This window comes from Neolamprologus multifasciatus, chromosome 4 (genome assembly GCF_963576455.1).
Source record: "Neolamprologus multifasciatus chromosome 4, fNeoMul1.2, whole genome shotgun sequence".
Classification (NCBI taxonomy): domain Eukaryota; kingdom Metazoa; phylum Chordata; class Actinopteri; order Cichliformes; family Cichlidae; genus Neolamprologus; species Neolamprologus multifasciatus.
The window spans coordinates 9,788,325-9,908,050 of NC_140442.1; the positions used below are offsets into that span (position 1 = coordinate 9,788,325).

The 119,726-nt window shown below is 38.2% G+C and overlaps 5 protein-coding genes and 1 non-coding gene across 16 annotated transcripts; 3 read left to right on the forward strand and 3 right to left on the reverse strand.

The window, feature by feature from the left end:
- Nucleotides 1-15,987: 15,987 nt before the first annotated feature.
- uncx (UNC homeobox) lies at nt 15,988-20,698 on the reverse strand. Its single transcript, XM_085155785.1, has 3 exons — nt 19,724-20,698; nt 19,034-19,209; nt 15,988-18,221 (listed from the first exon to the last, which is right to left on the reverse strand). Exons 1-3 carry the CDS (start codon nt 19,980-19,982, stop codon nt 17,181-17,183), a joined length of 1,476 nt encoding a protein of 491 aa, XP_085011911.1. The 5' UTR covers nt 19,983-20,698; the 3' UTR covers nt 15,988-17,180.
- A 10,937-nt stretch (nt 20,699-31,635) lies between these two features.
- zfand2a (zinc finger, AN1-type domain 2A) lies at nt 31,636-43,224 on the forward strand. Of its 3 annotated transcripts, none has more exons than XM_085156435.1 (10): nt 31,636-31,822; nt 32,359-32,456; nt 32,547-32,641; nt 33,697-33,828; nt 33,911-34,062; nt 34,208-34,336; nt 34,458-34,533; nt 34,644-34,720; nt 36,975-37,105; nt 37,253-43,224. In XM_085156435.1, the coding sequence occupies exons 2-9, from the start codon at nt 32,402-32,404 to the stop codon at nt 37,084-37,086; spliced, it is 828 nt and encodes a 275-aa protein (XP_085012561.1). In that variant the 5' UTR covers nt 31,636-31,822; nt 32,359-32,401; the 3' UTR covers nt 37,087-37,105; nt 37,253-43,224. The 3 variants fall into 3 exon arrangements, with proteins under 3 accessions (XP_085012561.1, XP_085012560.1, XP_085012562.1); XM_085156434.1 differs by having other exon boundaries at nt 36,975-37,059; XM_085156436.1 differs by lacking the exons at nt 34,208-34,336; nt 34,458-34,533; nt 34,644-34,720; nt 36,975-37,105; nt 37,253-43,224 and having other exon boundaries at nt 31,637-31,822; nt 33,911-34,066.
- Nucleotides 43,225-53,830: 10,606 nt separating this feature from the next.
- On the forward strand, nt 53,831-64,994 carry galr2b (galanin receptor 2b). The gene is made up of 3 exons (XM_085156431.1): nt 53,831-54,051; nt 57,281-57,663; nt 62,412-64,994. The coding sequence occupies exons 2-3, from the start codon at nt 57,290-57,292 to the stop codon at nt 63,175-63,177; spliced, it is 1,140 nt and encodes a 379-aa protein (XP_085012557.1). The 5' UTR covers nt 53,831-54,051; nt 57,281-57,289; the 3' UTR covers nt 63,178-64,994.
- A 7,262-nt stretch (nt 64,995-72,256) lies between these two features.
- Nucleotides 72,257-105,225, reverse strand: axin1 (axin 1). 9 transcript variants are annotated; one of them, XM_085156430.1, is made up of 12 exons: nt 105,056-105,225; nt 101,402-101,587; nt 95,021-95,992; nt 89,024-89,164; nt 88,315-88,411; nt 85,658-85,795; nt 82,000-82,523; nt 81,747-81,911; nt 81,297-81,536; nt 80,819-80,902; nt 77,311-77,460; nt 72,257-77,216 (listed from the first exon to the last, which is right to left on the reverse strand). In XM_085156430.1, the coding sequence occupies exons 3-12, from the start codon at nt 95,914-95,916 to the stop codon at nt 77,090-77,092; spliced, it is 2,562 nt and encodes an 853-aa protein (XP_085012556.1). In that variant the 5' UTR covers nt 95,917-95,992; nt 101,402-101,587; nt 105,056-105,225; the 3' UTR covers nt 72,257-77,089. The 9 variants fall into 9 exon arrangements, with proteins under 9 accessions (XP_085012556.1, XP_085012552.1, XP_085012550.1 ...); XM_085156426.1 differs by lacking the exon at nt 80,819-80,902 and having other exon boundaries at nt 101,402-101,584; nt 105,056-105,222; XM_085156424.1 differs by lacking the exon at nt 80,819-80,902 and having other exon boundaries at nt 105,056-105,222.
- Nucleotides 105,226-109,329: 4,104 nt separating this feature from the next.
- Nucleotides 109,330-109,401, forward strand: trnat-cgu (transfer RNA threonine (anticodon CGU)). The gene has a single exon. It is a non-coding gene; the product is annotated as a tRNA-Thr (tRNA).
- Nucleotides 109,402-114,565: 5,164 nt separating this feature from the next.
- On the reverse strand, nt 114,566-117,581 carry pla2g10 (phospholipase A2 group X). The gene is made up of 4 exons (XM_085156438.1): nt 117,429-117,581; nt 116,739-116,907; nt 115,953-116,059; nt 114,566-114,739 (listed from the first exon to the last, which is right to left on the reverse strand). The coding sequence occupies exons 1-4, from the start codon at nt 117,463-117,465 to the stop codon at nt 114,591-114,593; spliced, it is 462 nt and encodes a 153-aa protein (XP_085012564.1). The 5' UTR covers nt 117,466-117,581; the 3' UTR covers nt 114,566-114,590.
- Nucleotides 117,582-119,726: the final 2,145 nt, after the last annotated feature.

Here is a 119,726-nt window from a genome sequence, read left to right on the forward strand (position 1 = left end):
TATAAAAGCTTTTTGCCCAAAAGAGCCAAATTTTCTGCTCAACCATTTGTACCACCTGATGACGCTCAGCTGGCGAAGCTAATCTATTAATAATTATGGAGTAGTTTCTTATAAGGTATTCGACTGACTACACGTTTTAAAAAAATACATGTTCACAACTTCCTCTATCACTTGATTGAAGCTCCTTCAATCACTCAGTGGGGAGGCACTGCTCTAGGCAGCTATTTTAACTGGTGTTGAAATCTCTTAATTTGGGCCACTGGTAGAGGGTCTCATGAAAATGCACTGAGTAATCCTAATAGGACCCTGAGGTGGAGGGTATGTTGAGGTGATACTCTACTGTTATACGATAACAGGTAGGGGGTGTCCAGTGTGACATCTTGTCAGAGGAGACAGAATTTCTAGTAGCACCCCTGCTTGTAAAACCTTGTAAGCTTCTTTGCCATCGCCCATATTTAAAGAAAGAAAAAAAATCATTACCAGCCACAGCATGTTTGAGAAAAACAAATTCATCGCAAATCCACACAGTTTGCACCATGGGGAGCAGACTGAAAGACCTTTGCTCTTGTTCAGCCTCTTAACTCTGATGAATGAAGCCAGAGAGCTTTGAACTGCAATTAATAAAGTTTCAACTACAATCAAAATATTGAATATTTAAATCAAAAAATTTGGACTGATCTTTTATTTTCAGCTTTGTGTGGCTTCTTTTGCAAGTAACAAATCTCTTCTTTTGCTTCCATGCAAACCATTATTGCTGCTAAAGCATCAAAAGCTTTATTTTCTGTGCGCTAAAGTGGTTTTCTTTTCTTTATTGTAAAAACAAAACAAAACAAAGACTAGTAAAATTATACATTTTTAAAACATTAAAACTCTGCACTCAGTAAAAGTAAAACTAAAAATCAGATCTCCTTGTTTTATGGGGCATTTTTGGGCAGGGCTTTGTGTTAATTGGTCCTCCAATATTGCAAGTGCACAACAGAAGCCTACTACTTCCTGTTACCAGTTGGCTACCTGCTGATAGTACTTGTTTATATATTCTTATATATTTGGGAAATGAATTATCAGAATCCCTTTGCCATGGACACATATCAGTGCCTTTCTTTTATTATTATCATCATTGTTTCTAAGATTCAGCTATAAACCATTTCTATAGATATAAGGTCTTTGTCGAGAACAACAATAAAAAAAAACATTAAAAAGTCAAGTTAGAAAGGTGCTAATGTGTGTGATCACATTAATCGTCTGGCAGGATCTCACTTTCAGCGGTTAGTCCATTATGATTCACACTGATGTGAGGTCTAGGTGTCAGGTGTCATAATTTAATTGTGTTGTTTTCTATTTCTCGTGGATACTTGAGGGACTGGAAACCAGAGTAATTCAGCAGACTCCACCTCTGGTCTCTCTCACCCCTTCTCGTTGTCTTTCTCTCTCTCTCTTCTTAATTGGAGACACTGGGGGTTCACATCATTTTTCACTTTAATCTTGACCTTAGAAGATAAACCACTGATAAAGATGAAAATCATTATCTGCCCAGAGAATTCAAGGAGTAATTTCCTTGGCTCATGTTCTATTCATTAATGGGAAAGCACTTTTAAAGGGGAGGATATCTCAAATTTGCAGACATGTTATAAGATCTGTGACAGAACAGGCTGTTAGAAAAAGCTGTAGTGTTGGGTCAATTATTTTTTAAAAAGCTGCTTTTAACAAAACTTAGAAATTACATTTACTGACTTGATTCAACTTCTAAACAGTTTTTTGGAAGAGACTCAGCAGGTATCTTTGTTACATGACTGAAAATCAGAAAACAGTTTGAAACAAGAGCACACAAAGGTCCTTTGATATCTCAAGCGGATGCATTTGTCATAATAGATCTTATCTAAAAAAATATTCTCATCCAATATCCAGAAGATTGAAAATAATACTTCTCAGTGAGTTTAAAGACTTACAAAAAAGAAAAAGAACTGACTTTGCCCTACATTTCATTAATTATGATGCTACTTAAGCCTCCTCTGAGGAGGAACAAGAGATCAACCTTTACTGTTAATTGACCATTCCTTTAGTTACTGTTGTTAAATCTGTTTAATTTTATTTTCTCACAGGAGGACAAAATGCTGTTTAGAATGATAATAAGAGCACATGCAGTAATTTTCAAACAAACAGGTCACTGGTTTTATATAGCGCACCACCTTATAAGGTTTAAATTGTGCCTGAGTGGGTTTAAGATAATGAGCTTTAAAGTATTACATGCCATTAACACATTAAGTGGGCAAACAACCTAAATGTACAACATCAAATACTGCTAAAATACAGTATATATGTACGCATGTGTTGGGAAGAGCCAGCTTTTGCCTCCTTTTTGGCTTGCCCCATATGCTTACATAAACCAGTAGATTATAACACATATTTGGAATCAAATCCACATTCTAGCTGCAAGGTAAGTAAAACCTTTTTTTCCTTAAGTTATATTTAGGATCGTGTCTCTTGTGCTTATTAGCTTAAACCACATACTATTAGCTTACACTACTGACAGAGAAGCTTAGAGTAGCTTAGCAGCTAACTTTAGCTTAGTAGCTAATGTTAATTAAAGTATTTTAAAAAACTAAGTTTGTATAAAAGTAAGGTTGTCTTGAATTAAGCTGACAATTATTGTAAATATGTTCAATTTCAGTAAACACTGATATAATGTGGCTAATGATATTTAGAGTATTCACCCAAAAATTAAGCAATTCAGTTTCAACACTTTAGGTGAGGGGGTTGTAGGCGTGGTGTACTTTGAATATAGCGATCCACCTCCAGTGAATTTGTATATACAAATTATAATAGTGCATTTTTGTTTTTTAATAAGGCTATCCATATCTGTGAAATTGTTTAAGTAACTGCCAATTACATCATGCTTACATTAACATTAGTCTTCTTTCAAAACTTTAACATTTTCAGTATGCAAGTGAGCGGTTATGTGCTTCTTACTGCAGGAGAGACTAAACTTCGGATGGTTAAAGTGAAGAAGTCAGCACAGCCCTCCCACACCCCTGAATTGGATAAGCAGGATAATATGGAAGACATCTTATTTTTGTGTACTGGACATTTTAAATATGTATTCCATGAACACTTTTTCTGACCTGAAATATTATTATGTTATGTTATGTTTATTTATGTTTGTTTGTGTTTATTATGTTACGTATTGCCATCCATATATAAAATATGCCATGAAAGAGGGTCCTGTTCTTTAAGTTTGTTTTAAGTTTGTTTTAAAAGGTTATTAATATGGTTAATATGTTACTAAATAGAAACGGAAACAGTTTTACATTTTGAAGCTCTGCTTATTACACAGAAACTACCACAGCTATTTCCATGTAATAATCAAACACTCATTAAGTTAGCTTTAATAGGTTATTATTGTGATATTAAATAGAAACTGGTTGTTTTGTATTTTGCAGCTCTGCTTCCTGCTTATTCCATAGAAATTACCACAGATGTTTCCATTTGATAATCCAGAGCATTAAATATAATATTTAAATTTTTTCTTTGAAGCAAGGCAGAAAGCTGGGAACCTAAGGTAGGATTCATTTGTGCATTATAATATAGTAATACTATCCAAAAATCCTAAAACATCACCCAATATTACCTTATTTTTATGAGGATATTACAATTTAAACACGGAGACATTACCTTTTCATTTCTAGCAGGTTATCATATTGTTACCAAGATATTATGCTCTATGTTATGATGGAGGTCTTTATTTCCACATTCTGTTAAATAAATTTCAGTGTAATATTACTCAGCTGTAACCACTGTTGCTACCATGATATTAATAGGATATTAACTGGTTATTACTTTGGTAATTGAGTTGTAATAACTTTAATCACCACATTATTACATTCTTATTTTTGCCTTGTTACCCTACTACTATTACTTTATTACTGAGCTGTAACATAAAATGCTACCATTGTTTCAAGTCTACTTCAAAGAGTTATCTTTTTATTGATATTGTCTTTCAGTATTCTAAAGCGTGTGTCTTTTTCAGGTATTAGTCCAGAAAGTAAGTGTTGCATGTTATTCAAGGTAGTATTGGGTTTTGTTTAATATAACATAACATAACTTACAAGTTGTGCACTAACAAGAATTTACTTTATTGTGTGGAAATTTTGTCTTGGATAAACACTGCTAAGCATAGCATCATCACTATTAGCATGATTAAACTTTCCTGGCATTTACATATTCTTTCACAAGGACATCAATAAAATCCTCAGATCTCTTTTAGATATTGTGTTTAACGTGCAGCCATGTACTTGACAAGTCAGGAATGCATCATCAAAATAGATACCTCACATAATTTTACAATGATATTCTGAAGGTTCCTATTTATATCAGATATTATTATCTTATGTGGCCTGCAGCCATATAGCAAATGGCTATATGGCTGACTTTAATGTCAGAGTTCTGACTTTTTTCTCAGAATTCTGGAAAAGAAGAAGAAAAAGACGTGCCCACTTTTTTTCCAGTATAACAAGTTATAAAAGTGTTTTGTTTTTTTTGTTTTGTTTTTTTTTTTTGACTGAAAAACAGGTGTCACTAACAGATTTTGTATTCTGCAACTAACTTTAAATTAAATTGAGGTTTTCTGAGTATCATCTGGGTTAGATTTTTTAATGGACGAAACTAACTCATTTAAAAGCAAGAAAATGTACTAAATATCCACTTTACGTGTATTCTAGAACAGTAATATGAGAAACTGAAGTGATGTTTTATCACTTGAATCATAGAGACTAAGGGGAAATTTAGGCACATCACTCCTGTATTGAGATGGGCTGCTTGTTAATCTAGTATTACCTATGGCTAGAAATTCTTAGCCATTATTTTAACATAGTTTTGCATTTTAGCATAGCTACCATTTCAGGATAAGGCCTTACTAATTTATTTGGTCAGTTAATGTTAGAGAACCACACCATTTTCCAAAATTTGGTTGTAGCAAGGAATAGTTTTCCAGCTCAAATATATCATACAAAATAACTTTATAGAAACAATCTAGAAGTACATTATATTAAGTGCATGATATTACCAAAATGTTGAGCATGTTTCTAATTTTAGATTCAGATTATTATACTGTATGTATATGAACTTAGCATCACATCTGCCTTAGTGAAGGGGGAAAATGTGTTGCACTGCAGAGGCCACTGACTGCCTTCCATCAAGGACACAGTCACCTTTCTCTGGAGGAGAATCGAGTCCTCTGAGAGACAGCATGGCTTGTGAGTCTACAGCTAGAACTAGGTCAGCTCACCTCTTTGCTGGAAGTTATACCATTATTCCGTTAATGTTGTCTACATCCCAGTATGTGACTTTCCTTTTGATTCACTTGTTTAATGTTGTCTCTAAACACAAGTGGAAATAAAACCATAAAGAAACCTTTTTAGCACAACATGTTGATTTCACAGCTACAGGTTCTGTGGTAACAGAGTTCATTCTACACATTTGCTTTTGCATGCACCATTTTTGTATTTGCATCAAACGTATAATTAAAAACGTAACTCATTTTGTGAAGATTAAACACTGTACAATACTGTAGTGTGCTGTCCCTGCCTATACTCAGCTGAAGATGCTGCTTTAATTATGCCTTCATTCTCTTAATCCCTTATTTTGAAAGCCTTGTCTGCTCATCGACCGCAAAGAAATTAATGTTATGTCCTAAAATGTTCCTTCCTCAGGTCCTACTCAGTTTGTCAATAATGAGTTGAGAAGGAGGCATCCTCAACCGTCCTCAGAGCTACTGATTTATATGTTCACACCTCCACGAGGTAAACGGGATTGATTGTGTCCCACTATCACCTCTAACTTGCTTCTAGCCTGTGCACAATAAGCTCCTTCATGACTAATCACACCTATTTACAGGACTGATACAAGACATTTTTTCTTTTTTCAGAAAGAGTGCCTGAAGCTCCTGAGCACACTGTGTCAGTATTGAAATGTTTCTGGGCTGTCACATCTCACCACTTCCTCAGCCCTAACATGATCGACTGGACTGACCACAGAACCATATCGTGCTCCTCTACAGAGCTCTTTTATAGTAAAATTTCAGGCCCAGTTGAACCCCATTTCCCCCGGGCCATTAAATGAAAACCTGGACCTCAAGTGGATCTCAGAGTCTGGTCCATCCCTGGGCTTACAGGCACGTTAATGACAGAAATTGTACATGTCAGTACTACCAGAGAGCCCTAGGATTAAATAATGCGCGTGTAATAGTGAGATCTGAGGTCTTGGCCTTGATGTGCTAAGAACATTTGCAATACCACTTTAATGACGAAAGGAAAGAGCCAGGTCTGAGACTCTTGCCTTAGCAGACATGTCAGACCTTTCATGGGAACCATTTTTAATTGCAGCCAAAAAATGTCTATTAGTGAAGTCTCCCTTAGGCACATATTATATCCATTATAGAGGTCATACAGTTAAACTGGAATATGCCATTGAAATGATTATTTCTGTTATTATTATTATTATTATTGTAATTAGTAGTAGTAGCAGTATTCGTAGTATATCTGTTATTCTTATAGTCACATCTTGCAAAGTTAGATGCCTTGTTTTTTTAAAGGAATGTCTGTTATACGGTTTTGTTTTTTGTTGTTTTATTTTATTTGTTTTTAAATTGCACACAATTCCATTTTTATGCTCAAATCAAAATTTTATATTCATATATTTTACATATAAGGATTTCTTTCACTGGTTTGTCACCTTTGCATGGGAAATATCTCAACATATTTGTTATTATAAACACTGAACAGGAAAACAAATGCTGAGAAATTCCATGACTTCTGTTCAAATTCTCACTTAGATCTTGTTATTACACCCATTATTGTGGACCAACTGGGATACACGAGATAGCATTAGCTCCAGTAGTGGTAGCAGATGGCCCATGGGGCATGTTTGCCAGATTTAAGACTTATAAAGAACTGACACACACAAATAAATTTGGACAGTGTTGCTTTAACATCTGAGAACACTATTTAACTCATCCCATCTCAGGAAGTTTTCACACTTCACACTTCATTAACCTCTAGGGCACAGATTCCCTGGGAAGTCGAGGCAGGAAAATGCTTGTCTTTTTCATATAAATCACCACCAAGTGGTAAGCTCCCAATGACAATATTTACATGCACACAATATACCAGATAATAACTGATATTCTGGTGCAATTCAGCATGCTCTTTCTATGCACTCGATCACAAATTTCCATGAACATACGTGCATGAATACAATATTCTGCTATTGAGAAAAGCATGCTTGCACTAATTCCAAAAAACAACAGGAATTAAAGCAAACCTTACTTGTTTGAAACATGCATATGCCAGCAACCACTAACCCAACATGCTTCTCTATCTATCTATCTATCTATCTATCTATCTATCTATCTATCTATCTATCTATCTATCTATCTATCTATCTATCCATCCATCCATCCATCCATCCATCCATCCATCCATCCATCCATCCATCCATCCATCCATCCATCCATCCATCCATCCATCCATTTTCTATGCAAAATTCAACATTGACTTAAATGCTGTGACTTAATGTAAATCTTAAGTTGACGTGTGTTAACCCACAATAAAAACCCCATGAATCTTTGCCTCAAACCACATCATTAATTTACAAGAGGAAAATATATATATATCTCTCCTATGTCTCCTGTTTTTACCATTAACCCTTTGTACACATAAAAATATTACTTAAAATTGACGTTATGTTTACATTGAGAACATCTATTTTTCTTTCCTTTATCTTTTCTCTTTCACCGCACCCATCCAGCCAATCACAGCAGATGGTAGTCCTTCCCTGAACCCAGTTCTGCTGGAGGTTTCTTCCAGTTAAAAGGGAGTTTTTCCTTCCCATTGTTGCAAAGTGCTTACTCAAAGGGGGTTGTTTGGTTGTTGGGGTTTTCTCTGTATTATTGTAGAGTCTCTACCTTAGAATATAAAGCCCCTTAAAGTAACTGCTTTTGTGATTTAGCGGTATCTGAATAAAATGTTATTGAAAAAAATTCAGAATCACAGATCTCTTATAGAGGGTCGTTCTTAAATGTTTTCCAGCCATAATTCTCCTAGAGCCAGAATGTTTTATCCTTTAAGGCTATATGGTAAACAACACAATAATATTGATTGTTGATTGTTTTGAGTGCCCACATATTTGCAAAGGCACGTTTAATGCTTAATGACAGATGCAGGTATTCCACAATCCAAAGAAAGTCTTTTACAGGGAAGGTCTAACTTCTTTCAGCAAGACAATGAATAACCTCATTCTGAGTGTATCATAGCAGCATGGCTCTGTCGTGGTGCTAAACTGGCCTGCCTACAGTTCATCCACTGAAAACATTTGATGCACTGAAATCCAACTGCAGATTCCTTAACCCATCCACTAAAAAATTAAAAAATTACATTTTCAAAATTATGACAATTGACAAATACTAAACTTCCTTGAGTGGAGAGGAAGTAAACATACAAATTTTATTTTATTTTTTTGCAAGGGGGACCATTTAGCTGTGACAATGTATAACTGTTTCTTTATGCAAACTGTTATTTCTTCTTTCTTGGTTCACATCAATGTTTTGTATACTGCTTCTGTAAGCATATGGGAAGTGTTTATTGAACAAAAGATGGTTTCAACTCCAAACAGCTGAGGATGTTCCTCCTCCTTGCTAGCTCTTCCACGCTGAAGTCACACTGGTGATGATTCACACTGATCCAATGAGAAATTCCGAGAAAGTATGTGATTATTGAGCCATGAAACCCTATGCCAGGACCTCTAGAACCAAGGTTACCTAGCTGTAGTAATTTGCCAACTACTATACGTTGCAACGAGTTCCTGCTTGGACAGATAAATGACTTAAGCAGATAACCACTTTCCTCCCATCATCAGTGGGAACCAGGAACCATTGCTTGTGTATAGTAGATTTTCAGGTTTACGCAGGAGAGGTAGACTGCGAAATCAGAAAACAAGATAAGCCAAGTCAGAACATCTTCTATGAATAAATGTAAGCAGTCTCAGAAAAAGCAGCTGCTATGTCAAAATGCTATATTTTGGTAAGCTGGAACCTCCACTTACAGGCAACAGTTTAAGGAATTAAACAAGTCTTGATAGGTATCCTAGTAATGCTCACATCCCAAATATTCAAGAAAACAAAAAAAGTCTTCAAAAAAGAGGTAACGTATAGGTCCTAATTTAAACCAGAATATTATTTAATTTGGTCTGTAATTTATAAATCCAGAAAGTTTCCTTTTGTTTCAGTTTCTCGTGTCTTTCACCATGTGGAAAATGGGATGTGGTCAGTGCCAAAGGCTTGTAATATGAATATGTAGTGTCCAACAGTAGAGTAATTAACTTTGTCTGTGGGGCATTCCAGCCTATATAGATGACAAATGAGGTTTTACAATTAATTAATTAAGTAAACTCATTTTAAAAATAAAAATCAATAAATGCCTGGATCCGCATTACACTTATGCAGAGCTTTTAGACCCAATCGTGCTGTTGCTGTTTAGGTGTTTGGCTGAAGATAACTGTGCACCAGTTTATGTTTTTGAGCAGTGGATCTCCAAAAAGGGTGTTATGTTTTGATGTATTTGTATGTTGAAGCCTTTTTTATACTTTGTTTTGTTAGCTCATATATACCCTTTCCAAAAAGCATTTCAAATAAAAACAGCACTCTTGCTCAAATATATAATAACATAACTACTTTATTTACAACTCAATCCAGAGTGCTGACGCGATCAGCCTCTTTTCCCCACCAGAGCACTTGAACAAATGTACACTTGCCTACCTACATCTTTACTATGATAACTGCTACCACACAGCCAAATCTTTCCTGAACATCAGTTGTGTGCACATGTCACAGTGACAAGATGACTGGCTCATATGTTTCCAGGTTGGCTTATTGATTGGCTCTTGGGGCATGGGCAGCTGCTAGCATTACAGAATTCTTCAGGATTATTTGAGTGCCACTTTCTCTTTGAAGTGTCAGGCTTTATGGTTTACCGTATTTTTACTCCTATTGGTGGTCCCGTAAAATCAACTCCAACTTTATGCACTGAAAAAAATCACTCTAAAGGGTCTGTTCTGTGATACAAGCTTTTTTTTTCTTTCTGGCAGTTCAAGCTCTTCTATGTCTGCATTACTGTACATGTTATAAATGTAGCCACTGATCTTTTTGGAGACATAAAGGATCCTATTTGTTACCCTGATTGCTCTTGCGTAAATCTCGCAGTGCTCTTCAGTCTGTTTCTGCTAAGGACCACTTGTGAAATTCTGCACTATTAATGTTATAAAGGTCCCTTTTCATCATGAAATGATGAAATGAAAGGTTTTCTGATGTGCTCTGCACTTTGTCTTCTGCCTCCTTGAACTGCTGTTTCAAGAGCCTCTGCTCCTGCCTCAGCTGGCTAATCATCGCTACTGGTCATCACATACTATACCAAACCTTTTAAGAAGCAAGGCTGATTGCTGTTATAGCCTGGAGTTTTTGTTATTTTTTTTCAGTGTCACCCTTCCCTCTTGGATCAAGGATTGCTTTCACATCTTGTTAAACTAGAGCCAGGGCGAAGTGACAGTCTAACCCCGCCTACGTCTTGTACATTGCTTTGGCGTAGCCACTAGCACATGGTGGATCCAGTGATTATGCACTGCCCCTTGATCTGGCAGGTCCTGTATCTAGCCATGAGAATTTTTTTTAAAGTAACCCAGCTCTATCAACTATTTCATGAACTTACTGTTGGCAGTGTGAATTAGTTCTTTTTTTTTCTTTTTTATATTCGGCAACCCTGATTCCTACAGATTTCATTTATTTGCATCTATTACAAGACAGAATTTAGAATAGACTGACTTTAGGCAAGCATTTCTGTCCTAATCACAGCCTTAAGCTAACCTTAAATAAGTTATTGGAGATTGACTGCAGTTAAATCAGGAATAACTACCAAACTTTAAAGTTCAGTCTTTGTGGATTAGTTGTCATACATGCTAAAATTGTACTGAACAATCGCCTGTCACACATTATACAGCACGGCTATGGTAATATTCAGTTGATCACCATCCAGATTAACTAATAGTAAACTTTAGTGTAAACTATAGTACACATTTGCTAACTGGTTGGCTTAAGTAGCAGACTGTAAGACTGTATAATTATGCTTTTATTAATTAATAATAGTTAGTTTATGAATATATGATAGCCAAGAAGGTCAACGTTTTTGTCACGTCAGCATTTCTTTGCCAGTGCTATTTTCTTGCAAGTTTATGTGGTGAACTTGTTAAACAGTTACTTATACATCTGTTAAAAAACCAACATTATCACTCAGTTGAGCTTATTGCAATGCATTTGGACTAGAGTATCATATTCTATATGGGTTTTTTTAAATAACAGTTTTAGTAAAGGAGCTAGCTGAAGTATATTAGAATGTTCCAAGTACATCACATACTCGTGAGCAATAGTCTGCCAATTATCCTACATTCTGTAAATATGGAATTGGAGCCAAACAGAGGACAAGGAATTCATTATTTTTTTTGGCTATATTATTTTCATGAATCAGACCAGCAAAGAAGGTGATAATTGGTATGTATATACACATACATATGTAGATATATCACTGTACTGGTTCACCTGTTTTTCTTTTCTTCTTTGGAAACGTATCAACATTGATATATTATTCACGTAACTCATATGTTGGCAGGATGTTTGAAATAACACAAACCGTCAATACAATTTTGTAGACATATTTTTAATCAAAATAGAAAATGTTACTTGCCATTATTTTCTCCTCTTAGAAACACCCTTTGCAACCTTCATTAACTATATATGTGCAACATTGGACTGGGCTGTCAGGTCATGTAGTTCACTCAAATGTAACTACTTTATTTAAAGTGCTTTCCTTTTATGTAATTAATGTCCATGGTTCTTTACTCTGTTACAAAAAATAACACCCTAATTAGTTTGTAAAAATTGCAATGCCTTAAATATGAGTTTAACATATTTGTTGCTTAACGTTGTGTAGTTTCTGTGTTTTTTGTGTAGGCTTTACATGCTATTTTCAGTTCTTACTTCTTTAAGTATTAAATTTGCAGGTGATTACTTTCACTGCCTAGAATAAAAACAATAAATAAATACATTTGTACTGTGACCCACTCTTTAAGTGTATACAAACTTTACCGTACCGAGTCTACCCTGAAAAGGGGTTTGAACCTATAAATATGATTCATATCAATATATGTCTTCTTGTTTTGACCCACATACTCACCTAGTAGCTAAGTCAGTACACATGCCAGATTCAGAGAACCTGAGTTTTTTTTGTTTTGTTTTGTTTTTTTAAACTATTCCTCAGTATTAAGACTGAGAAATTCTGTAGGAGAAATATCAAAGTAGCATACTGTCAAAGATGTTCGGTTATCTTTTATCCAAAATTTCGATACATGATAAATTCAGGGTGGCCTTTTGAAAGGAAGACACTGTCAAAAAGCCATGTTAGAAGCATGTCTGCTGTGGTAGTCACATAAATCCCTCTTAAACTACCATTATCTATTTTTTTCTAATATTTTCTTTGTCATATGAATTGTTAGGTTGTGTAATCCAAAAGCACAATTCAGCCCCCTTCAGATAATGAGGCCAGACAGATAGCAACAGGTGTTACTACTCTGAAAAGGCTCCTGTCACCTCTCACATACCAGGATTCAAGTGCTCTCATTGTGAAGAGGAGTCTAATATCTAATCCTTCCCTGCAGCCATTTCAAGACAATATACTCTCATAATGTAGAAATATGCAACATTTAATGAGAAAGACATAAAAAAAAAAAGAGAGAAGATGGAAATTTTGTGTTATTGGACTTAAGAAAACTGTCGCTCCCATCCCATTCTTCACTTTTGTCTAAAAAAAGATCAGTTTAACTGTTTCATTTGTCACAGCGAAGAGAGTCCTTTGTGTTATTTTTGTGTGTTGTAGCAGAACTTGTCAGTGATGTACATTAATGGTCGTGTTTCGTGTTTTGCAAATATTCGCATACTCCCACGTTTGCAATGCAAGGGAAACAAAACACTCTGTTAAAAAAAAAAGTTGTGTAAATACAACTAATGATGAGTTTACTCATCAGGAGGAGGAGATGTGTTGAGGAAATGAAATGCTTGTTTGCAGAGGGATTTTCTTTTTTATATGTACCATGTTAGAGTTTTTGAGGAAGATCATATTGATTATATACTTAATCAGAAAGCTTTATATATTAATTAGCTCCTCGCTAGTCTTTTGCAAACAATTTAAAAAAAATCCATCTATACCCGCTCATAGATCAACACAGACATTTCTATATATATGTATGTATATATGATTCACTTGGGTTTTTTTTATCTGGCTATTAAGATCAACTATTCAGAGTGTGTAATAACTGTGGCATAGTGAAATATATCTTCTAATACTTTATCACTTTATTGTGTGAAAATCATCAAGCCCAACAAAAATACTTGAATGTGTGCAAAAACAATAAATAAAAATAAAAATTATTTATTTTTAAAAACCTGAGTGCACATGGTTAAATGGGCAAAATGAGCAGATGATCTTAGCAAAACCGTGAAGCTCTTTAAAAAAAAAAAAAAAATCCTAAAATTGAGTTTTCACCTGTACACCGCACCGAAATCTGAGTCGAAGCGTTATTAACTAAATTTTGATTAGAGGGATTTTTCGCGCAATACTCAGCCATAATTAAAATTATTTTAAGGGTTGTCCAGAAATCAATGCAGATGGTAATTTCAGGCTTATCCCAGGTATGCACAGGAAAGATAAGAATGATTAAATCCGCCGGCGCATTAATGAGTATGAGATGTAAAATAATCCTTAAAGGCATGGCAGAGTTGCTGCAGGAGAAGCCAAATGTCAAGTGCCATTTTATTTTATGGAGGATCCTTTTTAAAGGGACACGGTTTTTTCTTATCCAAACTGAGCCTTCAGAGCCTCTAAGATCTCATGCAGGAACACAAAGCGCACAAGAGTAGCCTGTACTGACAGATGGATTTGTGGGGAGAACACCATTGTCCATTTGAGTTGATTTGAGCATGAAAATTGTAAATCCTTTCCCGTCACTCTCATTTGAAAATATGTTTGAGTAATATTGGCAAATCATATATATATATATATATATATATATATATATATATATATATATATATATATATAATCAAACTCAGACAAAACCCCACAAATCTATATTTAAATCTGTGCATTAATAGATCGTCACTTGTGTAAATTTGTCTCCAATCTGACTTAGTTTGCTTGTAAATATTACAGAAAATCAACCGATAAACCGTGTGTGATGGAAGCTCGTATAAAAACATTTGGATAGTCATTTAGCTTGGAAATGAGAGGCTTATTTCTGAAGACGCTGATTTAGTCTGCAGCTCGAATGCTGCAAATGAGACTCTTAATATCTCGGCCATAATTAATTGCGCAAATTTGTTTCTATTAAATAAAACTAACACATACTGAGAAAACTCTATTAGCCTTAATTAAGCTTGATATCCTAATTTAGGGAATGTGTGGCTGAAAACAAGCCGTTTTGGTAGATTTTTTTTCTCTGTCTTTCTCCGATATGAAAAGCCTACCAGCTTTCTGCCTTTGGGCTGCTTTTCCTCCTTTGAGAGTTGGAAATGAGAAATGGAAATGGAAATACCAGGAGGTGCTAAATTAGCTGCCTGATCTGCACTTATTGCCGCATACAGGCCCCTATTACTTTGCCAATCTGTGCCTCTCTTTTAGCATTCCGGGCATGGAGAAGCTTCGAGATAGCAGATTTATCAAATGGGAAAATGAATGCATGATGATCAGTTAAATTGAAAATCAGCGTCTGCATGACAGCCCGACCTGACACCTCCGTAATTAGAAAGAAAAATGATGGCGTCCGATGCATAATAGAGCAAAAACAATTTACACTCTCCCATAATGATCCGGCGTTCAAATTGAAAATTTCTCCGGGTATAAATTGAATTCATAAAGTATGATTCATGGACGACACATCTCCTGGAGGCTGCCTGGGCATATCGATTGATAGTTTGTCTTGAATCATGCAGCGTGCAGCTCTCAGGCAAGAAAAGCTTAACTACTTAAGCAAATCGCTAATTTCACCTTAAGGCCACCAATGTGCAGCCAGCGATACTCCTATTCAGTGCGCTAATGAATTATGGATGAACTGGGCATACGTCCCAAATAGCCTCAGAGTAGCATGGAAAAACACACACCGAAGAATCTTAGGGGTTATTTCAAATTGGCTTCGGTTATCCCACAATTTAGTAAATACACCTTTTTTTTTAACCAAATCGCAGTGGTTGCAGTTTGGTCTTTTCTGTCTGCATTTGTGTCAGAGTTTATAACGGAAACGCGCAAAATGTAATCCATTATGCATCATACAAAAACACTGCAAAACTCCCCTCAAAACTGGGATTAATAGCGGAATGTAAAATACATTAATAATAAAAGAAGAAGCACAAAATCGATGTGGAATCTATCATCTCAGCACTATAAAGACCATGCAGAGATACACCTCTAACCCAGAGCCGTGCAGGCCTAATCTTGTGAGTGTTCACTGCGTGTGCCATGTTGGCTGCGCCTGCCCCTGCCCCCCACCAACCTAATAAGACATTGCTTCCTAGAGCAAACAGCTGCATGGGTTGAAATTTATGTAAATATTTTGAAAGGGACACTGGCTCAGAAATTCATTTGCGCCGGCTCAGATGTAAAGCTCACCCCTCTTATTTTCAATTTATTTGCAAATCAAGACCCAAAGAGAACACTAAAGGGCTTGTGGCTCTTAATAGTGAACCAGCAACTCTACATATAGCTGGACGGGATTTATTTTGTTGTTGTTGTAGTTTGGTCTAAAGATTTGTCTACATATATATATATATATATATATATATATATATATATATATATATATATATATATATATATATATATATATATATATATATATATAATGTTGCTACACAATCGCCTCGACATTTCTTCCTTTGGTCGTCTTGATATTGTGGTCAACACTGCTAATATTGCAAAAGGGAGCAGATGTCCCAGATCCTGCACGGCATCCCTGGGGAACACCAACCCTATTAGAACAAATGTGTTCTGCTATTGTAAATAGGCACGTTTGCCTCAGCCCGTCCTATTACAGCCGACGCATGATCAATAGGCTGATAACACAGAAACATCAATGTAAAGCGACAGAACAATGAGGGATATCATCGAACATCTATCTTAATATAGCCCTGCTACAAGGGGCCCTGACAAAGTGGGGAGAGAGATAGAAGAAGAAGAAGGGGAGAGGAGGAAGAAAAAAAAAAAGCTCATGAAAATGCCTCCCCACGAATCCCCATCTTCTATCCAATATGCACAAACACACACACTCCCAGCTGCCGGGGCTATTATTTTCCTATTTCAATTTGACACCCAGGCCTTTTCATGCTAATTCTATTATTCTTGGAAGTTTATGTGATTTCATATCACTAGAAATCGGTAATGTATTATAACCCCCTTTGAGCTAAAATAAACTGAATCCCCCTGCAGTAGCCACCGGGAAAATAATTACTTTCATATCAAAACTCTGCAGGAGTCGAGCGGGTCCTTTTCGCCTCAGGCTCGTAACCTCATTTCAGTGGGGGCTTATAGATGAATAAATTTGTTAAGGCAATATACAAAGTACAACATGAGATTTCTTAAGAAAGCCCTTCCTACTGTAGTCCTGCACTGGATGTGCTGCTATTTAAGGTCTCACACGGTTTGAGGTGCTTGTATACAATAGATTTATTTAAGAAAAACCTTACATATATAAATAGTATAATACCTTTCTTACAGCTCTTGAGGGTTTTTGTTGGTGTCGTGGTCTCGTGTTTTGTTTTTCTTGACAAGTTATCACACATTAAAGGATATCTAGAGACTCCCGACTCGCACACACATACACACTCGCAGAGATTGGGAGAGAGAGAAGGAGCGAGAAGGAGTAGAGAGAGAGAGAGCACATTGTCAAAATATCAGCTGGGGAGGGGGGGGGGCTAGAAATTAGATGCAAAGATGTAGATTCTGGTTAACCTTTGGCCTAATGAAATGTGTAGTTTAGGGGCTATATCGGTATGATTCTGCTGTTTTTCTTTCTTTTTTTCTTTAACCCCCCCTGCTCATTTATTCCATGTCGACATGTTCTTTAGAGTCTGTCTTTGTATCTGCAGGACAGTCACTGAGGACAGACTCGGAGCTGCTGGGGTGATCCTTGTTTTCTAAATGCTCTTTTTTGCCTGCATCCACAGACTCAACGAGCTGTGAACCGTGTTCGTGAGCGAAAGTCGAATCGCTGCAAATAACCGAGGTCTGAGTACTTTTGCCAGTGGAAAAGGCGGCCCTGGGCGGGCTCGTGTGCGGTGAATTTGTCTTTGCCTCTGATCCCACCTGTGCCCTTTGCGTGGTTTCTGCAGAGTCCGGCGAGCTGCTCGTACATCCCGCAGAGCTCGCAGAGACGCTGCAGCGGACGTGAGCCTGGGTTCTTTCCGCCGGCGTGTCACAGTCAGAGTTTACTGCTGTTGTCGTCTTCAGGGCAGTTTGAGGAACAATGAATCCAAGCGGCTGTGTGATGGGATAGAGCAGGAAGTGTCCCTTCCCTATCAAAGGCCGTGAGGAGGGTAAGGCCGCGGGGTTGCGTCTCGGTCTGTGGTCCGAAAGGAGGCTTTCGACGCTAAAAGGGTTGAGTTTCTGCATGCTGGAGGCTCTGCTGTTGTTGGAACACAGGCTTGGCCCGTGACTGGGGTCGGGTGAGTCCAGCTCGGAGTCGCCAGCGTCCCTGTCCAAGTGTCTTTGGTTGTGGTTTTGGCTCTGGAGAGAGTGAGGTGTTTGGTCGCAGCTCGATTGCGTTTGATTTCCCCCCACAGAGTCAAAGGGTGGGCCTGTGTTGTGGTCACTGTCGGTCACATGCGACACCCCGCTGTCGCTGTCTGATCCCGGGGTGTGAAATAAATCCCCAGAAACAAGCTTGTTCTGGGACTTTAGCAGCCGGCGCTCCTGCTTTCGTTTCTTCTTCTCCAGCCTGCTCAGCTCTCTCCGGGCGATCTCCTCCGGGTCCATGGGCTCCCCGCTGCAGGTGGTGGGGTGGGCGTTGTGAGCAGGTCGACCTGGACCTTTCTTTGTGTTCTCCTTTTTCCTCCATTTGGCTCTGCGATTTTGAAACCATACCTGCGGAGAAAAGAAAGGTGAACATGTGTGTAATGAGCACATCTGTCATTGCAAAGGGGAAGTTAATTAGGCCCAAAATCGCCGGTGTGTTAACAATATGGTAATTAAACAAATACTCAGGTTATGTCTCGCTCATGCTGATTTCTGTGCAGCTCTTTAATTAGGCCTTTGATTACATCCAAATAGCCTTAAATAAAAAGCTCTGGTTTTACATGATAACTGAAGTGTGGGTCATTAGAAGACTTTTCAAATAATATTTTTCCAAGGTAAACTCTCGAATACGATCAAACTTTGCAAACTTCCACTTGGCTGTTTTCAAAAATTTAACCAATAAAATAATAAAATAAAATAAAATAAAACCAAAACAAACAAAACAGGTATGTTAGGGACATATATCTTATGTCTTATTATATCTTATTATTTTTGGTTATATTTTAACATATATGACGAATATAAGCCAACCTTGCCCCCCAAATAATTACCTAAAACTTCATCACTTGTTTGTTATTTTAAACAAACCTGTTATTATTATATTTATGCACTAACATAATTTATGAAATGCCAGAAAAAACACAATCATATTGTGAAATATTTTATTTATTACAAAAACATATTCTACATATAATATAGCTTATATTATTTCCCAAATTGCCCCATACTGCTGAAAGACTGAGTTACATTTTCTGTCTCTGTATAGCTTAAAATTGAAAACCTAATATTTATCATGGATAAATAAAACGTAAACAAAGAGATAACAGAGAGACAGAGCTCACAGTCACGACTCGGATTCATAAAAATAAATACGTATTTACCTGAACCCTTGATTCTATCAAGTCCAACCGGAGAGCCAGTGCCTCCCTCATGAACACGTCCGGATAGTGACTCTCATTAAAAGCCTTTTCTAATTCCTCCAGCTGCCAACCTGTGAAATTTGTGCGAGTTCTTCGCCTCTTGCAGCCAGGGCTATCTTTGTCTGGGTCTCCCGAGTCTGACAGCAGAATGAGAATAAATGTAAACAGAGGATAAGTATTTTTTTCTTTTAATTGTCACATTTTAGTATATTTTAACAGCGTCGGTGTCATGCACGGGTAAAGGGTTTTGCAAAGTTTAGACCCGAAAATTACGGTCACATTTGAAAATTTGCAGCATTTCACACGTGTGTGTTGCAGCTTCGATGCAATTCTTTCTTTTAAATAAATAAATAAATAAATAAGCAAAGCTTAAAACACTAACACGGGCATTCCCCTGCTCCAGTGATTACTGACTGACAGAAACATTGTTTTCCTTGGATGCATCTTCAGCTTTCGATGAATGAAATGAAGTCGGGGGGCGAAGAAGATAAATCTGTGCCTGTGTGCGAGGTTCTGCTCGCCTTTTAAACACGCGATGAAGAAGACAACTTGTATCGCAACATCCTGTCTTTGTTTCTTTCTGGTTTTTTGTCTCTGTGCAACAAGCCAGCATTGATGGGAGGTTATTGTGTGCTGTGTAATGTGGCTTACCTGTCAGTTTGTACTGCTGATTATCTCCATTCATCCCGCAACCCGAAGACAAGAGGGGGTTGGAATTACCCACTGAAGCCGCGCACGAACCATTAAGTAATCCGTCTATTGAGAAAGGAACCGCGGACGCAGATTGAAGTTGATGCCCGGCTAATTCGTAAACGTGATGGTGGCTCAGATGATACGGGAAGCCCACCATCCCGCCGAGAGAGCCTCCGAACTGGGCGTGAGGTGGATCCAGTATCCTGCTGTCCATCATCCCGCAGGCAAAAGGAAACGACGTCTGGAGGCCGGTGATGGGAATTTAAAAAGCATGCAGTGAGTGTGGCCAACGAGTAGGGGACATGATGTGAAGGGAGCGATGAGCTGTACTTTATCCACATGAACCTCCCAATAATTAGCCCAGGCTCTGGGAATATGAGACCCAATGAAAAGCGGTAATGGACTCTGACGTCAGAGACGCGCTCTGCAAACGCTCCCCGTATCGATTGCTAATTAAAGCTGACATCCACCTCAATAAACAATATCAGAGCTGTCACAACAAGACAGGAGGGCTTTGATAAGAACTACATCGCAACTACACGGGGGACCCACCGGGAGGAAGGGCTCACTGAATGCCGGGAAGAAAAGGCTACAGGCGGATAGATTAGGCCACAGGCTCGATCCCAGACTTTTTGTTCACTAGAGGACCTGCAGATAGATAAATATTAGACCTGATTAAATAATAATGACAGTAATGATATATATGTATTTTTTATCACGTAGACCCATTGGCTTTAAATATGTTTGCTGATATTATTTTTTTTGACCCATTGTTTCTTTCTCTTTTTTGACTTGCATGTATGAAGTGCAAAGGATGGGGATAAAGTAAAATATATATATTAGTAAAAATTTAAAAAGACCTCCGATCCTGGGGATGGCTGATCCTTTTTCTGCGGACAGTGGGGGTCAAGCATTGTCCCTAAACCCTACTTTGGGAACCACTGAGTTAAGAGGAACCCCCCACGTTAGGTATGGATCATCATTTAAATGCACTAAACCTTTTATACTCAGACAGGTCACCTGCAGGGCGTAAAACAAATAGGGTGATTGTTGAAAATATGGGTGTATTTAAAGGGTAGCTGAAGGCGCAAAGTGAAAGTCAACCGATAATACTTTTACTGTTACAAGGCGAAAGCTTCGATTACGACCAGGGTTTTATGAACAAAATACATAACTATATGAATAAAAGCGTCAGCTGCTAGAGATTACTGCTAAACAACAAAGACAATACAAGCGAGCAGAATTAACAACAACAACAAAAAAAAAAAAAAGCCAGTCCCATATGTGCACTATACAAACATACACAACATTTCATGTCAGGAAACAAAAGTGGAAAGCTCCCCTGCTTGTGCAACCTGGCACTCAATATGTGACTAGCCTAAATCCTATCTGCTCATTAGGTTTTCAAATAATTAATTCGACTTTATTTATCCCAAGTCTGGCGCTGTCATAATGTTAATCAGAGTTGAAATTTCGCACCCCACTCATTCCCTGACCCTTGGCACCCGGATTGGCATGTTGTAATAACCTGAATCTCTCAACAGAAGCTGCGATAATTGTTACCCTATTAGCATGCAAATTGTTTAATTAATATTATTATGAGGAAGTATATAATCCGCTCGTCACTTGACCCCCAAGCCCAAATAACAACCCTCTGTATTTCAGCGTGTAGCTCTACATTTTAATGAACTCCTCAGAAATGATCTCGCCCATTTATCCATCTTCCTTTTTAGCAGCGGTGGGCTTGTCTTTGAAGCGCTCTCTCTTTGTATTTTAACTTTAATTTTAACGCACATGGACAAGATCTTATGAATAATTCCTCCCCGCTCATTCCCCCCTTTTTTTGAACATCTAAAATTCAATAATTGCTTTTAGTCAATCCCAAGCATATATATGGGTTGCACCCCCCCCCCCCCCACCCCCATCCCCCACTCCCCCCACTCGGGCGCACACAGGAGCTCAGTGAAAAGCAGCCCTTGACACAGTCTCCTGAGACATTGCATTCAAATCCGTTTTTCTACAACGGGTGACATTGTCAGATTCTAGCTTTAATTAACCCGATAATAAGGCGAACAAGGCCAGCATTCAGCCGCGACGCTGCCCTGCCTTGTTACCTTTTTTACAACTGGACCTTTTGGCAGTTGTTCAGAGGGAAAAAAAGAAAAAGAAAATATTAATGTTTTTTGTCTTCCTGATTTATATGTCCGAGCCGTTTGTTACAACAGGACGCAACATCTTTATTGCATTTATGTATTGTTGATCTGAATCAATAAGTGCACAGGGCCTATAAACTAATTGATTAACTTTCTATCCAGGAAGATAAATTCCACGACAAGTAAATAGGGGAGGCTGACAGATACACACTAATGCAATTTCAACAGTTTCCTTTAAAAAATAATTGTAAATTACAGCACTTGACAAGCCTAAGGTGTGCACTTACACAAAATAACGTAGAAAACAGCTTGCTCTGTCTAAAGCAACTCAACATTATCGTGACATTTTCCTGCTACTTGATATTTCCCTATGGATGGCTCATTTCTCACTTTGAGGCTTAGTCTCTTTCCTTATGCACGGATTCTATGACAAAAGGCCTCCCCAACCCTTAGTAATATATTTAAATTCATTCTTAAGACTAATAGCAGAATAGTCACGCAGACTGAAGCCCTGAGAGTGTGTTTTTCCTCTTATATGAGCGCCATATACTCGTTGCTACGCACACCTTATAGTGTTATTCTACCACTGCATCAATCCTCGCATATTTAAATCATTTATAGGAGCGTTAAATGTTGCTTTATTCTCTTAGGGGTGCTCTTAAGGTGGCTGCTATAGGCTGTAAATCAACTACTCGCCACAGTGATGAATTAGGTGAAGAAAAACAGCAGTGGCAGTGCTAAACTCCCCTTAGCACACAAACTCCCCATGCCCACTCATTCATTTACTAGTCATACTCTAATCAAGGGATCAAAGGACCAAGCGAGCAGACTATAGGAACTCAGACGCATATTTGCCTAGAGTTTTACACCCATTAAAGTTATTATTTTTAACTAAATAACCTGAAGTTAACTTTGTGTACTTGCACTTTATCTTCCCCTCCCTAAATAAGGCTCTTTAATGCCAACTTTGTGTGTTGTTTGTCTGTTTGGCTGAGCATCCAATAAGAGGATTTTGCAGCAGCACACTCACCTGACTCCAGATAACCAGATAACTGAAATTCATAGGCTTGCCAACTTAATATAGGTGTTCAAATGATACACCCCAATCCCCTCCCAACCACCCCCCTCCACCCCAAAAAAGACAGAGGCCTTATCAACATGCCCATCCAACACTGATGCCTACTTTAGTAGCAGAGAATCAAATTCATTTTTAATTAGGCAGGCAAATTAATAGGCAGCAGTTTAGGAGTTTAATTACTCAATTAACTTCACGCACGTTAATTTTTAACTATCTAAATTAGGTTGCACATTATTCGATTTGATGATAATTATAGAATTAAATCTAAATTAATTGTTTTGGATGATTTGGATGAACTAGATGCAATTCCAATTAAACAGCAGGAGGAAAAAAAAAGCTGGTTGCCATTTTAAGCTCGCAAATCCTTTGATTCGATTTTAAGCAAGAAACTCTGCCTAGAAATTTTCCTCTGATCCTACAAATTCTCTTTCCCTCTAATCCCACAATTAAAAGTTTCCTCCCATCTAATTATCTGTAATTGTGCCGCTGTCAAAGTAGAATGGAGAAGTGAAAGCGATTGATTTGGACTTTTAATTCAGTTCATTTCTGATAGAAGAGAAAGTAATTCCCTTCAAATTACCTCATTCAATCCTGACACCCTAATGCCCTTCAAAATCTTTTTTTACTCCCCAGCATTTATATATTAAAAATGAAGCTAGAATGACTAGTGCCTCCTAATAATAATAACCAAACTTCCATTAGAATAATAATTTCATTTCAATTAAAACTGACTTATCACCTTTGCTAAAACGTGCTTAATATGCCGAAAATTATCAATGCTTGAAGGAGCCCAAACTGGGGAGTCTAATTGTAATCAGCAAATCAGAGGTGCTTGTCGCTGCCGTGCCTTTGCAGAGAGGCAGTCTCGGAAATAGAACTAATTTACTCAACTCCCTCGGGAAATCCGCTCAACAGATTAACATTTTCAAAATATAGTAATGATATAATTTGAGAAATGGTGACGCCAATTTGTGAGGAGCCTTTGTGCAGAATAATTTGCATTTTTTTTCTCCTTCGCCATCGCCTGCATTTTGCCCCCGTTAATTACAGCTCCGCAGATGAAGGGTGTGCTGTTTGACTCAGTGCTTATTATTCAACTTCAATCTAATAATTCAACTCTACAGTTATATGACAAAGTGTAGCCTATCCACATTTTAAGCCACCCTGCGTATAATCCCAAATGGGTGTGGATGGGTGAAAATGTGAATAGGTGCATATATGCATGCAGTCTGCCTGTCACCGTGTGCGTTATTGCAGTCAGTGGAGCCTCTGTGCTTGGCTGTGCTTAAGACTTGTACTTACAAGTGATGGGTTTGTCTGATTTCAAGCAGCATCCTCCAAAACTTCAGATATATGCATGCAATAAATAAACCCTCCTGCCCTTCAGCTCACCTTCTGCCTACACGCTGTGCAGGTAAACTGCTCAAGAGCCGCATCCCCAAACTTTGACAACTAAGTATTAAATAAAAAAAACTGCGGATAAAGTTGAGTGGAGGCCACAGACATGTAGCTATTTTTTAACCGTCCAATATTAACTAGTTGCTAGGCTTGTTCACTTTACAAGCCAACTTGGAAGTGATGGCAGGATTGCCATCAATCCCTCGCTGTTTCCTCGCTGCAGAGCTGGTAGAGAGAGCGGTGACTGTACTCTGCAGCCCGGCCATCTGCTTCTGTACAAAAAAATACAAAAAAAAACCAACCCCAGAGATATTCACTAGAACTACACTGGGGATAAACAAGGCGGAAAAAAAATACATTTTGAAGCTCAACATGAGCTTTTCAAATGTTTGCTCGACAAACTTTAGCTGCATGTTTTAAGACTGCTCGTGCTCTACAAAAGATTTTTGAAAAATTTGCTTGCTGTTATTATTGTGTTTCTCATCAAGTTGGTATTTTCTCCATGAATACAATCATGCTCACACATTCTATGTGGTTTACTTAGTTACAAGCCTTCCTCTCGCACAGTTTATACACTTACACACTAACATGGATCCATAAGTTTCTAAACCTACAGGCAACCTTGACCCCACATCAGAGCTCCACCAAAACCCCGTCTCAAGGGACGCGTCAGTGGTGGATAATAAGACCTGCTGTGCCCTCTAGTGGCTGGTCACTTTCAGTTGTTTAGCAAAAGGTAGGTAGTGGACAGACACCCAAAAATAATAAAGACGTCTTTGAAGAGGTTCACTATATCTAGATAAATCCCACAAAATAAAACAAATACCACAGATGGGTGCAATTTAATCTGAAACACATTCCTCACCATGTCACTGACCTATGATCTCTTAATAAGCCCACAGCTCGAAATGTCAAAAGCACACAAGTTTGACAACGCTGACATATTTTTTATATAGATTTTTAGTAAATATTGATGGCCTGAATTTAGGTGAAGACGTTTCATCAGATTTTGAGTGAAGAATGGAGATTTAAGACTTTTTCTTTTCTTTAGATGTACTTTTGTATTACTCAAATCCTCTATTGAGTTGTTGCTGTAATCCTCTAATACAACTGATAATCTAACTGCATCCTTAACAATAGCAGAAGAAGAGGAGGTTTGAGTCCACAGTGTGTGAGGAAGGGATGTGTGCAGAGCACCAGGTGTTTTCAGAGTAGTGCCATCTGGCCTCAGCTTTGGCAGCTTATGAGGCAGGTGCTGTAGAACAGCAGAGATATTTAAGCTGTGTAACTGCTTCTGTCAGTACCCTGTGATCCGCTCGCCTACTACACGAACATCTCAGTGGGGAAATATTTCTACTGATGTCACTTAGATCGCTTCCTTTATTGATTCTTTTATAAATAATTATGCTGTAATTATGAAGGATCTCAAATACACATAACATTTTTTAAATATTCGTGTAACTCATTAAAGTACCGGAGATATTTGGTCAGTCATTTGAACTACGGAAGCTTTAAATGCAGTAAAACATAGGCTGCTGTTATCATGCGAATGTCTTTTTTAGTGTAACTTCTTTGTCTTTGTGTTGGAAATTTGAATCGTTAAAGAAATGACTGGATTTCTTAGTCATTATGACCATATAAACACAAAAACACATTGCACTTGCAAAGTGTAACTGTTGTGTCAGGAATTGTGGATCTCCCTTAACCCAGAGAGTGCCAGCTTGTGGAAGAATCCTGCTGCCATCATCTGGTGAAACCTGCAAAGACACCACTTAGTGGGGAATTAAACCAACAGGGTTTCTGCTCTGATAAATTAACATTTTAAGCCATCATTTTGTGCAAGATTTAAACTGTGTGCCATCTAAAACAATGCTAAAGTCTATTTCACTACATTATGCTCACTCATTATAGGGAACAGTCCAAACTAAAATTTAAGAATCCATTCTTGGCAAATTATCAGAAGATTGGATGATTGGTCCTGGGTTTAAATATTTAATGTTGATTGGAATTATTATTATATGGCTCTATAAAACTTTTTAATAAAACTGAATTACACACATTTTCATGAACTGCATTACTTTCAAGGAGTCTTTTGGGGTTGAATATTTCAAAAGATAGAGAGCACTTAAATATTTTTCTGGCTGACAAATCATATCTGTGATGATCAATTTGCCAGGGAGACACTTAACTGTAATTCCAGGACCACAAAATGGCATGTATTATGAATCCTATTCAGTCTAAATCAAGTTAGCTAAAACCAAACAATAGTAAAATTGAGAATTTTAGCCAAACCTTGAATACAGCACATAATTAACACCAAAGTATGGATGATTATTATTCCCTGTTAGAGTTTTTTTTTTCTTCCTATCTCGATAGGCTTATTATAAAAAAGCTGTGAAACATCATGTGAAACACAAAATCCTTTTTAATAGTCTTCTTCCTTTTCTTCTTCTGCTTCTTCTTCTTCTTTTGGCTGCTTTCATTAAGGAGACACAGCAAATCATCTTTCTGCATTGCATGCTAACCCTAGCATCTTCCTCTGTCACACCAACCCTCTGCATGTCCTTCACTACATCCATGTATCTTCTGTGTGGTCTCCCTCTGTTTCCTCTGCCTGGCAGCTCTGTCTTAACATCCTTTGTCCTATGTATCCACTATCCCTCTATTCCATGTCCAAACCATCACAGCCTTGCCTCTTTGTCTCCAAACCTCTTACAGGTCCTGTGATATACTCATTTCTAATGTCCTTTTCGGTCACTCCCAATGAGAATCTGAGCATTTCAACTCTGCTACTTCCAACTCCGCCTCCTGTCTTTATGTTAGTGCTACCATCTCCAAACCATACATTATACAGGGTTTCAATTTACTTTACCAGTCACAGTCCCGACATTTAAAGTACTCTCACCTCCACACTCTTGCTTTTCCTTTTCTCCCCCTGATGCCAAACACACCTTCTCCCTTTTCTAACATTAGCACAGTTTCCACTGACGTCCTGTTGGTCAATCGGCCTCACTATGTCTCATTACCATCTCACAAACCTTTCCTTCCATTCTTACTACTTATACCCAGGCATTCATCTACATCCACTCCACCCTGCCTGCTCTCTTTTCTTCACATCTCTGGTGCACTGTCTTTTGGTTTGGTATGATATAAGTTATTTAAAATCATCCACCTTCTCTGTTTCTAGTCCTTGCATCTTTACTGTACTCTGTTCTACTGAGGTTCATTCCTCTTCTCTCCAAAGCATACCTCCACTCTCAAGGCTCTCTTTCACCTGTTTCTTACTGTATGAGCAGCTGTCAGCACACATCGTAGTCCATGGAAAGTTCTACCTGATCTCATCTGTCAACCTATCCATCACCACTGCAAACAAGAAAGGGCTCAGAGCTGAACCCTGATGTAATTGCACCTGCACGTTTAGCACATCTGTCACTCCTACCACATACATTACCACTATCTTGTTATCCTCATACATGCCCTGGATAACTCTCACTCTTGATTTCCCCACTCAGTACCAGTTCTTGTCTCAGTACTCTATCCTATGCTTTCTCTAGATCCACAAAGACACAGTGCAACTCCTTCTGACCATTTCTATATTTCTCCAGTATCTGTTATGCATGGGCCTCAGGGGTCAAGCCCCACCCAATAAAGTCCCCGTGTCTTCTCAGCTGAATTCTACTCATACACTAATAAGTTGCACTAATTTGTACAATTTGGCAATGAAAAACTTAAACGTGACAAAAAAGTTATTGCACTGGAACCTCAGTTTAATTATTTGGTTCAAAGTAGTCGGTGCTTCGGCAGCAATCTTGTTAGTCAGCATGACTGAAGAAGGCGCTGAGCAGATGGACTTTGGGAAGTACCCCTCGTGTCTCTTTGAAACTAAAAAGAGGTCATTTATCAGCTTGTGCAGCTAGTTTTAAAGCATGGCTCTACTTGTAAATTGCAAAACAAATGAAATGGAAATGTGCTGATGTTGTGCCCTTACAGCCCACTGTGTGGTGATTTCACTGATCCACTTCTGAAGCTAGAGAAAATGTCTAGTTTTGCACTAAATGTGGCTACATTATGAGAGTACTATACATTTGTAGTTATAAATGGGGTGGGGGGGCAAAGTGACTAATCCTCTGAACTTCCTGATTTACTATCTTTCCATCATCTGTCCTCCTCTGTCTCATTGTTCATTCTTCAACTCCTCATGCACTCCTTCTGCTTTCATTTGTTAGCACATTTCCATCTTTATCTTTAAGCACCCTAACCTGCTGCACATCTTTTCCAGTCAATACAAGTCCTGTTCTCGTTCCTTATTGTCCAGCCTTACATAAAACTCAGTGCAAGCCTTTTTTTCTTTGCCTTTGTCACAGCTCTCTTAACATATGCCTGGACTCCAAGTACTCCTGTCTACTTTATTCAACACCCTAACTGTCCCACCTTTTCTTTGTCAATCTGTATTGCCAATTATCCATCCATTCATCCATTAATAAACCAACGAAAACACATGACATACACTGCATTCAGCATCAACAAAGTCAAACAAGGGGATCAAAAATTAAACAAAAGTGTCACATTTCTTTTTAAAAACTCTGTACCTTCAAAAGGTTTGGATCCAAGACCTCAAATACGACTTAATGACAGGAACTGGATAATATGCTGATAATCCTTAACATCTAGCATCAAACATTATTCTCCTATTTCAAGTTTCTTAACATAACCCACTCCACTGGTAAAATCCACTCTTTATGGATAAAATTTACAGCGCTTTAATGAATATGTTTTGGACTTGTGAAGATGTAAGGATGTGTCCCTTTTCTAGAAAACAAGTTTGGTCTTTAACAACAAAGATTTGCAGAATGCTGCTGCAGTACAAAATGTAAAACTTGATTATTTACTGATGACTTGGAACAATCTCAGAAGTCTGTTTCCTTCCTCCCTCACAGCCTGCAGGAAGAAGATATCCTGAGACACATACAGAAGAGTAACAAATTACTCTTTTCAGCCTAGATTTAACCTGCAGATAAGGAAGAGAAATAATGAGAGACATTCTGCTTTTTCACACTAAATGAACTCCTACTAAACATACAACCAATATAAATTTGACTTCATGTCATTAAACAGTTTTGTCTGAAATATCTGGAAAGGTATTAAACTCAGGAGAAATGGTCTTTTAAATAATATAGTCTTATAAAGATCCTACCTCGTTACACCCTTTCTTACTTCTGACTTCTTTTGACCTTGTCTGTGAATAAAACCAATGAAACTCAACAAACACCTATATACAGCTGAATGGCTCTGGAAAAGCCCAGAAGGTGAAACTCAATTTTAGACTATTACGTCGAATTTATGATAATGATTCACTCTTACATGTCACTTCAACTGATGAATAGGAGCCAGACAAAGGGAACTGTAGTGAGAAATTAATTAAGATACAACCCTTTTTTCAAGGACAATTAGCTGGCAGGGATTGTGAAGTACATACAAGGCTGGGGAAAGAAATAGCCCCTGACAAGTAAAGTGTTCTTGACTGCATCGCTTGCCTGAAAAAAAATAATGTGCTTCAGAAAATGAAAATGCTGAAGAGATGTTAAGTGTCATTAGGTTTCTCTGCACTCAAGAGAGGAACACATGGGAGTCTTTTGTTCAATGCTAGCTTCAGTCAGAGCTACAGGCAACCTGAGAAGCGGGTGTTCTTACAGACAGATGTGAAGAATGCTTGATAGATTATTATTTAGGTCCTTTTTTTTCAACTGCATTACATTTTGCTGGGGTTCATAATATCAATAAGGTGGTTATTATTCAAGCAAACTTTAAGCCACCACCATTATTACTAAGCTGGCTTAGAGTGTCCTTATTCTCTGTGGAGCAGTTACACATTGTGACCACTATGGGTCGGTGTGAACAAGACAACATCCAGCAATGTATGAGAACTCTAACTACACTACACACAGCACTAATGTGATTGTTAAAGGTTTTCATTGTTTTTCTTCGCTCAGTGTCTATTTAGGTTATAGCTCTATGAGCTGAATAAACAAAGTATGACAAGATATACTTTGTTCATCACAGTTTGGGAAATATTTTAAAACCACAAACTCAATTTTCACTCCTCTTAAATAATGTTTTAGATGTAGAGTTTGCACTGGTCTTCACATCATAAAATCATAATTCAAACAGGTTACACATGTTTTCATGACTTGTAGGCAACAGCTTTTCAGGTTAAATATTTCAAAATAAAAGTAACCCGGTTCTCCGGCTGATATAAATGTGGTGATCAGTTTGCCAGAGATCCTAGTGATTCCAGGAACACATTACAAGTATTTTCAACTCTTTTTAACTTTTTAACTCTTTCTTCTTTTTTAAGAAATTAATGGGGGAAACAGACAATCTGATACAGGACACAATCAAATTCAAAGTATCCCATTTGTTACATTAAGTAGAGCTTTTGAAGGTTGTTTCATATTGTTAAAAAGCTGTGAAAATGTCTCAGGGCAGAGATTGGTAGGCACAGTCAAGATCCAAGTTGGGCTTTTCTTAAGACCAAAAACAAAACAAAATAAAAGAAGAAATAGGATTGTTACTGGTACAGTTCATAGAAATAAGCTATGCAGAATACTGTAATGAATGACTTTGTATGCTTATAGCAGTTTATTTTATAATTATATGACACTAGTGTTACCATTCAGTTAGTGTATATGTTGGTGCAAAGCCATTAGAATTTCATGATAAATCACAGTATTATTACATTTCTTTCTTTTGAAGATTGTTCATTTATACGAGAGTAAATGCAAATATATAAAACGCTCATGTTGCCATGTCTGCCTAGTTACTTTATTTAAAAAGGAACCGGTAGATACTGTAGCATGCTATGACACAATCTGATACTGCGCTTAGTCTTTGTTTGACTCACAGCCTGTGGTTTCACCTACTTAAAAAATATTTTTAAGAATGTCACACCACTTCCTGTGAAATTAAAAAAAAAACTGTCAGAATAGAGCAGTGTTTGTATACCCCTGTTTAAAATAATAAAAACAATAATAATCTCCTTTAACTTTCTTTAAAAAAATAATAAAATCTACCAATTTCTTTGTAGCAGCTACATGGCGTCCAGATAAATGACAGTCATCATGAGTAGTGAGTAAAATTGTGGATCCTTCCAGACCTTTCATCTGTGATTCAGCTCTAAGAAACTACACCCAGGATGACGTGTTTCTCTGACGTAGAGTACGTCCTGACGTGGGAGGAGCGTGCGTGACACATCAAAATTCGATGAAAACAGCCAGCTGAGCATAACAGCACGCAGATGTCGGTGCTTAGGGATCACCCGTGAAACTATTACCAAGAAGAACCGACAAAGTCAGAATTAAGGTGGATGAGTTAAGATAACGTTATTGCCTCCTACAGTAACACAGCAGAGCGACAGGAAAACGAAATCTGGTGAGTGAAATTTAAACCAACGCTAAGGTTAACTGTCAGATTCACCTTGCTAGCTTTGTTAGCTAAGCAAACAGCTAAGCAAACGTTAACATGAACAAAACAGCTGTCTTTTAAACATGTTTACTACGCCTTTTTTGGAGGTCTAGTCTAAAACAAATGCAACTTATTTGTTTGGTTTCACCTGTTCGACGTTTACAGACAGTTTCATACTGGCTTATTAGTTAGCTCTATTTAAGTGCTAAGTAGTTATGTTATTATATCAAGCAAGCGTTAATAGCGTCAGCTGAAAATATTTAATAATTCTGATTCAATATCGGACATTTTTTTTCCTTTGCTGTCACAAGATCACAACCAGCTTGAGAGAAACTTGGTTATGTAACTAAACTAATCGTTTAAGTTAGCTTAGCTTATGGCTAGCAATTTAGCAATCTCATCGTAGATCAGGGATTCATAACCATATGTTATCACAATTAAAACATTAGCTGGCGTACAGAAAGACCAGTCTTACCGTGAGATTTTCCCCTCTGTTCCTTTAGGTTTGAAATTCACAGGATATTGCTTCAAAAGTAGCTTTAAGAGATGGAGTTCCCAGATTTAGGAGAACACTGCTCTGAGAAGACCTGCAAACGTTTAGGTGAGTTTAAAGCGCACAGTCATGTTCCTTCCATTGTTTACGTTTCGTGGCTTGGTTGGAACTTTAATAATAACTTTGTCGACAATACAGATTTTCTGCCTATGAGATGTGATGCTTGTCAAGAGATATTCTGCAAGGATCACATAACCTATGCAAATCACAAATGCACATCATCCTACAAAAAGGTAAGTGATATCTAAAGTACAGATTTACTGCTTTGTTGAAAAGGTTTCATTATTATTTATTTACAATATCCTTATAAATTTCATTAAAGTCAACATTGTAGTAACTGCTGTGTAAAGTATGTAATTACTGGGCAAGGATACACGAGATTACAGAAATGATCATTTAAAAATCCTTTTGTTTTAAATGTCCCTGATTTTCAGCTATTTTCACCTAATATTGGAGTCTAAGAAAAATGTATATTTTAGCATTTATTTGCATCACGATAAATGCTGTTCATGCTTTTCACATTTTTGTTCTTATTGTGGCTGCAATTGATGTTATGTTTACAGTTAGTGAGAGAGGTTGTGGTAACTGTTGTGGCCTTAGCAGGGCCTGCTGTAGTTTTCCTGTGTGTGTTTTACCCTCATTCGCCTGCATTAGGTGCTGCTCTTTGCAGCCGACTCCACACAGTAATCAGGCTAGGGAGTACTTTAGATGAGGGAGGGAGTAGCTCAGTGTTTGTCTGTTTACTCCTCCTCTGTGGAGGGGAGAGTGCTTTGACGTTTTAGTCTTTGCGTCCAGAGTTTTGTTATTTCGTTTTCTTTCAGCTTGTCTCACTCTGAGTTTAATTGGTAATAAAGTCTTAAAATTGATAGCAAATTCTGCCTCCTCGTCTCCTTTTCTACTATGTGTTTTTGTTGTTTCTGCCAGGTGACTGTAACAAATTCCTGAATGAAAAGGAGGCAGGATCCAGGCAAAATAAAGGCTAAAAGACATGGAAAAGCTGATTTCACCATCAACAACAAACAAATAAATAAATAAATACAAATAATAGAAATGCCAAATTTAAAAAAAACAAAAAAACAACTCTCCACATAGCAACAATAAGCACGTACCATGCTGTCAGGACACTGGCTCTGACTCCAGGGCTCTCCTCCCCCTCAGTTTAAGCAGTTACTGAAGTAAAGTGAAATGCAAAAGTAGACACAGTAATCTACTGGACTGTTTTGATGTTCTGTAATCATGTTTCCTTTTTAAATAACATTTTCTTTTTTTCTTATAATTGTCCCTGTAGGATATCCAGGTACCAGTATGCCCTTTGTGTAACACCCCCATTCCCGTCAAGAGAGGAGAGATGCCTGACATTAAAGTTGGTGAACACATTGATCGGGACTGTAAATCCGACCCCGCACAAAGAAAGAGAAAGGTTAGTATAACACTGATTTGTGTTTTACCCAGCAGCCAGTTAGAATCAACACAGTAATAACTGCCGATGTTTCCTTTTTCAGATTTTCACAAATAAATGCTCGAAAGGAGGCTGTAAGCAGAAGGAGATGATAAGAGTTACCTGTGACCAGTGTCATTTAAATTACTGTCTTAAACACCGTCACCCACTAGACCACGATTGTAAGACTGACGGGAAACCTCTGTCCAAATCTGGGTGAGTACCGTTGAACTGTTCATCGATAATGCTGTTCTTTCATCTGAAATCTGACAGAGTGGACCTTTGAACTGATCTTTTTCCCTTGTTGTTGTTGTTGTGGGGTTTTTTTGGGTTTTTTTTGTTTTAATTGCTGATGTCTCAGACATGCTGCTTTAATGAGGACCCAAGGTACTTCCTCCACCTCTGCCTCTACTTCCAATTCTTCCAGTTCAGGAAACACAAGACCTGTTTCTAATGGTCTGAATGCAAATAGCAGAAGTCACAGCACTGGGTGAGTATTTCTAGCTGGTATTAAATTTAAACGTGTCAGAGAAATGGGGAATGTTTGTAATGTAAGTTTTGGTTTTTTGTTTGTTTTTTGTTTTTATTCATGCGCAATTTTGTTTTTTTAGCTCTGCCCAGCGAATTTCTACTTCAGTTTCAGCTCAGAATGTTATACCACCATCAGCATCATTTCAGGCCGGCCTGGTATGTATATTGTTTACACAGCATGATGCCATTAATTTAAAAAAAAAAAGAGAGAGAGAGAGAGTTTGGTCAATGTAAACATAGGTGTGGTGCTGTGCTCGTCATTGCAGACAGAAGAACAGGCTTTACAAAGAGCTTTGGAGATGTCTTTGGCTGATTCAAGGCCGACAGTTGCGCCAGCACTTAGGTGAGTATGTTTTTCTCCGAATGCCAAAATTGTTCACCCCCCTTGAAGCCACTCATGCCTGTTCTGGTGTGAATGGAGGAGTGTTTTTCTCACTGACCTTCAGCTTAAAAGTGCTGCTTCTTAGAAAGTCATTGAAAGCAACAATGAAAGGGAAGGCAAACGGAGGAAATTAAGTGTTAAACAATGTTAATGAATCTGACTGAATCTGAAAACACAAGTGTCCCTTTGATACCTTGGCTATCAGGAGGCTGTATTGTTTTTTGCATTTGATGAGAAGGAAATGAACCTCATGTGACGTTCCTCAAGGAGTGGTCAAATTAAATCTAAAGTTTTCTAGCAGTTGAATTTGTATTTGAATAAAACAATCATCAAAAGACTTACTAGCCTATATGGTTTGGACAGAAAGACAAGAGGCAGAGCTGAAGATACTAAGATTTTCTTTGGGAGTAGTGAGACTGGGCATGATTAGAAATTATTGCATCAGAGGGGCAGCTGAGGATGGGCAGTTTGAAGACTGGGTTAGTGAGGCAATCCTGAGATGGTCTGGATAAAGTACAGAGTGTGGATATATTGGACACAGGTTGTTAAATGTGGAGCTGCCAGACAGGAGGAAAAGAGGAACACCAAAGAGGATGTAGTGGAGTTGGACATGCGGAGGGTTGGTATGACAGAGGATGCTAGGGATGGGGTGAGATGGAGGCAGATGATCTGCTGTGGCAGCTCCTAAAGGGAGCAGCCAAAAGTAGTAGTTGTCTGTTTTCACACATAAATTCAAAAGTCCTTTCTTACATGTACGTCAGAGCGGCAGAGAGTCGGCTTCACCTGTGTTTAATTACTTGAAATACCTTGGTTTAGGTAAAGGTACTGCCTGACTCGAGCAGGCAGACAGGAAACATGATGACCACTCACTGACTGTGAACCAACCAGATAATTGACAGATTTATTCAGTCGAACATAACATTGACTTGGTATACGCAAGCTGCCAAATTGAAAACTGCTTAATGCCTGATCTAAATGTGTCGGACATGCAGTGTCTAGGAAAGTTCAGGTAAATGTGTAAAAGCAGCTTTTGAGTGTCAGATATGTTGAGAGGGGACTATTATTTTATCCTCTAATATCGCTGTTGCATTATCCTCTATGGGGTTTAAATATTTTATAACACTCATATCTATGTGCATTATGGAAATATTATTCCACTTGGAAACATTTTTCCAGTAGCAGATAGCCTGTGAGACACACTCAGTGTGGCTGAGATGTGCTTCTCATACATCTCTTGACTTTCAGTCCTCCAATCAACTCGGTAATAGAAAGCAATAATATCTAATGTCATATCTTAACCATAGAGATGGTTTATTAGATTTAATAAAGGAGGAAACGTGCTCTGCAGTTTTCCCTTTTATCTTACATGGTGTGAACATATTTAAAAATTTTGTTTTGACAGTTTTCCTGGAATTGCTAAAGGAAACTGAATCCTCAGCTTTGCTTGCTGCAAGTTTATTCCCCTAAACAAGCGGTCTTAATTGACAGAGACAGTTTCACCACACGGCCAATCATTAGCTTCTTCGCGCTTATGATAGGAAACTCCAAAACAGCTATTTAGCAGACCTGATGTTTATAAAATGTAATGTATGAGGGGGCACTAAGACTGGTAACGCTTATAATAGAGGTGTAAATTATATACACAAGTGATGCTTCACTAATGCATGACTCACAACAACATGATGCAGGATGTTTCATAAACTCATGTAAAATTCATGGTGCTATGACACGTTATGGAGTTGCTGACCTTTTTTATGGGCTTGGTTCAGATCAGCAGAGCAGCAGTGAATTTAAATCCATAACAAAAACTCCATAATGTGTTTATGCAAACGTTGACTTTTTTTTTTCTTTTTCTTTGGGGGAGGTCAATTTTGGTGCCCAGCAAAAATGTTTTCTTTCCGTCAAGGAAAAATCACGTGGACTTTGATTTAGTTTTAAAAATTGATAGAAATAAAAAGATAAAATCTTTAACCGCATCTCTGCGTGTGGACTGAATGTCCATGTTGAGCCAGGAAAATCATCTGCATATAATAATTATATTCTTCATTTATCTGTTGTGTAAATGACAAGTGGTTTCACACACAAACTAAACTGCACTAAAAACGATTAAAGTCTTCAGATTTTTTTTTCTTTTCCTTCTTTTGAACAAATTTCTCTCAGTCCTTCCAATGTTTGTTTTTTTTTCCCCACTAACATTTTCTTGTTTGTGTCTCAGCCCTCAGGAGCAGGAGGATCTGGCTCTCGCTCAGGCTCTCGCTGCCAGTGAAGAAGAATACAGACGCCAGCAGCAGAGACAACAGGTACCAGGAAAGCTTATCCGTCAGTAGCATGCTAACAAGAACGCATGTAGGTACACTGTTGTCACAGCAACCCTTCCTTTTTAAACAGTCTTTTTGGTAGAAGATGAGACCAAATTGCTTTTTAATACATTTTTAGTCATGTGACGTGTACTAGTGCGGTGAATCTTTCTAACTTTTTTTTCTCTTTGCTTAGGGAAGAGACTCCAAACAGTCCACCTGCAGCCTTTGTTAATCTCAGATCACCATTTTAGACTTCAAGCTGTGCTAATTATTTCCTAGAAACTGCACATGTGAGGTGTCACGTCCCGGGATCAGTGATTCTTCAGTGACACATACTCGCTCTTGGAAGTTGCTGACACATTACCGCCTTCTACAATATAAGCACATATACTTTCCAGCAGAATCTGTCATTTTTACAAATGATTTGCTCTGTAAATATTTTATATGCCTATCATGATGAATCCATTATATTAAAATGTATGATTATTGAATAAATTATGTCAAAGACGCACCCTGAACCCTTGAGTTTGTCAGTTAATTCAGATTTACACTTGCACTTGGAAAAGATGGGCTCTTATTTGGGCTAATCTGCAAGTCCATTTGAATCCATTAGTGATTTGGAATTGTCAAGTAATCTATAAAGCCTTTTAGCTGTTGAGGGTAGAGTTTGTTAAATTCGGGTCAGGTTTACTAATTATGAAGTACTATGCAGAAGTCTTGAGGGATTCCTTTTTTTCTTTACATAGTGAAAATGGGGAAGTGGTGGCAGCAATTTATTGAAGCGTCTGCAAATGTGCATGTAAATACAATTTTAAAAGGTGAAAACTGAGTTTGTTAAGATTGAAAACGAGTATTTGATTTTACCGCCTTTATTCTTCAACACAGCCTGAGCTCTCAGGCAAACTTTCTTGTCATTTGTAAATAATGTTATAATGGGAAGACAACGCCATTTCTATTAATGTGCCATTGTGTGTTGTTTTCTAGGTGTGCTTTTACTGCATTGTCATACTGAAAAATGAAGACTCTGCCAAACACTTTCCAAATGGTCGATGAAAATCTGCCTGTATTTTTCTATTTTCATGAACAGCTACTGGCTGAAGTGCAGCCCCAACCCTCCACTGTGTTTTACAAATGGTTGTAGATACTCACTGTTCTACCGCTCTCCTGACCACCTCTGTACATATTAATGGTGATTTGAATCAAAAATTGGATTGTTGGCCCTACGACAGACTGGCGACCCGTCTGGGGTGTACCCTGCCTCTCGCGCTGTGGTAGCTGGGATAGGCTTCAGCTCCAATCTTAGCCTTTTCAACCTGTTTCACTTCATTAAGAAGATAAAAAGAAAGTTAAAATTTAAAATTTCTGCCTTGCTCAGTCGCGTAGATAAAATACTAGTTTGCCTTCCCCTTTTTAATAGATCAGTAAGTAGTTTAACAAACAAGTCTCCTGAAAATTCTCAGATACAATGTATGGACTGAGAAAGCATTGACTGTCCACAGAAGAACTTTTAGACATCTTCCTCAAGACCATTTCAAAGTTCTTCTGTGTTAAAGTCTGGCTCCTTGGAAGCAAAATATTAAGAATTAGGGGTGACACAAGACTTGCACAGTACTGTACAGAGGATTTTATTACCACAAGCAATTAAGAACTTTATTTTCAGCAGCCATAATAAAGGTCTAATGTAAACCATGGTGAAAATGCGTGCAAATAATTAACAGCATGCTGATCTTGACTGCTCTGTATTTTACATAAGAAGTTAAAGCAAGCATTAATTTAATCATTAAGTTTAAAAGTGTTCTTTGTAAACAATGACTAGATAAGGTTGGATGAATAAAAATATGTGGATAGCAGTGTAATTAGCAGCGTATAATAAATGCACTTTCACTGCTGCTCCACTATCAGGGTAGCCTGCTGTACCTGAGATGATCCCTCTTTGAGCAACGTAAGTTGGGATGTGGGAAATTTTGTTGACAAATCTTTAAAATACAGATATATAAGAATGGAACTGGTTACACTGGTTATTATACTCTTTTACTTGTAGCAATTATTCAGGTGTTGTACAGCAGAGGGCAGTAAGGCATCATAAATGGTGCTCATTTTCTTTCCATAGGAAGCTGATTATTATTCCACAACTGTTAGTCAGAAACAAACTCTTTATCTTTGAGAAAACTTTTTTTAAACTATTTTAATGTTTTTTTGTTGTTTGTTTGTTTTTTTCCTTTGCTGCCATTTACATGATAAACAGTCAGGATAAAAAAAAAGTTCACTAAGCTTTTCAGTTTATGTGGCAGCGGATGAAGTGTTGGAGAGTGTTGTGATATTAGCTGCCCAAAGCAATTTACATAATAATATTTAATAAGCATGGCTGAAGGGCAAACAGCTGCTGGACATGACCTCTTTAACCTACTGCGTTTACCATGTGTCACAAAACTCTAATTATCATTATTACAGTGAAATTGCTACTCAGTCATTTCACACTTTGCACGATGCACTAGATATCTATGCATGCATCACTTACATCGTGCAGTGATTTAATCCCTTATAGATCGTAATTGTAATTTTAGCTATCTGCAAACAGCCAATTATGGCCATTCAAAGCATGCTTTGCTATTAAAAACACTGGATGATTTTTTTTTAAAAATTTGTAGCCACTAGAAGGTCTGAACAGTTGTAAGATCTTGCCGCATAAATTTACATATTCATTAGGAAAGTCATTTTCTTTAAGCTAATGTAGATGCTAACAGCTGTACAGGGTTTGGGGCACACATTCAAACCTACATTTTATGCACAACATTAATTTAATCAGTTAATTTATTGTCAGGAATATCAAATTGTTACTATTTGAAATATTCCAGTCAACCTTATTAGCCAATAGTAATGTAATTTTTGCATTTAATTGCAATAAATCCATGTGTCCAGTCTTCTCCACTGGAAGTTCTTTTTATACCAGAGAAATGCAAACAAGCTAGGCATTTTTTCCCTCTCCAGACTCATTATTAAACATTATTAGTGAGTACCTACATAAGCCACAAAGGAGAAGGGCACAAATTGCTTCATATTAAATGTAGATGGTTGCATAACACTGTCAAACATAATTGTGTTTCCCTGATAGCAGTCTCAGTGGCCTGGAAACGACTTTCATAATTATGAAAAGGAGAGATTGTACTTGCGTCATTGTAAATAGTTTTATAAGTGGAAACTGAAGACAGGCTGTTCCCTAGATTGTCAGACTTGTTAAGTAAGGTGATTGGGATATCTAACAACTAAAGCAGACAAACCTTCTCACATTCCTCTACTTTCATGATAACCGGTGAGTAAAATTTGAAGTGAAAAGAGGGAAAGCAGAAAACCCAGTGTTAAAAAATAGAAATCTTACTGGGATTTTTTTTAAAGGTCATTTCTCTAGGTGTGGAAAACATTCAGACTTTGACAGGTTTACAATAGCAGCTTTTCGTCTCTCCTTGCCCTTGTCTCTCCTGGTTTGACTCCAGGTCACAATGAAGGTTTCTGAGGCGTACACTTTATGCACCTGGGCTCTCAGACACGACAGCATCCATCAAGAGAGCCAAAACAAATTATGTTGTTAATCTCGGTAATAAATGGAGACATGATCTCGTTTGTGTTGTTGATTCAGGGGAAGTTTTGAGATTTTTGCTGGAGTGCTGCTGTGTCTGTTGCAGAGAAATTGACAAACTGTTTCTAGGTAAATGGTAAAGATTATCTCTGTGGGGAGAAAATGAGTCAGCTCTGCTTGCCACGAAATGTGATCATGAATCAAGTGAGTGACTTTACAAGTGGTTCAGCATGCGCCAGTTTTACTAGTCGTGTTTTGTCAGTAGTGCTGTTATTCTCTGTGTGTGTCCAAAATAAAGTAAATTAAAAGTTAAAAGTAAAGATTCCCTTTCTTAAGTGAAAAACAAAAAATAACCATTCCGTTTGTTATCATAAACTCATAAAAGTTACATATATGCATTTCCCAATAACAGGAATATAATCATTTTAAACCAAAGGGTGTCTACAGGTAATAAGGATCACAGGAAGACCAAACGCATGCATTTATAAGAGCTCATGTTGTTATGTATAGAGTGATGGAGCCATGCTTCCCAGCTGGAGTTTTATAGCCTAGGAGGAAAACATAAATCTGTAAGAGTCTCCAATTTCCCAGTATCACAAATGTTATTTCACAGCACAGCAGGAAAACAAGAAAGTGGGCAAAAATGTGGCCTTGTTGTGTCAGTGCTAATGGAAAAGTTATGAGATTAAGGGGTCAGAAAACCTTCTGCTGAAAAGTTCCAAACTTGCAAGGTGCTCCCACATTTATTTTTGAAATGCACATCTAATATAAGTAGGAAATTCAGGGTATTTATTTCTACATCATAACATTAGAATTTGTGCATATGTGTATGTGTGTAAAACAGATTAACCAAAGCAAAGCGCTCTTTAGGATTTTGCTTCAGGGGCGGTTAGCATACTCTGAATTTTAAGGAACTTGCTTTTTTGCTATACTTGAGCTGCTAGTTTACCAGCAGCACCAGCACCTGTGCAACTGGTTTGGCACAAAGAAACCATAAGCCCTGCACAGCTGACACAGTTGGCACAGTCACACACTGCTAGCTGAATTGGCACAGTTGGTTATTCCCAGGACTCGAGCAGCAGAATAGAATAGCAGCTTCATATTTTTTTATTTTCAAAACAGGAACAACAGTTCATGCTTTACTGAATATTTGTTCTCTGAGAACAACGTGTCATTGAGCAGAAAAACATTAATTTCAGCCATTAAACACCGGGAGCTAGAGGCTCACCAAGAGCTCTGAAGCTCAGTCAGAGTAATTTTATTCCAGGTATTAAGTACACTTGACACTCATTAAGGTTTGAAAGTGGGACCGTGGACAGAAAGAGCTCTGGCTGAGTGCTATTATTTTTTTCCACAGTGTAACATGTTTTGTCATTGAACAGATGAGCAGTGTGCAAGAATAAAGCCTGGCAGATACAGGCAGGGTGCAAAACACAACTTCATAATTAGAGCCAAGGGAGAATGCAAAAGCTTAAAATGTACTGACATGAAATGCAAATGTTCTCGTTTGGAAGTCGTCATACATAAAATTACATTTTTAAGCCCCTTTCAAGCAAAATTATATGATGCCACTTTAAAAGATTTATGAAGCCAGTTTCTGGTTTCATTAGTCTGTTAAAGTGGCAGCACTTTAATGACATATGTCACTCAAACATAGGTCATCTTTAAATTAAAGTTTTTACACAAAGAGCGGCAGCATAGACTCTACTTAGGTGTAACAACACTCAAAGGTCTTGCCACTAAAAATACTGCCCCGCCCTTCGCTCAGATTCACACACACACACACACAGATATCTCCTTTCTGCAACAGGAATGACAATAATGCATCACGAACAAATGTTTCAGTCGTGTTACAAATTACAATCTGAGTTGAACTAATCTGAGAGACATGCACAGCTATTATCGTATGCCTGTCTGTCAATGTGATGTCTTGCAGACCTATGGCATTTTGTTAAGCTAAATATAAGTGTTAACAGATCTGACCCAGTCATCTTGGTAGTGTGATTGCTGTCAGCTTGATGGAAAAAGACTATAAAACATAACAAAAGCACTCAATAGAATCTCAAAGCATAAAATATGGATGAGCATTAGTGGAAGATTGGTAAAAACTGCTGAGGCATTTCTGAGTGCTGCCAATTTTTTCCACTTCAGCTCCCATTAATTGATATGTCTTCTTTTGTGCTATGGCTCTGTACCTCTGTGTGTAATTATCTTTGCTTTTCATTTAACCAACACTACATTCATATCTCAGTCAGTCCTAGGACCCAGGGGAGTGCCTGCCTTGACACTGCACTATGATCAATAAGAAGCCAGTCCAAGGGAGAGAGTATGAGATGCTTGGGCACACTTTAATTTATATCTCAGAATAAATTGTTTTAGACAACGTATGCATGTTTTTCCACAAAGAAATAATTAAAGAATAACAGGAAGGTCTTATGTAAGCTCTAACATTCTTGTACCTCTTACTTTGACTGATCATAGATTTGTTGAAGTCATAGTGTGGGATTGATCATTAAGTGTGAAGTCAAGCTTAAGATATCAATTGACCTACAACAGCAATTTCATGTTATTGGTTTTTAAGAAAACAACAACTATGCAGTTACACTGCTTTGTACTCATATGATAAATAAAATGCACCCTCTTTTTAGGGTTTATGTATCACAACATGAAAAACGTATCTGTTTTTTTTTTTTATGTAGGACTTAAAATTAGGTAAATGTAACTTCAGGTGGACGACAAAGCATGACATATTAATGACATATTACAGCATGTCATTAAAAATCTTGCCAAATGTAAAAGCAGTGAAAATCTAAATCCATCTGTAAGTGTGAGCACCTCTATAAAAGCAGAGACTTTGGTAGTTTTGCTGGTCTGAAGCATTCAGGTGTGTGTTAGCACAATGTCAAGGAAGCAGGGCATCAGCACTGAACTGAAAGATGTGACTGTTGCTGCTCATCAATATAGGCACAGTTATAAAGCCATTTCTGAACAATTTGAAATCCATCATTCTGTAATGATAAAGGTTATTCACAAGTGAAAAAAATATTAAGACAGCTGCCAATTTTACCAGCAAATTTATCTTCAGATTGTCCAATACCCAAAGCTACATCTCAGACTCTACACGCCTCAGTTAGCATGATAGATGTTAAAGTTCATGACAGTGTTATAGCTTACTGAAAAAGTATGGCTTGTTTTGAATGGTTACCAAGAGAAAGCCTCTTATCTTTAAAAAAAAAACACATGGCAGCATGGCTTCGGTTTGCAAAGTTGCACAAACCACAAGACTTCTGGAGAAATGTAATTTGGACAGAAGAGGCAAAGTGGAGATGCCTGGTTGTAATGCACAGCAACAGGACTATTTTTTTTAATCTAGCCTAATACATCTGATGAAAACCAAACACAGCATATCAGAACAAACACCGTCAAACATGATGGTGGAGGGGTGACAACCTGGGCATCCTGAGTCAACCATAAACTCTTTGTGTACCAAAGTATTCTAGAGTCAGATGTCAGAGGTTTCACTGGAGTTGGGTCGTGCAACAGGTCAGTGATTTCAAAGACAGCACCAGTAAATCTATGAAAGAATTAAGGTCATGCAAGAAAAAAAAACAAAAAACGAGTGGGACAGAATTCTTCACAATGATGTAAGAGACTGATATAGTTAAACAGACAATGATTTCTTTAGCTTACTGCTACAATAAGCGATTCTTCAAGGTGTTGAATCATGGAGTGTACTGAGTTTTTCCACACACTGGTTCTGCATTTTGGCTCCATTTTTGTTAAATATGGTGTAATATGTCATATGTTCTTGGTTATTTGAGGTGATATTTCCCTAATTTTAGAACCTGGTAAGTAGAGCAGGGCGATATGACCAAAAATATTTATCACAATATAGATTTGAAAATTTGCGATAACGATATAACTGACAATATAATTGACACTAGACAAAATACTTTACAACAAATTTTATTAGTGCAAAAAAACCCATCAATGTATTTTCACTTAAACAAGCAGCCGTTTTTTGCATTAAAGTTATATAAAAATTTAACAGTGCAAATGCAAATTCCTTGCTGACAGTTTAACCAAAAGGCATTTCCAGTGGAAATTGGCCGACATATCCTCAGCATAACCATGTATAATATCCACAAAACTTAAAAAAGAGGTTATACACACACAATACAGTAATATTATGTTGAAGCACGTACATATCACTCCGCAAGGCTCCTGCCTACAATAGCAGTAATGCTCCGACAATCCATCAAGCGGTGCGGCTTCGTAGCTTAGCAAAGTCGTACTAAAACATTTGACAGATTTTCGAGCGCCGTGTACCACATAAAATCGTTTTGAGGTCAGTAAACACAACCAGAATTCAAACATAAGGCACACAGGACTATAAGGGGCACTGTCGATTTTCGGAAAAATCAAAGGATTGATTTTAAGTGTGCCTTATTTTCCAAAAAACACGGTAATAACGACGGTCCGCTAGCATGCGCTACCAAAAATAGTGCTTTGTTGTGTATCTAACGGACGAAAGCTAAACCAGTTCCACACCACTGAAGTTGCAGCATTTTTACAAACCAATTCTGGTTCATCGTTTCATTCAACGATCCGCTTTCGCCCTTGTCATTCTCTTTTTGTCCTTTTTCATGTGCGTATAAAAACAAAGGCACTGCGCATGCGCGTTTTACCCATATTCTATCGCGATATTTCATTTTCTTGCCGTTGCCCAACATTATACCGGTATTACCGTGAACAGTATGATATGGCCCAGCCCTACTGGTAAGAACCAGATGATGTCAACATTATTAAAAACATTTTATCTGGAGAACTCAACCATGGTACATCAGAATCAACACAAACAAATAAATAGATTAATTTCATTGACAGTGTTACTGAAAGACCAATATGCCTACCTTTCTGGGGTAAACAGGAAATGTTTTTGCATTAATGAATTCTCATGCTAATACTCTAATGAATGGGAGGCTACGAGTTAGCTATGACATTACTAATTGAAATGTTTCACTTTGTAATATCAGAAAAACCGTATCTGAGTTATCTCATGGTCTTCTTTCCAGTGACAAAAGTTGGGTCTTCTTTTTCAATCAGCTTTCCACTGTTTGTTCTTGCTTCTTCAAGTGTTTCAATTATGTAGAAGCAGTCCTTTCATCATGACATCACAAGAGATGTGCATCTGTTGTTTTGATGATGTTTTGTTTGAAGTGGTGTTTCTAAGGCTAATGAATGTTTTCTCTCTTTGCTAATCAATTAAATCAGTCAGATTCTCCATGGAGCAGAAGCTTCAACATCATTGGGACTTCTGGATTGAAAAAATAATAATTTATAATAATAATTATCATTCATAACTGTACTCGCAGCAGGAACAAGCCACTACTGACTTCTCTCTTAAATCACACCAAAATCCACACAGTCATTTAGTGTCACCACATTAAGTCTGGATCACATCAAAGCTGAACTGGATGCTTGAATAAATAACAGTAGATGTGTTTACAGCACAGTGGTGAAAATTAGTTGTTTGTAACGCGACCAATTAGCCTGTTGCAAGTAAGTCAAACGATGGCTTGTTTTCACAGTCAGTTTGAACCCCATGGCGTGAACACAGCATGTAATATGGATCGATATCATTTTTTAAGATGCCAGTTTTTAGAAAGTAAACCTGGTAAAAGTTCAAACATTGTCACCTGCAGAGACCTCAAGAAAAAAAAGTCCCTTTGAAGGAGAAGCCTGTTCACAGAGCTTCAGCACAGCCTGACAGGAAAAGAACAAAAACCAAACACTTCTGCCAGATGCACAGTAAGACAAACGTGTTGCACTAAACAGTAAGTACAGATGAGATATCATTTGTACCGGTTTCTATGACAACAACAGGATATTCATATACAGTGTGTAGTTTAGACCTGGACTGACCTGTGGGAGCACTGCAATCCTTGCATTATTTCAGTCTGCAATCTACCCTCATTTTGTCACAGTGATTAGTCTTTTCATGAAGCAAGCAATTAGGACAGTCGGAAAGGAAATCTGTTCTGTTTCAATTTCTTTTCTCACCTCTAATTCCTCTGGCTCACAGTCCCAGAGCACACAGCAGACTTGGTAAAACAACTTCTACTGTTTGAGCAGCTCAAACATAAAGGATTCACTGCAACACACTGTTTTTTTTTTTTTAAATGTACTTTACACAGCCCAAGTGTGGTTTGACGTTCACTTAAAAAGTACCAAACGTACTTTCACAGTAAAAGGTAATTTATTCCATAAGCTTATTAGAGGACTAAAATTGTAGCTTGGCCAGCACTTTGAGCAAAATGCTAATGTCTCCTGGGAACACTCAGAATCAAACAGAAGGCAATAACCAATCAGGTGAGAGACGCAGACACAATAAAGTCAACTCACGTGGCTGAGATTGTTTGGTACGCTTGTAGCTTCGGAAAGCCAAACCTTTTACGCGCTGTATTATGTATTCATTTTAGTGTTTTTATTGTATGGTGGCTCTAGAGGTGGCGTTGTATTTATTTTTTTATTATTATTGATTTAATGGTTCTCCCATAACTCTTCCTGTAGTGAAGCTGAAAAGAGATGATTGCCCACAAATCCGTGACAGTGTACTGTTTGTTTACCGAGTGCAGGCTGCCACTTACTTTAGAGTTAATATACTATCAGGTATTTCAGTCCTTTTTTTATCTTGCCATTTTATTTGCCATTTCAGAATTGATTTAATCTAGCCTCTCACTCTCTGTAGTGGTGGGCTGAGTGTTTGCCATTTGCTGATGGTGATATAGTTTGCTGTGCCACATTTTATTAGTGTGGTGTTTTGATGTATTTCTCTTATGATTGGGTGGCTAGCTTCCCCGTCTGTAGTACGACATTCTAGCGCTCTACATTTCCTCTCTTTCTTAGACTCATTTTATCAATAATCAATTATGGCTGATAACCCACAGAGACTGCTATGGCCTCATTAATGAAGTGCCCATGGTAACATGGGGCATACTGACAAGCTACCATATTCACCATCTTAGTTAATGATGCTAGAATGAAAAGCCTAATGAACAACTGAGGCTGACCACTGACAGTCCTTAAGCCATGCTGGTAGCATTACATTAATATGAAATTTTATCATCAAAACAAAACAGAGAAAATGGAAAAGGTGCTCCTTTTTAACATCTAAGAGTAATTTTTTTTTTTATTGTTGTTTTTTGCAATGCTGGAAACATTGCTCCAATTCTATTTTGGTCCATATTGGCATGCTAGCATCACATATTTGCTGCTGATTTGTTGGCATGAAGCTATATCTCCACCACATTCCAAACATGCTCTACAGAATGAATATCTCGTAATTAAATTAAATTCAATTTTATTTATACAGCGCCAAATTACAACAACAGTCGCTTCAAGGCACTTTATATTCTACAGTAGATCGTACAACAATATATTCAGAGGAAACCCAACAATCACATGACCCCCTATGAGCAAGCACTTTGGCGACAGTGGGAAGGAAAAACTCCTTTTTAACAGGAAGAAACCTCCGGCAGAAACAGGCTCAGAGAGGGGCTGGTCCAACTGCTGTGACCGGTTGGGGTGAGAGAAGGAAAACAGGATAAAGACATGCTGTGGAAGAGAGACAGAGATTAATAGCAGGTATGATTGTATGATCGTAACTGTGGAGGACTTTACACAGTGAACATGTTCACATTCAAGAACCAGTTTGAGATGATGTGAACTTTAAGACGTGATGTGTTACCTTGCTGAAAGCAGTCGTCAGAAAATGGATACATAGTGGTCGTAAATGTTCAGCAACAATACTCATGTGGTATTAGAGATGGTTGTGGGAAAATCCAAGTAGAGCAGCAGTTTCTTGAATATTCATACTTTTTATTTGAAGTCAGAAGTCATAACTTCAGTACAGTAATTTGTCCTCGAGACAGACTTCCAATATCGAAAGTTAGAGCAGTCACACCAACCCCAATTTCACAATCCAAGATGGTGGTAGTCCATGTAAACAGTAATAAAACTCTAAAACTTGTAATCTGTAAAGCCATTGTTGAATATTTGTGACTTGCTAATAAATAAGCCACATTCAGAACACTGACCAGGCTCTATCCTTGAACATGCTGCAGTGTTGATATGAAGTGCAAAAACACAACTTTTACTGGTGATGCAAGAATATTTCTACCATGCTCAGGAGTAAAGGAAATCTACCCTGCCACATTCAAAGTCGCTTAAAACACATTTCTTCCCAATTTTTGTCACCAGTCCGGCTTCTTTATGTTCAGCAGCTCAGCTACAAATGAGAACTTGCTAGCTACCAAGCTTGCTAGCTTATAGAACAAGCTAACACTGGCCCCAAATGTGACTGCAACAATTCAACAGTGAACAAAATGTAAATTTCCACTTTTCACCTTTAATAGGGATTTTCCTCTTGTTATATATGATGCGTCATTTTAAGAAGAGTTTAAAGTTGTGCACAAAGAGAGACAAGAAAGACAAAATCAATGCACCATCATCCAGTTCAGTCTCATTCAATGTGTTCTTGTCAAATATTACATATTGAGTAAAGCCCCCCTGGCTTATGTGCTGAAATTGCTGTGAATAAGCTGGCTGTCAATTCATTACTTCCTGTTGGTAAAAACTCTGAGCTAGTTGACTGACAATGACAAATAATGTGATAAAAATAAGTAAAACTGTGTGCAGCAGAACTTCCTATGATACCAAATATCAGTCACGGGAGACATTTTGGAATCACCTGTGCTCCAACTGACCGGACTTCTGTGGGATTTTGTATGGTTTTGTATGCTTTCTGTCTTTAAAGTTGCATACTGGTTGCATCAAAGTGCTTCTTCCATTACCAGCTTCGGTTAGTTGCACAGTGAAGACCCAGTTCAGGTTCACCAGTCTGTGCAAAGCAGGTTCCAGCAAATATAAACGCTCCAATGATCAAGAGTCAAGGTGTGAATGTGAGTTTAACATTTCACCTTATATGCACCTCTCATTTCCTCTGAGACCATTGCTGTAATTGATCTTCTCCACTGAGCAAGGACTAATGAGGCAGGATCACAGCAGCATACAAACAATGCGCAAAATAACTTATACTGTAAAACATCGATACTGAACGCTTGTTTTTGTACTTTAGCAGAAGACTAATAAGTTGGTGCACCCCCCTGTTTTTAAATTGAACGAGTCCTGATTGATTTGCGTTGCTTGTCAAGGGTGAACGCTAAAAAGGTTATTGTGTTTTTACTATAACGCTGCTGAATTCTACAAAGAAATGTCTAATGCTGGCTATCGTTAGTCTCAGACTGACTTTTAATAATTCACAAAATCATTGCATTTCCTTGTAGACCACTTTGCAAAATGTCACACTACTCTAGTCCTCGTGTTCTAGGTGGAAATCCGTCATGTTTTGGGGGCGGTGGGTTTGTGCGTGTGTGTGTCACTTCATAGAGATCCATGCTGTTGCCATGGAAACACTCACATAAAACAAAACCTAGAGGTATTTCTGAATGTTAAATCGTGCTACACCAAGAGCACAATCCAACATTGACCAAACTAAGCTGTTTTCACTGGCTGTTCTTTTGACCTTCATTTTTTATATAGGATGGTCATCTTAAATATGGATACAGCTGGAGGGAGTGTTTTGTGTGTGTGTGTGTGTGTGTGTGTGTGTGTGTGTGTGTTTTGTCCACAGGTGTAGAGATGATGATGTGCCCAGACGTTTGGTCCAGCCTGGTTTCATGTAATTCCTTGATGGATGGTGGCTGACAGCAGTGAAAACAGGCTGTCAGAGATTGTGTTTGGAACAGGAAGAGGTAGAAATGTGTCAGACTGATGCTCCTGGGATAGAATCTGAATGTTATTTGATTCACTCCAAGCAGCACAGCAAGGGCAGACCCACGTCAGATCCTGCTGATTTTCTACTCAATATGGCGTAGAAATGACGATGCCCAAAAGCTTGAATAGTTTAACTGGGTTTGCATTTTAATTAGTGTGTAAATACACAATGTGAAATTCAACCCTTTAATAAAAGGGCTAAGTTGTTTGGCCTCATTGTAACATGTAGTGGTAATCCATACTCCCTCTGACATGTGCTGTAGTTTGTTTATAAAAGGTGGCAGAGGCAGTGGGTAATGCTGAGTGCACACTTGTCAGTTGGATAGATGGATGGGTGGCCAGAGGAACAATTGATCGGGCGAAAAAGAACAAGAGGAAACATGAGGAGCCCATATCTACATTTCGACATTAAATCCTTAATATAACCAATAAAACATCGCAATATCAAACAAACAAAAATACCCCCCAAAATTCTGCACTATTAATAAAATGTAAATTATTTTATCAGGTAAACAAACACTAAAAAATTGATTGATGTGCAGATGTTTCATTCTGTAGTATTACAGACCCAACATGTCATTAAGAGGCTTTTTATTTAGCAGACTGTATTGGCTGTGACTAAATTAATCAGAACTCGCCATGAGTAATAACATACATGTCACGAGTGCCTGTTCCCTGCAGCATGAATCATTCTGTTCCCCCGTTTCATTTTGAATGAATCAGATCAACTCGACCCTTTACTGGCCCCCAAAGCATTAATTTTATACCTGACATGAATCAGATTCTATCTATGGTTTTTATTGTTTGTTTGCTTTGATATCCATTAGCAGTTGTCTAGTAATGCTGATATAAAACATGCATAGTGATATGAAAGCATTCACACCCAAGTCTCACTATTGGCTATGAATGCATACAGTAAAACATTAGGCAGAACTACAGAACTCTGACACAGACAATCTCTAAAAACTACAGTGTTGTGCAAAAGTCTTGAGCCACCTCTCATTTCCTTATATTTTGCTAGGAAATTTTGACATATGTTTATTGAAACAGTTTGCACAACTCTAACGACCTTGCAAGTCAATAATTTTGTATGACCACCCTTTATTCCTCAACACAGCCTGAACTCTCTTAGACAAGCTTTGTTGTAATTTCTTTAAGAGGTTTTCAGGAGTGATTCTTCAGTCTTACTGAGGAATATATCCAAAGCTATTATTTGCTAAGTTGCCTGCTTTTTGTTCTGTTCTATGTCAAGATGATCCCACATTGCTTCTATAATGTTTAGGTCTGAAGTGCTGGGGAAGCTAGTCCATGACTGATAATGTTCCATTGTGTATTTTTTTTTTCTATCTAGGTATGCTTTTACTGCATTGGCAGTGTTTGGGAAAACGGGGATCAATTCTGACAAGCTCCCCAACAGCACTGGCTGAATGCAGTCCCAAACAATGACAGAGTCTTCGGCGTGTTTTTTACAGATGGTTGTAGATGGCAGATTAGCTTGGGTAAAAGACTGAAAGTTGAGGCACACAACAATATGTGCTGCTGGTAAAGTTTCTGTGCTGCCTTTCCTCATAACAGCCATCCCTCAAGAGTCTCTCCATTTACAGCAATGCATTATTAGGGACTGTAACATCTAGTCCTTTTTACTGAATGATGCTCACTCTTGTGCCTCTTTCCTGATATCCTCTGTACATATTAATAATAATGTGAACCATAAATTTTAAATTTTTTATCACTCCATGAGACCAGTTGCCACTTTTTACGATTTACGGGCGATCGTGGCTCAAGAGTTGGGAGTTCGCCTTGGTTGCCGGTTCAAGCCCCGGCTCGGACAGTCTCGGTCGTTGTGTCCTTGGGCAAGACACTTCACCCGTTGCCTACTGGTGGTGGTCAGAGAGCCTGGTGGCGCCAGTGTCCGGCAGCCTCGCCTGTCAGTGCGCCCCAGGGTGGCTGTGGCTACAATGTAGCTTGCCATCACCAGTGTGTGAATGGGTGGATGACTGGATGTGTAAAGCGCTTTGGGGTCCTTAGGGACTAGTAAAGCGCTATATAAATAGAGGCCATTTACCATGTTTAATCCAGTTCTTGTGCAATTTGGCTTTTCTCCTGTTTACCTTCCTTAAGAGGTTTTTGACAGCCACCCTTCCACTGAGTACATTTCTGATGAGGCTTTGGCAAATAGTGGATGGATCAAATGAAGAGCCATACATTTCTTGGGTTTTTCTATTTCTAGTCATTTTCTACTTCTGCCACTTCTTTTGTTCTCCACTTGTCCATTTTCCGTACGCTGCACACCATAACGGGAATGTTGGGATTGTTCTCGTTGGTGCAAAAATACAGTTTTATACCTGCATGCTGTTTTTCAATATGATATACTTGTAACCCACTGAAAACATTTGGGGCATTTTGAAAAAGACATTACAACATGAGAGACCACAAACTGCTTTACTGGAACACAGATTTGGTCACAAGCTCAGTCTCTCAGTTAAAAGCAAATATAATGCAGTAGTAAACATGGGCTCTTCCAAATGTTTCTCTTCATAATGCCAGCATAAAACTGAGAAATACATATAATACAGAAAAATCTCAATTTCCTTGTTTTACATGTTGCATGTGCAGTATTATTTATGTGTATTTAATGACCATTCTGTTTTTATTGTGCGGTAAAAATAGATAAATACATTTTCCCCATATTCGCCGTGTGTATATCCATCAGGAGGAAGCACTGCATCTAATGGACACTTTTAAAATGACATGCAACAACCTCTGTGAAACTACTACAAAATAACAAAAATTAAAACTTGTAACTAGAAAAAACCTGAAATATTCACATTCAGCTTTACAAATTCATGTTTAACAGTAGTAGTCCAACATCCAGCAAACAACTACTAATTTTTAACTCTGTTTAATTACTTGCAGTTAAATAGTCTCTGACACTGGTCATGTGACATCACAGCAGCATCCATTCAGTAAAATGGATTGCATTCCCTATTGACTTTACACCCCTTTAAATATCAAAACCTAATGTTGGCCTAACTTTACCCAATAATTCAACTTCCACCACTGACAATACTGCATTCCCTTTGCTCCCTCTTGAATTGAGTAAATTGAATTGTTCTCCCCCTCAGCTAAACTCGCTACAAACCTGTAAGATAGGGTAAAGCCTAAATACTAAGACCAGCACCTCATTTGAGGGCAGGCTGGCTTGGGTGCAGAGTAGTCTCGGGCTATCACTGCCACTTATTGTGGTTATTTGTCAGTGATCCCCCTGATTTTACAGTGAGCATGAATAGACCGCCAGTTGCTGCGGCTTGCCTTCATACCTTGGCTCTGCAATGCTTTTCTGCAGTGAAGTGTGAACATTAAAGTGAATGTGGAGGAGGAGTCCTCACCAGAGGAAGAGTGGTGGGGGTGGGGGGGCGGAGAAAGAGTAAGATACCAGCAACGGGAGGCAGATATCAGTGTGCATTGGTAGAACAGAGGTTTCACAGCAAAGAGTATGAGCATCTCAACAGAAAGCGTCTGGGAGTGTCATTCCTAATCTGAGAGGAGTGCTGACGCTTTGGATACTGTCCACCCATCTGGTAGGTTTATCATACTGCATCTGCCTGATCTGCATGCTAATTCTGCTGTTCATGCAGTGTAAACATTCGTATGTATAGAACATTTACGGTCTATATTTATCAGCATATTTGTATCACCTGATTATAGGATGCAACAATGTTGTAGCCCCTCTGCTGATATTTAAAGTTTGCCGGACATGAAGATTTAAAATGACATACTCTATTCGAGCTCTGTTTCTTATTGATAATGATGTGAAATCCAGTGATGCAATGTCTTCTCTGTGGTCATTATTTTTAGACTCACAATAAAGCCGCATTTGGCAATGTCTGCTTCAGGCTGCCCTACATCCCCATCGCACTTCTATTTTTTCTCTAGCTCTGCTATTTTTATTGATTCTCCACCGAAAATTCAGTCTGCAGTTCAACCACAGTCTGTAAATTTCACAACCTGTTAGGTACTGCACGCTCTGCTATGAGACGATCAAACTCGTGTATACGGGTCTCTGTTTTCTGCGATTCCACTGAGGCTTAAACATGTTCCCTGCTCAGTGGAGTCTTAGCCAAGATATCCCTCTGCAGTTGGAAATGTAATATCAGCCCCAACTACCTTTCCTAGTGGGAAAGAAGGGGACTCATCTTCACCATGCTTGAGAAAGTTAAAGCCTGGCATGAACTCAAAGCTGTGAGGAAAATACCTCTGCAGCAACAACCAGCTGATATTATACTCCCGTCTCTTAGTAAGGTTAATGACGATATATTACTTCATCTCCTCTCACGACTTTAAGTTCCACTTACTTGCCACTGACTGTAATCAGTATATCTCCTAATTTTGCTCTCAGTCACAATTTTGATTATATGGATGTAGATGGCAGTACAGTGTAATACCCAAAGGATGCTGAACGTTTAATAGCAGTGTTCAATAATTAATCTTCAGCTTGCTGAGGACTGATACATAAAAGCAAAAAAGGTTGAGAGTGAGTCAAAGTAAGCCACAGCGATTTATTATCTGCATTAACAGCATTTTTGTTCATTTTGATTTTGCTTCCCTCTCTTAAAAAAACAGAAGATTTATTTCTTCATAATTTCTAAGGAGACTGCCAAATTAAAATCCACTCTGTCCATTTGCAGTCGGAACGTGTCCATGCTGTAATTTCACCCAAGCTCAGTGATTTCTTTTACAAGCAGTTACGTTTCTGCTACCACAGACTCGAAGCATTAATTATTCACCACGTCTTTCATATAAAAAATTGATTAAGGTAGGATAATGAGCCTCCTTTATCATTCAATTTAGTCCAACTGTTTTCCTTCTTTAGGGAGATTCCAGTTTTAGGAAGGGTGATCGTGGCTCAAAGAGTTGGGTGTTCGTCTTGTAACTGGAAGGTTGCCGGTTCGAGCTCCGGCTTGGACAGTCTTGGTTGTTGTGTCCTTGGGCAAGACACTTCACCTACCACCTACTGATGATGGGCCGATGGCGCAATATGGCAGCCTCGCTTCAGTCAGTCTGCTCCAGGGCAGCTGTGGCTACAACTGTAGCTTGCCTCCACCAATGTGAGAATGAATGAATTGTAAAGTGCTTTAAGGGCCCCGAAAAGCGCTATATAAATGCAATCTATCATTATTATTAAAATAATATTCTTTTCTTTTGATTTTGATGTTTGTAGTTTGAGCTTGGTAGACAAAGATGGGTGTCAACAAATATGTGGATGGTTTTCTGTCTTTAGTCGCTTTCGTGGCCAGGCATAACAATCAAATAAATTAATTGTTAAGAAAATAATAATCTGTTCAAAATATCGGCTTTATATGTGTTTTTTATTTTGCTCAAATTTAATGGCATACTCTACAAAAAAAAAAAAAAAAAAAAAGATTAAAAGGAAAATATTGACTTTTTTAAAATATTTTTTCAGCCCATCCTTAAAAGATGATAAATCATTGATTTCTTTTGTGATGTCTTATTAGGAACCAATGTCAGTGTTTGCTATGAAGTTCACTCAGTAGAAAAATTAGTATTCCCAATAGCTGGAAGCAGTGTATTTGTTTCCAGCTGCCTATAATGGTACTCATGGTACTTATTTTCTGAATTAAATATTTATGGCACAATGGATAAATCACAAACTCTAGGCTCTTGTGTGCTTAGCAAGCATTCTTTTTAATGACAACCAGAAGCAAATAGTATTATTAAATGATGGCTGGGAATAATAATAATTAAAAACAGCTGATGAAACATTTTTAGCTGAAATCAGATAAATAAAAGGGCTTGAATAAAACATTTGGAGACTACCTCATGTGTGTCTCGCTAAGTCACAATTAAGAGCACTTCTTTACTTTCAAGTCCTTATTTTGCACCACTTGTCGCAAAACAATTTACCAAAAATGGCTGAAAGTGCACCTTGATTTCACTGGAGACATCACTTTATGAAACTGCAGCACATCACAAGCTCTAATATGATATTGTTGCGGGTCAAAAACTGAAAGAAACACAAAGAAAAAAAATACTCTGCTCACCATTTGTCATCATGAACAGATGATCCCTTTTGATGTAATCTTCCTGAGAGCAAATCCCCTCAAGCAGAGATGAGCTTCTGGTCTTCTGATTTTCACAGAGTGATTTTGCCAGTGAGCATTGCAAAAATTCCTTGAATTACAAAGGAGAATTACTCAATCAGCACTTGTTAATGGATTGACCCACTAAACTGAAAACCACCTGCTTCATATTGAAAAACAGTAGCTGTGATGTATGATTAAACAGCAGCAAACTGTTAACTGCAAGTCTCCCAGACATGAATAAGCCTAGAAAGATTAATAAAAATACTTAATGCTGTGATAAAGGGAATAAAATAAGCAATACCACTGAAATTCATCCTGTAACATTTAAAGGCAACATTTCTTGCAATTAAACACTCAAAATATTCCCATTACGTCTGTCAAAAACATCAGCCAATTAAAAGCAGCCTGTCGTTGTTGTCTTATTAATACGTGTAACATGAGACAACTGGGGATTATTTGGATGAAAAAATCCTCTGGTGCATGCAGCCTTTTTTTGCATACTCTAAAAAGTTGTAAATAACTTGCCAAGAAACTACCTCTTCATCATATTGTCAACATCGACCACCAGTGCATAAGCCGATAAGAAAGGGTTTGGCTCGGACAACAGTGTTATCAGTTAATGGGATTTAAGACGTACACAGAAGTGACTCTAAAACCACCAAGATAGTGGTGCCTAACATGTGTCTCCTTTCTTCTCTCATTCCAGACCTGCACAATGTCAGACTTTGAGGATTTCACCTGGCCGGGAGGGCAGGCCAATGTATCTGAAAGCTACCAACTGAACCCCACCAGTGTGATTGTGTCAGTGGTCTTCTCTCTCATATTCCTGCTCGGCACCATTGGCAACAGTTTGGTGCTCGCTGTACTGCTGCGAAGCGGACAGGTCGCGTACAACACGACCAATCTGTTCATACTCAACTTGAGCGTGGCTGACTTCTTCTTCATCATCTTTTGCGTTCCTTTCCAAGCTACCATCTACTCTCTGGAGGGATGGGTATTCGGTTCCTTCATGTGCAAAGTCGTCCACTTCTTTATCAACCTTACCATGTACGCCAGCAGCTTCACATTGGCCACCGTGTCTGTTGACAGGTATTGCTTCAAAATACTTGTTTTGCTGAAATACCAAACATCTAAAACAAATTTCACCCACAAAGAACAGAAAAATTTGCAAATTATCACATTTTGAAGTGAAGTTTGCTATGTTGGCTATTGCCACTTCGTTGTTATTGCTATTATTTTTCTATCAGCTAAGGCTAGCTAAGACTAGCTAGCTTGGTTAGCAACATGCCTTGCAATACTCTGTTTTATTAAACAGGACGATCATTTTGGCTAACAAGAAAAAGAAAACAAAAGCAAACCACCTACGTTTCGTTTAGCAGATCTACCACCGAAGTCTGAGCCACAGCAATTTAAGCATTTGCTTTATTTCTTTGTCTCTATGTTTGTGCTTGGATATATCACCCAAAGTGATATTATTCATTACTAATATTAAATAAATATTAAATTTATTAAATTTATTAAAGAGAGGAAATGAGAAGGATATTGAGGGCACAAATATCTGGGCTCAAATACAAATTTAGTTTAAAGGTGGGATGAAAAATGCCTGTGTAAATGATGAAAAATGTGATATTCCACCTGCTACATTCCTAATATGACAACAAATATAGTTTTAAATAAAGGAAGAAAAAAAATACATCCATCTGCCAAGATTTTGGGAAAAACTGAACGACTGAATCCATTGTTTTTCATTTCTAGGACATACAATAAGCCTTCAAAACTCCCTAAGGGAAGCATTGAGAAAGCTTTTATTTGCCTGGTCACGCTGTTAATTTTTTTGTTGTGCTTTATTTTGTTTACTCTCCCGCAATGTCTCCGAAATATTACACATTTAATTTGTCACAAATGCATTTTTTGCATCTGGAGTTTAAACATGGACTCCAGAAGCTAAAAATTATATCCCTCGGAGAATAAGCCGTAAGCCATCATTATAGCTGTTGGGCAGCAATAATCAGTCAATATGAGCTGTAAGTGTGCAGCTGCCCTCTCCAGCAGACCCCTCTGTTCACACTGGCTGTGTTTACACTCCAGAGGATTCAATAGTCATTTCCCCCTCAGTGTGAAAGAGAACAGTAACACCTGAGTCGGGAGGGTAATGAACATGTTCTGTCTTCTTCCTTCGTCTGCAACGGTCAGCAACATCGCATACAAAAAAGCGAACTCTTACAGTTTACACCAAGAATCCCCAGCAGAAATTAAGGCACAGATAAGCCTGGGGGAATAGCAGCACTGACACACACACATAGACAAAACGGTGTAAAAGGATGACTTGCTGCTGAATGTGCTATCTGCAGGCAGATAATATGATATATCCTCTGTTTTTATGGTGCAGAATTATATATTAAAAAAGGCTCACAATGAATCATTTATAAATGTTGTTTCTGTTTAAATTTAGTAAAACATTATTTGGATACTCAAAGAGTTAATCTCTGCCATAAGCGCATAAGTGCCATTTGTTTTATATTAATCCGTTTAAAGATAATTCAAAGACAATTTAATCTGGCACTAAAGAGTAATGTCTGAATACTTGTAGTTTTCCAAACCACTGAGGTTTCAAGTTACCAGCGGGTTCAAAGTGACTGCTTTTTGAATTTAATGTAAAACACCATGGCCCCAATTCACTGAGCTTTCAAAAACCAGAGAAGCTGTTTTCTCAGTTTCTACAGTCTTTCTGAAGTGTCCTACAAATGTGAAAAGCAAGGACATGGACATTTTGTTTTCTGAGAATTCCTGCCTTCGGCAAAATACTCCCTTGGAGAACATATAACACATAAAGCAGCATGTTAGATATGCCAAATATTTAAAGACTAACCAACCAAGAAATGATGAGATTCCAACTGCAGAGATAATATGTGATAATCAGTATGCTGTAAGATTATTGAAAGAGACAGCTTTTATTGAAAGCACCATAGTGTCATGTGGGATTTGCACCTTCATCTCCTACCTGCTGAGTAAAATCAAAAGCACAGCACCAAGCATGTTTTCTGTTATTCCTGCTGTTTTACAATTTATGCAAGTTCGTCTTACTGAAAAAGCCTAAAAGCCCTCTCTCTGGATATTACTGTCCCTAAGGTGTCTTATTCAGTAGAACCAACAAACAGCAGTGGAGTGAGTGAATGATTACCAGTCAACCACAAAACTTCAGTGTGAGTGAATTCATTGTGAATGTATAGGTGGCACTACTGTTACAATAATACCTACTCAAAGGGCTCCTTACTCCAACTGCACTGCTCAAAAAATTAAAGAGACGCTTTTTAATCAAGTCAGTTAAACTTCTGAGATACTGATCTGGTCGGTTAAGTAGCAGAGAGGGTGGTTAATCAATTTCAGGTGCTTTGTTGTCAATGAAATTACTTAGAGATGCACTAGAGGTAGTCCAGCTCCTCCAGGATGGCACTTTAATAATGGATTGGATTTATATAGCACTTTTCAAGGCATCCAAAGCGCTTTACAATGCCACTATTCATTCACTCTCGCATTCACACACTGGTGGAGGCAAGCTACGATTGTAGCCACAGCTGCCCTGGGGCAGACTGACAGAAGCGAGGCTTCCATATCGTGCCATCGGCCCCTCTGGCCAACACCAGTAGGCGGTAGGGTAAAGTGTCTTGCCCAAGGACACAACAACCAGGACAGAGAGCCCGGGGATCGAACCGGCGACCTTCCGGTTACAGATACGCTTCCCAACCCCCCACGGTGACTTTACTATGTGCCACTGCTGAAAAGTTTGATGTGTCTCCCAGCACAGTCAAGCACAAGAGCATGATATTCCAGGCAGTTACTCTAGGAGCATTAGATAGGGCCGTAGAAGTTCCTTAAGCCATCAGAGGGTCTTTGTGCAAGTAAGAATAAGATGAGCACACCCAGAGCACTACAAAATGACCTTCAGCTGGACACTTGTGTGAATCTCTCTGACCAATCAGAAATAACTTAAGATGTCCTCATTGTCCAGAACTGTGTAGCCCAGTTGGCATTTGCCATAGAATACCAAAACTGGCAAGTCCACCACTGGCACTTTATCCTTTCCCACAGCAGGTGGGTGAGCAAATGGGACATACATGAAGGAAGCCATGGAGAACGTTGTGCTGCCTGTAACATTGTTCAGCATGACCATTTTGTGGATGGGTCAGTGATGGTCTGACTGCACTGGTTTGTGTCCTGGGTTCCTCCTGGTATGTGACAATGCCCAGCCTCATGTGGTGACAGTATGTAGGCAGTTCTCGGAGAATAAAGGAACTGATATCATTGACTGGCCCCACACTCGCATGACATAAATCTAATAGAACACCTGAGGGGAATTATGTTTCGGTCAGGAGCTTGGTGATGGCCTGGTCCACATCTGAGAGGAGGATCCCACAGGACACCGTGCATTATCTCTTTAGGAGCACGCCCCAATGTTGTTATGCATCCATACAAGTACATGTGGGCCTTACAAGCTACTAAGTACCTGTTTGAGTTGCTGCAATGAAGTTTCAGTAAAATGGACAAATATGCCACATCATTTTATCCTCTGTGATTTTCAGTGTCTTCAGCCGTCTGTAGGTTGATTTTTGATCAAATAATGTGGTATCCTTTCATTCATAATACATTATCCAGTTCATATTAGTGTAGATTTCGTTTTTGTTCCCAATTGAGATCTGATTTATTTTCAAAGTGTTTCTTTAATTTTTTTTAGTGCTGTATTGGAAAATATGCCAAAAAGCTGGTATCTTTACTATAAATCTCTGGATTTATAGTACAATCACACTAGGGAAAATTGTGGTTGAACATGTGACTGTGTGCAATAAAATTCAATTTTTTGTTGCCTTTGAAATTATTCTTTGAGGAAACTGTTGCTTTCAAGTGACTTTTATGAGTCAAGACAATGATAAAATGACAAGTCATTGATTTCAAGTCATTGATTTTAAGTGCTTTTGATATGTCTTGATGCATTCTCAATCATCCAGGAAAATAAATCTCCAAAAGTTGATTCTGTTCATCTGGACGCAGCGTTTTCTGGGAGAAACGTTTCGTCACTCATCCAAGTGACTTCTTCAGTCTCAGCTGACTGCAGGTTTCCCCAATCTTATAAACAGTACATTTGCATAATGACTGAAACCAGTCCACTGAAAGAACAATGGGCTGTGAGGTCAACCCACTTTGGCAAGGACTGCCTAAAGCTTGTACGTCAGTATGAGCAGACAGCACGTAAGATGGCGGACTACAGGAACCACCTGAGATTCAGCCTCAGATGCAGACAAAACAGGATTACTCCTAAAAGTCTGCAAATGAGCTCTTCAGTTAAAGGCTTCCGGGCAACAAAAATCCTCCAGAAGGCACAGCATCAGTTGCTTAATGAACGGGTGAGGCAAACAAACTTTACCATCGACATGCTAAAATCTCAAGAGGAGCGGATCCGACAGAGACAGATAATGCTGACCTCACAGCCCATTGTTCTTTCAGTGGACTGGTTTCAGTCATTATGCAAATGTACTGTTTATAAGATTGGGGAAACCTGCAGTCAGCTGAGACTGAAGAAGTCACTTGGATGAGTGACGAAACGTTGCTTTTGATATGTTGACTGTTTTGTATTGTCTTGTATTATTACAGTTAAAACATTTAAAGTACATTACAGCTATATAGACTAAAGATATGCAGTCACAAGTTTCACTTTCTACTTTTTAACATATACAGTTATAAGTTCAGTCTTAATTACTAAAGTTTTTAACCTGCTGTCCCCATTTTTCTGTATTTTGCAGTCTAGATTACAGCTCAAACATGTTATTTTCTTGTCTTTATAGGTATCTGGCTATTCGCTATCCTCTGCGCTCCAGGGAGCTAAGAACCCCTTGTAATGCTGTGGTTGCCATGGTAGTTATCTGGGGTCTTTCCCTGGTCTTTGCGGGTCCATATCTCAGCTACTATGACCTGATTGATTATGCCAACAGCACTGTGTGTATCCCTGGCTGGGAGGAGCAGAATCGTAAGGTGCTGGATACGTGCACCTTCCTGTTTGGCTATGTCATCCCTGTGCTTATCGTGAGCCTCTCGTACACTCGAACTATCAAGTACCTGTGGACGGCTGTTGACCCTCTGGACGGCATGTCAGAATCCAAGAGGGCTAAACGCAAAGTCACCAAAATGATCATCATCGTCACTGTACTTTTCTGTATATGCTGGCTGCCGTACCACGTGGTGATCTTGTGTTACCTGTATGGAGATTTCCCATTTAATCAGACCACATATGCCTTCAGGCTTCTCTCTCACTGCATGGCCTACGCCAACTCTTGTGTCAATCCCATCGTGTACGCTCTGGTCTCCAAACACTTTCGCAAAGGTTTCAAGAAGGTGTTCAGCTGCATCCTCAGTAAACATGGGAGAAATAAGGTTCACGTGGTTCATGTAGCCAACACTGTGCCTGGGTTTGAAGCCGGCTCTACGGAGGTGTCACAGATGAACGAGGAGAACGTGCGGCAGAATGAATGTGAAATGATCAACAGGCCAGTCGCAGAGCCAAGAGAAGCCACCGTGTCCCTGAATTTGCCCTTTCAGCAGCAGCAGACTTGACAACTGGTTCAGATTGGCTAAATTGGCTCAGCACAGATTGCCTTTTGTGAAAGACGTTGAAGCTAATGTTTAAACATTTACTATTCATATATTCATATTTTTGATGGCAAAAAAGATGAACAGGGATTTGTTCATATTTAGAGAGACAAAATATTAAGGAGCATAAAGCTAGTCCACTACAGAAATGTATTTGTTTTATCACTTACCTAAACATATATTTTATATCCCAAAACAACTTCCTGTTACTTAGAAAGTTAGAAATGTTTATTGTTAAGCTAAATGAGAAATGTTCTCACTTTCCCCTGTCTTCACTATTTGCCTTAATCATGGTTTGCACTTTACCTCATATTGTCATTTGTCACATTGTTTGAGACTTCATATTGTCCTAACACTTTCTAGGACCAACATGTTATGGTATGCTTCACCTGATCCCAAAAAAAAAAATTTAATACATTGGCACTGGGGAGGGAATTTCATGTGAGTCAGCACTATATGCTACTTTTCTGACTTCAAACAAGCTTTTTCATGGAGGATTGGGGTCCCTCTAGAGCTCAGGCATCAAAGTCAGAAATATGGCAATGCACAGCAAAGCAGTGCTCCTCCTAGATATATAGACCATCTTATGGGATTCATTAGCATTTCCAACACCATGTTCAACTGTAGATTTCGTGTTCAGGTGCTTCGAGCCCTCATATGGCATTTACCCAGCATTAGCTCAATTTCAGCTGCACTATATACAACATTTTGACCTACTTCAACCTCCAAGTCATTAGGGCTCCATAAGTGGAGCAGAATGTTATTTGGGTTCATTGTTTTGTATTTTGCATGAAGATGCTTTTCTGTCTTTTCAAGATATTGACAGGTGGTACATGTTAAGTAAAAATAACATGTTTGGTATCAGCAAAATTTGATACCAAGCAGTTGTTGGTAGAAATCTTTTAAAAAAAAAAACTGGGCATAGTTTATTGCTATAATTGTATTTTGTGATTAACAAATTCATGGCATGTTTGGTGTGAAATGCTATATTTAAATAAATATGTTTCTCAAAAGGCATACTTATATATTGAGATTTATGTATTTTAAAATGTATGTATTAAGTGTATTTTATTTGTGTATTTAAAAAACTGAACTGGTTATCATACATTTGCTTTGTTTTTCCAAATGAAAGCACACCCACAGGGTATCCCTATTTTGTGTTGCTGTATGGTTGTCTCCTACCTCAGAGCTGTACAAAGCTTCTTTGTTGTCTTCTATTCAGGTTGTGCGAGATGCAGTTTTCACCTTGAAAGATTGGACTTCTTTCAAGACGCAACACGTTTCTTTGCAAAATTATACTGAAGTGTGTTTGCTGTAATACTTTCCCATCCCATCCTATGGTATACAGCTTACTTAAGTATATCTCTGTTGTACATTTTAAGAAAATATATTTAAATAAATATCTATCAAAGTGATTTAAAACACAATGTACATCACACCTAAAACAAATAAACTATTTTCTGCTGTGAAACTGTACTGAGGTTATTTATTAGTAGCAAAATAAGCTCCGTGAGGTTGCCTCGCACATGGTGGAACAGTGGTTAGCTCTATTGTCTCACAAAAAGAGAGTCCTGGGTTCAAACCTGTGTGGAGTTTGCATCTTCATATTTTTTTTTTTTATCAAGGTGCTCTGGTTTCTCCTGCCACCAACAAAAATGCTAGGTCAGTGCCATCTATCTTTGCTTATTTTATACTACATAAGGAGTTCATTTTAACACTTGAGGTAAATAGAATTCTTTCTTATTTCTCCAGTGCAAAAGCAGAAAAAAAAATGTTTCACTCACTGTTAGGGATGGGTTCTGACATAAACGGTAGTAACCAGACTGAAAAGCAGCACACATTTCATTGCTCTATTTCGGTGCTTTTTTTTTCCTGAGATGTGATACGCTTTGAATTCTAGCCAATCATTTTACGTTTCCGGGGATAGTAGGCGGGTCCAGGTACGTACGTTCTTTTAGAGCAGAGCTACAGATTAAAAATGCCCAAGGCGAAGCAGTCAAAAGTCTGGCTGTACTTCACAGCAAAATATGCAAACTCAGCAGCCTGCAACAAGTGCTTTAAGCTGATACTATCAAAGGAAGTAACACCTCAAATCCGATGAAACACCTGGCGACGCACAGCGTTTTTTTTAAAAGCCGAAAAATGCGCTGTATTTGATAGCTTGCTGTGAGACCTCACACCAAGCGCATCTACTGCGGGTGTGGTGCCTGTTATCGGACCCGGAGTTAGCAACATCCCCCAAAAACACAAAGAGGAGAGTCCTGCCCCCTAGCCCTGCCAGTGTAGCAGAAATGATGACGGATGATGATGGCAGCAGCAGCTGTTCTTCTCTGCGTCAGTAGCTTAATGTTGTTCGTGTGTAATTTACGTTGAGTAGGCTAACCATGTTATTACATTAATGCATGTAAGGTGAACTAGCAAACATCATCATAGCTACATGCGGCTGTCTTCTTGTTTGATGGCAGATACTCCCTTCACCCTGGCCAAAAAGGCTAAAATGACCAAAGAAAAAGTGGGAAACAGTTAAACATGAGAGGTTTTTGGACAAAGTTTTTGGACAAATTTTTTCCATTGTTATCTTTTTACAAAAAAAAAAACCCAGCTGAACATGAGAGGTTTTTGGACCAATTTTGTGTTCTCCATTCTTTAAGCACCGGTTTGAGCACCGTTTAAGCACCGGCACCGTTTCAAAAGTACCGGTTTGGCACCGGTATCGGATAAAACCTAAACGATACCCATCCCTACTCACTGTAGCTTTAAACTGTTTGTGTTGAATATCTTCAAATGCTCTTCTTGTCCACTCAGCGAAGAAATATTTCATTTACTGCGAAGCTTACTTCATAAAACTTAGCATTAAGCAGCTCAAAGAATATTTAACATCTAGGCCATTCAACTGAACATGAGTAGGTGCTTAAAATTAGAGCCATGCAAAATTTCCCCACCATACTTGGTAAACTGTCTGAGTTAGAGGTTTGTGAAGTAAAAAGGTAAATGTTCAACAGCCACAAAAAAAGCTCTGTAAAGGATTTTCTGTAGATTTCTGTCAGATCTAGTGATTGGTCTGCTATAGTAAAACATTTTTGATACAAAATCCACAAAAAGAGTATGCATTTTGTCCCCATCTATAATGCAAATGGCTGTTTTTGAAAAATAACAACAAATCTCATTGTAAGATTATGTTTGGAATGTATGTTTAGAGAAATGTATTAGTAATCCAAATACTTTACTTAATATTCTTAATTATGCAATGATGGTTATATTAGCTGCTGTATTCAGCTTTGTGAACCATTTTTACATACAATGGGAAGTTCTGGAAGTATTGCTTTTTATAATTCTTTAGTGAAAGGAGTATTACTAAATTATGAAAACACCTTATTACAAATACTGGCAAACTGTATATAAAGTATCAAAAGCAGAAAAAAAAACTTTATCTGGACTAATATTTCTTTATTGAGGGTTAATGTTCAGTTTAAATAACCGACTTTAAGTAGCCCACTTTACATTGTGTTCAACCTCTTATAATGCATTAGAAATCAGGTGTCTGTTAGTGGCTGTCAGCTCTCCATCATCAAGGCTTTTATTGTTAACATGCTAAAGGAGTTTTTTTTTAAATCATCAACCTGCACACTAATTTCTCTATATTAAACATGTTGGGCAAGCTTATCTGTAAGCGACAGCTTACGCAAAGTCTCTTTTTCAGTTTTTCACATTTTTGTTTACTAGCTAATGTTATCTCTGTTTCAACACAAAGCACAGATCATAGATGATCTCAGAGCAGTGAAAGCAGAGTCAGCAGCAGCTTAGCTGGCGTGTGAGTCTCCCATCAGTTTCCTCTCAAAGAACAGTGTTATTCACAATGCACATGTACAAACAATCAGAAAGGCTGCTGGCCTCACAGCTTGAGCAGAACCAGCTTTTGTTAAATGGAACAAAACAGATATGGGAACAAAAGATGCAACTGATTTCCAGTGGCTGCCACAAAATGGCAGTAATATGAATGACAGATGCAAACCAGCAACAGGCTTTAGGATAGATCAGTGGTAGATATGCAAGAACAGGGATTACTTTCAACTTTGTAGGTTTTAATTGATGTCTATGTTTCGATTTCAACGGGCAAGCATTGCTCGGCTTGCTTGCCCTGAAAGAATGCTACTGCTTTTTTTACTTGTACATTTTAGATGAATTCATAGTTAGAAATATTCACTTTATATTGTAGCAGAATATTACTGTTTCACATTTTTTACTTTTGTATTTTAATTTAATTTTGAAGGAGAGTTTCCCAAATGCAGCATGTTAACGTGCAGTCTTTTCCAGCAAGCTTAGAAACTCAACGGCCCATATCTGTTCTCTTCCACAGGGACAAAAAAATCCATTTGGAACTGTGTTCACTTGCTGCTGTATGTTGTTAATTACTGTTTTGCTGCTGGAATAAGAGATATTAACAAACACATACAGCATGCCAGAGGAGTTCCCCAAGAGACTACTGCTTCAGTAAAAATAAAGGGCAAAGCCAGAGGCATTACAGGCGATGTTGCATTTTGAATGAATGAAGTGGTAAACCAGTCAGTACATTGGAATGTTGTAAAGATGTTGTAGAGGCATTAGGCATTACATTCAAGACTTAGCTGCAGATGTCTGCTGAGCGATCTAAAAGATTTGTTAGGTTCACAATGGTAAGTCCATCATGGATAATAAAGTGCAACAAAGACACTGTCAGCTATTTGAATCCTTAATGGAAGGCCGGAACAAGAGAGGCTACATTATAGTATCAATCTGTTGCAAATATATATAAATATCAGGGGAAAAGGCATTTTTCAACGCAATATATCAAATGATATTTTGGGACTTAACAAGTCCACCACATCACTCCTGCCTTGCAGCAGCTTCACTGGCTCCCGGTCAAATATCGCATCAATTTCAAAATACTCTTGTACACATTTAAGGCTATTCATCATCTCTCTCCTCCATATCTCTCTGATCTGGTTAAGATCACCGCCCCATCTCGTTGTCTCAGATGTTCTTCTTACCTTTTACTCTCTGTCCCTTCCCCCCGTCTTGCAACCATGGGGAGCAGGGCTTTTAGCTGCTCTACTCCACGACTCTGGAATTCCCTACCTCCTGATTTAAGAAATATCTCTTCCTTCTCACTTTTTAAGTCCAAACTCAAAACCCACTTGTACAAAATAGCTTATCCCACATAACCTCTCCACTCTGCTATTTTATTTGTTTATGTCTTATGCTTTTATGATTCTGTAAACTGCTTGCTTTTATGTTGCTTTTATTCTACTGTGTACAGTGACCTTGAGTGTTTTGAAAGGCGCTTTCAAAGAAAATGTATTATTATTATTATTATTATTATTATTATTATTAAGTGCATGTTCTTACACATGTCTAGAATAATTAATTCTCCTTAGTGAGACACTGTTGCAGTTCTTACATCATTTTATTATACACGTTTTATTCCCTCTGCAGGAGCAGCTTATTCTGATGCAAAGCATTGTCATCTACTGACCTCCAAACAGACACTCTGTCATTTAGATAGATAGATAGATAGATAGATAGATAGATAGATAGATAGATAGATAGATAGATAGATAGATCCTATCCAAAATTCATTGCATTTATCTTAATGAGCAATGGACAGGTGTGCGTAATAAAGTGGCCAGTGAGCGTAGATAGAGAGAGTGGTGTAACTTCCTTTAACACTGTCATATAAGGTCGTAGAGAAGCATATTTTATATCAGAATCTCAAACACACACACATATCTACAGTTTTTTGGTGACTGCCAGAATTTTTCAATAGCTGTTGTCACAGCAACGGGTGCAAAATACTTATTGTAAAAAGTATTTTACACCCGTGGTCTTTTCTGCCTTCTGTATGTCAGGCTGAAGTTGACAAACGTGTCAACTCTTTCAGCAGCTTCTTTGTTGTAGAAGATTAGTGTACTATTCCTGATGGAACAATGCTTTAATAGAAAAAAACACCTCTTACCTGCAGATGACTAAGTGCGTAGGTCTTTTTTAGTGAATGATAATGCTTCATGCCAGAAAGATGCACAAATTAGCCCTCTTAGGTTGGAAATGATTCAAGGAAAGTTATACTTACGTCACTGACAACCTTGACAGGGTCTGTGTTGGTTTTATGGTTGCTTTGGAAACCACTCTGCAGTTTGTGTTAGAAGTTGCTTAAGAATACAAACATATTGCAGTTGCAGTTTTACAGCTCCTTTTTTCAGAAACTATAAAACCTCTTCAGGTCAGTGCTACTTGTTCTAATGTTTTAAAGGAATGTTTTTGGTTTGTTTTGGGTGTTTTTTTGTTTATTTAATTTCTTTTGGCTGTTTATATCACCCAATGTGAGTAGTTTGTAACTATAAAACAGTGCAAGAGTCCGTGAGTCAGCAATTATTAGCCCAAAGACATGGAAAAATCCATAATCTTACATCATAAGGGCAATGTTAAAAAATAAATAAATAAATAAAACACTAAAATCTGAATTAAAATGGCTGAAGACATAAAATATGATCTGGAGATTGATTTCTCTCTAACGACCCCAGGTATTGGAAAAATATCAAACTTAGGGTTAAATTTGAATTCAACAATGTCCAGTTATAAAATAAAAATTCACTTGCTGCAGATGCGTCATTCTCATGTGTAATGTATATAGTCATCTGAAGAGTACCTAAACATTGGTGACTGCATTTGTAAGGGCGCAAGTATTCAAAGGAAATACTGGCAGAATGTATTATTTTCAACATGTGGGTTTTATTATTCTTGAAAACGACAAAAATAATTTTAAAAATACATAAACATAAGGAACACAAGTGCATTTTAAGAGTGGGATCATAAAAAGTTAACTGTGTTTGGGTCTATTTTGTTGACCTATTCATTAGAACTAGCTCTGTTCTCTGACTCCGCTTTTACTCAAACCAGGAAGGACTGGAGTAGCTGACATGAAACTCCAGAAAAATAATGAAGGCAACTTGTATAAATCAATGACAAAACAATCTAAATCAAATGTTTGCCTGATTATTTGATAGTGAAATCATTATCAAAATATTTATTTCTACAATTGCTACCTCATTATTTGCAGTATAACTTCAATTGGTGACATAATGGTGACTTCATGATGACATTTTGTGCATTTATGTGTTAGTTATATGTCAGTGATCAGAACATTTTAAATGTTATTAACTTATATGAAACTAGTTTCTCTTAACTTTCTGTACAGAGGCCATGTAACTACAGTCTTACAGCCTTTGCAGAACAACTCACATATATTCATATATATTCCTTAACATTTAAACCCAGTGACTCACTGAGTAAGGTTACAGACTAATGGGCAAAATGACTCAAAGGAGGAGGAGAGCGAAGTATAGTGTCAATTTTCAGGTCAGAGTGGCTCAGATCAAGTGTAGCCTTGTCATGTAGTTTCTTGGTGAGGTGAATAATCACATCGAAACTCCCGCAATGCTATTGTGCATTGTATACACAAAAGCATTTGCATACTGTTCTATACACAAATGCATATCCATACAGTATTTTTTTATGTTTTCTACTAGAAAGACAAAAGTACAAAGAGAAAGAGAAATAGCAGAGAAATAGTCTGATTGATAATGCCATTCATATTACTTTTGTTTATTTAACTGAATCAGGAGATGTTAGTCACCTAAAAAGACCTAATATAAGTATGATATAATATAAGACCTATATCCTAAAGCCTCAGCAATATTGCTTTATAAAACTTTCATGCCCATAAGACCCTTTGAACTGAATTGAACTGAGCAGTGTTTGCATCCATTCTTGTAATCTTCTAATGTTGGTGAACAAAGCTCAGCAGGATTTCCCAGCGAGATTCTGATTTCTTCACATCCACAATATCCTTTCTTTCTTTATACTCAGTAAACACATTGAGCCACCGTTCATTTTTCATGTATAGCATCCGATATGCTTGTCCTAACCATTTCGCTTGGAAGAATATGAGTGTTATGTAAAAATAAGGTGCAGCAAATCTATTATTACCAGCACCCTGTGAGTGCCATCTACAGTCTGCAACAAAACACTGCAGTTGTACCAAGCTGCTGCTATCTGAAGCATGGTATTATTACCAGTAGTGACAGTGTGGACAGGGTTGTTTACACCTAATGAGTCTGTGCATCTATGCATGTTGATTATCGCAGCAAAATATGGGCCTGGAGATAACTACAACAGCAGTAAATATCAAAAAGTTAGGTGTGGTTAGTGGTATATGTCTGTGGACAGATTTTTTTCCAAGACACAAAACATGTGGCTGGGATCAAAATAGAGGTCAAGTTTACAGATCAATGTGGTTTGACCCAAGGGTAATGATTAAAGGATACTGGAACTATGGGGTCAAAGGGTTCTGTGGCCTTTTTCCACAAAACATGGTTGAATATCCAGTCTCTTTAATATTCAGTATGTAATTAGTTATTTAAAGTAGGTTTATATTTTAAATATCATTATCCTGGGGGCCTGCTCATTGGTGTCACAGGTCACTCCATCCGTATGGACTGGAGCTCCAACCATAGGTTGTATATGAAAGATAGAAGCCTGATAATTAATGATAAGAAACAGACAAGTCAAATGCTAAAATTCTTACCACCACCACACTCACCAAAACAAAGGCACAATTGTTCTCTAGTGGTGTGTATCATGCAGCACTGTAGTGCTCCATAAGCCATCAACACCTCTAATTTGGTTGAAAGATGACATGACTCAGATGGGTACAGTTGCATGTGTCAGTACACTAAGATCATAAAGTTAAGCTACAACAATAAATAAAAGCTCAACCTGCATACAGTTGTGATGGAGGAAGAAATTAGCTAATGTGATTTTTCCCCTATCACAGTGTCTTAGCCTACTTTATCCCTGGGTTAGCACTTGTTTTAAGGTGTAGCTCCAGAATGTGCTGCACTTTAAATGCTTATAGAAATAGTACGGCATTTTTAGCAACCCTATGAAGTATTTATTTTTAAAGTATTTCTTAATTGCTTTTAAATAGAGCAAGGATTTTTAAAAAAAAAAAAAAACATTTAGCCGCACTGATGCTAACAGTCAATTGTGTATTTTTTGGGGGGGATGACAGCCTGCAGTCATTTGAGCAATCCCAGCCCACTCTTTTTTCGTCAAATCCCCCAGATTTAGTGGTTCTCTGGCATGGACCTCAACCTTCACTTCACCCCACAGATAAATAAGTCACGGCTTTGTGCAGGGCTGTCAGTAATGTTCACTCTGGTCTTCTCGAGGCTGTTCTTCACCGGGAGCGACATATGTTTTGGGTCACTGTCATGTTGGAAGACAAAGCAATGACAAATGTAAGTGGCGTCTCTATGCCCAGAGAGCTCTCGCTTCATCTCATCTGACCAAAAGCACTTGGGAAAATTTTGGACAAAACCTTTACATTTCCTAGCACGGCTACAAATTTTATTGTGCCACAACACTCACTACTACGTAACCAATTCAGCAAATAAAAATGCAACGGAACAATTTGTATTGAACACAAGTGCTTTTTTATTGCAAGTATTTATTGGTACCTCAAATGGTTCCCATGCCAGTCACTGAACATAAACCGGTCCAAGGTACTGAATGTGACAGTTGGGCTGCTGGTCAGGAGCAATTTAAGTTTTACATATTTACATTAAAAGGTGGAACTGTTACAAATACTGAACTAAACTCATGGCAATGCGAAATTAAAGCTCGTCCCCATATCCCTCTGAAAGTTACACTAAAGACATCATTAGCATAGCAATAAAGGCACTCTGCTGTTTGTTATCCACATACTGATCTTAAATAAGAGAAGTTCACTTCTGGGACTATTACAGTAAGACTGATGATAGAGTTGATATTTTAAAAGAAATAATAAATGGAAATTTCAATTTGTTAAATGCACAATTTACCAGGCAAACGACAACAGAAGGCTAACGTACTTCATATATTAAACTGACTTAAATTAGAAATCTAAAAAAGCAGCATGTCAAGAAAAAAAAAAGCAGGCATTCTTTACACGAGGTTCTACGCAACAACACATACAATACAGCACTTTGAATTCAAGGCCCACGGGTCTTTCCATTACAAAGGAATGCACACTCATTATAGCACACTGCTTCAGCACAATGAGGAAGAACAGAAAATAAGAAAAAATAAAACATGGAGGCCTTGAATGTTAATGTCACCTTAGACACCCTAGCTGACTTCTTTTGTGTGAGATATTTCAGTATAAACCTGGTGCCAAAATCAAAAAGTCAGAGAATACAAACAGGTGGAAAAACACCACTGTAGTAAAAGTGTATTATTCAAATATATTAAAGCCTAAATGGTTTAAACCCTGTTACTTGGATAATACATTTTACATGTTTGTATATTATGAAACTGTCCAATCTTTTTTGAAGCAAGTTGCTGAAATCAAGTCAATTCTGTAGGCTTTCACTTACAGCTATTTTGGAAACGAGGCTTCAACATTTATGAGCATTTGCCTCCTTTTCCTCCTCTTTGGTTTAACGTGTCCGTCAAATTTACTAAACGTCAATAAACACATCCTGTCAGGCACAATATGTGACTGTTATAAGCTAGAAAAAGGCTATCAAGTAGACATGAGCTCTTAGTGCAGTCCCTTATTAATTTACCAGCCAACTAAGGACCTCAAAGTTGAAAAGACAAAAAATAAACTTGAAATTGATATTGAGATGCTTTTTGGCATCACAATGTCCAAATAGATTCTATAATTAAAATTTAAAAATTAAAAAAAAAATGAAAACTTGTTTACCTCAAACAAGCAAAAGTTAGAATTTTAACTGGTAATAGCAGTTTTACACAAGTCAATAAATAATTAGAACGAAAAATCTGCAAAACCTTTAAAAATCTCGTGCCATTTCAAATGTTGGCTTTATTTAATTTATTGATACTGACTTTTTATAGCCTGACAGTTATGTGAAGTCTTTAATTATATATTTTTTTCTATTTAATGTGCTTATGTTGACTTAAAAAACGCAAATGCTTAATGGTTTTTTTGTTGTTGTTGTTGTTGTTGTTAGATAACCAAAATTATAAACCAAGTTGCATAGGTATTCACCTTGGGATTTTTAATCACAACTTTTTCGTCATTATTATTGCATCCATTTTCACCTGTTAAGTTTAATTTAGGATAAAAGCAATGTAATGGACAAATCTTTAAGAACATAGCAATAAGCCACACTTACATGACATATACAGCAAAACAGAAAAATACAGTTTACAACAAACCGGAATCCAACCCAATAAAGCTGCAGTACTGTTTTACTGGATTATATATTTATGTTTGTGAAATGTATGGAGGATATGGTTGTTCTCTGTTACAGTCACCTATACCAGGGAAAACAGTGGCTGAGAGACTGACGAAAAAAAAAGAAATAATTGAAGCCACATACAATAAACTTGTGGTCTTGTTGCCTTTGTAACGGTTGCTTCAACCAGATGCAGTAAGTTGCCATTTTTAAAGCAACTTTCGTTGGGGTCAAGTTGGCACGCAATAAATCGCCAAAAAGAGAAAATCTGTTGCCAACTACATACACAGAAATTCACATTAACTACTTACATTCAGAGTCAAGCCAGAACCTCACAGATATGAAACACAGATTCCTCCAAAAATAGTGACATAAATTACTGTCCTACAGAAACTAACTGCAAATTAGCATGGGTGCTTGACAACCTATCAAGTCCCCTAATGCAAAACAATGCAAGGCAGGAAGACTGACTCAGAACGACTGGAATATGTTTGCAGTCTGCATTTATAAATTAAATGGCAGATATGTGTCAGTCTTTGCTAATCTAAGAAGGACTGCAGTCAGTCCAACTCAAATCGTGACTGCTTGGCCCTGTTCAAATGGCAGAGGAGATCTAAAGTGGTCACCCACAGGTTGAGGGTGTTGCACATTAAACCACTGGTGGCTTGTGGCCATAACTACTTGCAGTCCAACAGCAAACAACAACCTTTGTGATAATTTGTCAAATGCAGCATTTCATCTTTATGCAGATGACACAATTATTTATTGTTCATCCCCTTCAGTAGCACAAACCCTGCAATTTCTGCAGTCTGCCTTTGATGTCGTTCAGTCCCATTTAACTCAACTTAAGTTGGTGTTAAATCCAGAGAAATCCAAGTTCATGTTATTCTCAAATGGCAAAGAGTTGTTAGCTACGTTTCCTAAGATTAAAACAATTCAAGGAACTGAAATTGAAATGGTCACATCTTACAAGTATCTAGGGATCATTATAGATCAGAATTTGTCATTTAAGACTCACATTCAAAGGCTTGTGTCGAAGTTAAAACTAAAACTAGGTTACTTTTTTAGAAACCAATCCTGTTTCTCCCTCCAAGTGAGAAAACATTTGATTCGTGCAACCTTTTTACCTTTATTGGATTATGGTGACCTGCTTTTTATGAATGCATCTGCCCACTACCTAAAGAGGTTGGATACTGTGCACCATTGTGCTTTACGTTTTATTACTGGCTATGGAAATCGTGTACATCATTGTTCTTTGTATGCTGCTGCTAAATGTCCATCTTTGCATATTCGCAGACTCTCCCATTGGTTTATCTATAAATCTCTCCTTGGGCTGGTTCCATCTTATTTATGTGTTTATATGTGTAAAAACCACAACCAATACAGCCTTCGTTCACACAATATCATACAATTGATTGTCCCAAAAATCAGAACAGATTTGGGGGAAAAGGCTTTTAAATACGCTGCCCCTGCTTCCTGGAATAATCTGCAGAAGGAACTGAAATTATCAGAATTGGTTACCTTGGGAGAGTTTAAGTCTGTCTTAAAGGAACGAGAGAACAGCTCTTTTACTCAGTTTTTAATGTACTCTTAATTTGATCTGTTATTGTATATTTTACACACGTTGGTATGGGATATTGTATTTGTTTTAAATGTTATATACCTATGTGGTATGTGACTTTTGTTGCCATGATGCCAGGTCTCTCTTGGAAATGATATTTTTAATCTCAATGAGATTTTTTACCTGGATAAATAAAGGACTAATAAAAAAAAACAAATTCAGTGCAATCAAACTGTTGCAAGAAGGTTGCCATCCTACTTTTACTCATGTGTGACTGAGCCATAAAACAGACATTATAATCTGTTCTGTACTGGACTTTTTAAATATATTTTAAATACATTAATCAAATGTGACATTCCTACACTCGGTTGCAAGAATGGGTTCTTTAGAAGGTCTACACCGAGTTAGTAGTATATAATATAACGAACAAGCAGTCTGATTTAATGCCTCTAAATAAAGTTCTGAGAAGTGAAGTATTAAAAGCACTTTGAAAGTCACAAACATTAGCGTCCAGAGGGCTCTTACAATTAATGAAAAAAAGCAAACAAGAATCAGCCCTATCGAGGAATCGGATCGTCTTCACGAGGGGCGACGCTTCAGCTTTAATTAGGTTTAAAAGTAGCAATTTAAATACTTAAATAGATAGAAAATTTTTGCTGTGTTTTAACACAAACTGTACACATCTGGTATCAATACATATAAAAATTACAAGTGCAGTTATTTTAGAAAGGAAACCCTTTGATAAGTCATTATCAAAAATACGTAGCATTAGTAGCACTTTTTGTTCTTGTTTTCTAGTAAACGTTACAATGCTACATTACACTCCAAAAAGAAAATGAGATTTTTCTTCTTCAAGTCCAACTTCACTGCAGCCGTGATATAGAAGTCAGTGACCACTACTATAATCTTCTGACTCTGGATCCACCTTTTTTCTCGCCTCCTTATTCATTCTCCTTTGTAAAGCACTTCCTCTTCACCATCCACTTGCTCCTCAGTCCATCATACGCTGGCTACTCGGCTCTCTACCCTTAAAAATTTAGTCAACTTTCTCTACTTTGCCAATGATCTTCTCCTCAAAGATGGGCAGGATAGCGTCATCTTCACGTACCTCTTCAAACACCACCCCACAGTCAAACTCATCGCTTACCTTCTTGAAATAATACCTAAAAAGAGAAAAAAAATAATACAAGGTCATCTTGACTTTCTTTGATACCAGAAGACACCCCACATGTAACCCAGTAGCACCGTGAGTCTCACCTGTAATTTCCTTTCTTTGTTAGCAGTTCTTTGAACTGGCCCAGCGTGACAACCCTCCCTTTGACAGAAGTCCTGTAAGGTATCAGCTCCTCACAGAAGTAGTACGCCACAGTAATGTTTTCACATGGCTGCTTTTTAGTAGCTTTATGTCTGAAAAGAGTAAAGAGAGGATTTTTTTCTTTTTTTAGAACATTTGAAGTTCTCTCATGTCCAAAGCTATGTAAAACATTTTTCACTTAATAGACACACAGAGGGAAAAAAGTCTACTTTGAATAGAGTTTGCTGAGACTTAGAGCAGTGACAACTGTAACTTACTCAAAAAAATCACAGCAATAGATGGAAGAACAGGGGAAAAAAAGACTAATTGAATTCATGGACTGGAAAGGAGGTTTACATTTTTGCTACAAACTTGATCAATTGTATAACTTGATTCAAGTTACGGAAAGTTTAGGATATAAACTGATTTTTGTCCGCAATTTATAGCCTGTGATTTCATGATGAATCAAGGCCAATAATCACAGCTGAGAGATGTCAATGAATAAACAGCTATCATTAGTCAACACGTTACTGTAGGAGCGCATTTACATAGCATCGCATCCATCTGGCCTCTAACAGATGGCAAAATGCAGGTGGCAGTTTTTCCATCGATCTAAACACACAGCTTTCATTATAGGATACATACATTGGTTTGGATGCATTCATATTAATACGTCTCTGCCGCATGAGTTTCTCTTTTCTGCAAGAATTGCGGATGCAAATTAAGCCTGATATTCACAATTTGCTTCCAAAATCCTCATCCTTGTGAGTCACAGCTGGTCATGCAAACACGACACGCATGCTTTTGGATTCAGTGTCACATTTACCAAAGATGTCATTATCCACCTCAAACATGCTCCCTCAAGTAAACATCCATAAATCTAGTTATAAATCACAGAAAGATTAGAGAGAAGATACTTATGACTCCAGAATTTCTGTGAGAACCAAGCCTTTAAGCTTATTTAATAAGACACTTCAAATAATCTAATAACAGTACACAGCACAGAGAGCATAAAAGCTTCCGAGTCTGAAAAGTGAAGAAAATCTAATCTGTAGAAATCTGAGGCAAAACTGCTCCCAGCTCTGACCTCAGTAAACACTTTCCTGATGAGTTTAGAGCAGCGGTGTCAAACATATGGCCCGTGGGCCGGATATAATTGTATCAGGCGAGTGAGATAATTTCATATGTCAATTATTAATGGCCCATTGGTATGTGCGAGACGAATCTTCAGCCCTGCTGAGAATCCAGGAAGGAGTGGGACTTTGTTTTGATGGGCACACCATCCGGCCAATCACATGCAAACCTTTATGTGAAACAAGAAAGGGGGGCAGACGTTCTGAAGCCAGCCAGTACAGGCATACAGGCCAGGTACATAGAAGTAAACTGAAAAGTGTCGGGAAGAAGGGAAGAAAGGAGCAAAATATAAAATGAGCACCATCAAGGTGCATTTCAGTGATATTGGAGACTGCAAAGCTGATTGCAAAATTTATTAAATTAGGAGCTGCCTAAGGTGATTCCAGTTTTTATTTTGATCCATTTTCCACCGTGGAGGACAAAAGATGTCAAACATGTCCAGGCCTCAAACCTCATGTGTGTTCTCCATAGTAGGAGAAAATGCATAAAAACACGTCCTTGAAAGCAGCTTAATTTATAATACTAAATATTACATAAAATAAACTATATACAAAGTGTCTTTGAATGGCAGAGATGCGGGAATATCTGCATGTAGCACAGAGCAGTGGCTCAGTGTCTAAATGAGTCTAAAAGGCCTGAATGTGCACTTGAAGCCATTTATAATTCTTAACTTGTTTGATCTGCTGCTCGCCACAAACAAGCACAGACATTTTGGACTTTTAACTGTATTTTCATATTTTTTGCAGCTTTTCCTATTGATAAAACCCTCCCTTGTAGCCATTCATACTACACAAAGTAATTAAACAATAAATAATGAAATGACAGACTAGTTTCTGCTTTTCACTTTCTACTGTAGACATTTTTTTACGACTACAGCTGAAAAAAGGACAGTCTGGGCAATGATACACGATAACGATTTCGTTATCGTGTAGAAAAACGGACATGGAATTTCTTTACACTGACAGGAAGGCGGAGTTTCACTGGTCCGGCCCACTTAAGATCAACGTGGGCTGTATGTGTCCCGCAATGTAAAATGAGTTTGACACCTCAGGTTTAGAAGCTCCATTATTTTGGGTCACAGTGAATAAAGTTCATTTTGTAAAATACGGCCCATCTAAAAGGACTGGGGGATTCTCCAGTTTATGCTCATGTGCTAATGAATCGTGAAAAACAAGATCAGTTTCAAAATATTAAGATGGTGATGACAAAAACGCTTTCAAAAAAAATAAGTGACAACAGTTTCTATGCCCAGCTTTTATACTGCCAGTGATGCAGGGTTTCCAGTATACGCCCCAGCCCACAGCTGTCTCACCAAAAGTATCAGAAATTATATATTTATAATTTAGAATTATATATAATTATAATTCCTAAATACTATTATTATTATTATCATCATCCTATTGTCCTTCATATTTTCTGTATTCCAATTTTGCTGTCATCTTTAAGTAATTTTTTTAGAGGTGCGTACTCGAGTTACGGAAAGGTCCGGTCAGTAAACGAATGCCAGACCTCGCAAATCTAACAGGAGGATTCAGGAGGTGGTGTCACGTAATCTTTCTTTCATCTGCAGTTCTCATGCTCTTCCTCATCTGGTAAGCAGCTATCAGGCAGTCAGACATCAAACAGAAATACGTGTTTCTCAAATAACATCAAAAACAGATACGATTTTGTAATACTCTAGCTAGTCTGCCGCTCCGGGAACAGAGAAAATAGAGAAAAATTTACACTCCACGAATCACCAAGAAATCTGATGTTCTCAGCCTTCAAGTCTGATCAATTTATTTATGAGCAGTTGAGAAAATGATAAACCTTAGATCATGAAAATATTCTTCCAATTGGCTGCCACATAAAGTTAACAGTAAAACCGCTGTTATTAAATCAGTAACAATCCTGCAAAAGGGCAGTACTGCAGGAAAGTGCTATTTGTCCATTATTTTCCACTGACTTAACATGGTAAATGGTCTGTATTTGTATAGCGCTTTACTTGGTCCTAAGGACCCCAAAGCGCTTTACACTATACACAATCATCCACCCATTCGCGCACACATTCACACACTGGTGATGGCAAGCTACATTGTAGCCACAGCTGCCCTGGGGCGCGCTGACAGAGGCGAGGCTGCCGGACACTGGCGCCACCAGGCCCTCTGACCACCACCAGTAGGCAACGGGTGAAGTGTCTTGCCCAAGGACACAACGACCGAGACTGTCTGAGCCGGGGCTCGAACCGGCAACCTTCCGATTACAAGACGAACACCCAACTCTTGAGCCACGATCGCCATGTTTTTCGCCATGTCGCACAAAATGTTAAAAGCTATTTGTGGAACACAGTGGACGTACTCGGGCTCGGAGAGCTCGCTGAGCTGAGGGAACTGTACGGGCCTGACTGCTGTGCGACCCCTCTGGATCACCTCCAGCACATACCTGAGAGACCGAAAAACCCCAGTGGTTAGACACAGACCAGCTTAAAAAAAAAAAAAGAGGTGCACGGGCTAAAGATTTTCACTAGATAACAGGGAAAGGGCTGGCTTTCTCTTTTGCGGCTTAACTAATATATATAAATTACGATCGGTGACATTCAAACCCTTTTCAAACCGTTTACACAAGCTTGTCTGTGCCTTTTAAATCTCTTTGTATTTCACAATATATTTGAGATTTCTATCTGCTGACAGCCAGCAATGACTTAGCTCCCAGAGCTGAAGAGGGGAGCAATTGTCACAAGTACGACAGAGCAGGGTACAGATATGGCAGAATATTATATTCTTTGGAAAAACTGAAGAACTGAACAAGTGGACGTGAGTCATATCTGTTCTTTTACCTTTGCTTAGGCTGCAATGTTCCGGACTTCATCTTCTCCTCCTCGAGTCGCCGGCAAACCTCCTCCAGCTGAATGAGGGGGCTGGGAGCTGGGTTGGGCGGCATGGTGGGATCCTGGATGAAAGGGTGAGACGGCTGCACACTGTTCCGCAGCTGACCACTGATGCACGGATGCATCGACCCTGTTGAGCCGAGGCGGGATCCTTCATGTCCAACAGTCCTTTTGGACCCAGTGGTGCTCCTATGATAAAAAACATATCAGCAATTTATTTAATAAAATAAAGAAACATGCTTATTTTAGCATATTTTAGCTTTACTTGTTCATGATACATTAAAAAAACAACACTTGAGCACTGGTGACGTAGCGGCATGAGCACATGTCTAAAATGTTTTAGTTTTATTTAATTTAAAAAAGGAAAAAAATGTTTTCTAATAAAAGGTAATCACTGACCCATATGGGCTTCTCTTATGCTGAACCATTTCTTTCTGTCCTTCCATCAGCCACAAAAGGATCTTCTGGTTTTTCTCCATCTCCTCTCCAGGCCCCGGCATGTCATAAGGCCGCAATTCCTCACCTCTCTTTGATGCTCTTTTACACTGTGTGCCACCTCTCCCGCTGCAAAATAGAAAGTAAATAACCGATAAATAGAAAACAACAGGTATTTTTCATGTGTGAATTCAGTTTTTCTCAGTTTGTTCCTTACATGTACCCTGCATAGTCCATGGAGTTGGATCCCATGCCGTCTGCATAGCTGCGAGACTTTGATCCGTAATGACTTGACTCGATGCTCCAGGGAAAGCTCCCATGCACATGCGTGACTAAATCAGCCTCCACCTGCTCTTTGGGCTTGCCCACGCTGGTGTGGTGGCTATGGTGTTTGTGGTGGTACAAGTGGCTAGTTTCTCCCTTGAAACCGTGCCTGGATGCATGTTTACCCTGGCCTGGCATCCCAATCCCTTTTATCCCTGTGAAACCGTCTGGTGAGCGCAACTTCGGAGAATGACGGCCGGTTCCCGGCGACTGGCAGCCCGGGGTCTTCATGACTCGCTGCACGTGGTCGTCCAAGATGCTCTCTGGGTTTTCTTCATGAGCATCTCCGACAAAAGGAGCGCTGTAGGTGTTGTCAGCATAGCGGGGGTTGTAATTCTGTGAATAAGCACCAGGGGGGAACTTGTGACTGGATAATGATGTTGCTGTGGCCATCATGACTTCGTCAGCCTCCTCTTCCTTTAGCAAAAACAGATATGCACACAATGTCAAAGATAAAACCTTGAAATAAAAATCTAAATAAAGATAAACACAAGATATAACACAAAGAAAACACAAAAAAGGGTAACCTAATTTATAAATAATGTATATATACTCGTGGCATGGGTTACAATGAATGTTTAAATCATATAGCAAATATGTAAACATGCATTTTATTTATTCACCAGCTATGTTCCATGTGCACTATCAGCACAACTGATGCTCTTCCACCAGGCTGCAGCTGCAGTACTTATTTCAACCTGCAGATGGCAGGTTTAACCTTAAATTGAAATGTGTGTTCTCCTTCTTAATGCAGCAGTTTGGAGACAATCTATGAATACAACCGTTTCAGCATCCAAATATTCCTGTGGCTTCGTGTCATGACAAGCACAACTGCTACAGCTCGAGCGCTGACTGACTGGGACAAAACTCTCTGACAGACTCGTCTCCAGGGGGATTTAAAGGGTGGGGTGCTGCAGGCTTTCATAATAGGTTTTGATAAGCAGGCACTGGAGGAAGTGCAGGACGTGCAATGTTAAACGGAAAGAGTGAACGGAGAATGCCAGTCAAGAACTGCATGGTCATGTTGTTATTCCTATATGGCCCAGGATCTCACGCCTCTGTTAACAGAAATACTTTATTCTAAATGAAATACTGACACATAACAAACCATCATAACACATTACTAGATTTTTTTAATGTAAACTTGTCTCTAGAAATCCACACTTGAGTTCAAGCATTTTTATTTGATACTCCTGGTTGAAAAAATAAATCCCCATCAGAGATTACCGATCATGACAGGACCACGAATGATATATAATTTCCCCTCTTCTAACTTGTTTCCACATAATACTTGATGTGAATGATCTTTAAGCTTAGCATTAGCATGCTTCACTACTATACAATAAGGCCCCATGGCTATTTAAACGAAGCAGCATTAAGCAAAGGGCAGATTTACATGAGCACTTTAAAACTATTTCTCCACCTATTCAAACACATGTTGTTTACACCAAACAAAAATGAGCAACTATTTACAACAACGGCTCTTGACTTGTGTTTAAACTTAGCTAAACTGATGACACAGTCATCATGTAATCCTACTGCCCCCTGTAATCTCAACATAAAAAAACAGCTCAACAGTCATGCCAGTAGGTTGTCCAGGGCGACAGTAAAAACCTTAAGCATTCAGTTTTACCCTGATAATAATATATTCATCCTAATTCCCCGGGGAAATTTGGATAAAGAGAAAACATTTTATTGTAGGTGGAGAAATGAGCACCATACGCCTTTTATTTTGCCTCCTGTATAAAGTCGGGAACATTTTGGCAGAGAAAGAAGGTAAAGGAGAGAATATGTATATATGGAAAGACAGATTTTACTTTTCATTTTTAACCAGCACAAGCTCAAATCTTTCATGCCAGTTATGTCAAATAATTAAATCAACCTTCAATAGATCTTCACTTGTAAACATGCCAACCATCTTTTGAGCGCTGCCTCTGTGCTCGCCGTCCTCTTACTCCAACTGTGTGAAAAGGAAACTCAGCCTGTTCCTACACGCAGTTAACTTTCTCGTGCCCACGGCTTTCTTAGATGCAGCTGTATTGCAAAATATGACCCATGCAGCCAAGTATTTTTTGGCAAGTTTTTAAGTAATTGATGTTTCTTTACATCTCCGCGTTCCATCCGGATATCTGCGCTAGCCGAGCCCACAAACTCCACACAGAACAATGAAGAAGAGACGAGCAGATATTTCAAGGAATCAATGAGAGCCCTGCTCACAATCTTTTGCCAATAATTTGCTTACTCCGCACAATAATTACATTATGTGCGTTATTACATTCCTAATCAAATTTTGTGCAGAATGCATGACGGAGCTGTGGAAAGCTGAAAAGTTGCATTGTCATGGAATCAGATTTTGGATTTTTTAACAAGATGGCACACCCTTAAAAATCTAATTTTATGCTACAGACATCATATTTATATCACATTTTAGTGCTTCTGATATCATCATTTACAAGCTAAAAACCCAAGCCACATTTCCAAAGTATTACTTGATGAATGGCGTCCTCGCCTCCCGTTTCCACAGGCCAAACCTTCAGCTGCGTGATGGCACCTTCTTTCCTTTCATAGCTACCCACATAAATTGCCTGCCTTGAGACTTAATACTTGGCACCGTACACTGAGGGAGATTTCATTTGTGGTTTCAGGAACCATTTCATCAACATTCAAGTGACATCAAACAGGCGGCTCACTGTTCCAGGCTTACAAGTGGCGGCATGTGCAGGTGCTCCATCTGATTCGCAGACAAAGCCAGATTGCTGACAGGCCAAGGACAGAATTCTCCAAGTGATTCATAATGTTTTTTTATTCCCTATTCAAATGGTTGGCCTCATTAATTTCATTAAGGCCAGGTGGATTTAAGTCTCCTTTGTTACTGAAGACTTAAAGCACAACGGCCGAGCACACACCTCGCAGTCTGGCTCAGAAATAAGCATCGGTAGAATCTGCTGTTACACTTCAACCAGCAATCTGCTTTTCAATAAGCTTTCACAATCTATTCAAGTATTCTTTTATTAAAGTAAACCAAACTTAGTAAATTGGGAAAGCAGAGCTCTTTGATTTTACCATTTGCACTGTGAGGACTTTAAATGTGATCTTTAAAACCAGCCCTTCATGTTGCAATCACAAACAATCTCTGACTCGAGCTTTGCAAATGAAAAAATGTTTTAAGTTTAGTTCTTTAGGTCACTGTACTGCATTTTTCATTATTAGCTGACATATTACTGATGATATAGCAAATAAAAAAGAATTGTTCCTTTTCCCCAAAGCATTTTTAAGTTTAGGAACTCATACTTTAATTTCCCCTATTCCCTCATCACTAAAGTTTTTCAGTTGTGTTACACAGTAGTAGCAATATTCAGCTCCTAACACTTCCTCACATGACTTGAATGTGTAACCAGTAGCTCTGCACTGTTGAGACTATATTAGAGGTCATTCAGTGAAACCGCTAAAGGATGCTTCTTATTCATATAAATTAGACAGAATTAACAAAATACAGCTTCTGATTGTTCTTTCAATAGCATACGCTTCTTCAGAAAACAGAGAGAACATACCAACTGTACTCGCTTCAGTCGTTCCTCCAGTTTCTCCTGGGCCTCCCTCTCTTTCAGTACGCCCTCCAGTCTCCTGATCAGCTCTGCAGCAAACCTTTCTGGCTCCACGTGTATATCCTTTGGAATCCGGTTTGGGCGCTGGAGAAAGAAATGTCAAACTGTAAGCACTGCTGCATTACTGTCAAAGCCACTTCAGCAGTCCCAGGATGTTTTCCCACCTTGGCCTCAAACATCCTTTCAGCAATCACATTAAAGTGCTTAAACATAAGCAGGAAGACATTAGACTAGATGGTGTTGAGTGTTAAAAACACCAAAGGGATAATAAATTTAAGTATTAGCGAATGTGCCACAACTTTACCACTAAATATCACTAAAGCCCATGGGCTTTTTTTCAGTATGCTTCATTCACTGCTGTAAATTCTATCAAGGTAATGCATTCTGTGCGACTCTTAAAATGACTTAGGAGTTAACCTTTGCATCAAATAATCAAATAAGCCTGAGTATTTGCTCAAGACTGATTGGTGTGAACCATGAAAAACCTTAAAATAAGTATTAACAGTAATTATTTCTGAAGATCTGGGTTTTCTCCCCAGCAGTAGGGACTCACCAGTTTGGTATCTGAATCATTTAGTCTTTAGTTCAATTAATAATATTTCAATGACAAGTGTCTTGCCATATTGTACAAAGAACTTTTACAGAAGAATATCAGGGCAGCACAACCTTAAGCTTAGGAGAGGTTGACTAATGGAAAAAGACAATGACAGAAAGAACATAAGTATGAATGGTAAAAATACAAGAAATGACCAGATGTTAATCTTATTGAAGTTTTAAGGCATGAACTAAAAATATTAATGATAATTTTAATGAGCTAAAACTGTTTTGTTGGAATAAAATGACACAACATTATTGTTTGTGCTGCTTAAGGAGGTTCTCTGACATACAAGTAAGATAAGATAACTCTTAATTGTCATTGCACAGTCATACCTCGTACAATAACACAACGAAATTGGAAAACTGTCCCATGTCGGCACTAAACACAAAAAAACCCACAACACAGTAAACCTTAAAGTGCAAAAAAAGGTATAAATAACAAATTAAAGAATGAATGTTCATTGTGCATTATTGCCCCCCACAAAAATAGCTAATCAGGTCAGCTGTTAGCACTGATTAGGGCTATTGCCCTGTTGTAAAAACAACAGGGCAATGTAGTTTATATATTTAACTAACATAAAGATCAAATCACATTTTCTCATAAACACAGTTATCTTAGAAATACATCACTTACATTATTTTACTAACTTACATTATAATACATATATTTGATAAAGGTGTCTTTGTTTGTGAGGACATAAAGAGATTTAGACCAGATTTAATAACGGCCTCATTCTACAGATATGTGACAAATTCAATTTAAAGCAGGAATGTTTGGTCCCTACAGTGAGGGGGATCCACCAGAGCTGTTATGCTGTGGGAGCATTTTTCTGGCATAGCTGGGCCCAACTAGACCCCGGCTTTTCCGGGTGTTCGTCTTTCATGTCTGTCATGATGGAAGTAGTCTGCTGAATTGAAAGACAGTCATGCGTAGGTCTTGTGGGGGTTGGGATGAGTATCAAAATTATGTAAAACATATGCTACTGCTTTTACCATAGGCATATTTAAACCTTGTTAACCGACTGCAGATTTAACACACCACACCACAGTCACAAAAACTCTAAATGGAGGCTTTGGGAGAACTCTCCAGTAGAGTTCCTGGAACCTCGAGAATTAACACCAATGAGCACTAAAGCTGTTGAGCCAGCATGTATTAGCCCAACACCTTAGAAAGACAGTTAATGTTGTTTTTTGTCCTTTTAAATAAGGTTTTAAATAATATTAAGCACTGCATAATTTCCTTCCACTTTTCCACCACTTCAATTTATTTCCTTGTTTGATTGTTTTTTTAGTGCACCTACCTTTAAGTATTTGTATGTTAATATAATTACATTGTCATTTCAAATAAAATAAATTCTACTGAAATTCTACTTAATTACACAGGAACTGCAACTTTAGTCTTGGGTTGTTTTATAAAGTGTACAATTTCTTCTCCTGTCAGTGTATGCAATTACACTGCAATCTTACCTATTCAAACTGTGCCCCCCGATTTGAATCCAGCAAGTGCAAAAATAACTTGACAAGAGACTCATCTTTAAACATATTTAAAACATAATCTCTGTTTTTTCTTATTAAGAAAAAACTGAAGAGTATTTTGTTAGGGGTAGAGATTTGGGCTCTTCTATATAGTCAATTCTTACATCTTAATGAGAGGCTGGATGAGGCATTTTAATTTGACGCTTTACTCCAAGGCCTAATTAGAGCTCGAGTTTCCTACCAAGAGAGAGCAGGAGCTGCAGAGGGAGGCATCAGGCTGTCACGGGGAAAGGTTCATGTCTACTAGGCTTCAAGCGCACGCAGCTTAGGAAAGCATCAAGCTGCATTTAGACAGACTACTCTTTCACCATCAGCTATTCTTATACTCCATCACAGGACCCCGCGACACAGCAGAGCTTAAATATGCACATCTCCAATGGCGGAGCAGAGAAAAATAAGCCAGGAACCGACAGCTAAAGGTGTTGAGGCAGAAATGGAGAGAAAGGGGAAATAACCCATGAATAACTCACTGGAATATGAGGTAGTGGCACTAGCCCATTTGCTCTGGCACTTTCATGCATCTCGCGGCGATGCTGCTTGCGGTATCTGTAGGGTGGAACCCCATCTCTGGAATTAAACAAAGACATTTTCATAAAACACGCTCATGAATAAACAACAGAGGCAGCTTTGAAGTTGAAAGCTTTTCACAGAATTTGTGCCTCAAATGAACACCTAGATAGTGATTAATTAGTAAAGCAGGACAGGTATGCTCACAGGCTAATAGTGTCCCTTCTGCACAAGCGGCGTTGCACATTATGGTAACATATCACATGCAGAAGAGTGTAATTTTATATGATATTACTAATTCTGGGTTTTTTTCCGTTCTGGAAGTCCTGGATCAGTTAGCTGATAACAGCCTCTAATCCATTCAGCTTCAAAAACATTTTTGTCCAGTTGTGCATGCTTTGAAGCTTCGTTGGCTGAATTCCCCAGTGTCATATCTGCAACTAAAAGCCTTTATTTTGCATATCTTCAATCAAAAGCACACAACTGGTTATGACTTAAAAACGCTGAAATCCAAGTTGCACTAAAATATAAACTATTCCCACATATAATAGGATCCTGTCTATTTTATTGGTGAAGGTAAAACTGTCATTCCCCTAAAAGTTGTAACCTGCATAGCCTTTTTTATCTGGTACAACTGTGTGTGAAATGTTCGGATGAAGCCAAAATACATACACACTGCTGTCCGTAAGGGAAATGGTGTCTGCGTCACTGGACATGCTCTGTTGCTCACTGTCATTGGCGCTGGTGGCAGGAGCCATAACATGGCCAGTGTTGACGTAGTACGGGTTGATTGTCTCCCGACATGGTGCATGCCTGGAAAAATGAGGAGGGGGAAAAAGAAAGAAGAAAAAAACAAAAAAACAGGACATGCTGAGAAAAGGGTAACAAACAGAAGTAGACCGAGATATGAAAGGCATCCTCAAGTTTTTTGGATGATTTCTAAGGTAGTTAACATATCAACATAAACAAGATTAGAAATGCTACATCTTGTAAAACACCAGTCTTCAGGCCAAGAATCAGTTGAACTGAGTGGATTAATGAGAAGTCAGTTTTGTTTTGTTTTTTGTGCAGTAATAGGCAGCAGTGTGCTGTCTTCACAACTTTGAAGCAAAGAATAAAGGAGCAGAGGACATACAATTTGCATATAAAAACAAATCAATACATGAATGAATATTTGTTGATTTATTGACATTTTATTTATTTATTTATTTTAAACTGAGTTTGCCTCAAAGTAAGGATGAAGTAAGCAGGATGGATAAACTCTATGTCACTACATTCTGGAGTTTATTTGTTCCTGCTATTTTCTGTAACATACTCGTTTAAATGTTTTCCATCTGTCAGAAAGCTCTATTATGATAACAGAACCTGCAGCTCTTGTAGCTGGATGAAGATTTCTATCTTCAACCACAGGAATGAAGATAGGAGAACATGAGAGTCCTTAGATTTAATTCTTCAGATTTGCTTAATTTTTTGCCATTGTTGGCATAAGTGAGATTGGATTGAAGTTCTTATAGGCCCACTAATTATACACAACTTAGGTCATTTGCAAATACTATACAGTGTTTTCCCAAGTTTGACAGTGAGCCTAATACTAGTTTATATCAATCCCCTGACCCCTCCTGACCCCTTGTGCCACCTGACTGCCAGTGATTCATATCTGAAAAATGTCTGGCACAAGGAAGCAGAGGCTTCAAAGGCCATAAACAGCCATTAACTGCGAGTTATGAGTGACTCTGTTTGTTCATACAGTGTAAAAGGTTTTTATCTTTTTTATTTATTTTTTTGCTGCTGTAATATCCTGTCACTCGCACTTCTATCTCTTTGGCATGGCTTACACAAACAGGCTCACAACCAGAGTAAAGTAAGAGCAACAGAGAGCAAGAGAGGCTAGCAACAGCATTTTTGATAGCATTTCAGCATGTAAAAAAATTCTACCCGGCCACTTTCGTAACCCTGTGACTCAAATGCCCTGTGGCTCAAATCAGAGTCACAGGGCATTGGGGCCTATTCCAGCTGTCATAGGGCAAAAGGCAGGGTACAACCTGGACAGACCACCAGTCCACAGCGGGAACACAGACATAACCATTCACGCTGTACGGACAATTTTAGGATCACCTTACGTGCATGCTTTTGGATAGTCGGGGGAAGCTGGAGTACTTTGGGAGAACACAGGAACTTGGAGAACATGTAAACTCCAGATGGTCTGACCGAGGATCTTATTGCTCTGAGGCAACAGTGCTGACTGCTGCACCACCATGCCATACTCTTCAAATTCAATACCAGAGTATTGGACAGTCAAATGTCAGACACATCCAGATGCAATTTTTCCTCACAGATTTAATGAAATTTAGGAAAACTTCTTTTAAAACCTTTTACATTTTTAGAAAACATTTCTATAAATGAATTATACATGCAAGACATCAATACTTTCTTTTCAAATTGCAATTTCCTGAAGTCCTTTTTTCCTTGTTAAGAGTACGGAGGGGCCAGAGTTCAAATCAAAATCACTGCACTCAACTTCATTAACATTTAGCTTATAAATATGTTATAATTATGAATAATTAGAATGCCAGGTTAGCAAAGGGCTAGTACAAGTATAAAAAATGCATTCTATCAAAACCTTTAAACTGGTAATTGTGGAGTATGTGGTAACATTTTTGATACAACGGAGAGAAGAAAAGGTGTTATCTGTTTACTGGTTTCTTAACCCACCACCTCTGTTCAGTGATGGTCATTCACTGGGTACATAGATGCTTTCTTTAAGGCCCCAGTATGCCCAGTCCAATTGTCGCATTTCTCACCACTGCAACATCGTCTCAAATTGCAGTATTCTCCTGAATGATAGGTGTCGCAACTCAGATAATACTGGCACATAAGTACTGATATACAAGGAAAATAAGCCAAAACCAGAAGCAAAGATTTGACTTTTTTCGCCACAAATTCTCAAGTTTTCAAAAAGTTGCAAAATCTTCCTCTGTATATCTGTAAGTCTCTGAGCTTCTGTGCTGGAATATCATTAAAGTGGCCGTAAAAAACCCGACATGATCGTACACTCGTGTCTTCAACCCAGCTTCGGCGCCCGGTTACCAAAATGGCGAGGTACACGACCTGACTGGCTGAAGCGCCACAAAGATGTTGGCATGCAACACATGAAACTACGTCAAAATCAGCGCACGACACCCGCAATAATGAGCGTAGGGCAATTAGTCGTATCAAACCATCTCCGTCTCCGAACACTGAACACTCGTCTCTTCGATACATTCAGGCATAGCTCTCGAAACATGTGCCAGGAAGAAAGCATGGGTGGCACTGGCAGTTCAAGATTTTAACTTGAAAAATACAATACAGTATCTCAGTATCTCTATCTAACTTACACAATATAAAAATTGTGACTAATATTATTATTCCATGTGCAACTCAACTCTACTTAAGCCTGGTGATTGTTGTGGGGTGGCTTTTAATATTACTCAGAGGCAACAACGACTTTCATTAAAATAACAAATATAGTGAAGTCGTGCCTTTGAAGTATAACTTTAACTTTAATGAGAACAAATCTGACTTGTTCACATTGCAAAAATCTCCCAAAACATTAATGCACATAAAGGCTATTCTCTTTCAAGTCATCTCATTTCTTAAAGCTGTTTTGAAAGACTATTTAATGTCTCTTGTTGCCTGTCTCTGAAGAGATCTGACAAAACTGCTGTAAAATTTCGTTTCACAAAAACCCAATGGGTGATGCTTTAAAAATGAAATGCTTTTTTGTAATTCTGGCCAAATGCTTGATTGCTGAAATAATGATGTGGAAATAAGCTCACAAGTGTGTTTCAATCACAACTTAAAACCTCTTTATCAGTTGCCGTGTAGATTTTCACCAGCACATGCCCAAAATGCCTGCGGCAGAAGCATTTTTTTTGTTCCTTTCTATATTTTGGATAAGATTTCAAACATTCATATCCTCCAACAGAGCCTTTTGCATTCTGCAATCTGCAGATATCAGCTAGTAAAAGCCTAGGTGCCCACAGTGAACGAATTTGGAAAGAAAGAGTAGTAGTCATGCTCACGCTATTTAACTGACCAAATGATTATCGGGATTTTTTCAGTCACAGATACATAGTACAGGGCTGTGTTCAATATTGCTGCAACAGAGAACTTTCTATCTGTAAGGTATTCTATGTTCGTCAGCTGATGTAAATTCCTGTCCCCACCATCATACCGCTGCTACTGCAGGAACAGAGGTCAAACATGGCAACATTTTTGTAGTCTGACAGTGATGCAAATTGAAAATTATACATAACAGCAAATTAGGCAATTGCGTTAAAGTCTTACAATGTAGCTATTTACGTTGTAGCAATAACCGAACAATGCTACAAGTGCTCCTTGTGAGATTTCAACAGTGACGCACACCAAACATGCTTCTGTTGGCCATTTCTACTGCCAGAGTCCTTAACCCTCTGCTGAAGCCGTAACCTTAGTTCACACTAAGTTTTAGAAGTTGACTTCCTATCCGCCCTTGTAACAAAGTTTTTGTTTCTAAGCTGCTTTTTTTTTTAATTGAACAGGATTATAATTTCCTTTGCCTTAGAATCATCTAGATCCTGGTCTAAATACTCAGAACCTACCAAAGCCAATAGAATATTACTTCTTTCTGCCAGTCTCTCGGCTGCTGTACGTTGGAAAGGTTCCATGCATAAAATATCACTGAGATGTACCCACATATATCCAAGTACATTCTGTAATATAACAAACCCTAAACCAGTTTTCTTTCCCTTCATACAGCTCAGAGCTATTAATTATTATCACTATTATACATATTTAAAAATCAAGGAAAATATTACCAACAACCTAAGGCAAGCCTATATAAAAAAAAAAAAATAAGAAAGAAATCCAAGTATTGCATCAGTGAAGAGTTGTCTTGTTTGATTAATCAGACTTGGTCTTCTGGGGCATTTCCAGTTCACTCATACAGACATTAGGGCTGTGCGATATGACCAAAATCTCATATCCCGATATAAGAATTCTATCATCCCGATAACGATATAAATCACAAAAATGTAACATTTTCTGTAAATTCTGTGAATCTCAGGCAGCTCGTCTTGCGGGAATTGTTTCCAGCTGCGCGTCATGTAGCTGGAGTCGAGTGTTTTAACAGATGCATGAAACTATACTTTTTTAGAAAAAAGTTGTAAAGGCCGCCGTTTTCTTTGTGAGTATTTACACAGCGTGCTGCGGGGAAAAGCCTGTTCTAACGTTTGAGTCTAAGGTTTATTTTTTAGCACCTGGCGGCTCTTTTTTAATTCTCATCCGTAAATAATCTGCTCTTTCACGTGATTCGGTTTATTTTGAAAAGTCTCAACAGGATCTTGAGCTTTATTGTGAAAGGTTTATGTGGAACATAAACTAGCGGACACGCGATGCTGTTGTTACCGTCGTTGTTGCTAACCACAACGCATAAAAACAGGCGCTTGTCCATCATAGTGTGGTTATATAAAATATAAGAGAAAGAGAGAACTTTAAGAAATTAATATAGCCACTACAGTGACCATCAAAATGATGAAAAAATATTGCCGTAAACAGTTTATTTTGTGACACCACGAAACAAACGATAGCATAAAATGAAACGATAGACGTTTTTATGTCGTCATCCGATATATATGGTTATATCGAACAGCCCTAGCAGACATTACCAAATATAACAGCACATAGCTATAGGTAATTTAATAAACCACAAGGTTTGTTCAGCTGTTAACAATGCAATCAGAAATATCAGCACTGGAATAAATACTGTGAAAAACAAGAGCATGTGCAGAAGCATGACAGGCAAACACAAAACAGTAGACCTCGACTCAACACTTGACTGGCGCTAAAAAGCCGAGACTTTGTAGACCTGGACATGGATATGCAGCTGATGTGCTTCAGAATACAAAAAATGAACTTTGTCCCAATTCTACATAACACATTCCACTTTTTATTAGCATATTTTCTTTGACTTTAAGCTGCGCTATTGGCCACTTAATGTACTGAAAGCTTGCAGCAGATGTGTAAACTGAAAAAAAGATCATATAGGATTGTGCATTCCAACATGTCATATTGTTGTGAAGATTTTAATATTTTTGTGAATTAAAATTCAAAAAGGATCCTTACTGTAAGGATCTATTAACATCCCTGGCTAACAGTAAAAAAACGTTTGGGAGCTCTAGACTAAACAGTCAAACATGATTTTTGCAATATTTTATTATAGAGCCCTCATATACAGAGGAAAGGGAAGGCAAAGATTACAAACTCCAGGGTCAATGATTTCAGGAGAACTCCTCCTTAAACAAAATCATTGTTTAACTCTTTCAATAGAAAGTCTGTTCCAGTGCCTAAACAAAACACATGATTATTAGAGCACCCTCACAAGCACCACAGAGATTTCTGCTGCAACCTCCAAACAGTCGGTAATGCAGCCTTATTATCTTCTGAGATTTGTTCACCACCATAAGTGCAAATACTTAAAACTCTCTTCACACACAGTCTTTGCCATCTCCTGAGCTACATTCACATTCACATCAGCCCAAGTGCTGGTGTGCAGTTTCAGGGCTTTTATTTTTTTCTAATTCAGCAGTTTTCAGAGAAATGCTGTGCAGCTAAAACTGAAGTGAAGCTTTTTCGATTGCTCGGAGGATTTACCTGTACTCGTGACTGTCCTGGAATCTTGTGCTGTTGGCAACTCGTTGCTGTGCCGTCTCCATCAGCAGCTTCTGAGTCAGACGGCTGCTTGGCGTGGGGTCGCACTCACGCAGCTCCTCTGCTCCTTGGTCGCATCTCCATTCCTCATACTCCTTTAAAGGTGGTAAATAGCTCGATAGCCCCTTTCCATTGCCAGAAACCGAGCTCTGGTCACTGTACAACTTTGGGCTTTCACCCCCTGTCCGTGTGTATTCCAAATATAGGTCAGATTTAAGGAATAATGGATAGGTATTTTCCTCCATCATAGTCTGTATTTCAGTCTGAGCCTGATCAAACATGGCAGGATCAATGTGAAGCTTCATCACACAGTCTCTGATGAAGGACTTTGTAGCTGGTTTGATCTGTCTAGAGACAATCCCATTGTTGTCCAGGATGTATTTTTTATATATCAGCTTTGCCAGTTTCACCTTCTTCTCCTCAGTAACCTCACGGGCTTCAAGTTTCCGAAAACCACTGCAGGCAAACCAGAAGTCCAACATATCTGCACATTCCTCTTGCTTGAGGAACGTCCTAAACAGCAGGATGCCATCCTGGTCATCCAGGAGAGAATGAAGAGATTCCGCCCACTTTAAGTAGGGTGGTGTTGGCGAAGCGCTGCCCTCCGGCTCGTAGCCCAGGTCCAAGTCAGATCGCCTGGGTGTAGCCACAGACGGCTCACATTTGAGGCTCTCATTCTTCGAGGAGAAGCCGAGGTTGCTGTGCTGGCGACCATCACTGCATATGAGCTCTCCTTCTTCACCGGGGACAGGAGGTCTGGGAGCATCCTCAGTGAAGCTGCCTCCTAGGTCTGCTAAGTAGCCCCGTTTGTCGCTTATGCTCATAGTCCCAGCATCCATATACCACGTCCCCGTAGAGCCCACACTGCACAACTATTCGATCCAGAGTTCTACTTATGCCACTGCAAAAGAACTCCTGCAAGGAGGGAAATTTATAATGAGTTGCAGCTTCAACACGTCATAGAAAGGCAGTCTTTTGCTACTCAGTGACAGGGCACTAACAATGTAACATTGCTCTGAGGTTTTTACAATACAATTTATTCCACACTGAGAAATTCACAATCAATAGAATACCAATGTGGTTTTTGGGCTTTTTTTTGTTTTTTTTTGCCGGATTTTTTTAAAGCAGGTAAATAAATATCACTTATTTCTGTTTAAGCTTTTGAAAACTACTCTAAAGCCCTAAAGCACATTGATCTCACATTTGAATCACGTCCAATAACACAGCCACAGTAATAATCAGTACAGCGGTACTTTATAATCATAAAAGCATAAAGTGAAAGAAAAGCATTCATGCGCTGGGATCAGATATTCGACATACAATCTGCAAACCTGAGCAGAAATCGAAATCTACAGCTATTAGGCCTTTAATATGCGCCAAAAGTCTAGAGGCGTATTTTTACTAGACAGCAGTATGAATAAAGTGTAGCAAATGCATATCATTAGTTCACACATCTATTCCAGTTTCATTCAAATTAGTATTGGAAGGGTGAAAATTCACTCGGGGTTTACAAAATTAAATTGATAATGAAGCAGCCCAAGTCTATTTCCCACTAGCTGACATAGCAGTACTGCAAATGACACATTCTACATCCTTATGCCATATTCTGGTTTTATATGATACCCCCTGGTGTTAGGGAAGGACCTGGGATGGTGTATCAAATGATTTTAGGGATCAAGGACACATCTTAGTCTTTGTGTAATAACCAAGTGTGCTGCTTTTTTGCTGAGGAACGACACCGTAGAGCCCGGATCTCCACCTCTACGCAGTACGGACTGCTTAGCTTATGGCTAAGCTTCCCAGATACTGTGTCAGGATTCAATTTAAGGTCTAATGCAGCCACAGCTGACCCTTTAAATTCACATATCCACAGCAGCAGCCACTACTTCTTGACAGCTGCGCGCAGATCCAAATCACGGGTAGAGAAGCTGAACGCAAATAGCCCTGACTTCAGCCTAAATCACTTCCCAATCGAAATCCCAGTGCAGCCTACTTGTTGACTAATAGGATTAAATATAAATGTTGCCAAATTATGATTTCAGAACAAATGACAGGTGGGTTTACTCTAGCAAGATCACCCTACCCTTTAGGGCACACCCACTCTCTTGTCTGGTTCAGTACTGATACAAATCTTTTCTTTCTGATTGAACAAAGGCTGTATGAAGACAAAACTGGCAGCAGCGGCTCTGCTCGCTGCAGAGCCCTGGAGTGTGAGCAGCACGTGCACTGTGCATCAGGCCAGATGTGCTGGAATGAAAATTAGCCCCCCTCCAAAAAAAAAAAAAAAACGAGCGTTTCAGGCCTATTAACGATGCTGGTAGGAATAAATCACCCGGGCAAACTGCTGCTACCTGTAAAGACGATGCATCCGCCTATTAGTATATAAATGAACGGTTCTGTGCTCTCAGGTGTGCGGCTCCGGCGGAGGTATATTTAGAAGGGATTCCATACAATTTCCGCCGGTCAGAGTCGAGTTAAAACAGGGGGGAAAATGGCCCTTTTTTCAGAAACCGTGTCAGTTGGGTTGTTCCTTTGAAGTGAGCCTCTCATCACATCCATGTCTTGGCCTCTCCAGAATGAGCAGAACGACAGCGAGTGGGGGAGGGGAGCCAGAAACAAACTCCACACACACATACACACACACACATAGAGGGAGAGAGCGAGCCAGGCCTATCAGCAGCCGACCGACAAGTGCACAACTTTGTCACACTAATAATATCTGTGGTGTACCCGCTAACAGCTGCTAAACTAAACACACAGCATAAGCACCCGTAAACATTTCCCCTACCGTCAGAGGACACAGAGGGAATCCCAGCAACCATTTCCGAACACATTTACAATCAGCAAAGCAAAGCGATGGTATATTTCCCCCCCGATTACCGCAATCCCAATCTCTGAGCAAGGGGGGAGCCATTAAAAAAAGTGACATATACTTAACCGGTGAGAATCTTTCTGCTTGCGAGTGCATCGGGCTATCGGACCGACACGAGTCCCAGCCGACAGTGTCATTGTTGCGAATTGCAAGAGTTTAAAAATAACAAAGAAAGCAGTCCGCTCTCCGCCTCTCCATGGCTGTCTCTCACTGTCTGTATGGAGCTGAGGCTACAGGAGATGATGCACAGCGCCTCGCCCGTTCACTTCACAAACTGCCGGTGTTAAGCTTCGGTACATGTGGTACACCGATTTTTCCTCTCCACCCGCCTCCTCCTCCCCTCTCTCTCTCTTTCAAGTGGTGAAATACATGAAAATTCATGCATAATGCACAGAAATACGACATAACAATACGTCAACAAAAAGTCAACCTAAAATAAAACCGCAGTGCAATACGACTGATTAACTGCTACATACATCAGCATCACTGTGCACATTAAGCTGAAAAGCCTTTTTTTTGTTGTTGTTCACATTAGATCTACAGCCAGTATGATAACCTGTGATGTCAGTGTTGCCCTGATTTTTAATCCCTGGTATATATAAAGATTCAAAAATGCTCAAATGTTTACCTTAGTGGATTTGAGGAGCCTTATTTTGTCAGAGTGTGTCTTGCCAGGCAGAAACCATGACACAGACTCAGAATGTATCCACAAAAGACACTAAATAACTTCTTCAGGGAATGAGTAGCACTTATCAGCAGGAGTAGACTACACTTCAGAGCAGGTTGGGCAACCACTTGTTTCGGAGTCACAGAGTCTGCAGGTTTCATTCCAACCACAGACTGCACCAGATGACTTTACTGATTACTCTACAAGAGCCGCTTTGATCAGTTAAAATCAGCAAGGGTTTACTCTTCCTGTTATGTGCTGCATTCAGGCGGCCTTTATCATAAACCTTTACCACCAGGAAGTTTCGCTAGAACATCTGATAAAGCAGACATCAAACGTACCGGTACATAACACATAATGATGAGGCCATCAGCTAAACTTTAACATACAGTGTGAAAACAATGAATCTGGCTGGCCTCATTATTCATGACACAAAAAAATATGGTACATTTTCTGTGTAAATGCAATTTTTGCAAGTATTTTTAAAGCAACTGGGATAAAGAGATCTTGTTCGAGTGTCTTTATGAAGAAAACTGAAATGCACGAATTAACAAATATAATAAGCAGTTTACAATAGCCAATGTGCAGCTGCCATTTGAATTCCTCAGCTGTCACACTGTTTTACTGAGCCTAAGATGTAAAGCTAGTGGGACACTATAATAACATATTGTTTTTGATTAGTAAGTAATTACATGAAATCATTTAAAAAAAAAAACTAGAGTAGGATAACAGGATACAGGTGTATACAACAAGAACACAAACATTTCACACTTTGTCTCAACGTATCACTCCAAACACCGGCTCAAACCTGGAAACCTTTCAAGTGTGAACTGTAGTTCTTACAATATTTATGCGGGCAACATAAAACATGAAAAAGGCCCAATGCACTGCAGCCTCCTCGAGGCAAAATTGATTTTGTGCAGAAGCAGTTTAAGCATTTTAAGTACCCTGACAGTTCTCTCTTTATAGCATCACTTACTCTGTGTTATTGTTGTTTCTTCCAAAAGCAAATCAGAATAATTTCAGCACTGTCAATTTTTTAACTGGTACTTTCTTTGAGTGAAACAAAAATAATTTGGTCCTCTAGTCACATATGTAGATCTGTAGTTTAAATCTTGATGTTTTTATGGATTCATTCTTAGCTTTTAACAATCAAACAGGTAATGTTGTGAAGAACAGCTTCTTACGAACTACAAGTGCTAATACAAATAATTATCCAAACCTTTATTGCCCCTCGGCTGGTTAACTGTAAATCCCTGCACATATTCGTGACATATCGATATCAGAATTTGTAATGGCCGATGAATATAAGATGGGAGATGTTGCATAGTCTGTCAGCCAGGGGGCACTGTGTAACTTCCCAGTTGGCAACACTTGTTTGGAATATCCCAATCATAACAACCAGTTTGTCCGAGCAGAGTCGGGCAGAGTGTAAACAGAGTGTACACAAGTAATCCATGACTTGCTGTGACAATAATCAAGCATTGTCATGTTATCTAAATAAGGACTCGTGAATAACTACTACCAAATGACAGGCAAATCTGTTTATGTTTGAAAGGAAAAAAATGGCTGATTATATTTGTAAATGACCATATATCAGTATTAACCTTAAAAATCTTGCATTGGCCAGGCTATAGTATTATAGTCTTATAGTATTATAAGACAACACATCACTTTTGTTTTTACTCACTGGCCAGCTGTGAAATAAGGAACTGATTTTAAACATTTTAATTGTTAAAGCCCTTCATGAATCAGCTGCACAAAATATTACAGGTTTTTTAATTCCATATTTTGCTCCTTAAGGTCATCCCAACAATTTCTCTTCGTCTTGTCTATAATCTAAAGGCAACCATTCTCTGCCACCAGACTCTGGAATCGTCCCACATAAGAACATATTTATGTGCTTATTTTAATTGACAAATTAATCATTTTATCCTAGGGTTTGCATACCATTTTTTTATTTATTGTATATTTTATTTGTTTTTTATTGTTATCACGTTGCCTTGTTATGGGTTCTTGCGTTTTGTACCTGTTTTTGGAGACTTGAGAGTATACTATGAAGCAAGATTAGCAATTAGCTCGCAAACAAGGTTAGCGAGCTATGATGAGTTTAAAGTCAGAGTTTTACATGAGCAACTAGCTAAGGCGTACATTACTAAAGCTATTTTAATATCCCCTTTAGTGGGGTACTTTGAATAGTAACATGTGATGTTACTTGTATCTAATCTAAAGTTTCCAAGCTCCAATTAAAAATCCAATTAAAAACAACCAGCAGCACCAAGAGTGCAATCAGCTTTAAAATAAATACATGAACTCCAGTCAAAATCTTTATTTTAACACTCTTGTTGCAGTATTACTCTCTTTGCTTATTTCCAGTAGTCTTGTACTTTTTGTCAGATTTTTTTTGAATCATCATGACCTGATAATGTCTACGATTGGAATCATTTTGTGAAAAAGAAAAGTCATATGGCGAGTGAAACGCCTCCTTTTATGTCAGGACACACAAAGCCTGAACCGGAAAACCAAGTTTAACAGAGAAAGTTGAAAGATACCCCTTATCACTGACTGAGAGTTTCAGGTTTAGTCAAGCCAGCTGGCACACAGGAAGTGTTGCTATGTCAAACTTCTTTTGTAGTATACTCCTTTGTAGTGTTAACTGGAAATTAAAAGGGTTCTCTTAAATTTTCTCCTCCAAGGGTCAACAGGTTCTGGGTCTACATGTTTATATTTGGTGAACACACAGATGGAGAAAAGGCAAATCTGCAAGCAAATCCACCTGCATTACCTTGAGTTTGATTGACTTCCTCACGCATCCTCCAGTAGTGCATCCTTTTATTGAAGATTCCATTGTATTGTTACTCAACACACATTTCTTCTGTAAAGGTAAAGCCCTTCTCACCCCCGTGAAATGGAAAGTCCTGGCTGAAGCAGAATGTCGCCAGAACGGTTTGCCATTGCCATCCATTTGCTTCTGAAAAGAAAGAAATATTGGTTAAGACTAGTTCCTACATAACTGAAAAAATGTAGGAGTTCTACATTATGGAACAGTTACATTTTCATTTGAAGATGTTTCTGCTGCAATATATCTGAAACCAAAACCATTACTGATCTATATTCGAAATATTCTTGAAAAAACAAAGCTAAAGCTCCTAACACTAGGGTAGGGTGGCCTCATGCCCAACACAATGACCCAGTCCAGTACACCGATAGTTTAAAATTGTAAAAAACTATAAAATTGTAGGGTCTTTACTTTAGATTATAAAGTGCCTTGAGGCGTTGTGATTTGGTGCCCTATAAATAAAACTGAATTGAATTAAAAAGCTCAACTTTTTACAGTTTAATGATTGGAGAGAAGAGTCATTCAATCCCTCCGGAGATAATTTGAGATGTTTTCTTAGTCAACACCCAAGTAGGATCTGTTGCACTACAAAAACCACTGACACAAGTTGACACTGAGGAAAGTACAGGAGTATGTCAAAGAATCAAGAAGCAGGCAAACCATGCACAAAATAGCATCCTCTCTAACCCGGCCTTAGCCCTGCTGCCACCTTTAGTTCAAAGATGAATAACAATCTCACTGTAAATAAATCTCTACGTTTGTACAAACTCCTCTTGTACAATCAGGAGTTGTGCAACCAAAACTGGCACACAGATACCTCTTGAGCATCTAAAGGTTCTTATTTATATCACATGTAATGATGTCGTCACATTGTCTTGCAACTTTGCAACAGGCTAAGATGATATGATGACAGCATTACATCTGATATAGATAAGAACCTTCAGATGTGCCAGTTTTGGTTGCACAACTCCTGATTGTACAGGAGGTGCCTGTGAGTAATCAGAGAGAGATTTCTCATATTACAGTTAAAGTAAATTAACAGATTTGATGGTTCCCAGAAGTCAGTTATCTGCTTTTAACTTCAGCAATTAACAAGAAATAAAATGTGCCTTTTTGCATAGAATTGTCCCTAAAAATAAGTGTGCTTTATCATAAAAGACAAATTCACACTTTGTCCTCTTTTGGCATGCTGTCCAAAACATAACACCACAAACTGTAAATAACTGCAACAGTGAAAAGGTTCAAGAAGTCCTGTAACCAGAAGGCTTTTCAAACTGGACCTCTTTGATAGTTTGAAACAGCTGGGTGTGAAATTTGTACGAAAAAAATGCTCTTCCCTTTCTTTTTAACTACAAATAAATAGCCCTCAAGCAACTGGCCCAGCCAAGCTGCTTAGTGCACAGAGGAACAATAGAAGAGGCTTCTCTGTGCCTAACTCTGAGGTGTGAACAAGTTTTCACTAAAATCAGCAAAACTTTTGTAAAACAAGCACTTTGTGTCAGAATTGTTATGGAAACACACTTGTATAAAACCTTTAAGGAGAAGATTTTACATTTTATTCTTAATTCCTTTATGCATGTACCCATCCTTCATACTAAATTCTAAAAATGCATATTCACTATTCTGTACTTTGCAGGGGGGATTTTTTTTTCACAACTCTACAAAGCTACCTTTTAAAAATTGTTCTCATATTTTAAAATATTCTCAAATTACTGCTGCAGTTAAGCATTACCAGAGGACAACTTAATGTCTCCCAGTTCAGCTCTTTATGCATTCTTTTGTTCCACCTGTCAGTGTGGATTTAGGCTCTTTTGTAGGCTTTGGCTGAAACAGGCTTATCTCTGCTGAAGACTCTCTGATGAACAAAGCCACATTAAGATATTTAAATGGAAGCTCCCATTTTCAGTGCACACAATAAAGATTTTTCAAGCTGGCTGTCTTCAAAGAGTTTGCCAAAAGTTAAGAAGTATAAAAGAAACAACGAAGAGGACAATGCATCTTTCAAAGCTCTCAAAACTATAATGTAAAGCAATCGCGGGGCTTATGGACTAAAAACATTCAAAACCGTTGATATGACGAACGAATATTAAAGCTTTTCTGTATTTGTTTTAAGTTCTGGAAATGATCCAAAGAGTAATATCAAAAGACTGTCAGAAAATGTATTCTGATGTCCTGCTGATATCCTTTGTCCAGGCTGAATAGATCATGACTAACAAGTCTTGGAATGGATTAGCCACAGAGGATTGAGCAATTTGCAGACTTGAGTTTATTTTGCAGGATATTATAGCTTGCAGAGCACCATATTCCCAGAAAAGGGGAAAAAAATCTTATTAAAAGGCCTACATTTCCCATGGTGATATAATACCAAAGACATACATGCAGAACCATGTACCAAATGGCGAAAATACATTGCCAGACATCTGCCGGCTGGAAGAAATCCAAATTAATTTAAGTGTTCAATCTATCGTGTTCTTCACTCGTCTGGTCATCCGATACACACTCACTGGTCAAATCAGATGATGTGCTTTGCTTTTGATGAGAGGGCTGACACAACAAAACAGTACGGCACAGACATGAAAGACGGTAACAGACGTAAGGGAACGATACACAAGACAAAGGAACGTAACACCAATTTTCATCCTCACAGATTCCAAAGCAAACATTAGACCTGCTGGTTTACCTTACTGTGTGCTTCTTGGTTTTGTTGTGCTGAATCGCAGACTACTCCCACCGCTTTTCTAGGCATCGAGTATAGTCCTTCATAGTCTGCAGTAAAGACAGCCGCCATCTTTAATCACAACAGAGTCCATCTGTCGATGGTTCTTCCCTTTCTACCCTCTCTTTCTCTGTTCCAGTCTCTCTGTTCCAGCCCTCTGTTTGTTGTGGGGGGGTTCTTATTTTCCATCCAACATCAAACCACCATATCGACAGGCTCATGGGCCGCCCAGTAGGGGAGCAGCTTGAACATGCTGCATTGGCTGTTGTCCTTTTCCAAGCTGCAGTTGAACTGACCGCATTTATTTTTCTCTGAATTATATGGATAGCTCGCGTAACATATTTCTGCTCTCAGGCCTTTGATTTCAACAAGCCTGGCCTCAAAGCTCCTCCATGATTGCTCCTGAATGCATCTTTTCTTTGGATGTTCTGATTGATGTGTTTTGGGGTTCTCTTTGATTTAGGCCACATCTGTGTAACTACAATTAAATTCGTGTATTTTTATTCAGGATTCAGATCGTTTAAGCCTCAAATCTGTTTTAATGTTTTGGGTCTCTTCCCCTTATTTTCAGCTATTCCGTCATATGAAATGTACAAAGACCATCGTTCCTTTAAAGCAAAGCTCAGCTGGAATTCTTTGATCTCACCAACTGAAGCTCAGTTTGACTTAAGAACCTTCGGACGCAATTATAAGTCTAAAGACTGTATCTGCCAGCTTTCGTCCAGCTAATGCATTTCATTTAAAGTGACATTTCTTTTTTGCTCCTTTTTGGCTTTCAAAGCTTGAATGCAAAGCCGTATATTGTTTACTGTCACTGTTGTTGCACCAAACTCTTTGAATGAACAATGAAAGGAGTTGAATTTCAAAATGGTAGATGCTCTCACCTTTCTCTCCTGCTGTTTGGCTCGTCGGATCTTATTTCTGTTGTCCGCCATGACTGGGCGCAGTCCCCTGTCTGCCACTCTACAATACTTTCTGCTCATAATGATTCTTACTAGTGTGTTGCAGACAGATGAGCATCTTTACTTTATATTACAGCTTTAGCCGTGCGACCCTATTGGAGGAAACAAGGACCAGATGATTGCATGCACAATGGTATTGTAGCTATGGTAACAGACCCAACAGGCATGAGGACGTGCACCTAATTGCTTGTACAAATTTTTAAAAAAGAGAGAGAGAGAGAGAGAGAGTAAGGAAAAGAGTGAGAGAGAGGGAGAAATATAAGTATTCAGTCAAATTGAATTGTTTCTTAGACGTCTTACAGGCTTTTCAGCCATGAGAGGATTTGTTATTTACACTTACACGTATGTGCTGTGCAAGACGGTGGAAACAGCCTTGTTAATAAGCAAATGAATGCAAAGAAAAGAGAAGAGATGTGGGTGAATGGAATATTTGGAGAGAGAAAGAGAGATGATATTGCTTTTGTCATGCAGCTTAATCAGTTGCTTACCTTTCAAGTGGATTTCACACTTGCATGTCTGTTTGCGACCAGGGTCAAATCCGGCGTACCCTTCGCACAATGACCAATTTTTCCTTCAAACTACACCAGCAGAGACCTGAAGCGTTGGCTGCCACTTCATCACATTTAATTTACACTATCTACACTTAAAACTTACATTTAGGATGCTCTGTTTAAAAAAAAAAAAACCCACATATTTGTGCAAATCTGTCAAAATTACTGTCACTTTGTTACTTTGTTCTTTTCCTCAACAAAATTCCAACTGCTTAGCTGTACTGTGTATTGCTTTAACAGAGGTTAGTGCTCTTTTTATGTGATTTTCTACAAAAAACGGAGGAAACAATTATCTTTATTGAGGTAATCTAACATACTTCTGCACTTCTAAAGTTTATTTTATGGTTCTGCATGTATGTTCATTTCCATAAGTATTTGCCTGCGCAGAGGGACTTACGCAACTTACGCAAACATGCTTGCATCCAGCTCTCCAAGAAACGAACAGTATGAAGGTCAGTCGATGAACGTGCGCTGACTGACTGAAAATTGGGCCAGAACAGAAATGGGAGGAATAGAAGAGTTCACCACAAACAGTGGAAACACAAAAAGCAAAAAGCACAGTTGGTGGCTACAGTGGATGCTTTTCCTTCTTTTTAACACTTCATTTCACATCAGCTTTTTGTATAACTTTGCTCTTCTCCATGGCCACTTGTTTGTGACCGTGACCCCCAGTGATGGGAAGCAGCTACAAAGTATCAACATGCAGCCAAAGATGGTTGCAATTACTGATAAGTCAAAGGAGCAATGTATTGACAGCATTTAGTAGAGGCCCTCGGGGATTAATGAAGGTCTGTTATCGTGATGGTGGTGCTAATGTGCATGCTCTGCATGTACATAGTTATTAAGGAAAACATCTCTAAGCGTTTTATGCATGGACAAGGAAAATAAGAGTCAACATCAGCTTTGACTGTGCATGCTTTTATCTAATTTTTAACTTCAGACTGTGGACAGTATTCTCGACAGCACTTTTCCACAGTTGACCACCTGATGTGCTACGATGTTCTTGACAGCACTTCTTTTGCATTTTTCATGGATGAAATGAAAACAGAAGATCCTTTCTTTAAAATAACTCGTGTTGACGTAGCCCTTTTTAAGGTACTATAAAAGATAGCTACAGAGATGTCACCCATTGGTTTGTGAAGTCCCATTTTGAAGCCTTGAGATCAGCCTTTCCAGGAAAACAGATGTGATAAGAACAAGTGTGTCTGAAACATCACTTGCTCATTGGCTCATTGGCCATAGCTTGTTAATAACAAGTCCTTAGCCAGAGAGTGGGGAGAAAATGCCACGGCATGACCAAAATTTCCAAAATAGATTTAGGTTTTTATTTAGTGTGACACAAAATAAGTTACTGAGTGCATAAACACAGCAGGGAAGTGTTTAACGGGCCAAACAGAAAAAAATATTTTCTGATAAACTTCTACAGGATCAGGAGTCTTTTTGCAATCATAGCTATCACCATCTAGAGGCACTTTTACATTGACTTCAAACTAATTCTATAAAACTAATTTTAAAGGCACCCAAGGCAATTGATTAGCTTTTCAACAAAAAAAAAAAAGGTTAAGGTTAAGGTTATTCATCAAATCAAAACAAGATTTGGTCGAATTTGTCAATTTGTTGGATTTCTTTTATTCCATACTTTCTGCTAAAGTACAAGTGCAAACTTTAAACATAGTGCATACATAGTTAGCACTTGTGATCTCTGCAATATGAAAGAATATACAGGGGATAATTTTTTTATGAAACGAACAACTTTTTATCAAAATCAGTCTAGCGTGACTGCCATAAAAATGCTTAAAGATGTGAAATAGAAAAACAACCAGAAGGTTAGTGCAGACTATTTATTTTTATATTTATTTATCGTCCACTTACTGTCAGTTACCAGAACTCAGACAAAGCAAATGTGCTTCAGTCTAGAGGAAAAAAAAATCTTGTCTATTTACCACAAAAAATAAATAAATAAATATTCTCATAGTTTCAGGGCATAAGAGTATTCGTTCACAGGCAGCATAGCAAAATAGGATTTCTCACAGCAACAGACCAATAAATAATTAAACAGACTGCTACAGTGATGCTACTTATTCTCTCAGGGAGTAAGATGCTTGGTGTTTCCTTCATAAAGAAGAATGCACACTGTAATCTTACACTGGAAAAATATTATATTTCTCAGGTTGTAATGTTGCAGGGGTTTATGATTTGAAAAAGCAGACCAGGGAAAAAATAATCTATGAGCTATAAAATAAACCACAGGCCCTTTGAGCAGTTTGAAATCCTTTTGATTTAATGCTGGATGCTTATCTGGTTTTATTGTAGAAACCTGCCCATAAGACAGTTACAGTCTGCTCAATAAAAGTTCATCTTGAGAGCATGCAATCCAAATCAAATCAAATAATTCCCTAGATGGGAACTGTAGTTCAACAGTCACCTTTGTTAAATACTTGAGAAACTTAAAAAATATATATTAATATATCAATAAATTTAACACACTTCTTTTTCAGTACTTTGCTATTTATTTTAGATGAAAGTTTGCTGCTTTGGTCTACTAAAGCACAGAAAGAAACTGGCACGTTTCGAGGCACTCTGAATTCAATTTACCTGTATGGTTTTATTCCACAGAAAGCCCATTTTCAGTCTGTAGTGCTGTATGTGCTATAAGCAGGTCAAGGTGAGTACTCTACATCTGCAGTTTCCACTGCTAACACACTCCCACTGGAAATGAGTCTTATTCATTTTTCAAACAGCCTCTAGCATATCTGATAAAATAAAATATAAAAAGCAGCTCGGCCAAGCATTCATCTTTGATGTTTTGCAAAGAAATACTGTGGAAAGCTGCAGTCTGATTTCATGCATATTGTATTCCTTGTATTCCTTAGCAACGAATTGCAAGCAGCTCACTGGTTTTTGTAGTTACTTCTCATTCATGTCCATCTCTGTCAATTCCATACTGACTAAAACAATAGGACTGCACAAAATTGGATTAGATTTAGATTTGTTCTGATCATACATTTTCTGTAGCACCACTGTTAGGCCAAGCTGGGAAATACAATGTTTTTGAGTTCCTGAACTTGCAGTCATTATTTAAATCAGTTACACTTTATACATTGTTTGATAACAGTTTGTTTTTTTTTTTATAAAAATAACTTTATCAAAAAGATAATTATTTATATATAAGAAGGGTAAACCTTCAGGTAACATCATCTTTACTTTTGCTTGACCCCATTGATTAAATTAGTTAAATTCTATATTGTGTACTGTGCAGAGTGTAGCAACATCACCATTTCTAGTAGCTTTCAACAGAAACAAAGAGTAACAAAGTAACAAAGAGTAACAACAACAGCAAACCTACCTTCTGTGTAGCTCTCTGTTGCTAACACTAGTCATAGGAGAGCAGAGACCTCTGCCTGCCAAAGATTACAACCCGATCTTGTTTTCACGGAGTAGAGAACAGCGTCCTCTTGTGGCCAAATGTCGACAATACATTTGTACCGATTGCATGTTTTATCTCAGCAGCATAATGGCGCCTGTCTCGTGGGGAAAAGACTTGAAGTAGCAGCTCTCCACAATAAGTCATGGAATATACACTCACAATGAAACTACAGCTGTTCTCTAACTATTAAATCATATCTTCATGACGAAGACAGCGCAGGCGCGGTGGCCAAGTGGTAAGGCGTCGGTCTCGTAAACCGAAGATCGCGGGTTCGAACCCCGTCCGTGCCTTTTGTAGTATTAATTACTTTTAAAAGTTAGCTTTTGTGAGAGTAATTGCATTTGGGACCTTTTCATTATTTTTCAATCAGTATATAGCTAGAAAATCAGCCACTGTAATCCAGGATGTTAAATTTGAATGTTGAATGTTGAATTAATGTCTTGTCATACATTGAAAATACTGTACAAATAATACTTGGCTTGAGCTTGATAACTAAAAAATTATGTTTTTTGTCATTTATAAACTAAAACAGCAGTTCAACATTATGAAATTTTAAATTCTGTACCCCAATAATTCTCAAGCAGGTCACATAGCACTGTGATCAGCTCTGAGACGGAATTAAATTAAATTTGTTACAAAATGTATTCAGAATCCACCCTCTTTCCTATATAGATAAAAGGTCCATAAATATTTGGACATGTTGTTTACATCACCACAGCAGATTTTAAATGAAACAATCGAGGTGTGCATATTTTCATCTATTTCAAATAATGTATTGACAAAAGAATTGTATTGAATGTTTAAGAATTTAAATACATATTTTTCAAAAAGGTTTTGATATTTGACTGACAAATGAGACCTGGTAATTTTTAAATTCCATTACAAGCAGATAAAAGGTACTTGGCATCTGTTCATGGGAGCAGGTCATGCAATCAAATTCTTAATTATAAAAGACTATACTTACATATCACGTAAGCAACCAAAGAGTTTCTAAGGATATTCTTCAATAGTCAAGCCAGTCACTTGATCTGAACTCAATATCACATTGTTCTCATGTACTGAAGACAAAACCAAAGACAAAGGCAGAGAGAGCAACAAACAAGCAGCAACTGCAGGAGGCTGGAGTAAAGGCCTAGCAGAGCATCTCAAGGAAGTAAATGCAGCATTTAGTCAAGTCTGGATTCTACATTTCAGACAGTCATTGAGTCCTTATATATAGCCCTTTATATTTAAGATTATATTAGCTTGTCTAGTTACTTTTGAGCCTTTAAAAATGTATAGTGTGTTGAAATGGTTGAAATATGTACAAAATGGGTGGCCCGATTTTGTATAATGTCATTGTATTTCTTGGTTTGTTTGTTTGTTCTTGTGTTTTGTTTGGTTTTGTTTTGGTCCGTTTGTCTCTTCTGTTGTTGTTCGGTTTGGTTTTGCTTTCCCCCCCACGGTGATTAAGTTGAATTTGTTGTACATGTTGTATAAATAAGAAAACAAATAAAACATAAATTATTAAAAAAAAAAAAGTATAGTCTGTATGTGTATAGAGACATCACATCTTCTAATTTGAATTTTGCGATAAGATCAAATTACTGGCGCAATCAGTATAATGAGAACTCATTTCAATGCAAGGCATAACTGCAAAGAGCCATGGATGAAGATTACATGGAAATGGAAAAATCGGTAGTAGATTTGCATATTTACCCATGTGTTCAAACAGCTCCAGCAGAGATCCACATTTTCTTATTGAACACTATTATGACATCACAAGTGTACATTTTATTCCCCAAAAAACATTTCATTAGCTCAAAAATATATATTTGAATTATTTATGCTCTGCAAACATACCACTGATGATAGTGCAGTTTCCTGGGTAACGCTTCGTGTTGCAGCATCAATGATTCATATCTGGTTCATGTTGCATTGCAATCACGTTCTGTGTGCTGAAGTGACCCTTTGTGAAATGAGAGGTGATAGAAGAAAAACAAATGGAAAATGCTGCAGTGCTTTGCAAAAGCTTTAATCAGTGATGTCGACAACACACCACTGGCGGCTGATTTTCAGACTCTGGCTACAATCACTGAGACTCAGTACTACACTTCCTTGGTCCTAAATCAGCACCTTGGTCACTAAAAAATATCACATGGCAAATTCACTGGTTCTAGAGGGTTTTCTTGTTGTGATTGTGAAGTGGAAATGTATTTTTGACTCTATGAGCAGAAGTTTTAAGGAACGTGTTTACGACAAATTTTCTAAGATGAGTTTTTACTTACATCCATCCAAGTATATAATGCTGTGGGCCTTTTTTCCATCCGAAGATTTGTTGCCTTCAACCTTGTGCTTAATTCTTTTAATTCAAGATTCAGCTCAAGATCTATACTAGTCACCCAAGATGACATATACCAGCTTGTACGCATAATGACACAGTCTCACCTTAGTGCCTATGAGATCAGAAAAGCAATTATCAGACGCCTTCAAAATAGCTTTGGCTTTCACAACAGCTTTTAAACTCCTAATATAGTAAGTAAGATACTACAACCAAGACACTTAGTAAGCTCAGATAGCCTCTGGACTGCCTAATGACAGATGTTTATCGCTTTTCCCTCTAGAGTTTTCCGTCACAGGTGGAGGCTGTGTGAAGAAACATGGAGGAAAATAATTTGAAAATGCGTCTTCACACAGAATCACAGAGTCATTCATTAGTTTAAAAGGGCTGAGTCAGGGCTGTATTTCCAAATATAAAAAGTGCCAGCCCAAGCTGAAACTTGAATAAGTTCAGCTACTTGTTGCTTATATAATGACACAGTAGTTATTACAAAGGGACTGTTAAGATTTCTACGGATTCTACTTTTCCCTAATTATAAACATTATTATTTTTGTGAATAATCCATGTGAAGACCTGTATCATCTCTGTAATAGAATCCCCTTGAATTCATTTTCTGCCCTCTGCAATTTAAGCCTTAGAAAGAAGAAAAAACACCACAAATGGAGAATAACAGGAGTAAAACAGGGGGAGGAGAACAAAGGAATCAGTAACACGCGGCAGACTGGCAGCAGGTCTAGGCTGCGCTCACATTGATTTCCTTGTGGGCTGTATACTCTGCTTTCAAAAGAGATTTTTATACAGTGAAGGCAAGAGAAAGTGACCCATTCAACCTGCTCTTACATTCGGATCTCAGTTGGTAATTGTATTATGGAAATCAAAGTCCTTCGGTATCATCACTGAATTAGATGAATACAAAATCATCTGACATAGCACGTGGATAGCCTCGAGTCTAGCAAGGCATATCCACATATTTGTTTGTTGTTTATGTTTTGCGCCCTTTAAGCCAGACTTCACTGCGTGCCGTCTGGCTCTCCGTTGGGGACCCAAACAGTTGATTAAAGAATGCAATTAGCATGGAGCAGATTCTGTCAGCTCTCCTTTGGGGATTTAAACGCTATGAGTCGATGCACGATTTCTTCAAGAGGACCACATTGCTCTGCAAGATGCTAATATAGGGTCAGCTAAGACCAGGTTTTGCATTTGTATGTGCTAAAGGAAACATTATTTTAAACAGCAGTTTAAATGTAATGACTACCTAAAACTTACAGTGTATCTAAAATGTGTTTTAAAGAGAAACGGAATAAAATGTTTGTTCTTCAGAAACTTATAATGGCTAAAAGTGTTATTTTTACATATGTATTCATATTCATTCACCGTCTGTAGCAACTAGACCAGCTTTTCATAGTATTTATCTTTTCATTTTTACAGATGAAAATGAAAAGGAAAAAAGAGAGAAGAAGAGTGGAATTTTGAGTCACTTTGTCTGCCATGCGGTGGATAGAGATCACTTCTTTAATCTCAGAGTTTACACATGGCCAAGCCTGGACACAATTACACAAGTGTTTTTGGGCTGTGACCCAGATTCTTAATTCCAGTCCTGGACTTTGGGTGGAGCACTTTGGCGTCATCTCCCATTTCAGCCCACACAACTGAACTGCACTAATTCAAAGAAAACGTGTTTCCTATGTGAATTCCCTGACCAAGCTTACAGAAGTGTAATATCAGATAACATCAGATCAAGTAACATTGAAGAAAGCTTTGGCTACTTTGATTACTGGCTGAGATACTCTTTACTAGACATCAGAGAGGAAATAAAGTTTTACCCCTTTTATCTAAAATTGGTCCCAAAACCAAAACCAGAACACCAGTTGTGGATCCAAGAGAACATAAAACATTAATGCTTTTTAGTTAATATACTTTATTGAGTCAGTGACATGTTAGTGATCATTATGAAGCGCTAACAAGAGCTTTGTTTGGATGTGTAAAGATGCCTGCATAGCTGTGGATGTGGCTCCATCTACAGGTGAATATCAAATGTGTCAGTTTATTTACATATAGCCTCCTGCTATGAAGAGGGCTGCAGATGTAAAAAAGAAAAAAAAAGTTTCTTTATTTCAGCGACTAAAAGAAACCATTGAAAAACAATACGATTCTGCATAAGCAAAGTTTCCTAATGGCAACCCAGGCTCAAAGGAAATGACAAAATCCCCTGAGATCACCTTTAACCCTTATGAAAAGTAAAATTTAAAATTAAATATGTAAATATGTAAATCTTTAATCAGTAATCTGTGTGGTATGCGGATGTGTGTACTTGTGGTAGGTACATTAATCAAGAAATAAAGCAAGCAATGTTCTAACAATCTCAAATTAGCTGGAGGAGAGAAATAAAAAGACTGAGTCACTATACCTTAGATGAACAATCAAATCACAGAACAAATATTGCCGCAGCTGAGTCATTCTCCTAACCGCGAATCCAAGAAGTGGATATAGAGGCCTCAGGCCGTTGCACATGCAAAATCATTTGGTAGCTATTCAGGGATTATGAGGTAATCTGTACACATCATGGGAAAACACATGCAACTGTGACCATACTGTGATATTTTAAAACCTTAAAAGGAAGTAAACATGCAAGAGGTTTCAAACTTTTTTTTTTCAGTAATAAATACAGAAATAAAATTTGGCGCTGCTGCTGAGACTTTTCCCTCACTGGCTTTGGAAAAAAGTGGAGGAAGTCGCGTCAGAGCAGAGTTTAAATAAAAAGAAAACAACCCTCACCATTAGCTCAAGTGTGTGGAGTTTTTTTTTAACTCCAGTAAATGAAATCCAGTCAAAAACACACCCAAAGCAAAGAGTCAGCTTCACTGTTATGAAGCAGGCACTCCACTTCACAGTTCAGCAACACATGCTAGCAAATAAAAGTACTATTGTTAGGTCTGAGTATTTGATTGTTCCCTCTATTTGACTCTGAGATTTAGAATCTCGGACTTCTCATTTCTATCCAGGAAGTCGAGAAACAAAATAGGTGGTGTTCATTTACTGTAATTCTTTGTGTGTTTTTTATTAAAACAATTTCTGCAAAAGCAGAGTGACTGACTTACTGTAACGCTGCGTGTGTTAAAAGAAAAGGCACATAAGACACATAAAGATGTATTTATTGTGTCAGTAAATATTGCATGTAGGATGGTCATGGCCACATAGAAAATCTGGCCATAGTGCATATTTCCGAATGAAACGTGCTTTTCTCAAACATTTGGCAGCATCTCTGTCACACTTGCACAGCAGCTTTTCGCATTGGTCCTTCAAATTATCTGCAATGAAGAACAGGATTTTCACTCATTTTCAGTCAATTTCTCATTAACATTGTGAATCTCTTTTTACGTTTGCTGTTTCATAGCTACGTATACAGACATTTGGAGAACTCCAGCTATATTTTTGTTTCATTTTTAGCAGTTTGTCTATAATTAGAGAAGTTCAGTAACCGGTTATAAATACCATTTGGGTCATGTTTAAACCTAATTATGTACAGTGCTTAATAAATTTAGCAGACCAACACTCGAAGTAAGGTTTATGACACAGCTGACCTAAATTAACACTCTTGGTAATCACCAAAATCATTTTTTTATATATTTCTGTCATGGTTAATCTGCCAGTAAGTGCAAGTTCTTTAGTCAAAACTAGATTTTTTTATGTGGAAATATAATTATTGCTGTTATCCACGAAATTCCAAGTTTACTGTTATACAAAAACCATGTTATTATTTTTTGATTCAGATGCCAAATTACAGTTATTTCTAAAAAGAAAAAAAAATTAGTGAATGAATGTTATGCTTGATTCATTTCTGACTTCTCCGAGAAACCCAGTGTGCTAGGTATAAAAACATGAATTCAGTTTCCTATTTGCCTAATAAAAAACAAAACAATTTTAAGATAAGACAAGATTTTGACAGATTTCTAAAATATTTGTTTTGTCTTGGGGTTTTTTTGACAGCTGGTCTTTTTGATAAGCAAATACTGTGCTTTATGCCATTAAGATATCCTGGACAAATCCTTCTTTTCTCCAATCAGCTGTCTTCTTATTTGCTTTCTGTGTTTCACTATGGGAAAGCATGAGCAACCTCATCCTTTCTGTGGCATAAACATGAAGGTGCAGGTGCCCACATGGCAGTTAAGCTGATTATAAGAGTGAGCGATCAAGGGCGATGACCATCTGACCACCAATTTCAAAATAAAATGAATAAATAACAGCACTGCAGTGTCAGTAATGGTCTCCGCTGGGGCATTTCTTTCAAAATTGTGTGGTTCTGCCACTGTTTTATCAGTAAGATTACACTAAAGCTATCAGTCTGCCTTTTGTAAATCCATCTAGGAGACATTGAGGAGTAGCAAAGGAAGATTTTATATTGGTCTTAGTGGAGAACATCCTAAAATTCAAAGCCACGGAATTAATAAGAGCATCAGCTGTTTTAACTTTAAATCATGGATTGCAAAAAGAAAAACAAAAGAATGATAGAAATCGCAATACCACACTCAGCTGTCTTGTCCTCACAGGTCCACCGATACTGGCTTAATTTTGTATAGCAGCCAAGAAGTTCTGCATCTCCATAACAGCAATCATGTCTGTGGCAGCACCTGCACACAGACAGATTAACAACATGATAAGTCCATTATTTTGAAAACTGAACTCGGTCTGATCTCAATCTAGGAAAGACAGGGTAAAGAAAACAGTAGGTGGGTGGTTGCAAGGCTGTGGTTTAAATCACACCAGGACTATTTTAAAGGCAGGGCAGGATCACCACATGAGTTTTCACAACAGATAGTTAGAAGTTAACTAGCTTGAGGGGGTGAGATGTCTTGTGGTTAAGAAGGAAAAGAAGGAGATGGTAATTAGGATTTGGGTGTGGAATTTTTGGAGTAACTATTGGACCATGTGAGTCTGCTGAATTTACACAGCGTTCCCTCCTTCCATCCCGTCGCACTGCATTTGTGGTTCACCCGACTCATTCAGAAGCGGAAACTGTGCGTACACATCAGGATGTGGATAGACTGGGAAGAACCAACGGCATTTAGGAGGAGAAAATAATATGTACACATTATTTCCTCCTCCTGCGACGAAAGGCTAAACTTGACCAAAGTACTTGGAAGGATATTTTTTGCGAAGTGTAATGCCTAGGTTGGTTATATATAGTGTGAGCTGATTGTTTACATTTTGGAGTGCGCTATTATCAGGTGACCAGATATACTATCCTCACCAATTTGCATTTTCTTCTGTCAGCTTCTTAAGGGAATGTGATAATAAATGCTGCCTCACCAGTCTGCCCTGTCCTTGGGCCAGCCTTGGCCGCCCAGACCACAGTAGCATCCGTACATCATATAAGCCAAAGCAGATCTCCCTGTGCTGCATTTGATTGCTCCTGCCAATTCAAGTAACCCTCGCTTTGTCCGCTGCGATCTGCGTGTTGCCGCAGAGGCCACAGTCACTGCAAAGAGACACAAACAACACAAGAGAAGTTATCTCTCTGTCCCTACACCGGTCCACTACTGTACTATATATGCTTTAGTGATTTGGTATGCAACACAATCTTGATAAAATTATACATTAAAGAGTTGCAAAGACGTTTGTGCTGCTATTTGCTGGCTTTATATTATAAAATGTATCTGCAAATTGGATTTAGGATATAAGAAACTTTCTGTAGCTGGAATTGAAATGTTCAGACGTCCGTTGCAATAGGTAACAGTACTCAGAGGACTGACTTTCCTGTTACTTCCCTGAACACCATACCTAAGGCTTAAAATCACAGACAAGCGCATACTATTTTACAGCAAAATCAACATAATTTGTTCCCTTTCAAAAGTGCTCACTGAATCACTGTTCTTGTGTAAACACAGGTAGTTTTCCCCTCAAACATGCACTGACTACCTCTTGAAATAACTTCTTAAGCGTGTAGTTTTCACTATGCTTCACTGTGGAGCTCTCTTCTAAAGTAAATAATCACCTTACCAGATAGCAGGAGAAGTATCCGATAAAATACTGCCATGGCATGCAACAGGTAGTTAAAAATCTCATCTGCTCTTCACTTCCACCCTCTGAGTGTAACATTGAAAGGAGTGGAGAGCTTTTTATAGACGCTGTTTGAATAATCTCCTGGGCGTAACTATTGGCTGGAGGCTAATCCAGTGTTTGTGAATCTATGCTCCCCCTAGTGCTTTATTGAAGTTGGATCAATGTTTGTGTTTTTTTTTTTTATCTTTTTAGCATTAACACTGCAATATTGAGAAAACAAAATGTTCTGTTTTTAGATTTTCTGGAGGTGTAAGATGAGTCGAAGTTTCATGGAAATACACATATTATTATTATCGTTATTATAAGAATTTTAAACATAGAAAAAAGATTTTCAGATTTTTGGGGGGGCTGACAGTGACATATAATCATTGTTACATTCCCCTCCTTTGCCTTTGGAAAGCAATACCACCCACTCAGAACATAGGGAACATCAGGGGCTGCTAGGTGGGAAAGGTTTTAAGTCTACTCTAATATGTTAGCACTGGATCTCTGACAAAGAAAAAATTGTCCCTAGACCCTCTGAAAGGGTTTTTTTTTTCTAATTGGATGAATTGTATCCACAAACTAAACCAAAGCAGTAATGTGTTATAAAAGCAATGATGTTTTTATGTCTTTTTTCCCTGTTCCCTCTTTTTCCCTCTTGTCAAATGTCTTCTATCTGTAATACCAAATATGGCCGTTTGGCTCAGTTTTTGCTCAATAAATAATGATTTAAATAATAACCCAGTTATTTTTATTTAATCCTGACATGTAAAAATGTAGAACTGAAAGGGGGTGTGCTTTCTTTTTACTATGACACTATCTGTTTTATTTTTTTAAACGCCACACAATTGCAACTTTTCAAGTATCCCTTGAAAACTACAAAAGCACCAACTAAGTTACAGTTACCCTTGGCTGAGAATCACCGTCTTAAGGTATAGAAGCCTTCAAACAGCACATCATTATTTATACGTCTCCACTTCTTCACAACAATTGCAACCAGACAAGCTAATTACGGTCATTACACCCTAATAATATACCTTTTCTTCCTTAATTATAAAGAGATGTGCTCATGTGTCTCATCTGTCACTCTTCTTTTTCTAAATAAACAATTCAGTGAGGAGAACAGAAGACGCTTTCACTGCTTAAAACTCTCAGCATATATTGCAGCTATCATTATTGTCAGTTTGATTTACAGAGCAGCACTTCAAGTGTCTAACTTCTGAAACTGTTTCAATGACAAATTTCAAGCCTGATTTGAAAATGGCACTGTGTTGTATCACTGCTTCTCATCTTTTTTATTATGTTTTTCTGAGAGTATTTTTCCAGATCTGTCACACTTGACTCTGTCGTCATCAATAATGTGCCAATGTCAGGGAAGCTAAATCATAAAAAGGATAGCTAAGACATACAGTATTCTTCACTTCTTTTGTGATTCGGCTCCTCGGGGATGCTTCTGCACAATATGAGATAAGCGCCTCCTCCTGGCAGTTATTACACCTGGCAGACTGCTTCCTGAGGCACACATCCTTCAGTTCTTGTTTATCCGATCAGCCTTATCTCAACGTAGCCATTGCCACAAAATATCCAGCCAGCAGTAGGATCCCATCAGGCTCAATGCACACTGCTGAAGATGTTAATGTTAAACATGAGCAAACTACAAATGTAAAATGAGTCAAATAGCACTAAGCACAATCCCCAGTCACTGGTGACATTCAGTGTGTTGCTTCTTCTTCTTTCTTTCTTTCTTTCTTTCTTTCTTTCTTTCTTTCTTTCGTTCTTCTTTTTTTTAACATAAAACTCCCTAAAACTGGAAGCAATACTGATACATGAACAGCATTTCATCCTGGTTCAGACATTACAGTTTACCCAGTTAGGACAAACCTGGGTTTGCTTGATGAATGACTAGATGTTACTGTGAGTCACAGATTACTAAACTCCTGTTATAATGAATTTGACATTTTAGTCATCATTTAGAAACTGCAGAAGGATGAAGGCACTTTTGAAGGTTTCCATGGTACCAGAGGTTTACTGGCTTTTTACTGTTATTTAAAAAAGAAAATGTCTTAAATGTTAAATATTTAAATGTGCGCTATCTGTCCTGCTGACAACCTGTGGTCAAAATTTCCTGCATTCTCCAACTGAGTTTGGAAGGGAAAAAGAAGCAAATAACAGGTTGTGTGCTTGCTCAAAAAGATCTGTGCAGCTATGTCTTTTTTTTTTTTTTATCAACCAACACTTAATATATACACACTA

Excerpts from the sequence above, each read along its gene's own strand:
- zfand2a (XM_085156434.1), top strand. The coding sequence starts at position 32,402 with ATGGAGTTCCCAGATTTAGGAGAACACTGCTCTGAGAAGACCTGCAAA. Across the intron at positions 33,829-33,910 it reads CCGCACAAAGAAAGAGAAAG|ATTTTCACAAATAAATGCTC; the intron begins GTTAGTATAACA and ends TTCCTTTTTCAG. Across the intron at positions 37,060-37,252 it reads GCCAGCAGCAGAGACAACAG|GGAAGAGACTCCAAACAGTC; the intron begins GTACCAGGAAAG and ends CTCTTTGCTTAG.
- axin1 (XM_085156430.1), bottom strand. The coding sequence starts at position 95,916 with ATGGATGCTGGGACTATGAGCATAAGCGACAAACGGGGCTACTTAGCA. Across the intron at positions 89,165-95,020 it reads CAGGACAGTCACGAGTACAG|GCATGCACCATGTCGGGAGA; the intron begins GTAAATCCTCCG and ends TCATTTTTCCAG. Across the intron at positions 88,412-89,023 it reads TCCCTTACGGACAGCAGTGT|AGATGGGGTTCCACCCTACA; the intron begins GTATGTATTTTG and ends GTTTAATTCCAG.
- galr2b (XM_085156431.1), top strand. The coding sequence starts at position 57,290 with ATGTCAGACTTTGAGGATTTCACCTGGCCGGGAGGGCAGGCCAATGTA. Across the intron at positions 57,664-62,411 it reads GCCACCGTGTCTGTTGACAG|GTATCTGGCTATTCGCTATC; the intron begins GTATTGCTTCAA and ends TTGTCTTTATAG.
- uncx (XM_085155785.1), bottom strand. The coding sequence starts at position 19,982 with ATGATGGACAGCAGGATACTGGATCCACCTCACGCCCAGTTCGGAGGC. Across the intron at positions 19,210-19,723 it reads TCAGCAGTACAAACTGACAG|ACTCGGGAGACCCAGACAAA; the intron begins GTAAGCCACATT and ends TTCTGCTGTCAG. Across the intron at positions 18,222-19,033 it reads TGATAGAATCAAGGGTTCAG|GTATGGTTTCAAAATCGCAG; the intron begins GTAAATACGTAT and ends TTTTCTCCGCAG.
- pla2g10 (XM_085156438.1), bottom strand. The coding sequence starts at position 117,465 with ATGGCAGTATTTTATCGGATACTTCTCCTGCTATCTG. Across the intron at positions 116,060-116,738 it reads CCCAAGGACAGGGCAGACTG|GTGCTGCCACAGACATGATT; the intron begins GTGAGGCAGCAT and ends GTCTGTGTGCAG. Across the intron at positions 114,740-115,952 it reads GGACAAGACAGCTGAGTGTG|ATAATTTGAAGGACCAATGC; the intron begins GTATTGCGATTT and ends TCTTCATTGCAG.